At 43.1% G+C, this 144179-nt stretch overlaps 1 protein-coding gene and 1 pseudogene across 5 annotated transcripts; one reads left to right on the top strand and one right to left on the bottom strand.

Annotated features, from left to right (window-relative positions):
* Positions 1-39519: 39519 nt before the first annotated feature.
* LOC141208750 (uncharacterized) lies at positions 39520-41839 on the bottom strand (annotated as a pseudogene).
* Positions 41840-56767: 14928 nt separating this feature from the next.
* Positions 56768-123375, top strand: SPIN1 (spindlin 1). Of its 5 annotated transcripts, none has more exons than XM_073670999.1 (7): positions 56772-57120; positions 103890-104099; positions 108820-108868; positions 110374-110627; positions 116190-116423; positions 118291-118323; positions 119707-123375. In XM_073670999.1, the coding sequence occupies exons 2-7, from the start codon at positions 104048-104050 to the stop codon at positions 119904-119906; spliced, it is 822 nt and encodes a 273-aa protein (XP_073527100.1). In that variant the 5' UTR covers positions 56772-57120; positions 103890-104047; the 3' UTR covers positions 119907-123375. The 5 variants fall into 5 exon arrangements, with proteins under 5 accessions (XP_073527103.1, XP_073527100.1, XP_073527102.1 ...); XM_073671000.1 differs by lacking the exon at positions 56772-57120 and adding an exon at positions 57274-57558; XM_073671002.1 differs by lacking the exon at positions 103890-104099 and having other exon boundaries at positions 56768-57120.
* Positions 123376-144179: the final 20804 nt, after the last annotated feature.

The raw sequence follows: 144179 nt of genomic DNA, 5'->3' as shown, positions 1-144179 counted from the left end.
AGACATAAAAAAGCCAGGCTGGAGTTTGCCAAAACTTACCTGAGAAAGCCTAAAACGTTTTGGAAGAATGTTCTCTGGTCAGATGAGACAAAAGTAGAGCTTTTTGGGAAAAAGCATCAACATAGAGTGTACAGGAAAAAAAAAGATGCATTCAAAGAAAAGAACACGGTCCCTACAGTCAAACATGGCGGAGGTTCCCTGATGTTTTGGGGTTGCTTTGCTGCCTCTGGAACTGGACTGCTTGACCATGTGCATGGCATTATGAACTCTGAAGACTACCAACAAATTTTGCAGCATAATGTAGGGCCCAGTGTGAGAAAGCTGGGTCTCCCTCAGAGGTCATGTGTCTTCCAGCAGGATAATGACCCAAAACACACTTCCGAAAGCACTATAAAATGGTTTGCGAGAAAGCACTGGAGACTTCTAAGGTGGCCAGCAATGAGTCCAGACCTGAATCCCATAGAACACCTGTGGAGAGATCTCAAAATGGCAGTTTGGAGAAGGCACCCTTCAAATATCAGGGACCTGGAGCAGTTTGCCAAAGAAGAATGGTCTACAATTCCAGCAGAGCATTGTAAGAAACTCATTGATGGTTACCGGAAGCGGTTGTTCGCAGTTATTTTGGCTAAAGGTTGTGCAACCAAGTATTAGGCTGAGGGTGCCAATACTTTTGTCTGGCCCATTTTGGGAGTTTTGTGTGAAATGATCAATGATTTGATTTTTGCTTCATTCTCTTTTGTGTTTTTTCCTTGCAAGCAAATTAAATGAAGATAATAATACCAAAGAATTTGTGGTTGCAATCATTTTCAGGAAGAAACTGAGTATTATCTGACAGAATTGCAGGGGTGCCAATACTTTTGGCCACCACTGTATGGACGGTCATGCATTAATACTAGGGAAACATTTTTACACAGCGGGGTCTTTTTGACAGAGATAATAGTTTATTAGCACTTGAACTTTATTTTTAATATACAGATCTGTTGGTCTGAGCTTAGACCATACACAAGAGAATTGTTCATGCTCTTTTTCGTAGTATAAGTATATTATTGCTACACTTAATTACTGATATAATAATAAGGGATACATCCATATACATATATTTTATGCACTAGATAAACAATGCAAAAGCGCATTATTGGTCCTATCCAAGTATTATAGAGAAAACAAAAGGGTAGGGGGTGCTCACCTCAAGGGGTTGTGTGAGACACAACATCTAAAATGCATAAATCACAGGCTGTCACACTAGGTAAGGGGAGGACCAAGTGTACGATGATGAGAAAAGGGGCAATCGGGAAGAGTGAAGGCGAAGCACCAGAATTGGCACACCTAATGTGATTCGTCACTTCTAGGGTGGCTGTGTGCTGGTATTTTTAGGCTGGGAATGGCCCTATAACCATGGATCTTCCCAGTCTGATATTAGCTCGGAGCTGTCTGCTTTACCTTTGTTGGTTAGAAAAAATGGGGAGACCCCATGTCATTTTTTCATTTATTTATTTATTTATTAGCTTAATACATGTACAGTTCTACACATGCAAGGCATTAAAGGGAATCTTTCACCCCCTGGGCGATATCAGACCTCTACTATGGGCAAATAGGTTATAGGAAAGTAAATCTATACATACCTGTATGGCCCATAGTAGAGGTTTGATTGCAGAGAAATGTGTTTTGATAAACTCTGTTTTCTACAGGCTTGGCGTCTTGGGACACCAAAAAGTCCCCACCTAACTGTTTATTATTCCCATAAATCCCCGCCTATGTGATTAATTACCATATCCCCCCCTCCCCTGCATGTCAGAGTGCCCTGTGATGTGCACTGTGCTCCCTGACTTCCCGGGCATGCACAAAGCGCCGCTCACATAGAGCGCGCTTTGCTTCATCCCGGCCCCGTCTGTCCCGTGCACTGCGCCGCAGGGTTCTATTGCGCAGGTGCCGGGGAGTCACTGTCATTTCCCTCAGTCTTATATTATGTACAATCTGAGTCAGAGCTCTCTGTGCAAGTGGCGATAAGTCAATGGCATACATAGGGATAGGCTTAGTTAACATACAGCAAGTAAGCCCATGAGTTCTCACAAACCCAGCATCAACCATGCTGACTCCAGCTCCACTGTCCACAAATTCAGAAATTTTCTCAGTCCTGCTCTCTAGCACCACCTCTGCCATCAGGACAAACCGAGAACTGCATGTTGAAGACAAACACACCCCCTGATTATCCAACTCCACACTATCAAGGGTTAATCAAATTTATTTTTGCATATGAATCGAGGGACAGGCCCCAATAAAATGTCTCTTTTTACCACAAAAGAAAACACACGTCATTTTTCTTGCTTATCTCAGAGGAAACATACAATGCAGAAGCACCCCCTAACTGCATGGGTTCCTCGAACTCCACAAGTACAGGTTCACCCCCAGACCACTCCCCTGCCAAAAGGGTGTTACTCCGCAAAAAGGGCTCAGGAAAGGTGGCCTCACCCACCTATCCCGAAGACGTCTATCCACGCGGATAGCTAAAGACATGGCAGCCTCCAAGGACTCCGGGGTTTCATAAACTGCCAAGGCATCCTTCAACCTTTCAGTAAGGCCCTGACAAAATTGGCTTCTAAGAGCCGGGTCATTCCATTTGGAATCGGTTGCCCATCTACGGAATTCGGAACTATAAGTCCCCACTGACTGATTCCCCTGCTGAAGGCGACACTCGGTCAGGATTATCATAGATGAGGGCCAGAGCCTCGAAAAACCCTTCTACTGACTAGAGACAAACAAAACCCTGTGGAAAAGAAAAAGCCCAGGATTGAGGATCTCCTTGCAACAGTGAGATCACAATCCCCACTCGCTGCTCCTCATCTCCAGAGGAGTAAGGTCGAAGTTTAAAATAAAACTTACAAGCTTCTTTAAATACAAAAAAACTTGTCTGTACCTCCTGAAAACCTGTCCAGGAGGGCAATTTTGGGTTCAAGCTGGACCGGTCTACATGCAGAGTCCCCCGGATTAGGAGTCTGCAGCCGCTGCTGTTGCTGCTGAACCTCAGATCAAAGGTCAGTCACCTCCAGTGACAACCTTCGAAGCTGCTCTGCCAGCACAGAAACGGGATCCATGAACCCGGGGAAAAAAAAACACACAAAAAAAAAATGACAGTTTTTTTAATATATATATGGCCAGTGATAATGTCACACTAGGCAAGGGGAGGACCAAGTGAATGACGATAATAATAATCCTTATTTTTATATAGAGCTAACATATTCCACAGTGCTTTACATACATTATCGTCACTTGTCCCCATTGGGGCTGACAATCTAAATCCCCTATCAGTATGTCTTTGGAGTGTGGGAGGAAACCCACGCAAAAACTCCTTGCAGATGTTGTCCTTGGTGGGGTTTGAACCCAGGACCACTGCGCTGCAAGGCTGCAATGCTAACCACTGATCCACCGTGCTGCCCTTGACAATGGGAGAAAGGGGGAAGCCCAAAAACTAGGGAAGGGAGAGTGAAGACTCCTAGGCAGATCTTACAACACCCAGACTCCCCTACCGTCCCTAAATAGGTTCCGCACCTATCGCCGAGCAGGATACCTAATCCCTAAGACCTAGGTAGGCAGGGGAAGGGGTGAGCACAAGTCAGCCCCCACTGCAACTAAAGACAAACAAGGAAAACAGACTAGGTGATAAACTTAGCTTGAAAAGACACCAGAGAGAAGACAACAATGCAAGAGAAACTCCAAGAAGAAACTTGCCGACTGCTAGTACTCCAGGCCTGAACATGGGAAAATAGTTCTATCACCGGCGAATCTGTGGAGACACTGAGGTTTTACAAATATCAAGCAAGGGTGTGTCAATTAGCAGCACAAGGTGGAGATCACTGCTGGGTTCTAGCGAGAGAAGGATACCACTACACTACAGAGATGAAAGGATCAAGAAGGTGTCTGCAAAGCCAAGCGCAGCGACCTTCTACAGCCGGATCCAGGACGACTGTCTGTCAAACCTGATACACCCGTGACACAGCCGCTGCAGCTTCCAAAGTATATATATACAAATGTGCCAAGAGCGATGAAAGTATCCTATGCTGCTGATAAATGACAAGTTACAATGACATTAAGAATTGTTAGTTTAAGGTCAACGCGTTTCGGAGTCACTCCAACTCCTTCTTCAGGATAAACCAGAAATAAAAAAAAAGAAGGAAGAAGGAGTCAGAGTGACTCAGAAACGCGTTGACATTAAACTAAAATAATCTGTTCCATAATCACCATTACTCTTTGTTAAGCTCGCGCCCGGACTGACTGGCGTGAGCGTGATTAGTGATCCCACTGTACCATGAACTGAGGAGTGCCTGGAGGGGCATAACTAAGTATCAACCCGATCTGACCATGGTCGCACGGCAGCTTAGTCGACTCCGTGGACCAAGGAGGAACCGAGCAGAGGGACCAGGTGCGACTCCAGGTCAGACCCCGGTCACAGTTGTTGACCCACACCGGGGAATGCAGGAACAGGCAGGTTAGACTGGCATACAGGCAGGTGGGTATTGGCAAGTACGGCTGGTATGCAGACAGGTGGGTACTGGCAAGTACGGCAGGTATGCAAACAGGTGGGCACTGGCAAGCACGGCTGGTATGCAGACAGGTGGGCACTGGCAAGCACGGCTGGTATGCAGACAGGTGGGCACCGGCAAGCACGGCTGGAGTGCAGATAGGGAGATACTGGCAAGCACGGCTGGAGTGCAGACAGGGAGGTACTAGCAGGTTGGAGCGCAGGCTGGATAGGGTCTAGTACAGACTGGGAGACAGGTACAGAGCCACAGATGCGGTAGACAAGCAGAGTAAAGCAAAACCGCCGGAGCAGAGGACAAGGCAGAGCAGAGAGGAACTGCTGGTGCGATGAGCAAGCAGAGCGGAGCGAAAACTGCAGGTGCGGTGGGCAAGGCAGAGCAGAGCGGAACCGCCGGAGCGGTGGACAAGGCAGAGCAGAGAGAAACCGCAGGTGCGGTGGACAAGGCAGAGCAGAGAGAAGCTGCCACAGCGGTGGGTAAGTCAGAGCAGAGAGAAACCGCTGGTGCGGTGAGCAAGGCAGAGCAGAGAGAAGCCGCCGGAGCGGTGGGCAAGTCAGAGCAGAGAGAAACCGCCGGAGCGGTGAGTAAGTCAGAGCAGAGAGAAACCGCTGGTGCGGTGAGCAAGGCAGAGCAGAGAGAAGCCGCTGGAGCAGTGGGTAAGGCAGAGTAGAGGGAAGCCGCCGGAGCGGTGGGTAAGTCAGAGCAGAGAGAAACTGCCGGAGCGGAGGGCAAGCAGAGCCGAACAGGGCTGAAGATGCAGGCAGAGAGGACAGGTCTCTGTTCACATGGAACAGACTGGAAAATACAGGAGGATGGCTAGAACACAGGAGGAAGATACGGAGGAAGGGAAAAGGGACAAGCAGAACCAGATACATACAAGGTACTTCCTATGAAGTAGCGAGTGGACACAAAAACTCACAAACAGAAGTACAGAGACGAGTTGGAGTAGGTGCATGTTCAGATACTGCAGGAAAAGGGAAGGTACGGACATAGAGACAAACAGGTAACAGGCTAGGATACAGTTCAGACAGGAACTGCTACTGCAATGAGATACAAAAACGAGCCTGGGTATACAGCCCCCAGAGTGGCGGAACAGACTAGAAGTCAGAGATAACAGGCCTGGGTATGCAGCGCCCAGAGAAGGCGGAAACGGACAAGAAGTCACAGATAACAGGTCTGGGTATGCAGCCCCCAGAGATGGCGGAAACAGACAAGAAGCAGAACTGGACCTGACAACTTCAGAGTCAAGGAGCACACTGAATGTTAGTGTTGCTCAGGCACCTCCTACTGGGTGGAGGGGGTTTAAATATCCAGTGACTCACAGCAATAGGCTGGAGACGCATTAGGTGTGCGCCCACAGCAGCTATAAGAATCAGGAAATAACCGGGCCACCGCCCTAAGCAGTCAGTCAAGAGACATGCACACAGAATGAACTGGAGCAAGATTTGCAGGCAGGACTGACAGGTAAGACTGCAGTCTTGCATAGTGGGAGGTGGTGCACTATGCAAGCACGCCGCCAGGGATGTTACACTCTTTTTGGGTTTCCGTCCAGCCTAATTTACTTGAAATCTTTCTGGTGGACCTTAAGTAATATTTTAACTTGTTTTAAGCTAAATACCAATACAATATTTTGTTTTGTTATATATTTGGTGATTTTGGTTTACTCCATTTTTTTGTGTATAGTTTATATGGGAGGACTTCACCTATTTATTTTATTACTTTGTGGGGGAACGTTTTATTTTTGGTTATGTTTCTAGCCCAGAATACCTTTCTGTGCTACGGCCTTTTTTTGATTGTCTGCACCTGTATAGCTGTTGAACATCTACATGTGGTTTTATTGGCTGTGTTTATCTAATAATTTGTCTTCCAATTTCAACATCTTGCCAATGCATGTTCCTAACAGACATTGATGACACATGAATGACAATAAGGATTTGCAATCCAGTAGCTTTCTCAAGTCATTCTCTCCTGCTGGCTGGGTGGGTTAATGTGGTCTCGTACCACCAAGTGCCGACAACTACTATGTTCAAATACCGCTCCATCTATTTAATATAATTGTCTTACAAATTTCTTATTAGAAAGATTTGTTTAGTTATCTGTTTTAATTTTAAGTCTATAGACAAAATGTAATGTTTTTTTTTTATGATATTGTTAGATTATTATCCATACTAATATCAATTACATACTATTATATATTAGATTATTATCCATATTAATATCAATTACATACTACTATATATAAGTAGCTATTACAGACTACTATTTCATAGTGAGAATAACTAACTAATATTCAATAATTAAGGGGGTCTCCTACTCTAGACGCCCGATTTTTATGATATTTTTGCGATTTTTTTTTTGTTGTGAAAAAAGTACAAGGATTTTTGAGATGGGGTTTTTACAATATATTCCCACGTTTGAAGTATGCTTGCAAATTTTTATACAATGAAAAGGGTATAAATATGCAGTGAAGTGGGCAAGGAAAACAAAACAGTGGTGATTGGTGGCCACGGTCCTGGTTGTTGTACTTGTCTGAAAAAAAAGAGATTCTTAATTACTATGATTGCCGCTATGGTTGCAGAATTAAAAAAAAATGTGAAAAGTAAAAAATGGTATCTTGCTGAAAAAGGAGTATCGATTTTTGGCACTTTTTGGCACAATTGGAGACCTGTCAAAATTACAAAAGAAAAATATTTCAAAATGATTCTTGTACCGGAGACGCGCACCTATATATTGAAAATGTGTTCACAAGCCCAACTCCGTTGACCAATTGGTTCTGGAGATATTGTGGCCACCGATTTCAAAAAAGTGGTTTTGAGAAAAACGCCTTAAAAGTTTTTGTACTGATTACACAGAGACACATTTTATTACAATCAATCAGCTATTCCAGAACCATAGAGTGATCCTTCCTCATGCTCATAAAATTCCTGCAGAGCTTCTCTCTCTTTTCTGCCATGAGAACTGTTGTCTTGAACAGAATCGGACGAACGCCGCTCCGAGTGACTTAAACGAGCCTCGTCCCGAGTGTGTGAGTACATCTCTGCTTGCTGTCCAATAGTCATTCCCATCATGTCCATTACTTTAAGAATTGACATAAATCCCTCGTTAAAGATAATTATTGCCAAAAACGTAGCTATCTTCACAATCTTTGCATCATGTTTTTGGAGAAAAAGTTCAGATGAGTGAGTTGAGCAATTCATTGTTCTTTTGTGCTTCTGCTTTAACACAACGTTCCAGCAAATCATCCAATGACAGCTTTTCATAAATTGGCTTTATTACCTCCAATACCTTCGCAGTAAGGGGCGGTTTATTGTGATGGGAGGTTGCGAGTGTACCTTTGGCTTTACGCCACTTTCACCAGCTCTCTTTACCTGGTAGGCAGTTGTCATGTTGCGGCTTGTCATCGGTGGAACTTTTATAATAGTACGTGGCCCATATTTCTTTCCTCATTTCCTTGACGTAGTCTGCATGTCTGTGACTAGCCAAGCCATAATACTTAGTGTGTTCACCAATAACAGTATCTGTTAACTTTCCAGCAACTTTGCCATGCATACCTTTGTTATTCTTTTCGCATTGCGAAGTCTCATGCCCATTCTTTTTTCTATGTGGCAAACACATTCTTTTAGCGTCAGCTTCATACGGATTCATATTGTAATGCAGCAACTTGCGGCATTACGGTAATGGTCCAGGATGTGTTTTGGCTGACCATGTACCTCTCCCTCAGGTGACTAGTCACATGACTGTGACATAGCACAGGTCCTGTGCACACAGAATATCTGATCACATGACTGTGACATCAGCACAGGTCCTGTGTGTGTGTACTACAGGATATATAAACCCTTGTAGTCTTGAGACAGTGTGTGTAAGGCGTGAGGCCTGTTCCTGTGTGGGACACCGCTAGAGTGTGAGGCCCAGTGAGGCCTATTGAAGCCTGGTGAAGCCTGAAAGGCGGAGGCTGGATCCTTAGCTGTGTAAGCGATCCCAGTAGCCTTGGAGGGCCAGAGGCTTGGAAGGCAAGAGCCTGAAAGGCAGAGGCTAGATGTTGGCTGTGTAAGCATACCAGTAGCCTTGGATGATACGAGGGCTGGAGACCCCCATCTGGGTAGCCATAAAGCCACAGTGGTGGCAGAATAAGTCTGAAGCAGCTAAAACCCGGCGTAGGTAAAAACACTGATTGATGTGGACATTTCTATAAGTGACTTTGCTGGGGGCTGTAACTGGAGCCAAGTGGGCCTGTCTGCCACTTGAAAGGCTCCTGGACATTATATGTAATATGTCGGCGAGTCACTGAGTTGGACTCGGTTATAGCTGTTATGATGTATAATAAACTGCTGGAGTGTGAAAACTGGAAAAACGTAGCTGGTGTGCTTTAATTGACCCGGTGCAGCGAGTATCCCCCAGTATGATGACTAGCGCTGCCTTACAATATTTAAAATTCCACTAAACGTTTTGCTGTCCCCGTCTCCAATATACTTTTCGTAAAGAACTCTGTGCTTCTCCTGCAATCTCAAAAACATTTCAGTGATAGCGTTGATCTCCATTTTACCCACACTGTCTTTGTGATTTATGGAGCACATTTCTTTGTGTGTTTTATACCATTCATTGTATTCCTCAATATGGTCATCCTTTTTTTTGTTCCATACACTACACACTTAACACAACCTACTTTTAACCACAGCATCGACTACTTTTTTTGAATGTTTTCCAATTCGAGTAGACACACTAAATAGAGAGGAGAATCCTCTTTTTTTTCCTTGTTCCATTGCAGGAAACTGTTAAATGTATTGCAACATTTCCAGCGTCTTCATTTTTTGTTTTTTCTTTGTCAACTGCTCGCGGTAAAGTGCGATTGTACACTGCAGATGCTGTTATACTCGTATATATATTTTCAAGGCAAACATAATAAGTGTTATAGCCATGACATGGCAAATGTCAATCAAGCAGCAAAATAAATTTAAGCTTTCTTATCCAACAAACAAAAGTCGAAAAACAAACACAATGCGACGGCTGACTTCAAACGCCTTGTCATTAATTGGCGAGGAATCGATGTAAACATCGTTACAGCAGCACTTGACATTAATTTTAAATCCTATACCTCGATGTGGCGTCTGAGAGAATTTTACATTCTTTTTTCAAGTTTCGCATATTACGAGGGATGCAATTGTCGAAAACACTGTGAAAAAAATCAGAACGCAGGAACCAAATTCTCTCGAAACGGGCAACTCAATATTTTTCGAGGTTCTGTTTTTTGGTCAACGTGCTCGCAAAGTGTCAATCCTGTTCAATCATGTGTTCGTTGCCTCGAAATATCCATTTTTTAGAACGATATGGACGCACTTTATAATCTCTCAACCTTTTTTTATACGTTTCCACAAATTTTTTAAACTTCTAAAATTCACGAATAACTTTATTAGCATGCACTCGCCTCGACGTTCAACACAGATTACCTACCAGAGTGCAGCTTTCAGCATTAAAGCTGCTGAGGTAAAGTGAAAGCTGAGCTCTGATTGGTTGCTATGGACAACCAGAACAGTCCGACTGTGAGGCAGTTTTCATAACTGAGATTTGAGATCCTTCACGACACACATTTTCTGCTTTATATACATAGATTCACCTATTAGATCAGTGTGATGTGATTATGATTACTAAGGGTTATAGTACTAAGGACTGCTTTTTAAAATGCCACCCAAAAAATGGACATCTATTGGGCAAGTTAATCCAAAAATCTAAGAAAGCATACACACATACAAGGCCGACGGAATGCTCCATTGTGCGCAGCGGGGTCCAAGCACCGAGCGCGCGTCGGAGATCGCTCCCTGTAAGGTGCTATAACTTTTTTAATATTGCGAATTGAGTTAAATCGTTTTGGACATATATTCTCCACACGGAATACATGAAAAATATGAAAAAAAAAAAGATTTTTCCAATCCGCTAACCTAGAATACCCCATTAAGTCCATAACCATGTGGCTAGTGCGTGAGTGATACCTCTAAACCACATAGTCCCAGTTTGATACCTACTTATACCTACTGTTTTTTATTGATAAAGTAAACAATCATTATTTGCCCTACTTTCTTACTGCAATTTGTCTTAATAATTATGTTTTGACTTTTATACCAATATTAATCTTTTTACAATATTAACAAGATGTTCATGCCTAGGTGTGCAGTTCCCTTTTATTAAATGTTGGTGCCTTTTCTTTAGTATTTAAACCCCCCTCTCCGTGTCATACTGATTGTGCTATGTAGTTTGTTTTTGAAAAAGGGCTTGGTGCGTAAAAATAAAAACTACAAAATTACTTTTCCATTTTGGAACCGCTTCTTTCATACAGCAGTGTTGTCTACTTTGAAACGTCAATCTCCTTTAATAACGTGATGTCATAGACCTAATGGAAAACAGAAGAATTAACTGGGTTGTCATAGAGAAAAATTAAAATCCATAAAGCTATCTCCAGAGAGGGGACATATCACCTGCACACTGAACATATGGGATTAATTATAACTGGGAATATGAGAGACAGCTGACACTATGACTTCCATTGAAGTAGGGACCTTCTGCGGAGACTAAGCAATCATCACAGGAGATTTGCTCTGACAGGCAGACACTAAGCTTGAGATTCATTTATTAAGAGGCGGAGAAGTACACTTTCCAGGCAATAGCTTCCTCTGTTCAAAGCACTGGTCCCGGACTTTTTGGAGCCAGTGATCAGTGATATAAAATTGGGGTTTGCATCTATCTGATATTTATGGGAGATATATTTTTGGGATCATAGAAAAGGGACGAACATAAAGCATTCACTCTCATCACTGTAAGGCCATTCTAACCCCTTCAACTTAATACTGGTCCAATGGATGATGCTATCTATGTCATGTTTCATCTCTATAGAAAGGTAAAATCTCAATAGGAAACATGACAATATCTACCACCTGGGACCTCCAGGGGTGAAGATATTGTAAAACTTAGGGATCTCAAAACATTCCTAGCACATCCCACAACCAGCCCCCATATGAGCTTAACAAGCGGAGGTATGTGGGAGTAACCTTGATCTAATAAAAATGAGTTTGGGTGTCTGTCTGTCATTGTTCATTCTGGAAGACATAGTTGGCTGTATGAGTATTCCATTTTTCTAATCGAAGCGCTTCCCTCCACAAAGATAAGAGCCATTCCTGCTGCAACATCAGGTTTAGTAATTCTCTTTCGTTATTACTTTTTACTTTATGTAATTATATATACCATATTATTTTGTTCCCATTTTGTATCATCTTTGTATATTTTTATATCAATATTGCCTACCTTTCCAGATTAAATATATAAAATTGAATAGCTCTGTACCTCTTGCTTTGTAAATCGCACTCCTGAAGCCATAAGCTACCTGTAACAGGTGTCCAATCGGCCTGTATAAACGATTTGTGGTGGCTAGTAGTTCATTTTGGTATTGTGGAGTTTTCAGTGACCGGAGAAGGATACATATATATATTCCATGCGTTCGAATTGGAAGTGTATATACCATACGCTCACTGTGAGTTTCCCAATAACCGGCCTAGTAGTGGAGGCAGCCGCGGCCTCGTCCAGTCACCACTGATCCTGAGATATTTTTTTTGCGACATATTGTACTTCATGATAGTGATAAAATTTCTTCGATATGACTTGCGTTACTTTGTGAAAAAATTGGAAATTTGGCGAAAATTTTGCAATTTTCAAACTTTGAATTTTCATGCCCTTAATTCAGAAAGTTATGTCACACAAATTAGTTAATATATAACATTTCCCACATGTCTACTTTACATCAGCACAATTTTGGAACCAATATTTTTTTTTTGTTAGGAAGTTATAAAGGTTAAAAGTTGACCAGCGATTTCTCATTTTTCAAACAAAATTTACAAAACCATTTTTTTAGGGATCACATCACATTTGAAGTGACTTTAAGGGGCCTTTATGACAGAAAATACCCAAAAGTGACACCATTCTAAAAACTGCACCCCTCAAGGTGCTCAAAACCACATTCAAGAAGTTTATTAACCCTTCAGGTGCTTCATATGAATTTTTGGAATGTGGAAGAAAACAATGCACATTTACATTTTTTTCACAAAAATATTACTTTAGACCCAATTGTTTTATTTTCACAAGGGTAACAGGAAAAAATGGTCCCAAAAATTTGTTGTGCAATTTCTCCTGAGCACACTAATACCCCATATGTGGGGGAAAAACACCGTTTGGGCATACGGCAGGGCTTGGAAGGGAGGAGCGCCATTTGACTTTTTGAAGAATAATTAGCGGACGCCATGTCGCGTTTCGGGAGCCCCTGACGTGCCTAAACAGTAGAAACCCCCCACAAGTGACACCATTTTGGAAACTAGACCCCTCAGGGAACTTATCTAGATGTGTGGTGAGCACTTTGAACCCCCAGGTGCTTCACAGAAATTTATAACATTGAGCCGTAAAAATAAAATGTTCACATTTTTACCACAAAAATGTTTTTCAGCCCCCAATTTTGCATTTTTCATAAGGGTAACAGGAGAAATTGCACCATGCAATTTGTCGTGCAATTTCTCCTGAGTAAGCCGATACCCCATATGCAGGGGAAAACCACTGTTTGGCCGTACGGCAGGGTTCGGAAGGGAAGGACCACCATTTGACTTCTTGAATGTAAAATTTGCTTCAGTAATTAAGGGACGCCATGTCGCGTTTGGAGAGCCCCTGATGTGCCTAAACAGTGAAACTGCCCAACATTTTGGAAACTAGACCCCTCAAGGAACTTCTCTAGATGTGTGGTGAGCAGCTTGAACCCCCAGGTGCTTCACAGAAGTTTATAACATAGAGCCGTTAAAATAAAAAAAAATCTAACTTTTTCTACAAAAATTATCTTTTAGCCCCAAATTTTTTATTTTCACAAGGGTAAGAGGAGAAAATGGACCCCAAAAATTGTTGTGCAATTTCTCCTGAGTACGCCAATACCCCATATGTGGGGAAAATACACTGTTTGGGCGCATGGCAGGGTTCAGAAAGGAAGGAGCACTGTGTGACTTTTTGAATGCAAAATTGAATGCGGACACCATGTCGTGTTGGGAGAGCCCCTGATGTGCCTAAAGAGTGGAAACCCTCCACAAGTGACCCCATTTTGGAAACTACACCCCTCAAGGATTTTATCAAGCGGTATAGTGAACATTTTGAATGGAGAGGTACGACACAGAATTTGATAACATTAGGTTATCATATTGAATAAGTTGTCATTAGTCTTGAGCGCAAGTGCTCGCTACTTGCGTTTGCATCGGGTATGCACCATGTTTCACGGGTGCTCGAGTGACATGCTCGAGTCCCCGCCCCATATGTGGGGATCTCTTGTGCATGGCAGGCAATCCCTGCGTGCTTTTTTTGGCTGTATAACAGCCGCAAAACATATGGGGCGGAGACTCGAGCATGTCACTCGAGCACCCGCGATACTTGGTGCATACCCAAGCACCCGATGCAAATTCAAGTAGCGAACACTTGCGCTCAACACTAGTTGCCATATCGTCATAATTTTTTTCTTTTTTATTTTTTACTTTTGAAAAAATCCCAACCCCAACACAACCCTAACCTCAACCCTAATATAACCCTAACACAACTCTAACCTTAGCACAACCCTAACCCTAGCATGACCCTAACTATAGCACAACCCTAACACTAGCACAACCCTAACCCTAGAGTTTATTTTTTACACCATTCATCGTGCGGTATAAGTGATTAGTCTACTTTATTCTTCGGTGCGATTACAGCGATACCAGATTCATATCGGGTTTTTATGTTTGGCAACTGTCACACACTAAAAAACACTTTTTTTTGCAAAGACTAGTTTTTGCAATCATTTTTCCATATTTCGGCCGAGTCCATATTTATTTTTCCATATTTCAGCAGAGTCATGTAAGAGCTTGTTTTTTGCGGGACAAGTTGACATTTTTATTGGTACCATTTTCGGGCACGTGACATTTTTTGATCGCTTTATATTCCGATTTTTGGGAGGCAGAATAAACAAAAATCAACAATTCAGGAATTGTTTTTTTTTATGCCGTTCTGTGTGGTAAAATTGATACGGCAGCTTTATTCTTCGGATCAGTATGTTTACAGCGATACTACATTTATATCTTTTTTTATGCTTTGGCACTTTTACTCAATAAAAACTATTTTATAGAAAAAATATTTATTTTTGCATCGCTTTATTCTGAGAGATATAACTTTTTTATTTTTCGGCTGATGGAGCTGTATGGTGGCCTGTTTTTTTGCGGGACAAGATGACGTTTTCAGCATTACCATTTTTATTTACATTCGTCTTTTTGATTGCGTTTTGTTCCATTTTTTGTTTGGAGGTATGATGATAACGCATCATTTTTTGTTTTGTTTTTTATTTTTTTGCTTTTACTGTGTTCACTAAAGGGGTTAACTAGTTGGATAGTTTTATAGGTCAGGTTGTTCTGGACGCGGCGATACCAAATATGTGTACTTTTATTGTTTTGTTTTTTTCATAATATTTATTTATGGGTACAGTATATTTTTTTTTTTTTCTTTTTTTTTTCACTTTCTGACACTTTTTTTTACTTTTACACTTTGTCCCAATATGGAACTTTCATTTTTTGCAGGCAAGCAGCATCCTTATGCTATGCAGGCTGTCAGCCCTGCAGACACAAGTTAGATAGATAGATAGTGCACAGTGCACAATCTATCTAACTTCCTGATGCCGGGAGACCTGGATGTCGTCACACAGCGCGGGGTCTCCGATCCTAGATAAGAGGGGTGCTATTACCTCTGCTTGCCCCTGAAATCGACTTCGATTGCAGCATTTCGGGGGTTAATGTGCCGGGAATGGTGATGGATGCTCCTGGCACATAGTAACGGGTGTCAGCTGTTAAAATCAGCTGACACCAGGGACCGATCACGCCTGCACAGCCTCTGTGCGAGCGCAATCGCTGGGTCGCAATAATACGTACTTGGTCAATAAGGCCCAGGGCGCAGGTACGTATTATTACGCCCCACGTCAGAATGGGTTAAAAATAATAAATACATATTAAAATAAAAAGCACATTATACTCACCTACGCCTAATCCCGATGACTTTGTCCCTTATAAAAAAAAAAAAAAACACCATATACTCACCTTAACGCCTAATCCCCGATGCCCATGTCACCTGTAATAAAGAAAAAATAATAAACCACTATATTCCTCACCTAGCTGCCGTAATCCAGCTAATCCAGAGTGTCTCCCCCAGATCTCATTAATAGAACAGTCACATCGAGAGAAGTGACTGCTCTATTTGGTACCCGGCGATACACTTACAGAAACATAATCGTTCCCTCAGTGTATAGCGCTGAGTTGCCAGGATTGAGGTCACCGGAGTTCAATCAGCTGATGAGCTCCGGTGACCTCACTTACTGCATCACCACTGTGTGAAAAAATTCTCACACAGCGATGGTGCCATAAGTGATGTCACTGGAGCTCATCAGCTGATTGAACTCCGGTGAACTCTCTCACTGCAGCTCAGCGCTATGCACTGACACAGGAATGATTACACTCTTGTGTCAGTGTGTAGCCAGATGTCTGGTAGAGCAGTCACATCAGTGACTGCTGATGTGACTGTTCTACAAATGATCCGATTGCCGTGGGACACTGTGGATTGTGTCATCACGTGAGGAATATGTTTTTTTTTTTTCGTTGTTTTTTTTACAGGTGACAATGGCTTTAAATGGATTGGTTGTTAGGTGAGTATAAGTTTGCTTTTTTATTTTGTGTTTTTTACAGGAGACATTGGCTTCAGGGGATTAGGCGTTAGGTGAGTATAACTGTGTTTTTTATTTTTAAATAAATATGTAAAAAACGGTGTGGACTTTTATTTGTGATAAAATATTTTATTCTTGCCATGTCTTTATTTCCAAACTTTTACTATGGGGCTAGTAACGGGGGCGTCTTATAGACGCCTCTCCATTACTAACCTGGGCTTCATGTCAGCTGCCAATACAAGGCTGACATGAACCCCAACTCTATTACCCTACTTGGCACCGCACCAGGGCAAGTGGGAAGAGTGAGGCTAAGCGCCAGATTTGGCCCATCTTATTGATGCACCATATCAGGCGTGGCTGAGGGCTGATGTTATTAGCCTCTGAGGGGGCTAGTATCCATGTCCTCCTCCCTGGCCATTAATATCAGCCATTAATATCAGCTGTCTGATTAGCCTTTGCTGCTTAGATTTTATGGGGGGACCCTACGTAAAAAAATTTCTGTGGTCCCCTTGTAATCTAGCCAGTAAACGCTAATCAAACAGCTGTGAGCTGTTATTAATAGCCAGGGAACATTTGGGCCTAATGGCCCCTTCCTAGGCTATTAATATCAGCCTGCAGCTGTCCGTTTAGCCTTTGCTGGTTAGAATGTATAGGGGGACCCTACATCAATTTTTTTTCTGGAGTTCCCCGTAAACTATTATCTATCTATTAATCTATTATCTATCTAACAGTCTATCTGTCTATCTATCATCTATTAATAACAGCTCACAGCTATTTGATTAGAATTTACTGGCTAGAGAAAACTCAGAATCATTGGGATACGTTGAAGAATACATATGTTAATTTCCGTTGTGTGTATTGGAACAACACAAAAAAAGAGAAAAAAATGCAAATTAGACATAATGTCACACAAAACCCCAAAAATGAGCCGGACAAAATAAATTGTTGGCACCTTTCCAAAATTGTGGATAAACAACTTTGTTTCAAGTATGTGATGCTCATTCAAACTCACCTGTGGCAAGTAAGAGGTGTGGGCAATATGAAAATTACACCTGAAACCAGATAAAAAGGGGAGAAGTTGACTAAATCTTTGCATTGTGTATCTGGATGTGCCACACTAAGCATGGAGAACAAAGATATGAGAAGAGAACTGTCTGAGGACTTGAGAACCAAAATTGTTAAACAATATCAACAATCTCAAGGTTACAAGTCTATCTCCAGAGATCTTGATGTTCCTTTGTCCATGTAGCGCAACATAATTAAGAAGTTTACAACCCATGGCACTGTAGCTAATCTCCCTGGATGTAGACAGCAAAGAAAAATGGATGAAACGCAGGATAGTCTGGATGGTGGATAAGCAGCCCGAATCAAGTTCCAAACAAATTCAAGCTGTTCTGCAGGCTCAGGGTGCATCAGTGTCAGCGTGAGCTGTCTGTTGACATTTGAATGAAATGAAACGCTATGACAGGAGACCCACTGCTGGCACAAAGACATGAAAAAGCTAGACTGCTAGTTTGCCAAAATGTATGTCAGTAAGCCAAAATCTTTCTGGGAAAGAAAAGAACACAGTACCAACAGTCAAATATAGTGGAGGTTGAAAGATGTTTTGGGGTTGTTTTACTGCCTCTGGCTTTGGGTTCCTTGACTGTGTGCAATCTGAATATTACGAAAGCATTTTGGGTTACAATGCAGTGCCCAGTGTCAGAAAGCTGGGTTTGCGTCCTAGGTCATGGATCTTCCAGCAGGACAATGACCCCAAACATACTTCAGAAGCATCCAGAAATGGATGGAAACAAATCGCTGGATAGTTCTGAAGTGGCCAGCAATGAGTCCGGATCTAAATCCCATTGAACACCTGTGGATAAATCTTAAAATTGCTTTTGGGAAAAGGCACCCTTCAAATATGAGAGACTTGGAGCAGTTTGCAAAAGAAGTGTGGTCCAAAATTCCAGTTGAGAAGTATAAGAAACTTGGTGATGGTTATAGGTAGCTTTCACGCTAGGTGTGGGAAAGACCAAGTGCGACACAAAGGGAAGAGGGAAAGGGAGCCCAGACTCTAGGGAAAGGGGGGAGTGGAGAACTCCTAGGCTGATCTAGTGTTACCCTGTCTCCACTAACGTCCCTATATTGGTTCTTCACCAATCACTGCACGGGTACTTCGCCCTGTCTTTCCCTGACGTTTGGCTCAGGCTAGGGAAGGGGGGGTTGAGCGCTAGTCGATCCCCACTGAACATTAAAGACAACAAGGGGGGACAAACAAGGGAAAATCGCTTAGCTTTAGTTGACTCCAGGCAAATGCACACATGTCCTCTAGCACCAGAGAGGAAGAAGTACTGCTCTTGCTCAAGCATTCACAAGGAGTAATGAATATCGCCGGCATCTCCCTCTTGCACACAGCAGGTATTTATAAACCCAGGCCAGGGTGTTAATTAGCCAGAGGAAGGTAGCCACTGGGTCCTACAGATTCAGCTTCTAAGAAGTTGTCTGTAATGCCAAACAAAGAGATCTCCTGCAACCAACTGCAGGGTGACTGTCTGTCACTTCTGACAAAACCTTGACAGAAGCGACTGATTGCAGTTATTTATTCCAAAGGGTGTGTAACCAAATATTAAGTTGAGGGTGTCAACACTTTTGTCTGGTCCATTTGTGGGGTTTTGTGTAAAATTATGCCAAATTTGCCTTTCTTTACTATATATATGTACAGCTGTGCTCAAAAGTTTACATACTCCGGCAGAATTTTTGCTTTCTTGGCCTTGTTTCAGAGAATATGAATGATAACGCAAAAACTTTTTCTCCACTCACGGTTATTGGTTGGGTGAAGCCATTTATTGTCAAACAACTGTGTTTTCTCTTTTTAAATCTTAATGACAACCAAAAACATCCAAATACCCTGATCAAAAGTTCACATACCCGAGTTCTTAATACAGTGCATGGCCCCCTTTAACATTAATGACAGCTTGAAGTCTTTTGTGGTAGTTGTGGATGAGGTTCTTTATTTTCTCAGATGGTAAAGCTGCCCATTCTTCTTTGCAAAAAGCCTCCAGTTCCTGTAAATTCCTGGGCTGTCTAGCATGAACTGCGCGCTTGAGATCTCCCCAGAGTGGCTCAATGATATCGAGGTCAGGAGACTGAGATGGCCACTCCAGAACCTTCACTTTATTCTGCTGTAGCCAATGAAAGGTCGACTTGGCCTTGTGTTTTGGATCGTTGTCATGTTGGAACGTTCAAGTACGTCCCATGCGCAGCTTCCGGGCTGATGAGTGCAAATTTGCCTCCAGTATTTGCTGATAACATGCTGCATTCATCTTACCTTCAACTTTTCCCAAGTTTCCTGGGCCTTTGTAGCTCACACATCCCCAAAACATCAGTGATCCACCTCCGTGCTTTACACTAGGAATGGTGTTCCTTTCATCATAGGCCTTGTTAACCTCTCTTCAAATGTAACATTTATGGTTGTGGCCAAAAAGTTAAATTTTGGTCTCATCACACCAAATTACCTTGTTCCAGAAGTTTTGAGGCTTGTCTTTGTGCTGTTTGGCGTATTGTAGGTGAGATAGTTTGCGGCATTTGGGCAGTAATGGCTTTCTTCTGGCGACTCGACCATGCAGCCCATTTTTCTTCAAGTGCCTCCTTATTGTGCATCTGGACAAAGCCACACCGCTAGTTTTCAGAGAGTCCTGAATTTCAGCTGATGTTATTTGTGGGTTTTTCTTTGCATCCCAAACAATTTTCCTGGCAGTTTTGGCCGAAATTTTTGCTGATCTACCTGACTGTGGTTTGGTTTTTACAGAGCCCCTGATTTTCCATTTGTTAATCACAGTTTGATAGCTGCTGACTGGCATTATCAATTCCTTGGATATCTTTTTGTATCCATTTCCTGTGTTATACAGTTCAACTACCTTTTCCCGTAGATCCATTGACAATTCTTTTGCTTTCCCCATGACTCACAATCCAGCAACGTCAGTGGCTGGATGAAAGATGCAAGAGTCTGTCTGGATCCCAGAAACTCACTCAGCTTTTATGCACACACATTGATTACAAGCAAATGGGTCACATGTGAGGATGTTACTGTTAGAACCCTCCAGTTTGTTTTTTTCCATCTTGTGTTTTGTGGTCACGTGACCATCTGTCTTTGTATTCCAGCTCCGCCCTTTTGGCTGTGCTGGACTTCAGTGTTTGACTGTTTCTCTAGCCAGGTGCTTCGGTGCCTTTCTCTGTCAGTTCGCTTGGTCCTTCTGGGACCTCTAGTACCTTTTTGTCAGTTTGTCTTTTTGTGTTCTGCAACAACTTCTCTGTTTAGGAGGTGTCCCATTTTTGTCCCAGTCCTTAGTTCTTTTAGGGACCCCTCCCCTTATGCTATAGGTCTTCGTTCAGACTAGCCGAGGACATAGGCAGGTCTGTTCGCTAGGAACAGGCAGCCCACTACATCGTAGGGATTCAGCTTAGTCTTTCTGTAGGGACAGCTTTCCCCTATATTTCCATAGTACTTGTTGCAGATCTTAACAGTAAGTCCAGCCCAAAAAAACTAAAAGGAAAGAAATTCGGGGATCAGTATGGTTTCCGTCCAGGATTTGGCTCAACGCTTGCAGGGATTGTCTCTGGAGGTGGCCGAGCTACAGCAACACGTGAGTAGCTGTTCTGGAGCGCATTTTGTGGAACCCAAGGTAGGATTGCCTGATGTTTTTTTTATGGCAAACAGCAAAATTTTTTTTCCTTTAAAAATGCTTGTTTGTTATATTTTCGTTTGAGACCAAGGTCACCTGGGAATGAATCACAGCGCATTGGTTTTATTATGTTACTTTTGCGCAATGAACCACAGGGGTGGGCCTTTTCTCTAATGATTTTTCCTATGGGTCTATTATATGACGATCCTGATAGAATCTCATCTGCTGAGGCAGAACTCAGGCGTTTGAATCAGGGGTCAGGTGATGTTGAAAATTATTGCACACACTTCAGAAGATGGGCTTCAGAAGTCTTATGGAATGATCCTGCTCTGAAATGTTTATTTCTTGCTGGTCTGAGTGAAAGGGTTAAGGTTCTGCTAATTGCATTCCTTGCACCTGAGACTCTGCAGGATGCCATGCAATTAGCTGTTCGTGTGGACAGGAGGCTGAGGTTCAGGCTGAATGAGGTAAAGACTCCTGTAATGTCAGGTCCTAGTTCTCAGAAAATCTGCTCAGATGGCGGAGAACTGATGGAGGTTGGGGCGATGTCACTCCGCTCTCAGGAAAGAGACCAGAGGTTCGCTGAGGGATTGTGTCTTTATTGTGGTAAAGCTGACCATTTGATTAAGTATTGTGAGCTTCGTTTAAGTAAAGAAAAAAAAAAAGGTCAGGTACGTCCGTATTGCTTGTTTACGCTCTGCAGAAGTATTTCTTTTCTGGGAGTACTACTTTGCAGGGAGATTTGATTGAATTTCAAGTATTTGTGGATTGTTGTACAACACTTCATGTGATTGATAAAGGGTTTTTGGAAAACTTAAATTGAAATCCAAACCTTTGTCATCACCTATTTCTGTGATTGCAATTGATAACACTCCCTTGAAATGTATTACTCACAAGGTTGCTGCATTTCCCCTCACTATCAATGGAGTTCACCAAGAAATTTTGGACTTGGTTGTATTAGATAATTTATCCTCTCCAGTTGTTCTAGGATTGCCTTGGTTAAAACTGCACAATCCTTTACTGGACTGGTCTACTAATGTGATTAAGTCTTGGAGTACGAAGTGCTATGATAAATGTTGTAAAGGTCGCATTGTGGCTGTGGAAAAAAGGGAATTGCCGGTACCTATTCAAGATTTTTGGAGGTTTTTTTCGGAGGAGGAGTCGCAAGTTTAACCTCCTCATAGGGATTATGATTGCGCCATTGAGTTTGTTCCGGGAGATACTCTTCCCAAGAGTCGCTTGTTTAATCTGACTATCCCTGAAAGAAAGGCTTTGGAGGAATACATACAGACTAGCCTGGCTGCTGGTCACATTAGACCTTCTAAGTCGCCTGTGGCAGTTGGATTTTTCTTTGTTAAAAAAAAGGATGGGGGTTTACGGCCATGTCTGGATTTTCGTGAAATTAATAAGATTACCGTACGCAATTCCTACCCATTGCCATTAATTCCTGACTTGTTTAACCAGTTAGTGGGGGCCAAGTGGTTCTCTAAAATTGATCTCCGGGGGGCATACAATTTCTTACGAGTGAAGGAGGGTGATAAATGGAAAACTGCTTTTAACACTCCTGTGGGTCATTTTGAGAATCTGGTGATGCCTTTTGGTCTTACCAATGCACCTGCATTTTTTCAGAACCTTATTAATGACATCCTGAGACCTTTGATTGGTAAGAATGTGGTTGTGTATTTGGATGACATTTTGATTTATTCACCAGATCTAGAGTCCCGTTGGCAGAGTATACGTGAAGTTTTGCAGTTATTGAGTGATAATTCACTCTTTGCTGAGGTGGAGAAATGTGAGTTCGCTGTGCAGAAAATTAGATTTTTGGGCTACATTGTCTCCAGCGAGGGCTTTGAGATGGACCCTGTGAAGGTTCAGGCGGTGCAGGAATGGCTTAGGCCTATTGGTTTGAAATCTATACAGAGATTTTTGGGTTTTGCCAATTATTACAGGAAATTCATTAAGAATTTTTCTGCAATTGTTAAACCTCTAACCAATCTCACCAGGAAAGGTGCGAATACAGTCCAGTGGACTACTGAGGCCATTGAAGCGTTTAAGTATCTCAAAGAGAGGCTCAGTTCTGCCCCTATCATTATGCAGCCTGAAGAAACCAAGCCTTTTTTGGACGAGGTTGATGCTTCATCAGTGGGGGTCGGAGCAGTTTTGTCTCAGGAGAACAGGGATGGAGTACATCCTTGTGCCTTCTTTTCGAAAAAACAATTCGGAAACCGAACTGAATTATGATGTTGGAAATCGGGAGTTGTTGGCTATTAAACTCGCGTTTGAACATTGGCGTCATTTTTTGGAAGGCGCTAGATTTCCTATTCAGGTTTCCACAGATCATAAGAATTTGATCTATCTGGATGCTGCCAAGCGCTTGAATGCCCGTCAAGCTAGGTGGGCACTTTTTTTTTCTCGGTTTCATTATTCTGTTACCTATATCCCTGGTACTAAGAATGTTAAAGCCGATGCTTTATCTCGCAGCTTCTCTCCTATGGTCGGTGCCGAGGAGGAGGAGAGCATTTTACAGAAAGGAGTTGTGGTGGTGGCATTGGACTCCGTTTTGGAGGATGGGATTCTGAAAGCTCAAGATGATGCCCCATCTAACACTCCCCATGGGAGGTTGTTCGTACCTAGAACCTTTAGGAGAGATTTGTTTGTGGAGTGTCATGAGTCTCGGTTGGAAGGTCATCAAGGAATTTCTGAGACTAAGAGACTGATCAGTCGCAGTTTTTGGAGGCCTGGAAGGAAGAAAGAAGTCATCAAGTGGGTGCGTCAATGTACGGTGTGTGCTAGGTCAAAGGCTTCACATACTCCTGCTGCGGGGTTGATTTGCCCTCTGGAGGTTCCTAGTGCGCCTCGGACGCATCTCACAATGGATTTTATTACTGATCTTCCTGTGTCCGAGGGTTTTACTGTTATCTGGGTGGTCGTGGACCGTTTTAGTAAGATGTGTCATTCGGTTCCATTCATTAAGTTGCCCTGCGCCAAGACACTCGCTAAGGCGTTTGTTAAGGAGATTGTCAAGCTTCATGGCGTTCTCACGGATATTGTTTCTGATAGAGGACCTCAGTTTGTGGCTCGCTTTTGACGTGCTTTTTGTGACAGGTTGGGAGTCCATTTGTCATTTTCGTCTGGGTATCATCCTGAGTCTAATGGACAGACTGAAAGAAAGAACCAGGATGTAGAACAGTTTTTGCGTGGTTTTGTGGTGGACAATCAAGAGGTGTGGTCTGAGTTTCTGCCTCTCGCGGAATTTGCTCTTAACAATCATACATCCTCCTCTGCTGGGTGTTCTCCTTTTTTTTCTTGTACTGGGAGACATCCATCTTTTGGTTCGTTCTCCAAATTGGGGTCGGCGGTGCCGGAGGAGGAGAATTTTTCCGGTGATTTGGAGAGAGTTTGGACTAATGTACGTTGCAACCTTCAAGAGGCTAACAAGAAGTCCAAGAAGTATTGTGACAGGAAACGTAAGGAGGTTTTGTTTACTGTGGGTGACATGGTTTGGTTGTCCTCGAAGAACCTGCGGTTGAGGATTCCCTCTAAAAAACTGGGTCCTAAGTTTGTGGGTCCATTTAAAGTGCTTCAGGTTGTTAACTCGTCTGCTGTTAGGTTGGATGTCCCTACTTCCTGGAAGATTAATCCTGTGTTTCATGTTTCCTTGTTGAAAAAGGCTGATGTGTCAGATAGGGATGCCACTGTCACAGTTCCTCCTGTGGTGGAAGACGGCGAATATGAAATTTCTCGTATCTTGAATTCTAGATGGCATAGAGGGAGATTACAGTATCTTGTCTCCTGGAAGGGTTTCGGTCCCGAAGACAACTCCTGGGTAAGGACGGATGATGTCTCTGCTCCTAGGCTTGTTAAAGCTTTCCACAAGAGGTTTCCGGATAGGCCTAGGCCTGGAGAATCCGGAGGATCCTCATAAAAGAGGGGGTACTGTTAGAACCCTCCTGTTTGTTTTTTTCCATCTTGTGTTTTGCGGTCACGTGACCATCTGCCTTTATATTCCAGCTCCACCTTTTTGGCTGTGCTGGATTTCAGTGTTTGACTGTTTCTCTAGCCAGGTGCTTCGGTGCCTTTCTCGGTCAGTTCACTTGGTCCTTCTGGGACCTCTAGTACCTTTTTGTCAGTTTGTCTATTTGTGTTCTGCAACAACTTCTCTGTTTAGGAGGTGTCCCATTTTTGTCCCAGTCCTTAGTTCTTTTAGGGACCCCTCCCCTTATGCTATAGGTCTCCGTTCAGACTAGCCGAGGACATAGGCGGGTCTGTTCGCTAGGAACAGGCAGCCCGCTACATCGTAGGGATTCAGCTTAGTCTTTCTGTAGGGACAGCTTTCCCCTATCTTTCCTTAGTACTTGTTACAGATCTTAACAGTTACCTTTAGTAGCCATTCAAACCCATTTGTGTCAAATTCTGAGCTTGTTATCAGGCCAAAATCACCAGGGTATGTGAACTTTTTATTAGGGTCATTTAGATGTTTTTGGTTGTCATTAAGATTTAAAAAGAGAAAACACAGTAGTTTGACAATAAATGTATATATACTGCTCAAAAAAATAAAGGGAACACTTAAACAACAGGATATAACTCCAAGTAAATCAAACTTCTGTGAAATCAAACTGTCCACTTAGGAAGCAACACTGATTGACAATCAATTTCACATGCTGTTGTGCAAATGGAATAGACAATAGATGGAAATTATTGGCACTTATCAAGACACACTCACTAAAGGAGTGGTTCTGCAGGTGGGGACCACAGACCACATCTCAGTACCAATACTTTCTGGCTAATGTTTTGGTCACTTTTGCCTGTTGGTTGTGCTTTCACACTCGTGGTAGCAGGAGACGGACTCTACAACCCACAGAAATTGCTCAGGTAGTGCAGCTCATCCAGGATGGTACATCAATGCGAGCTGTAGCAAGAAGGTTTGCTGTGTCTGTCAGTGTAGTGTCCAGAGGCTGGAGGCGCTACCAGGAGACAGGTCAGTACACCAGGAGACGTGGAGGGGGCGTAGGAGGGCAACAACCTAGCAGCAGGACCGCTACCTCTGACTTTGTGCAAGGAGGAACAGGAGGAGCAGTGCCAGAGCCCTGAAAAATGACCTCCAGTAGGCCACAAATGTGCATGTGTCTGCACAAACGGTTAGAAACCGACTCCATGAGGGTGGTATGAGGGCCCGACGTCCACAGGTGGGGGTTGTGCTCACAGCCCAACACCGTGCAGGACGCTTGGCATTTGCCACAGAACACCAGGATTGACAAAGTCGCCACTGGCGCCCTGTGCTCTTCACAGATGAAAGCAGGTTCACACTGAGCACATGTGACAGACGTGACAGAGTCTGGAGACGCCGTGGAGAGCGATCTGCTGCCTGCAACATCCTTCAGCATGACCGGTTTGGCAGTGGGTCAGTAATGGTGTGGGGTGGCATTTCTTTGCTCGCCAGAGGTAGCCTGACTGCCATTAGGTACAGAGATGAGATCCTCAGACCCCTTGTGAGACCACATGCTGGTGCGGTTGGCCCTGGGTTCCTCCTAATGCAAGACAATGTCACACCTTATGTGGCTGAAGTGTGTCAGCAGTTCCTGCAAGATGAAGGCATTGAAGCTATGGACTGGCCCACCCGTTCCCCAGACCTGAATCCAATTGAGCACATCTGGGACATCATGTCTCGTTCCATTCACCAACGTCACGTTGCACCACAGACTGTCTAGGAGTTGGTGGACTTGTTTTAGGGACATTACATCAAAGTTGGATCAGCCTGTAGTGGGTTTTTCCACTTTAAATTTGGGGATGACTCCAAATCCAGGACTCCATTGGTTAATAAATTTGATTTCCATTGATGATTTTTGTGCGAGTTTGTTGTCAGCACATTCAACTTTGTACAGATCAAAGTATTCAATGAGAATATTTCATTCATTCAGATCTAGGATGTGTTATTTGAGTGTTCCCTTTATTTTTTTGAGCAGTATATATATATATATATATATATATATATATATATATATATATATATATATATATATATACAGTACAGACCAAAAGTTTGGACACACCTTCTCATTTAAAGATTTTTCTGTATTTTCATGACTATGAAAATTGTACATTCACACTGAAGGCATCAAAACTATGAATTAACACATGTGGAATTATATACTTAACAAAAAAGTGTGAAACAACTGAAAATATATCTTATATTCTAGGTACTTCAAAGTAGCCACCTTTTGCTTTGATGACTGCTTTGCACACTCTTGGCATTCTCTTGATGAGCTTCAAGAGGTAGTCACCGGAAATGGTTTTCACTTCACAGGTGTGTCCTGTCAGTTTTAATAAGTGGGATTTCTTGCCTTATAAATGGGGTTGGGACCATCAGTTGTGTTGTGCAGAAGTCAGGTGGATACACAGCTGATAGTCCTACTGAGTAGACTTTTAGCTGCTTTTTTCTTGCCATAATACAAATTCTAAGTAAGGAAAAACGAATGGCCAACATTACTTTAAAAAATGAAGGTCAGTCAATGCGAGAAATTGGGCAAACTTTGAAAGTGTCCCCAAGTGCAGTTGCAAAAACCATCAAGCGCTACAAAGAAACTGGCTCACATGAGGACCGCCCCAGGAAAGGAAGACCAAGAGTCACCTCTGCTTCTGAGGATAAGTTTATCCGAGTCACCAGCCTCAGAAATCGTAGGTTAACAGCAGCTCAGATTAGAGACCACGTCAATGCCACACAGAGTTCTAGCAGCAGACACATCTCTTCAGCAACTGTTAAGAGGAGACTTTGTGCAGCAGGCCTTCATGGTAAAATAACTGCTAGGAAACCACTGCTAAGGACAGGCAACAAGCAGAAGAGACTTGTTTGGGCTAAAGAACACAAGGAATGGACATTAGACCAGTGGAAATCTGTGCTTTGGTCTGATGAGTTCAAATTTGAGATCTTTGGTTCCAACCACCGTGTCTTTGTGCGACGCAGAAAAGGTGAACGGATGGACTGTACATGCCTGGTTCCCACCGTGAAGCATGGAGGAGGAGGTGTGATGGTGTGGGGGTGCTTTGCTGGTGACACTGTTGGGGATTTATTCAAAATTGAAGGCATACTGAACCAGCATGGCTACCACAGCTACTTACAGCAGCATGCTATTCCATCCGATTTGCGTTTAGTTTGAGCAACATTTATTTTTCAACAGGACAATGACCCCAAACACACCTCCAGGCTGTGTAAGGGCTATTTGACCAAGAAGTAGAGTGATGGGGTGCTACGCCAGATGACCTGACCTCCACAGTCACCAGACCTGAACCCAATCGAGATGCTTTGGGGTGAACAGGACCGCAGAGTGAAGGCAAAAGGGCTAAGAGTGCTAAGCATCTCTGGGAACTCCTTCAAGATTGTTGGAAGACCATTTCATGTGACTACCTCTTGAAGCTCATCAAGAGAATGGCAAGAGTGTGCAAAGCAGTCATCAAAGCAAAAGGTGGCTACTTTGAAGAAACTAGAATATAAGATATATTTTCAGTTGTTTAACACTTTTTTGTTAAGTATATAATTCCACATGTGTTAATTCATAGTTTTGATGCCTTCAGTGTGAATGTACAATTTTCATAGTCATGAAAATACAGAAAAATCTTTAAATGAGGTGTGTCCAAACTTTTGGTCTGTACTGTATATACATATATATATATATATATATATATATATATATATATATAGATATATATAGATATATATATATATATACAATACACCAAAAATAATTAAGCCAAAAAAACAACTATATGACCCAAGTTAAAAGTTGCCAATACTTTAATGAAAACATATAAGAATGAGTGCACACAACAATTATAAAAACAAGGCACACCACAGATGAAAAAAGGGTGGAGTGCCTGGACCCATAGTATATAAGATAACAGCTATATCGTTCAAATGGCTCACATAGGTAAGTATATAACAATCAGTATAGAACTCAAGATATTGAATACATAGAGCAGCAGAAAAAATTATTGCATGAATAATAACAAGAAAATTCACTTGAAAAATTACATAGATGGCAAATCACATACAGTTATATGAAAAAGTTTGGGCACCCTATTATTATTAAGCTTAATGTTTTATAAAAATTTGTGTTTTTGCAACAGCTACTTCAGTTTGATATATGTAATAACTGTTGGACACAGTAATGTTTCTGCCTTGAAATGAGGTTTATTGTACTAACAGAAAATGTGCAATCTGCATTCAAACAAAATTTGACAGGTGCATAAGTATGGGCACACTTATCATTTTCTTGTTTTAAATACTCCTACCTACTTTTTACTGACTTACTAAAGCACTTTTTTTGGTTTTGTAACCTCATTGAGCTTTGAACTTCATAGCCAGGTGTATGCAATCATGAGAAAAGCTACTTAAAGTGGCCACTTGCAAGTTGTTCTCCTGTTTGAATCTCCTCTGAAGAGTGGCATCATGGGCTCCTCAAAACAACTGTCAAATGGTCTGAAAACAAAGATTATTCAACATAGTTGTTCAGGGGAAGGATACAAAAAGCTGTCTCAGAGATTTAACCTGTCAGTTTCCACTGTCAAGAACATAGTAAGGAAATGGAAGAACACAGGGACAGTTCTTGTTAAGGTCAGAAGTGGCAGGCCAAGAAAAACATCAGAAAGGCAGAGAAGAAGAATGGTGAGATCAGTCAAGGACAATCCTCAGACCACCTCCAGAAAGCTGCAGCATCAACTTGCTGCAGATGGTGTCACTGAGCATCAGTCAACTATACAACGCACTTTGCACAAGGAGAAGCTGTATGGGAGAGTGATGCGAAAGAAGCCGTTTCTGCAAGCACGCCACAAACAGAGTCAGCTGAGGTATGCAAATGCACATTTGGAGAAGCCAATTTCTTTTTGGAAGAAGGTCCTGTGGACTGATGAAACCAAGATTGAGTTGTTTGGCCATACAAAAAGGCGTTATGCATGGCGGCAAAAAAACACAGCATTCCAAGAAAAACACTTGCTACCCACAGTAAAATTTGGTGGAGGTTCCATCATGCTTTGGGGCTGTGTGGCCAATGCCGGCACCGGGAATCTTGTTAAAGTTGAAGGACGCATGGATTCCACTCAGTATCAGCAGATTCTTGACAATAATGTTCAAGAATCAGTGACAAAGTTGAAGTTACGCTGGGGATGGATCTTTCAGCAAGACAATGATCCAAAACACCGCTCCAAATCTACTCCGGCATTCATGCAGAGGAACAATTACAATATTCTGGAATGGCCATCCCAGTCCCCAGATCTAAATATCATTGAACATCTGTGGGATCATTTGAAGAGGGCTGTCCATGCTCGACGACCATCAAACTTAACTGAACTGGAATTGTTTTGTAAAGAGGAATGGTCAAAAATACCTTCATCCAGGATCCAGGAAATCATTAAAAGCTACAGGAAGCGACTAGAGGCTGTTATTTTTGCAAAAGGAGGATCTACTAAATATTAATGTCACTTTTCTGGTGAGGTGCCCATACTTATGCACCTGTCAAATTTTATTTGAATGCAGATTGCACATTTTCTGTTAGTACAATAAACCTCATTTCAAGGCAGAAACATTACTGTGTCCAACAGTTATTACATATATCAAACTGAAATAGCTGTTGCAAAAACACCAATTTTTATAAAACATTAAGCTTAAGATTAATAGGGGTGCCCAAACTTTTTCATATAACTGTATAACTAGTAAAATGTAAATACATAAATGTATAAAGTGATTCCATCAGAAAGTAAATCCATAAATATATAAATAAATAAATAAATAACCTCTATTGATATATTATCCCAGTATAACTGCAGATATAAATACCAATGCCCAAAAGGACTATTGAAAAAACTGAAAAGTGACCATAATTACCCCTGGACGAAGCATTTCCTGTGTGAAACACGCGTCGGGTGTGTGGTGGGTGCCTGGGTCACTGATCTGCGCTCTTGGGTAATTATGGTCACTTTTCAGTTTTTTCAATAGTCCTTTTGGGCATTGGTATTTATATATGCAGTTATACTGGGATAATATATCAATAGAGGTTATTTATTTATTTATTTATATATTTATGGATTTACTTTCTGATGGAATCACTTTATACATTTATGTATTTACATTTTACTAGTTATATGTGATTTGCCATCTATGTAATTTTTCAAGTGAATTTTCTTGTTATTATTCATGCAATAATTTTTTCTGCTGCTCTATGTATTCAATATCTTGAGTTCTATACTGATTGTTATATACTTACCTATGTGAGCCATTTGAACGATATAGCTGTTATCTTATATACTATGGGTCCAGGCACTCCACCCTTTTTTCATCTGTGGTGTGCCTTGTTTTTATAATTGTTGTGTGTACTCATTCTTATATGTTTTCATTAAAGTATTGGCAACTTTTAACTTGGGTCAAATAGTTGTTTTTTTGCTTTTTTGCCTTAATTATTTTTGGTGTATTCTATGTCTTTTGGCCCAAATGATTCATTGGCATTTATTTATATATATATATATATATATATATATATATATATATATATATACAGTACAGGCCAAAAGTTTGGACACACATTCTCATTTAAAGAATTTTCTGTATTTTCATGACTATGAAAATTGTACATTCACACTGAAGGCATCAGAACTATGAATTAACATATGTGGAATTGTATACTTAACAAAAAAGTGTGAAACAACTGAAAATATGTCTTATATTCTAGGTTCTTCAAAGTAGCCACTTTTTGCTTTGATGACTGCTTTGCACACTCTTGGCATTGTCTTGATGAGCTTCAAGAGGTAGTCACCGGAAATGGTCTTCCAACAATCTTGAAGGAGTTCCCAGAGATGCTTAGCACTTGTTGGCCCTTTTGCCTTCACTCTGCGGTCCAGCTCACCCCAAACCAGCTCGATTGGGTTCAGGTCTGGTGACTGTGGAGGCCAGGTCATCTGGCGTAGCACCCCATCACTCTCCCTCTTGGTCAAATAGCCCTTACACAGCCTGGAGGTGTGTTTGGGGTCATTGTCCTGTTGAAAAATAAATGATGGTCCAACTAAACGCAAACCGGATGGAATAGCATGCTGCTGCAAGATGCTGTGGTAGCCATGCTGGTTCAGTATGCCTTCAATTTTGAATAAATCCCCAACAGTGTCATCAGCAAAGCACCCCCACACCATCACACCTCCTCCTCCATGCTTCACGGTGGGAACCAGGCATGTAGAGTCCATCCGTTCACCTTTTCTGCGTCGCACAAAGACACGGTGGTTGGAACCAAAGATCTCAAATTTGGACTCATCATACCAAAGCACAGATTTCCAATGGTCTAATGTCCATTACTTGTGTTCTTTAGCCCAAACAAGTCTCTTCTGCTTGTTTCCTGTCCTTAGCAGTGGTTTCCTAGCAGCTATTTTACCATGAAGGCCTGCTGCACAAAGTCTCCTCTTAACAGTTGTTGTAGAGATGTGTCTGCTGCTAGAACTCTGTGTGGCATTGACCTGGTTTCTAATCTGAGCTGCTGTTAACTTGCGATTTCTGAGGCTGGTGACTCGGATAAACTTATCCTCAGAAGGAGAGGTGACTCTTGGTCTTCCTTTCCTGGGGCGGTCCTCATGTGAGCCAGTTTCTTTGTAGCGCTTGATGGTTTTTGCAACTGCACTTGGGGACACATTCAAAGTTTGCCCAATTTTTCGGACTGACTGACCTTCATTTCTTAAAGTAATGATGGCCACTTGTTTTTCTTTACTTAGAATTTGTATTATGGCAAGAAAAAAGCAGCTAATAGTCTATTTAGTAGGACTATCAGCTGTATATCCACCTGACTTCTGCACAACACAACTGATGGTCCCAACCCCATTTATAAGGCAAGAAATCCCACTTATTAAACCTGACAGGGCACACCTTTGAAGTGAAAACCATTTCCGGTGACTACCTCTTGAAGCTCATCAAGAGAATGCCAAGAGTGTGCAAAGCAGTCATCAAAGCAAAATGTGGCTACTTTGAAGAATCTAGAAAATAAGACATATTTTCAGTTGTTTCACACTTTTTTGTTAAGTATATAATTCCACATGTGTTAATTCATAGTTTTGATGCCTTCAGTGTGAATGTACAATTTTCAAATTCATGAAAATACAGAAAAATCTTTAAATGAGAAGGTGTGTCCAAACTTTTGGTCTGTACTGGACATACACACTGCTCAAAAAAAATAAGGGAAACACTTAAACAACACAATGTAACACCAAGTCAATCACAGTCAGTGAAAGTCAAGTCAGTGAAATCAAACTGTCCGATTATGAAGCAACACTGATTGTGAATCAATTTCTCCTGCTGTTGTGCAAATGGAGAAGACAACAGGTAGAAATGATAGGCAATTAGCAATACACCACCTATAAAAGATGTTCTGCAGTTGGTGATCACAGACCGTTTCTCTGTTCTTATCCTTTTTGGCTGTTGTTTTGGTCACTTTTGCATTTTGTCATTGCTTTCACCCCTAGAGGTACAGTAGCATGAGGCGGTGTCTACAGTACAACCCACAGAAGTTACTCAGGTAGTGCAGCTCATCCAGGATGGCACATCAATTTGAGATGAGGCAAAAAGGGTAGCTGTGTCTGTCAGCACTGTGTCCAGAGCATGGAGCAAATACTGTACCAGGAGACAGGCTAGTACACCAGGAGACGTGGAAAGAGCCATAGGAGGGCTACAATCCAGCAACAGGACTGCTACCTCCTCCTTTGTGCAAGGAGGAACAGGAGGATCAGAGCCCTGCAAAATGACCTCCAGCAGGCCATTAACATCCATAAGCAGCACGGGGGCTCAGTAGTTAGCACTGCAGCCTTGCAGCACTGGGGTCCTGGGTTCAAATCCCACCAAGGACAACATCTGCAAGGAGATTGTATGTTCTCCCCATGTTTACGTGGGTTTCCTCCGGGTTCTCCGGTTTCCTCCCACATTCCAAAGACATACTAATAGGGAATTTAGACTGTGAGCCCTGATGGGGACAGTGCCCATAATGTCTGTAAAGCACTGTGGAACTAATGGTGCTATATAAGTGAGTAAAATAAATAAATAAATGTGTCTAACTGTCAGAAACAGACTCCATGAGGGTTGTATGAGGGCTCGACGTCCACAAGTGAGTATTTTCATTACAGCCTAACACTGTGCAGGGCGATTGGCATTTGCCAGCGAACACCAAGATTGGGAAATTCCACATTGGCGCCCTGTGCTCTTCACGAATGAGAGCAGGTTCACACTGAACACATGTGACAGACGTGGCAGAGTCTGGAGATGCAGTGGAGAACGTTCTGCTGCCTGCAACATCCTCCAGCATGACCGGTTTGGCAGTGGGTGAGTAATGGTGTGGGGAGGCATTTCTTTGAAGGGCTGCACAGCGCTCCATGTACCCTGACTGCCATTAGGTACCGGGATGAGATCCTCAGACCCATTGTGGGACCATATGCAGGTGCAGTGGGCCCTGGGTTCCTTATGTTGCATGACAATGCTAGGCCTCATGTGGTGAAGTGTGTCAGCAGTTCCTGCATGATGAAAGCATTGATGCTTTGGACTTGCCTGCCCGTTCCCCAGACCTGAATCCAATTGAGCACATTTGGGACATCCCGTGCATCCCCCCTTCTCTGAAACTCACTACGCCAACATATCAGACTCTCGCCTACTGTGGAAACCTTCAAAAGGAACTTGAAGACCTACCTCTTCCGACAAGTGTATAACCTGCAGCAACCCTCTCTCCACCATACCGATGCATGACCAGCTCTACCCTCACCTACTATATCCTCACCCATCCCTTGTATATGTTTTGCCAAGTATTTAAAGGGTTCGGATATGGCTTTAAAGAAGGCGATTAATTTTTATTATAATTAAATGATTACAGAAAATAGGAAATAGTGTGATATTGCGTACACTTTTGCATAATATAAATCAGGCTCTATTTGTTCGATATAGTATCTTTCTTCTGAGTGGCCAGCTCTTCAGATGTCAATTAACACCAAACAAATATATCACCGGAGATGAAACATGCCAAAGGCTCCTGGTACCAGATGTTTTACCATTCTATAAACACAGCATATTCTCACCAAATAATGCTAACGAATATAAACATGCATCGTTCTCACTAAACATTGATAAAAGAGCTATGGTACTGGGTGATACTTTAAACTAAACATTGATAATAGAGCTATGCGGTCCAGGTGTTGGGAAAATTACAGAAAGCACAAGGCTAACATAAGCTGAACTGTTACTGTGAAATATCTTAGAGGGTTCTTTAAAGACAGGCTACCAATATGGATTCCTGATGGCCATTAACATCTTAGCACTACAATCCACCCTTAGCCATCTGGAAGCCATATATCATTTATATGCAATACCATATCCCAAGGGAATAGCTTCAGCAGATGAACGACACATTGCTATAAGAGAAGGAATACATTATATACAACAGCATAAGGCAATACAAACACAGATTATAGCAAAAATTATTCCTGAAATATAGCGTAAATAACCAAAAGCAGGCAACCAAGAAAATAACCAATCCCACCATTTACCATTACTCTTTGTGATGTGATCAATGTCATCATGTAACTGATCTATCTGAGATTGCAAATCCTGACTATGATCTGACAAATTAAAACAACACATACCTTCAAACTCTTGACATCCATGGTGGTGAATTAATAACAAATAATCTATAGCTGCTCTATTCTGTAAAATAGCTTTTCAGTAACTTTTTATTTATCTAATAATAAATTTTCTAAGGCTCTACTGGTAGCGTTGACTGATCTAGCTACAAGACAAGATAATCTCACTACAGTCATAGCAGCATATGGGGCTATTGCGGGAGATCCCACAATCGCAAAAAATAAGCCTAGAATTTCTGATTCAGTTAAAAGGTTTACATTATACTTACAATCTTTAGCTAAATGGGAAAATCCCGTTTGGACGTTTAGCTTTATAGGATGGAAACAAAGGATACATCATTAGGGCTAATCTAGAAATAACACATGGCCCACCTGTTATGTCAGCTGGAATATAATTAAAAGTGGTATTCCCACAAGAAAACATCCACCCCTTGGGCAATTTTATATGTTGTATACAATACAGACCAAAAGTTTGGACACACCTTCTCATTTAAAGATTTTTCTGTATTTTCATGACTATGAAAATTGTACATTCACACTGAAGGCATCAAAACTATGAATTAACACATGTGGAATTATATACTCAACAAAAAAGTGTGAAACAACTGAAAATATGTCTTATATTCTAGGTTCTTCAAAGTAGCCACCTTTTGCTTTGATGACTGCTTTGCACACTCTTGGCATTCTCTTGATGAGCTTCAAGAGGTAGTCACCGGAAATGGTTTTCACTTCAAAGGTGTGCCCTGTCAGGTTTAATAAGTGGGATTTATTGCCTTATAAATGGGGTTGGGACCATCAGTTGTGTTGTGCAGAAGTCTGGTGGATACACAGCTGATAGCCCTACTGAATAGACTGTTAGAATTTGTATTATGGCAAGAAAAAAGCAGCTAAGTAAAGAAAAAGAGTGGCCATCATTACTTTAAGAAATGAAGGTCAGTCAGTCCGAAAAATTGGTAAAACTTTGAAAGTGTTCCCAAGTGCAGTTGCAAAAACCATCAAGCACTACAAAGAAACTGGCTCACATGAGGACCGCCCCAGGAAAGGAAGACCAAGAGTCACCTCTGCTTCTGAGGATAAGTTTATCCGAGTCACCAGCCTCAGAAATCGCAGGTTAACAGCAGCTCAGATTAGAGACCAGGTCAATGCCACACAGAGTTCTGTGCAGCAGGCCTTCATCGTAAAATAGGTGCTAGGAAACCACTGTTAAGGACAGGAAACAAGCAGAATAGACTTGTTTGGGCTAAAGAACACAAGGAATGGACATTAGACCAGTGGAAATCTGTGCTTTGGTCTGATGAGTGTCTTTGTGCGACGCAGAAAAGGTGAACGGATGGACTCTACATGCCTGGTGTAGTATCGGCGTCTCTGCCCCCTGACAGGAAGAGACGCCGTCCCACTTACCGCCACGCTCCCTGCCCGGTGTCCTCCGGCGCTCCTGTCTCTGTTGCTGCCGGCATGCGAAGCTTCCCGGGCACTGTGCTTAGGGCCCGCGCCCCCCCTCCCTCTTAAAGGGGCCGCGCACGCCATCCTAAGGAGTCCCCGGCCGGAGGACCTCTCATATAAAAGGCACCTCCTCCAAAATGGAGGTGCCCGTGCAAGGTTGTAGCTTTGTGTGTTATACTCTGCTTCAGCCCTCAGGTCCCGCTGCTAGCCTGATTACCAGTCCAGTCCGCCAGCCTGACTACAAGTCCAGCCCGCCAGCCTGACTACAAGTCCAGTCCGCCAGCCTGACTACAAGTCCAGTCCGCCAGCCTGACTACAAGTCCAGTCCGCCAGCTTGTCTACTCTCCAGCCCCCCAGTCTGTCAACAGTCCAGTCCTCCTGCTTACCTGGAAGCACCAGCCAGTTACCTGCCGTGCCTGCCAGCCTGCTTACCTGAAAGCATCTGCCTGTTACCTGCCAGCCCGCTTACCTAGAAGCACCTGCCTGTTACCTGCCGTGCCTGCCCGCTTACCTAGAAGCACCTGCCTGTTACCTGCTGTGCCTACCAGCCAGCCTACCTGGAGGCTCCTGCTTGTTACCTGCCGTGTCTGCCAGTCCGCTTGCCTGGATCACCCGTCAGCCTGCCTGCCGTGCTCATCTGCTGTACCGGTCAGTCCCTGCCTTCTGACCCGTGGGAGTCACCTGCTCTCATAAAAGGTCGGTCCCAGAGTAGCACCTAGTCCCTCTGCTCGGTCCTTCCCTGGTCACAGAGTCGATTGAGCCGCCGTACGACCTTGGTCGGTCCGAGTTGATACCTAGTTACGCCCCTCTGGTCCCTCCTTGCACCGCAGCACAGAGGTTCCACCACTCGGATCCGTAACACCTGGTTCCCACCGTGAAGGATGGAGGAGGAGGTGTGATGGTGTGGGGGTGCTTTGCTGGTAACACTGTTGGGGATTTATTCAAAATTGAAGGCATACTGAACCAGCATGGCTACCACAGCATCTTGCAGCAGCATGCTATTCCATCCGGTTTGCGTTTAGTTGGACCATCATTTATTTTTCAACAGGACAATGACCCCAAACACACCTTCAGGCTGTGTAAGGGCTATTTGACCAAGAAGGAGAGTGATGGGGTGCTACGCCAGATGACCTGGCCTCCACAGTCACCAGACCTGAACCCAATCGAGATGGTTTGGGGTGAGCTGGACCGCAGAGTGAAGGCAAAAGGGCCAACAAGTGCTAAGCATCTCTGGGAACTCCTTCAAGATTGTTGGAATACCATTTCCGGTGACTACCTCTTGAAGCTCATCAAGAGAATGCCAAAAGTGTGCAAAACAGTCATCAAAGCAAAAGGTGTCTACTTTGAAGAACCTAGAATATAAGACATATTTTCAGTTGTTTCACACTTTTTTGTTAAGTATATAATTCCACATGTGTTAATTCATAGTTTTGATGCCTTCAGTGTGAATGTACAATTTTCATAGTCAAGAGAATACAGAAAAATCTTTAAATGAGGTGTGTCCAAACTTTTGGTCTGTACTGTATGTGAGGGAGAAATTACTGTTTTGTTACACTTCATGTTTTTTCCCTCCCTCATTCTCTTGCAATTTTTATCTGAACTTGAACCGCACATGATATTATCTTCATTGTGCCTTTAGTTACCTTCTATTTTTATTTGCTGACATTTACCTATTTTATTTTGATTACAAGTCATTTGATAACATAACTCAGTAGATGCAATATTTTGAGTCTTTATAGTTATCATGTCTTCAGTAAGGAAGTCCTCTCCAGTACAGTTTATACAAGCATAATATGGGTTGTATGTATAATTCTGGATCACATCTCCTTCTTCAATCTCCTTATCTTGGACAAACCCCCCCCTATCAATTTTGTCCACAGTTGCAAGGGGGTTGGTATAGCTACAATACAAGTCTCTTGTATATTGGTAGCGGTAGTAGTTTTTGTCATACAAAAATGGCTCATGTTCATCAATTGTGCCAAGTAACTCCATAGGTTCTGTTTAATTTTCCACAATGCCACATTTTCTTTGACTAGCACTTCTTCTATTTGTTGATGCAACGGTTGGGTAGTGACAGAGACCAACCAAAAGGACCATGCCTGTAACACCGATCAGCCACCATCTCCATATTTGAATTGGTCACTAAAAAGAAAGAACAGACTTATTATTCTCTGAGATAACACCTGTCTGCTGGAACATGTTCCCATTTTTCCTGTCCTGGTTTCATCATTATTAACACATTGTCTGCCCCTCTAGCAATCACCTCTAGAGGCTCTGGGGAACCTTTATCACCAGCTTGTTTTACCCAAATTTTTGCACCATCATTTAAAGAATGAGTGGAACCAAAACCTTTATCTCCTCTGACTGTTATTACTGTGGGGGCTGTTCCCTTGATCACCTTCATTTTCTGGATAGACATAATCAAAAATTGAGCCACCCTATCTCCTTTTTGAATCAACAAATCACTATCCCCACTATTCAGCAGGAGTACCTTAATTTAACCTTGATAGTCCTGATCTATCACTCCTCCCATCACCTGAATTCCCTTTAAGGCTAAACCTGACCTTGGAGCTATAAGACCAAAATGCTCAGGAGGCATTTGTAATCCTATAGCAGTTCTGATTGCCTTTACAACTCCTTTCTCTAATTTAATTTCCTCATGGGAATGTAGATCTAATCCTGCAGCTTGTGGAGTAGCCCTATAGGGTCCTAGAGTTCCTGGCTCCAACTCCCAATAGAGAACTGTCTGTTCTGTGGTAGAAGCTTTTAAGGGCATTATCTGTAAATTTGGGGTAATCATCCTAATTAATGGTGTTTCCTGTTCTCCAATTGGCCTGTTGCTAAGAATATTAAGGGCTTCATTTAAATGTTTTATTCACCCTTTGTAAGTTCCATCTCCCAATTTCTTTAATTGTTCTTTCAATAACCCATTCATCCACTCTACCAATCCTGCAGCTTGGGGATAATATGGGATATGAAAGATCCACTCAATGTTATGTTCTGAGCAAAATTCTGCAACCTTCTTGTTCCTGAAGTGACTACCATTGTCACTCTGAATCTGTAACAGAATTCCGTAGTATAACACTATGGTTTCCATTGTTTTGATGGTACTGTTGGCATTGGCCGCTTTACACAGACAAGCCATCATGTACCCGGAGTATGTATCCACAGCCGTGCATACATACACACATCCTCCATCTTGTGGAAGAGGACCAATATAATCCACCTGCCAAATTTGTCCCGGGAATTTGCCTCAGGCTACATGGAGCCTAACCGCATGGGAAATAGGTCTCTGTTGTGAATGTGGACACACTGGACATTTCATAATTGTTTCCTTGATTACATCTTACCTGAGGGGCACCCCTCTGGTTTGTGCACATTGATAAGTAGCTTTTTCTCCAAGATGTCCAAATTTCTGATGTGCCCATTGAGCCAATCCAAGTAGCTTTTCAGCTGAGTCAGGCTCCTCACTAGCATCAGCAACTGATATTTTGGAATGTTCATCCGCTATTGAATTGAAGAGTCTTTTCAGGTTATCTGAAGCACAATGATCATCAACGTGAAATACAGTCACTTTAAGTTTTTGCACAATTGCCCAAATATCTTGCCACAGTTCTTTCCCCCACACATCTTTGCTGTATATTTTCCAATCATTCTGAGGCCAAGTTGGTAACCAGGTAGTCAACCCATTCGCCACAGACCATGAATCTGTATACAAATTACATTCACTCAGTGACTCCTGTCTTAAGACACCGTAGATTGCATAAAGTTTTGCATATTGGCTACTCTTTCCCTCACCAGAGGTAACTAGCATCCTGTTGCTTACTGGCTGGCTGATACCCCACCGCTTTCCACACTCGATTATTACCCTGATATCTGGCAGACCCACAGTAAACCAAGCATGTTTTTTCTGTTCAGGACTAAATTGTTCAAAAGGAACCCCCCATGTTACCGGTGATTCCTTATGTGACCTTTGTAATTCTTGCTGCTGAACTCCCATAGGAACTTTAGCTATTTTCTCATGCAATTATGTAACCCCACTCACTCCTGGTTTTGCCCGGTCTTGAATATACCATTTCCATTTTATTACTGATGATTCCTGGGCATGCCCTATGCGATGGGTTTTTGCTGCGTATCCACTGCATGATTGGGATCTCTGGTCTGATTGTTACCTCATGTCCTATTGTTAATTGCTCTGTATCAATTAATGCCCAGTAACATGCCAATAGTTGACATTCAAAGGGAGTATAACGCTGAGCTGCTTCAGGTAATGTTCTATTTCAGAACCCTAATGGTACTTTGTTCCTTCCCTGTTTTTGCCACAAACTCCAATTAGCATATTGTTCCTGTACTGACACATTTAGTTCCACGGATTCATCTTCCAACACCGGCCACAAATCCAGTGCCTTTGGCACTGCTTCTTTTGCTCGTTCAAACGACATTTGCTGCTCCTCACCCCATTCAAACAGATACTTTTTCCTAGTTACCTTGTAAAGAGGTGTGAGTATTTGGCCAAGGTGTGGAATGTGCTGTCTCCAAAACCCAAAAAGTTCAATGAACTGTTGTGTTTGCACTTTGTCTCTAGGAACAGCAAAGTCAAGAATCTTCTTCCTAGACTTTGGTGTAATTTCTCTGTGTCCTTTGTTTCATTGGATACCAAGGAACTTCACTGTTTGTGCAGGTCCCTGCACTTTATTGAGATTTATTTCCCATCCTTTACTCCTCATATGTTCAATCAGTGCATTTAACTGCTGGGCCACTTCCTCCTCTGTTTCTCCTTGTACCATAATATCATCGATGTAATGAGATATCTGCATGTGTGATTGCACTTGCGCTGCATCCAATCTGCAGCGAACACTGACCGTGTGCATGTACCCTTAACCCAATGCATTGCGACCAATCATTGGCCAAAACACAGTAGGGAGCCTACTCCCAGCCTGGAATATCAACAGATATATTTACAACCTCTTTTTTCTTAAAGTAAGACATGTTTTACGCAATTTCACACACTTTTCTGAACTAACTGGAATTTGGTCTCAAAATTCCAGATTATCAGAATTTAGCTAAAATTAAGTCTTAACCCCTTTACGACATAGGGCGTATTAGTACGTATCTGTGCCCTGGGACTTATGGACCAGATACGTATTTATACGCCCTGGCGATTTCGCCCGCACACAGGCTGTGCGGGCGCGATCGCCGCCGGGTGTCAGCTGATTGTCACAGCTGACACCCGATGCTATGTGCTGGGAGCAGTCCCACACCACTCCCGGCACATTAACCCACGCAATGCTGCGATCGAAGTCGATCGCAGCATTGCGGTGGCTAAGGGGAGGTGATCGGAATACTCACCTCCTCTTCCAGCCTCAAGCGCTGTCTGCCGCGGCTTCCAGGATGTTGCCATGACGACCCGATGTCGTCATGACAACATCCGGGTCACCAGACAGCAGGAAGATTTTTGGGACATGCGCAGTGCATCTCCAAACTATCTTCTCCCTGTCCAGCGCTGACAGCCTGCATGGCATAGGGATGGTGCTCCATTCCTGTGCCATGCAGGCGATCAGAGAAAAAAAAGTGAAAGTCCCATAGTGGGACAAAGTAAAAAAGTAAAAAAATTGTCATAAAGTGAAAAAAAAAAAAAAAAAGTTGTAAAAATATAAAAAAAAAATAAAAAAAATAATCCACCAAAAATAAAAATATAATGTACCCATCAATAAATATTATTATAAAAAAAAGAAAAAACAAACAATAAAAGTACACATATTTGGTATCGCCGCGTCCGGAACGACCTGACCTATAAAACTGTCCCACTAGTTAACCCCTTCAGTGAACACGGTAAAAAATAAAAATAAAAAACGAAGTAAAAAACAATGCTTTATCACCATACCGCCAAACAAAAAATGGAATAACACGCGATCAAAAAGACGAATATAAATAAAAATGGTACCGCTGAAAATGTCATCTCGTCCCGCAAAAAACAAGCCACTATACAGATCCATCAGCCGAAAAATAAAAAAGTTATAGCTCTCAGAATAAAGCGATGCTAAAAAATAATTTTTTCTATAAAATTGCTTTTATTATGTAAAAGTGCAAAACATAGAAAAACTATATAAATGTGGTACCGCTGTAAACGTACTGACCCGAAGAATAAAGCTGCCTTATCAATTTTACCACACGCGGAACAGAATAAAAAAAAACAAAAAAACAATTCCTGAATTGTTGGTTTTTGTTTATTCTGCCTCCCAAAAATCGGAATAGAAAGCGATCAAAAAATGTCACGTGCCTGAAAATGGCACCAATAACTTCAACTCATCCCGCAAAAAAAAAGCCATCACATGACTCTGTCTGCCAAAATCTGGAAAAATTATAGCTCTCAAAATATGGCGATGCAAAAACTAGATTTTACAAAAAATGCGTCTTTTAGTTTGTGACAGCTGTCAATCATAAAAACCCGATATGATTCTGGTATCGCTGTAGTCGCACCAACACGAAGAATAAGGTCGTCTAATCACTTATACCGCACGAGGAACGGCGTAAAAAATAAACTCTCGGGTTAGGTTTGTGCTAGGGTTAGGGTTGGGCTAGGGTTAGGGTTGTGATGGGGTTGGGATTTTTTTCAAAAGTAAGAAAAAAAGACGACGATATGGCGACTAGTGTTGAGCGCAAGTGCTCGCTACTTGAGTTTGCATCGGGTGCTCTGGTATGCATTGAGTATCGTGGGTACTTGAGTGACATGCTCGAGTCTCCGCCCCATATGGTTCGCGGCCAAAAAAACTTTGCGAGGGATTGCCTGCCATGCACGAGCGATCCCTGCATGTTTTTTTTGGGTGTCTAATAACATGCGGGGCAGGGACTCGAGCATGTCACTCGAGCACACGCAGTACATGGTGCATACCTGAGTACCTCTCCATGTTGTGTTTGGAGAGCCCCTGTGTGCCTAAACATTGGAGCTCCCCCACAAGTGACCCCATTTTGGAAACTAGACCCCCCAAGGCACCTATCTAGATGAATAGTGAGCACTTGGAACCCCCAGGTGCTTCACAAATTAATCCGTAAAAATAAAAGTGTTTTTTTTTCCACTTTTTCGAATCAATTTGTGATGCACCTGGGGGTTCCAAGTGCTCACTATGCATCTAGATAGGTGCCTTGGGGGGTCTAGTTTCCAAAATGGGGTCACTTGTGGTGGAGCTCCAATGTTTAGGCACACAGGGGCTCTCCAAACACAACATGGTGTCCGCTAACAAATTGAATGGAAAATCGGCTTAAATTGTTAGCGGACACCATGTTGCGTTTGGAGAGCCCCTGTGTGCCTAAACATTGGAGCTCCCCCACAAGTGACCCCATTTTGGAAACTAGACCCCCCAAGGCACCTATCTAGATGCATAGTGAGCACTTGGAACCCCCAGGTGCTTCACAAATTGATTCGTAAAAATTTTTTAAAAAAATTCTTTTTCACTTTTTCATTTTTACGAATCAATTTGTGATGCACCTGGGGGTTCCAAGTGCTCACTATGCATCTAGATAGGTGCATTGGGGGGTCTAGTTTCCAAAATGGGGTCACTTGTGGGGGAGCTCCAATGTTTAGGCACACAGGGGCTCTCCAAACGCAACATGGTGTCCGCTAACAAATTTAAGCCGATTTTCCATTCAATTTGTTAGCGGACACCATGTTGCGTTTGGAGAGCCCCTGTGTGCCTAAACATTGGAGCTCCCCCACAAGTGACCCCATTTTGGAAACTAGACCCCCCAAGGCACCTATCTAGATGCATAATGAGCACTTGGAACCCCCTGGTGCTTCACAAATTGATTTGTAAAAATGAAAAAGTGGAAAAAAAAATAATTTTTCATTTTTACGAATCAATTTGTGAAGCACCTAGGGGTTCCAAGTGCTCACTTTGCATCTAGATAGGTGCATTGGGGGGTCTAGTTTCCAAAATGGGGTCACTTGTGGGGGGTTTCCACTGTTTAGGCACATCAGGGGCTCTCCAAACGCAACATGGCGTCCGCTAATTATTCAAGCAAATTTTACAATCAAAAAGTCAAATGGCGCTCCTTCCCTTCCGAGCCCTGCCGTGCGCCCAAACAGTGTTTTTTCCCCACATATGGGGTATATGCGTGCCCAGGGGAAATTGCACAACAAATTTTGGGGTCCATTTTTTCTTGTTACCCCTGTGAAAATAAAAAAAATTGGGTCTAAATTAACATTTTTGTGAAAAAGGTTAAATGTTCATTTTTTTCTTCCACATTCCAAAAATTCCTGTGAAGCACCTGAAGGGTTAATAAAGTTCTTGAATGTGGTTTTGAGCACCTTGAGGGGTGCAGTTTTTAGAATGGTGTCACTTTTGGGTATTTTCTGTCAAAAAGACCTCTCAAAGTGACTTCAAATGTCATGTGGTCCTTAAAAAAATGGTTTTGTTAATTTTGTTGGAAAAATGAGAAATCGCTGGTCAACTTTTAACCCTTATAGCTCCCTAACAAAAAAAAATTTTGTTCCAAAATTGTGCTGATCTAAAGTACACATGTGGGAAATGTTATTTATTAAGTATTTTGTGTGACATATCTCTCTGATTTAGGGGCATAAAAATTCAAATTTTGAAAATTGCAAAATTTTCAAAATTTTCGCCAAATTTCCGTTTTTTTCACAAATAAACGCAAGTGATATCGAAGAAATTTTACCACTATCATGAAGTACAATATGTCACGAAAAAACATTCTCAGAATCAGGGGAATCCGTTGAAGCGTTCCAGAGTAATTACCTCATAAAGTGACAGTGGTCAGAATTGTAAAAATTGGCCTGGTCATTAACGTGCAAACCACCCTCGGGGGTAAAGGGGTTAAGCCTTCTGCGTATCCCACTTCTGACACCTAATGTTTTTGCCAAGTATTTAAAGGGCTCGGATACGGCTTTAAAGAAGGTGATTAATTTTTATTATAATTAAATGATTACAGAAAATAGGAAATAGTGTAATATTGAATACACTTTTGCATAATATAAATCACAAAAGTAAAGTACTTCCAGTGCACACTATACAGGAAAATCTTCACCAGGAGCAACATACATCATCTGTCCGGGAAACATCAGTCGCGAGAAGCAAAACAGCGAAGACAGAGAAAAGTCCTGGGATGAATCCACACTGCGACGTCAGTGTGTCCCCTTTTAGTCCACAGGTCAACAGGCTTCTGTCTTAGCTAAAGGCTGGGTGCCCACGTAGCGTTTTGCAAGCATTTATGCTGCGGAATTTCCGCAGCATAAACGCTGGGGAAGTGCTTGGTAATCCGCCCCCCATTGTCCCCAATGACAAGCTGCACTTTCAATGCCCATGTTGCGGATTTTTCCGCAGCGTTTATGCTGCGCTCAAAAATCAGCAGCATGTCCATCAATTTTGCGGACACGCAGCGTAATCGCCGCCATTGACTTGCATTGGACCGCGTGACATCCGCATCACTGCATTTGCACATGCGGATATCACACGGTTCAATGTGCGGATGGTACCCAAGTGTGGAGGAGAGAAGACTCTCATCCAGACCTGGGTACCATAGAAACTGTAAAAAAAGAATTTAAAATAAAAAATAAAGTTTATACTTACCTTCTGATGTCTTCCCGGTGTTTTGTCTGCTCCGTCCGGTGTCTTGCAATGTTCGCGTTGATGTGAAGGACCTGCCATGACGTCACTGAGTCATGTGACCCACCACATGGCTCAATGACGTCACCGCAGGTCCTTCACACCCCCGCAAGCAGTGCAAGACACCGGACGGAACAGACAAAACACAAGGAAGACATCGGAAGGTGAGTATAAACTTTATTTTTTTTATTTTTCACCATTCTTATTCTTTTTTTTAACTAACTTGGTCACACTACTATAAATCCAGGCCGGTTGCATGGATTTATATAGTGTGAACAAGTTGTCAAGCACTTTTCCAAGTGATGCTAAAATCGCTTGGAAAAGCGCTTGATAACCCGCATGCAGAAATGCATGCAAAGACGCTTCACAAACGCTTCTACCTGGCGGGAAAACCGCATTTAAAATCCGCATGCGTTTTTCTTGCCAGGGAGAAGCGTAAAAAATATGCAGCATTTCTGCATCGTGGGCACTTAGCCAAAAACTTCACTAGCTTATATCTCAGTTGAAAACAAATGATTGCGTAACCAAATGTTACACAAATTCTGACAGGTTCTATTTGTTCAATGTAGTATCTTTCTTCTGAGTGGTCAGCTCTTCAGATGTCAATTAACACCAAACAAATATATCACCGTAGATGAAACATGCCAAAGGCTCCTGGTACCAGATGTTTTACCATTCTATAAACACAGCATATTCTCACCAAATATTGCTAACAAATATAAACATGCATCGTTCTCACTAAACATTCATAATAGAGCTATGCGGTCCAGGTGTTGGGAAAATTACAGAAAGCACAAGGCTAACATAAGCTGAACTGTTACTGTGAAATATCTTAGAGGGTTCTTTAAAGACAGGCTACCAATATGGATTCCTGATGGCCATTAACATCTTAGCACTACAGTATATTGTGAGCCCTCGCGGGCAGGGTCCCCTCTCCTTCTGTACCAGCCGCTGACTTGTATTGTTCAAGATTATTGTAATTGTTTTTGCAATGTATACCCCCCTTTTTTGACATGTAGAGCGCCATGAAATAAATGGCGCTATAATAATAATCTAGGACATAATGGTTCATCCACACCATCCAATGGTCCATCCACCAATGCCACGTTGCACCACAGACTGTCCACTAACGCATTCCACTATGTAATGAATAAAGATTTGCAACTGGAATATTTCATTCAGTGATATCTAGGATGTGGTATTGAAGTCTTCCCTCTACTTTTTGAGCAGTGTGTGTGTGTGTGTGTGTGTGTGTGTATGTATATATATAGTTTTTTTTATTTTTATTTACATCAGGATTTTACATACACCATGTGATGAACCTGTAGCCGCCATCTTGGTAATGATAAATCATATCCAGGGATGGCCACACTTCAGCAGCCCCCACCCTTGGGACCTTCTGTTAAAACGTCAACTAGATAGTTTCCCCCCATCCAGGCTCCTGTAAGATAAGAAGCCTACTTAACACTTGAATGCTAGGAGCTTCAAAGACTTCGAGAGGAAACACAGCCAGCAGGGGGGGGTGCTTCGTCTATCTGTACCTGACCATTTGTCCCATAGGACTAGTTTCTTTGTCTGTCACAAGCATGGAGGCATAAGATATAGAAACATGAATAGTACACGCATGTTGCGTGGGATGGGCCAATAAAAAAATATCACGGCGTCCCGGAGCCATTGCGCACACAAGCCTCCGCGGTAGACGTTTGTACGTGCTCTGGAAGCCAAGATATAGCGCGGAGCCATTCCTGAGGACCGTATGGTATCATAATTGATATCAAAAGGTCGGTTACGGCGGCCCGAATCCATGGGAACCCCTGGGGGTATCATGAGACCATCCCAGAAGAAGTTATTGGGTTCCATAGAATTTGGGCTTCTGATCGAAGTTAGACCTGAGGGTGGAGACTGAGCCAGCTGACCTCACCAGCAGTGGGCGGGACGGGGCAGGTAAGATAGCAGGACAGACAAGAGACAAGTCAGTTTTTGACCCAAGAGTGGTGTGCTGAACATCTGAGCACCAGCTGAGGCCACCAAGGGGAGGAGCAGTTTGACCATGCGGTGGTAGGCCTCAGCCTGTAACAAAGAACCGTGCCTGCGACCGCAGAATCCTCTCCCTGCGTCACAAGAAAATCAAGAAACCGGTAACTGATATGCTGTGGTGATTCTGTGTGTTGTATTCCATTGTTGTATAGTTTAGCCTGACCTTATACCTGTGTATATTTAGTTGTATATCGTGTATCTAGTGTATTATTATAATCAATTACCTCAAGTAATTGTGGGCCTGCCTTTTATTCTGCATAACGAACGCACGTCCGTGTGAGCTCGGCTCAAGCCAAAAACGCTACCCAGGGTTGGTTCCTGACCCGATATAGGCCCATTCACGGACTGGGCGTATATCTAAAATAGGGACTGGTGGCAGCATACCAACTGGGGATTGGGGAAGGCTGGTAGTGACGGTCGGAGGTTCAGATATATATATTCCTGGCGCGGCCAAGGAAGATATATATACCGCCCTCACTACAGAGGGCCCCGATACCCAGTAGGTTACAGGACAGTCTCCCTGGCGACCGCTTATCCTAGGTGCAGTTCCTTGACTGACCTGAGGCTAAGAGGGCGCTAGCGAGTTGTGCTGTGTAGTGACGTTACGGTTTAGTGACGTTGAAGGGATAACACACTACCGTGTTCCCTGCGCTGGTTGCAGCTTCCTGGCACTACTTTCTCTAGGTGCAGTACCTTGACTGACCTGAGAGGTAAGGGGGCGCCAGAGAGCTGCACCCACCGGCCGGCTTTCATCACATTGGTGGCAGAGCGGTGGGATTGCAGAATAATAGTGTTGTGGGACCCCTACTCCCAGGCACTAAAGACTGCCAGTGGTAACTTCCACTGCTGGAGTCTTAAGGTCAGCCCAACGTTAGACGGTCAGGCTAAAAGTATAACAAGGTGTGTGCAAACTCAGGGTTGCAGCGGTGTCGGTTACCAAGATGGCAGACGGCACCAGGAGCAAGACCCTGCAGGAGGCTAATGCTACGGTCCGTGTGGCAGGAGGGGAGGACATTGTTACTCATGGCGAGGAGGAGTCCAGCCCGGGCACCTCAGGGAGCCAGTCCCCAGTATACGGTCCCGCAGTGGGCTGCCCACCACCTACCCAGCCCAGCCTGTCCAGATCACAAGCCCTTTTACAAGCGGCTATGGCAAGTCTCCAGTCTCATGGCGATGCCGTCTACAAAACCCTCCTGGCAGCATCAGAGAAGGCAGCGGAGGAGGAGCGCGAAGCTGCGGAGCGCCGGGAGGCTGCGGAGCGTGAAGCTGCAGAGCGCCGGGAGGCTGCGGAGCGTGCAGAGCGAGCTGCGGAGCGCCAGCACCAACTGGACCTGGCCCAGCGGGGGCTTCCGCTAGAGCAACCAACCCATCAGGAGACCAAGTCGTCCAAAGTCCGAGCTGAGGACTTCCCTCTACTGGAGAAGGATGGGGACCTGGACTCCTTTCTGGTGGCATTTGAACGGACCTGTCTTCAGCACCATCTGGCCCGGGATCAGTGGGCCAGATACCTGACCCCCCGTTTGAGGGGTAAGTCCCTGGATGCCTTGGGGGACTTACCTGCCGGGGAGGTACAGAACTACGACTGCATCAAGCGGGCCCTGATCCGGCAGTACAACCTCACTCCCGAGTCGTACCGCCAGAAGTTCCGGAGCCTGCTGCGTGGCCCCAAGGACACCTGGACCGATCATATGCGGGCGCTGTTGAGAGCCGCAGAGCACTGGACCTCGGGTCTAGCGCTTACTACCCGCCAGGAGGTCCAGGAACTGTTCGTCACGGAGCAGTTCTTGTGGAACTGCCCAGAGGACCTCCGACAGTTCCTCCGTGACCGAAAACCAACAGGGGCTTCTGCTACAGCCGCCCTGGCAGACGAGTATGCCAATAACAGGGCGCCTGAGCTGAAGAAGTCTGCCAGCAGCACCTGGAGAGGGGGTAAGCCCAGTCATGCCCCTGTTTCCCCGGCCCCTAGAACACAAGGGGTGTATCCCCCTGTTGCCCTCTCCAGGCAAGGACCAGACGTAAGACGTTGTCATCTATGCAACAAACCAGGACACTTTAGGGCTGAGTGTCCCCAGCGCCAAAAGACCCCATCCCAGTCCCAGAGAGCGCCCAATGTTTTGTGTGTGGGAGGGGGTGGTGGTAGGTCCCTGGACAACATCCAACCCGTCACCATAGGCCGTTCTGCGGTCATGGGACTGCGGGACACGGGCGCTGAACGAACACTGGTACGGCCTGAGGTGGTGTCCCCCCAGGACTTGGTACCAGGAAAGACTCTTTCCGTCTCCGGGGTTGGAGGCGTGGAGCCGGCACTTCCCGTTGCCATGGTGTATTTGGACTGGGGTGCCGGAAGGGGGATGCGGGAGGTGGGAGTAACGCCAAATATTCCCGCAAATGTTTTATTAGGGACCGACTTGGGGCGTCTAGTATCGCAGTATGTACCCTCTGAACCCCCAAGTTCGGCCCCCCAAGAGTGTATTGATTTGTCTGCTGCTAATGCCAACCATGTTGTATGTAGTGTGTGTCCTGCTGAGGAGGAGGGAGTGAAACCTGAGGGTAACACCTGCACAGACACAACACAAACAGGGTTAGTGAAAGCAGGTGGGGAGTGTGGGGATGCCCGCAGAGGTGCTCAGCCGGCGTGCCGTGACCTCTTGTCCTCCGGTGAGGGAGGGGGCGGGCAGGATTCTGTAGAGGGAAGCTCAGGGATGGAGAGGGGGGCAGCTACCGGCAGTGTAGGGCTCCCAGGGGTATCCAGGCTGCTGAGTATAGGCCCACTGCAGGGGGAGGAACAGGCCATGGGAGGTGGGGGTGTCCCAAGAGAGGAGCCGCCAGGTAAGACCCCAGGGCAGGAGTTCCCCACATCCGAGATGTCCAAAGGCCTAGGAAGCCTGCCTGATCGGGCGGCTTGGTCAGAAACAGAGGGGAAGCGGGCACTACCCACGGTCACAGCGGTCATAGCCGCTGTCACCAGGAGTGGGAGCGCCGGAGCCCAAGGAGCCTTGCAGAGGTCCGACGGCTTCCCCACTTCTGACCAAGTGTCTGCCGGGTCAGACAGCGGCCAGGTGACATGCCCGGAGGGGCTGACGGAGGATGTGGCAGTTTCGTCGATTCTGGCCACATCAAGTCAGGAATTTCAGGCTGCGTTGGAAGCAGACGACAGCCTGAAAGCTCTCAAGGAACAGGCGGCACAGCCTCCCATGGAGTCAGACTGCGAGCGTGTGGTCTGGGACCAGGGACGGCTGTACCGGGTAACGGTCCAGCAGGGTTCACCGGAGGCGTGGCCCAGGGACCGACAGTTAGTGGTACCCTATCCGTTCAGGGCGGAATTGTTGCGGATCGCACACGAGATTCCGATGGCCGGACACCTAGGGATCGCTAAAACCAAGGCCAGGATAGCTCAGCATTTCTACTGGCCTGGGATGGGAGCCGCGGTGGGTGCCTACTGCCGTTCGTGTGACACCTGTCAGAGGGTGGGGAAGGCGGGGCCGCGCCCCAAAGCCCCACTGGTAACTCTGCCAATCATCGAAGAGCCTTTCTCGAGGGTCGCTGTGGATCTTATTGGACCTCTGTCCACTCCCAGCCACTCCGGGAAATGCTTCATACTCACGGTAGTGGACTATGCCACCCGGTACCCGGAAGCGGTAGCTTTGTCGTCCATTCGGGCCGACAAGGTGGCTACCGCCTTACTGGAGATCTTCTCCAGAGTGGGTTTCCCCCAAGAAATGCTCACCGACCGAGGGACCCAGTTCATGTCGCGGCTGATGGAGTCCCTCTGTAAGCAAATGCAGGTGCAACATCTGGTGGCCAGCCCGTATCACCCACAGACTAATGGCCTGTGTGAGCGGTTCAATGGCACCTTAAAGCAGATGCTTAAGATGTTGGTCGACTCCCACGGGAGAGACTGGGAGCGCTACCTCCCACACCTCCTATTTGCTTACCGGGAGGTTCCGCAGGCCTCAACGGGGTTCTCCCCCTTTGAGCTCCTGTACGGGCGACGGGTACGGGGCCCCCTGGCTCTGGTGAAGGAAGCATGGGAAGGGGATTTGGCCACCCCCGAGGTGTCGGTCATCGAGTATGTCGTGCGCCACCGGGACAGGATGATGGCCTTGGCAAAGCTGGTGCAGGACAATATGGCCCAGGCCCAGGCCGACCAGAAGCGGTGGTACGACCAGAATGCTTGTGAGAGGACCTACCAGGTGGGTCAAAAGGTGTGGGTACTGGTCCCCGTACCACAGAACAAGCTTCAGGCAGCCTGGGAAGGTCCCTACTTCGTGCACCAGAAACTCAATGCCGTCACCTATCTGGTCACCCTGGATCACGCCCGTGGAAGGAGGAAGGCCTTCCACGTGAACATGATGAAGGCTCATCATGAGCGGGAAGCGACTGCCCACCCAGTGTGCAACCTTCCCGAGGAAGGAGAGGTAGAAACCCTCCTGGATCTGCTCACCCAAGCCAAGGCGGGTGGGTCCATCGAGGATGTGGGGGTTGGCCACCAGCTCACGGAGGACCAACGGTCCCAGCTGGGGACCACCCTGCACCCCTTCCGGGGGCTGTTCAGCAGCCTGCCCGGAAGGACTGAGATGGCTGTCCACGACGTGGACACTGGCGATCACCCGCCGATCCGGCGTTCAGCATATCGGGTCTCTTTCGAGGTGCAGGGAAACATGCGCCAAGAGATAGACGAGATGCTGAAGCTGGGGGTGATCCAGGCATCCAGCAGCGCGTGGGCCTCGCCTGTAGTCCTCGTACCAAAGAAGGACCGAACTACACGGTTCTGCGTGGACTACCGGGGGCTCAACGCTGTAACGGCCACCGATGCGTTCCCCATACCACGCATCGATGACCTGCTCGATCGGATGGCCGGGGCTAAGTACCTGACCATCATGGATCTGAGCCGGGGGTACTGGCAGATTCCTCTGACCCCCGCGGCAAGGGAACGCTCTGCCTTTATCACCCCTTTTGGACTGTACGAGTCCACAGTGATGCCATTCGGCATGAAGAATGCCCCTGCCACTTTTCAGCGGATGGTCAATACGCTGCTTGAGGGACTTGAAGGGTACGCGGCTGCGTACTTGGACGATATTGCAGTCTTCAGTCCCACTTGGGAGGATCACCTAGAGCACCTGCGGCAGGTGCTCGGTCGGATCCACCGGGCAGGCTTGACCATCAAGCCGGAAAAGTGCCAGCTGGGCATGAGTGAGGTCCTCTACCTGGGTCACCGGGTAGGCGGGGGGGTTCTGAAGCCAGAACCGGGGAAAGTGGATGCCATCGCATCCTGGCCCACTCCTAGGACCAAAAAGCAGGTGATGTCCTTCTTGGGGACCGCCGGGTACTATAGGAGGTTCGTCCCACACTATAGCACCCTGGCCAAGCCCCTGACGGACCTCACCAAGAAGAAGCTGCCCGTCGCAGTCGACTGGACAGTCGCCTGCGAGACAGCTTTCGGGGCACTCAAGGCCGCCCTAAGTAGCTCCCCTGTACTGCAAGCTGCCGACTTCGACCGGCCGTTTGTGGTACAGACCGACGCCAGTGACTTTGGCCTCGGTGCTGTGCTAAGTCAGGTCAACACGACAGGCCAGGAACATCCTGTCTTGTACCTGAGCAGGAAGCTACTGCCCCGGGAGGTGGCTTACTCCACGGTGGAAAAAGAATGCCTGGCAATTGTATGGGCCCTGCAGCGTCTGCAGCCCTACTTGTACGGGAGCCATTTCACCGTGGAGACGGACCACAACCCCCTCAGCTGGTTACACACGGTCTCTGGGTCGAATGGCAGGTTGCTACGCTGGAGCCTCGCTCTCCAGCAGTACCACTTCTCCATTCGCCACAGAAGAGGCCGTGACCACGGTAACGCTGACGGGTTATCCCGGCAAGGGGAGGGTGCAGAAGGACGCACGGGGGAACACAGGAATGTGCTACCCCCTCGCGCCCTCGTATAGGGGGAGGTGTGATGAACCTGTAGCCGCCATCTTGGTAATGATAAATCATATCCAGGGATGGCCACACTTCAGCAGCCCCCACCCTTGGGACCTTCTGTTAAAACGTCAACTAGATAGTTTCCCCCCATCCAGGCTCCTGTAAGATAAGAAGCCTACTTAACACTTGAATGCTAGGAGCTTCAAAGACTTCGAGAGGAAACACAGCCAGCAGGGGGGGGTGCTTCGTCTATCTGTACCTGACCATTTGTCCCATAGGACTAGTTTCTTTGTCTGTCACAAGCATGGAGGCATAAGATATAGAAACATGAATAGTACACGCATGTTGCGTGGGATGGGCCAATAAAAAAATATCACGGCGTCCCGGAGCCATTGCGCACACAAGCCTCCGCGGTAGACGTTTGTACGTGCTCTGGAAGCCAAGATATAGCGCGGAGCCATTCCTGAGGACCGTATGGTATCATAATTGATATCAAAAGGTCGGTTACGGCGGCCCGAATCCATGGGAACCCCTGGGGGTATCATGAGACCATCCCAGAAGAAGTTATTGGGTTCCATAGAATTTGGGCTTCTGATCGAAGTTAGACCTGAGGGTGGAGACTGAGCCAGCTGACCTCACCAGCAGTGGGCGGGACGGGGCAGGTAAGATAGCAGGACAGACAAGAGACAAGTCAGTTTTTGACCCAAGAGTGGTGTGCTGAACATCTGAGCACCAGCTGAGGCCACCAAGGGGAGGAGCAGTTTGACCATGCGGTGGTAGGCCTCAGCCTGTAACAAAGAACCGTGCCTGCGACCGCAGAATCCTCTCCCTGCGTCACAAGAAAATCAAGAAACCGGTAACTGATATGCTGTGGTGATTCTGTGTGTTGTATTCCATTGTTGTATAGTTTAGCCTGACCTTATACCTGTGTATATTTAGTTGTATATCGTGTATCTAGTGTATTATTATAATCAATTACCTCAAGTAATTGTGGGCCTGCCTTTTATTCTGCATAACGAACGCACGTCCGTGTGAGCTCGGCTCAAGCCAAAAACGCTACCCAGGGTTGGTTCCTGACCCGATATAGGCCCATTCACGGACTGGGCGTATATCTAAAATAGGGACTGGTGGCAGCATACCAACTGGGGATTGGGGAAGGCTGGTAGTGACGGTCGGAGGTTCAGATATATATATTCCTGGCGCGGCCAAGGAAGATATATATACCGCCCTCACTACAGAGGGCCCCGATACCCAGTAGGTTACAGGACAGTCTCCCTGGCGACCGCTTATCCTAGGTGCAGTTCCTTGACTGACCTGAGGCTAAGAGGGCGCTAGCGAGTTGTGCTGTGTAGTGACGTTACGGTTTAGTGACGTTGAAGGGATAACACACTACCGTGTTCCCTGCGCTGGTTGCAGCTTCCTGGCACTACTTTCTCTAGGTGCAGTACCTTGACTGACCTGAGAGGTAAGGGGGCGCCAGAGAGCTGCACCCACCGGCCGGCTTTCATCACACACCATATAGAAGCATATTCTCACAGAAGGCTATTTTTTGGTACACCATTCTTAGCACCATTGCACTTTTAATACAGCCATGTGTGCATTATTGATGTTATGGTACTCCTACTTCCTCCGTTTTTATGTCACCTCCATGTGGGTGGGCCTTCGGGCGTTACCTGACAAAGAGCAACTGCTATGTCTCAAAACAAGTTTTCTGGCCTTCAAAGGACACCGTACCTAACAGCCGTGATGTCACACGCTTTTTGGGCTCGCGTGGTTAGCAGCGGTGTACCACGCGGTCATGGGGCTGGCACCTGGCCTTCCCCCGTACAGTTGAAACCAATGATGGGAGAAGGAGCAGTCAGATGACACTCTCTCTCCCATCATTCCTCCACTGGGTCTGAGCTCTGTGACTGACATCTTAAAGCAGAGGGCGCGATGACATCACTACAGTGCACCCTCTGTGCTGAGCAATGCTGAGGGTCCTCAACTGTGTGAATATTGGTGGGCTGAGAAGATGTCCTGTGCACAGGGCAACATGACCAACAACGATACTTTCCAAAGCGTAGTGGCCGCCTCAGCCATCCCTCCGGGCCTGCAGTGATGCACACACACCTATTAGGATTCTCCGTCTATCAAGCGCGCTCTGGCCGCGCTAGAAGCACGCGCACATGCGCATTTGAGTCGTACCGCGGCGGAGAGCGGGCTCACAGTGCGCGTGCGCGCAGCTCGCTCCTGCACCAACACAGAGAGGAGGGGCCCAGAGCTGATGGGATCATTATTTGGCAGGAAGGCGAGGCCTGGTCCTTGCAGGAGAGACACAGCAGTGTGTACGGGCGGCCAGCTCTAAATCTGGCAGTGTGTAAAAGGGGGAGGGGGCCGAGAGAAAGAGAACTGGAGTGTCTGAGCGGAGGGCTTGGAAGTTCACAGGGAGAGGACTGTGAGGCGGGAGCCGCTCCGCCACAAAATCCCGGCGTCTGACAAAGGAGGAGGGGGCGGCACCGGGGGCACCTGGAGGGAAGACCCCCGTGAAGGTAAGGGCTGCTGAGGGCCCCGGGCCTTTGTTTCCAGCTCTCCCCTGGCGCGCAGCGACGCCTCCTTGTGTTCCCCTCCGGTCAGTGACGTCACGCTGGCTGGTGAGTGTATGACGTCAGAGCGCTATTGTTTCCCGGAGGGATCCGCGCGGTGTGTGGGAGGCAGCAGACACATGAGGCGGGGATACGGGGCAGCAGACACTTGAGGCGGGGATACGGGGCAGCCTTGCTGGGAGTCTTGTCTGTGTCTCGGGCTTTGGCTTCCTTTGTCTGCTGCCTTCCGCCCCCTCCCCCTCTCGTCTCCCTCCACAGGGCTGAATTGCTGCTGCAGGTTTGTAAATACTGGAGCGGCACACAACATGGCTGACACTGCCTGCTAGCAATGCCTGCTGCTGCCTACGGGGCTGTGGATCCGCCAGCCGAGGTGGCATTCCCAGGGTAAGAGCCCAGCGCAGTGGCAGCATAGGAATGCCAGGAGTGAGCAGGCCTGGAGCCAGCGGGGCTTCACATCCCTGGGATTGGGGGTGCAGTGATGCACCATAACCTGCTGGCAGACCCTGTGTGCTGCTGGTGATCACCTCCTAGAATGGTGCAAATACTGAATGAGACCTGCTCTGCTGGATGAATGAATGTCGTCTGCCATCACTGAATGCCGCCTTTGTCATTGCTGTTATTAAAGAATTCCATGTGACCTTGTAAAGGATGCCGGTTGAGCGCTGCTGGGTGGGCTTTATAGATGGTGGTGAATTATCTGTATAAGCAGCGGCCGTGGTCAGGTGTCGGCTGCACCGAGTGTTGGGGTTGCGCTGGTGACTAGTCCTGTAAGTTGTCAAACTTTCTGGCCCTGTTTACTAAGGTACACAACACAAGCCATTCATTGTCTCCACGATTTTCCGGTGGAGCAGCCAGGTATATGGTAAAGGTAAGCGTTTTACTTAACAAGCCCATGGCTGCTAGTATCTCTATCACGCGTGTTAGACATCATTACAGTGTTCGCTATCCTGTATCTTGTGCTTATTGATACGTGCTGTTGATAAATACGTCTGGTTTGATCTGTGGACTTAGGGAGTCGATAAGTTTTCTGAGCAGAACATCCCCACTCCCCTCCTCAATACACTTTTTTTTTTATTGTTGGCGGAACCTTCCAAATCCGGTGGGAATTAATGTTTATCCAATCTGCACGCGGGCTTCCCAATTCCATGTTGCATTCTAATGCATGATCCTGTTATGTGGTAATCTGCTGCCAGAGGTGTTTGGCAGAGGCCTATTCCTTTCACGCTCTAATTGGTGTTTGGGAACCTTTTTTTTTTTTTTTTTTTTTTTTTTTTTTTATATGTTTAGTTATCACCTAAAAACTGTTTTATAGTTCAAATGAATTTTTCAGATAATTTTTCAGAATTGGCAGCTGTCTTTGTGGACGTGAGGATTAACACCATTTATGGTCATTATATAACTAGAATCTTGCATTTTTCTCTAGTTTTCCTCTATGCAGACTTTTGTCTCTAAGACCACAGTCAGACGGCTGTATAAATCGGACAGTAATGTATGGATTGGCTAGAGGCTCACCCAAGCGTGCCAATTTATATATTTCTATGCAGCTTTCACACTTAGATCAGCAAAGCCACTAGTCTGAGTATTGCAGCCCTATTTATATGCTATTTGACTGCACCCTTATTTTCAGTTTCTCAAAGCTGGTAGGTGGAGACCAACTGATATGTCTCCGATACCCAGTACACACAGAGACATGAGGGATTCCTGCTCTGCTTTCTCTGTTGCAGAATGGACATTATACAGCTGGAAAGGTACCGAGCTGTGTAACTGTGAATCCAGCACTCAAGTGAGCTAAAACAGTTTCTTGAAGTTTCAGCTCCATCTACCTGGTCTCATGCTATGAGTATGTCTCATTCTTCCTCCCCCTCTCTGAAATATAGATGTGCTTGAAAGTTTGAGCCCTTCAGAATTTCCCATATTTCTGCATGAATTTGACCTAAAACAATCAGATTTTCACACAAATCCTAAAAGTAGATAAGGAATCAGATGAAAAAGTCAAAAATATTATGCTGTATTTTTTTTTTTAATTAGGAAAATAATCCAGTATCACATGTGAAATTGGAGTCTGGTGTTTTCAATCAACGGGATGTGACAATCTGGTGTGAGTGGGCCTGATTTATTTAAAGAACAGGCATCTATCAAAGACTGATCTTCCCACAACACGTTTGTGGAAGTGTATCATGGCACGAACAAAGGAGTTTTCTGAGGAACTCCGAAAGAGTTCTTGATGCTCAGCAGGTTATAATACAGACTCTAAAGAGTTTGTACCCGCAACAATCCACAATCGACCAACAGGGATCACTTCAAGAGTAAGGTGTATAATTGTCTGCGAGGTTACAAAAGAACCCAAGGTAACCTCTAAGCAACTAAAGGTCTCTCACATTAGCGATATTAATGTTCATGGGTCCACAATTAGGATATCAATTAACAATGGTGTGCATGCTAAGATTACAAGGAGAAAGCCCATTGCACTCCAAAGAGAACATTGGTGCCTAAAGATCACCTGGACAAGTCAGAAGGCTATTTGCTAAGTCTTTTGGGGATGGTTGTGACCAAAATAGAGCTTTTTGGTTTAAATATGAAGAGCTATGCTTAGAGAGAGAAAAATACTGAACTACAGCTTATAAACTAAATAGAAGTATATCTGTGAAACATGGTGGTAATATGGTTTGGGCCTGCTTTGCTGCATCTGGGCTGGAGCAATGAATTCTGAGTTATATCAGCACGTTCTGAAGGAAAATGTCAAGACATCTGTTCATGAATCTCAAGAGAACATGGTTCATGTGACCAGCCCAGGGGATGGGGATGACTCGGTACCCGGGCCTTTTGCCTGGCCTTGGGGATGTCGCGGTGGTCGGCTCCCGGGCCTGTACCCTGGGGTCACTCTTTAAAAAGGGGATAATAGGTTTCTTAGTTTTATAAAAGTTTGTGACGCCACCTGTGGCTTCTGGTGAGAATCACAAGCGCTGCGCAGTCCACTGAGGCCGATGATAATGCAGCTCGATGGTATAGCTCCCCACAGGTGGCGCACTTCAGTACCTTTTACTGGTGGAAAATCGGGCACATCCCGGAGCACTGTAGGGTGAAGGGTGCATATCTGGATCCTCCCCAATGAGCGGGTGTAGGGCCTCCTGTTTCTTGTCTCTGCGTAGTAAGTTTCTGACCTGCCTGGAGCTAGGCCTAACTTTGTCTCTGTCCTGCGCTGGCTGACTTTGTGGTAGGGCCTTCTCTTGGAATACACGCTCCTCAGCTTGCTGGGCCTGTGTGTCTCCCGGCTCTGTTACGTATCAGCACTTTAGCGATCCTGGTACCTGTAGTTCTCCAGGGATTCCGGTTATGCCTTACTGGGTCATAGAGATCCCGGTAAGCTCGGACCCGGTGTCCGGTAATGCTTCGGGGTGAGCTGGTTAAGCTCCTCTGCCCCCTACGTACTAACTTTCCACTCGCCTTCGGCCTGCTCGGGCCCTCACTAGGCTACTCACACTAACGGCAGCTTGCCGAGCTTCACCGATCTTATGGCGCCGGCACACCTTAAACTCTAACTGAGCTCCCTGAATCTAGCTAGCAGGAGCCTCGTGCTCCACTACTGAACTATTAGCCGAGTTCTCTAAACTAGACTGAGCTCCTCTGCAGACTAACCTCTCTCAGGCTTCTCTACTGCAGGAACTCTTCAGAGGAACTGAACTGCCTGGCTCCACCTTCCCTATTTATATCCCTAACCGGTGTCGGCATTCTCATTCCCGGGGCTCTCGTGCAGTTCTGACACGTGAGCCCTGCGCCCAATCAGCACTAGTTTGATGGTGGGAACAGTGACACATCAAGAGGAAGTCTGAGAGCAGCCGCAGTCCTAACTTCCTTTTGATTGATTTTTCTGAAGGCGGAGACAGTGACGCCAGCGCTGATTGGGTGTGGGGCTGACATGTCAGAACAGCATGAGAGCCTCGGCAACACGAGTGCCGACAGCTTTATTTTATCAGGGCCAAACGGTGCGGTATGAGAAGGGGGGTTGTCCTAGTAGTGGACAACTTCTTTAAAGTTTTGGAATAGCCAAGGCAGAGTCCTTACATTCATCCTATAGATATGTTGTGGAAGGACGTGAAGCGATAGCTTTTTCTCCCATAAATTGAACATAACAGTTGAAGCTGTTTTGTAGTCAGTAATCTGCTAAAATTCCTCCAAGGACTAATTCATAACTATCAGAATCATTTAGATGCAGTTATTACTGCACATGCAGGTCAAACCGATGCTGAAAGCAAAGGTTCACATACTTCTACTACTCAGTTGTGATACTGGATTGTTTTCCCTGTTTAAAAAAAATGTTAGTCTTGTGTATTTGACTCATTTATTTGATTAGGTTCTCTACTTTTAGGACTTGTGTGAAAATATGATGTAGTTTTAGGTCAGATTTATTCAAAAATATGAAACATTTTAAAGGGTTCACAGTCGAGCACCACTGTAATAAGAGATGTAACCTGACACCTCAGTCTGAATCCATCTTGCTTGGAAAAGACTGATTTGAGCGCGCCCCCCCTCATAGTTGTTGATGAGTTCAGGAGACAGTGGCTCATAATTGCAAAACAAAGCTAATTTCTCATGACTTATTACATTTCTTGTATAAATCAATAGTATATTGATATACTATACAATAGTAAATACAGTAATCGCTTAACCATAAAACTGCTTTGAAAGCTGCACCGACCAATGTGGTTTGCATAGTTTTAGCCAATGTGTGAGGGCAACAATATTCATGTTTGGGTAGCTGCAATTTACAAAATAAAATAATTTTATACATTTCCTATTGTATACTTAAATGTCAAACCACATTTGTACAGGCTTCTTCTAAACTTCTGATCATGGTATTGAAAACTTCTTCCCATCCTGAATCTCATATTAATATACTGTGCAGAATAGTTGCATCTGCATCATAGTGCCTCTGTGAATCCATAAATGAACACTTGCTTTGTATGCCACTTGGCCTAGATTACTTCTGGGCATGTTTGATTAATTTAAACTTGGACTATATTATATGGTCACTGTTTCAACAAACTTTACATAAACTAACCAAACCTAAGAAAATGTGTAATACATGTAACATCTGATATGCATTTTTTTTTTTCCCCACACTTAAATGACTTTTTCTCTTCCTGCCTTCTGAACTCCTCATTCATTGTAGAAAAGTTTCTTTAAAAATCTTAGTTAAAACAAGATGGGCTGCCAGCTCACTGAGGGATCAAATTACAGCTGGAGAGGGAAGGAAGAATGGAATTGGCTGGGACAAATTGTGCAGCTGTCTTTTTTTTTTTTTTTTTTTTTTTCTCTCGCTTCTCTCCCCCAATCCTCACCCTAGAGCTGGATTCCTAACTACACTGCTCAGTACTGTTGTAAGATGCTACATAGGCAGAGTAGGAATCTCTCTGCCTCTATATACAGACACTATTATAGCTCATCTTCACCCACTAGGTCAGAGCTGAAGTCTACATGGGGGAAAAACTGGTGAACAATACAAGTCTAACAGAAATGGTGGTATTCCTCATGGACGCACGTGAAATGACAGGTACACTCTAAAGGGGTTGTCCAGGACTTGTATAAAGAATTACACAAGATATTTCATGTTGGTGTAACAAGAGAACAATTTTACTGATAGTCCTAATTAACCCCTTAGTGACTGGCAAAACATCTTTTTTTTTTACTGACCTGTGATAGAAGAGACTAGCGTCCCCAGACAGGTGACAATCCTGTAGCTGTCACCTGTACACTATAGCTGACAACTTGCTGCATCAGCCACGATCCTTGTTGGCACCGACCATGCATGTTTAACCTCATAAATGCTGCTGTCAATAGTGACTACAGAATCTAGATGGTTAACACACTGTGGGAACTCCCTCTTTAACCCCATCGGCACCCTGAGATCTTGATTGTGTGGTCTTGATGTTTTTCCATGGCAATTCATGGCCAAATCACGGCCTTGGAATCTGCTGACTATAGCGGCCTGTTCAGAAGTTGTAAAAATTAACTTTTTCATTCCTGTCATGCCACTTTGCATTAATTCCTGAAAAGCACATGATGGGTTAATGAACTACTTGAAAGCAATTTTGAATAAATTGAGGGGCGCGGTTCTTTAAAATGGTATCCCTTTTGGGTGGTTTCCAATATATAGGACCCCCAAAGTAACTTCAAAACTGAACAGGTCCCTATAAAATACGTTTTGTAAATTTCCTTAAAAAATGAAAAATTGCTGTTCCATTTTTAAACCTAATAAAACAACATTTTACAATTGGTGCTGATGTAAAGCAGACATGAGGGAAATGTTATTTATTAATGTTTTTTGTATGGTACGACTATCTGGATTAAAGGGATAGTCATGCAAAGTTTGAAAATTGCTAATTTTTTTTTTTTTTTTTTTTTTAAATTGTCAAATTTCTGATATTTTTATAAATGTAAAACATATTAATCTAAATTTACGATTATTAAAGTACAATATGTCACGAAAAAACAGTCAAGATCAATGGGATATGTTGAAGCATTCCAGCTTTATTACTGCATAAAGTGACACATGTCAGATTTTAAAAAATTGGTCTGGTCACGAGGGGTTAAAACGATCCTATTGTTTTGAGCTACAATACAGACAATGAGACTACACACAAAATCTGTATAGTCCGAAGGAATACTACTTTCCATCTGTTACTTCTTAATTTGCCAAATATATGTTAGTAGGACATAGGAAACTGATGGCAATATGACTGTAGGATCAGACAATACAGGTTGTAGTCTGTTACTATGGAGATGCATAGAAGTAGGAGATCTCACTATTCTGGAGTTGATTCGTTTTAGATGCATTGGACAAAATAAAAACTGCTTGTAACTAAAGATGTATCTATTTTAATTATATAGCACCATTAATTTCGCCACGCTTTACAGGCAACATCATCACTGCCCCCATTGGGGCTCACTATCTAAATTCCCTTTCATGTCTTTGCGTGGGTTTCCTCCGGGTACTCTGGTATCCTCCTACACCCCCAAACACAGGGAGAACATAACTCCTTGCAGATGTTGTCCTTGGTGGCCGTTCAACCCAGGACTCCAGTACTGCAAGGCTACGTTGCTAACCACTGAGCCACTGTGCTGCCCATCAGTATGCAGAAACCTGGCCCAGTGGCCACATTATTCTGTGCCTGTTCAACAGGAGCCCTGCAAACAGCCTCCTATCTGCTAGCATCCCAAACTCCTCTTCTGATTAGCCGACTTGACACAATGTATGTGTGTGTGTGTGTGTGTGTGTCATCACACAATGATGAAGTCGCAAATTTTTTTTTTTTTTTTTTTAGCAACCCAAACCTTAACAAGTGAATTATAAAAGATTTCCAAATTATTTTCATTGTATGTTATCTTATAGAGTAAAAATCTCTGAAATGCAAGCATGTGGGGGAGGAGGGCCGCTATCAAATTGGCTGCCTAGTGCAATTTTAATGAGTTATTTTAGCTCCTTGGTGCGTTCCTGTGGTCAACCATTTTTATTTTAATTACGTTTATAGTGAGAAATGGTGCACATCTACCCCTGGACTGGCTTCTGAGTTCTGTTGTGGCCTCTTGTATGGGTATGTGCACACGGTCAGTATGGGCAACGCTTTGAACACAGCATGCTTTAAAGCGCCTTTCGCAGGTGAATCTGCATGTGTTAATTGAACGATGTGGATTGCACACAGCGCAAGTGTGCTGCGTTCAATCCGCAGCGTTTTGTGCACATATCCTTAGTAATGGAGTTCTGTGGTTTGTCTTTAGCACTAATGCATTCTGAAAGCTCCATATTGTTCTCTTGGTCTTGGCTAGTACATGTACATAACACCTGGCTACCTGTGTTCTATGGTAGATCCTTCTGCTCTCTCTATCTTTATGGTCCTTTTGAAAATGCTTCTATAGATAAAGCATTTGTTCTTCTACTTTTCCAATCATTTAGGATTGTAATCAAACCATTATGTAAGGCTTTAATTTTAAAATTGATTTGGGTTGCAATGGGTAAGGCTGTGGCCACGATCAGGCTATAGCATCGCTTTGGACGAAGCGTAGTTTCGCTTCGTCCAATTGCAGGTAAATCTGCATGTGTTCATTGAACAATTCGGCTTTACCTCGTCCTATACATTCTATTAAGGAAATTTCTGTGGAGATTGACATGCTGCGGTTCGTAAATCTGCACATCCAGTGAATTTTCGTGGTGCCAAATAGAAGCACAGTGTGCATGGGATCTCAATAAATCCATCCACTTTGCTTGTACTGTACAACGCAGCATTTTGGTCGCAGAGCAGGTGAGCTGCATTCAAAAGGGTATGTGCATATGTTGAGTAATTTGTGTGCAGAAATTTCTGCATCTCTTGGCAGAAAAACACAGCCTCAAAAAAACGTTGCGTTTTTGATGCGTTGCTTCAGTGCATTTAATGGTGGGAAAAGAGAAAAAAAAAAAAACGCATAGAGAATTGACATGATACAGATTATTATCTGCAAGTATAAAATACTCAGTGTGCATGACTCTTCAGGTTTCTCATTCACTTTAGGCTGCGTGCCCGCTATTCGTTTTTTCAAGCGTTTTTTGCCACGGAATTTCCGCAGCGAAAACGGTTGGTAATACGTGCCCCATGGTCCCCAATGCTGTGCACATGCTACGGAAATTTCCGATGCGAATTATCATTGCGGAAAAATACGCAGCATGTCCCATTAATTTTGCGGACACGCTGCGTAATTGCCACCATTGACTTCCATTGAAACGCTTCATATCCGCATCACTACATGTGCACATGCGGATATGAAGCGATTCAGTGTGCGGATGGTACCCAGGCCTGGAGAAGAGGAGACTCTCATCCAGATTCGGGTACCATAGAAACTGTAAAAAAAATAAATAATTTTAAAATAAAAAATAAAGATACTCGCCTTCCGATGTCCCCCGGCCTCCTCAGCAATGTGTGCGGTGTGTTGGGCGGCTCGTGGTGGTGTGAGGACCTGACGTCATTGAGTCGCGTGACCTGTCACATGACTCAATGACATCATCGCAGGTCCTTCACACCACCGGGGAGACCGGACTGAGCGGAGAAGGAGACCGGGGGGCCATCGGAAGGTAAGTATAATGTTTATTTTTTACCTTAGTTTATTAAAAAAAAAAAAAAAAATTACACTATATAAGTCCATGCTGGTTGCATGGATTTATATAGTGTGACCAAGTTGTCAAGCACTTTTCCAAGTGATGCTAAAATCTCTTGAAAAAGCGCTTGATAACCCGCATGCAGAAATGCATGCAAAAACGCTTGACAACCGCTTCTACCTGGCGGGAAAAACGCATGTAAAATCCGCATGCGTTTTTCCTGCCAGGGAGAAGCGGAAAAAAACTGCAGCATTTCTGCATCGTGGGCACGTAGCCTTACTGGCTTTAGGTTTTGCTAGCAAATGTGCACCAAATCTGCACACAGCCTAAAAAGGATCGTCCCCTTTCTGGTAACCCATAAGCTTAGTTATGGTGGTTTGTGTATTTTATAGGAAAGAAACAAAACATTGGAGCTTACTTACTCTTCTTGGGTCCAGCTCTCTGCCTCCATTACCAGTCTTTGTTGACTTGGCTGCAGCTGTGAAGTTGATGGGATAAGTGGCTGAGCGCAGTGATAGCCTGCAGTGCTGTAAGGCTATGTGCCCACGATGCAGAAATGCTCCGGAATTTTTCCTGGGCGTTTCTGCATCTCCCTGGCAGAAAAAACGCATGCGGATTGTACATGTGTTTTTTCCTGCCAGGGACAAGCAGATGTGAAGCGTTCTTCACATGCATTTCCGCATGCGGGTTGTCAAGCGCTTTCCAAGCGATTTTTAGCATCACTTGGAAAGTGCTTGACAACTTGGTCACACTATATAAATCCATGCAACCGGCATGGATTTATATAGTGTGACCGAAAGAATGGTAAAAAATAAATATCATACATACCTTCTGATGGCCCCGGAGTCTTTATTCGATGCGTCTCGGCTTGCCGGCAGCTCGCGATACACTGAAGGACCTGCCGACATCAGCGGTCGCGTGACCCGTCACATGACTAAATGACGTCATGGCAGGTCCTTGAGTCCACCGCGATCTGCCGGCAAGCCAAGACAAGCACACCAGGGGCCATCAGAAGGTAAGTATAATATAATATTTTTATTTTTTATTTTATTCTTTTTTTTTTTTTTTTTACAGGTTCTATGGTACCCGGGTCCGGAGGAGAGTCTCCTCTTCTCCAGAGCCGGGTACCATCCGCACATTGAAACGCATGGGTTCCGCATGTACAGATCCAGTGATGCGGATTCTATATGTTCCAATGCAAGTCAATGGCGGCGAAAACGCAGCGCTTCCGCAAAATAATTGGTAGTGCTGCGTATTTTTCCGCAATGATAATCCGCAGCGGAAATTTCCGCAGCATGTGCACAGCACATGCGGATTATCATTGGGGAACATGGCAGACCTTCTACCAAGCGTTTAAGCGTTTCTGCAGCGGAATTGCCGCTGCGGAAACGCTTAAAAACGCATTGTAGGCACACAGCCTAAATGTGACTAGTCAATAGAGGCGTGCCAGAACAGCTTCAGTCTCCATTTACAGTACCGCTCACTAAACTGAGTAGCTGCTGTAATCACTTTGATTTAGAGTGCCATGTGGACAGATGTCCTGCACAACAAGCTGTCAGTGCCTGGGCATGCCTGTAGCGCCATTCACAATAGTGTGAGCATGAAACTGAAGCTGCTTCACTACGCTTGTATGACTGAAAGCCGGCAGCTCCCAGGCGGAAAAAAAGTTCATTTTCTCTCTGTAGTTGCACATATTTGAAATGTTACTAACTCGCTGATTAATGCTATAGCATTTGGGGACATGCCTGGTTCCCTATAAAGTGTAGTCCCATCTGGGACATTTATGCCATATCGATGGATCCTTAAAGCGCACCTGTCAGCAGGATTGTGCTCAGTAAACTACATACACTGTCAGGTGGGCGACATTACACTGATTAAAATGATACCTTGGTTGATGAAATCCAAACTGAAAGTAAAGATTACACAAGAACCACGGGATGCATTTTATGATATGCCTATTTTACATAACCCCGCACTACTAGATGAATTGTGTAAAATAGGAGGCAGGTCAGGGAAGGCTGTCATAAGAGCATACAGATGAATATGTAAGCAGAGCACCCCCCCGAAGGCCGTCCCGGAGCACGAGCATATCATTATCTCCAAACTTAAAGTAAAGATTACACAAAAACCACAGGACGGATTTCATCAACCAAGGTATCATATTAATCAGTGTAATGTCGCCACCTGACAGTGTATGTGGTTTACTGAGCATAATCCTTCTGACAGGTGCGCTTTAATAGAGAGGGGTTCCTATAGATATGCAAAAAAATGTCCCAGATGGGGGGGGTCCCCATTTAAGAACACTTAATACTTTAGTATGTAATATCTTCCATGTTTCCTAGAATCTGTGACTTTATTAGTGACAACTTATTCATTTGTTGTGTTTTATGAACTTCTAATATAAAGAAAATCACAACAGGCTTTTCATTAAACCACATCCACCCTTCATAAGGTTATTAAACTTCTTTATCTAGACTGCATGAAAATCTTCAAGTTTGCAATTGAGGCTATGTGCCCACGATGCAGAAAATTTCTGCATCTCCCTGGCAGAAAAAACGCATGCAGATCGTGCATGGATTTATACAGTGTGAACCGTAAATTAAACCAAATAAAGCTATACTCACCCCCGAGGCCCCGGTGTGTGCAGCAGTTCTCGTTCCTGTCTGGTTGCCGGCATATCGCGAGACAGAGCGGTGAAGGGCCTGCGGTCACATGACTGACGTCACCGCAGGTCCTCAAGCGATGCCGGCATTCAGAGAAAAGCCTTCGGAAAGGTGAGTATAAACTTTATTTGTTATTTTATTCTTTTTTTACAGGTACAATGGTACCCAGGTCTGGATGAGAGTCTCCTCTCCTCCAGAACTGGGTACCATCCGCACATAGAGACGCATAGAAGCCGCTTGTACAAATTTACAGTCGCGGTTTCTATGCGTTTCAATGCAAGTCAATGGCGGGAGTTCCGCTGTTCTTCCGCAAAATTAAATGACATGCTGCGGATTTTTGTACGCAGCATAAACGCTGCGGAAAAATCCGCAGCATGTGCATAGAACATGCGGAATCCCCTTGGGGACCATGGGGTGCGGATTACCTAGCTTTTCACAAGCGTTTACACTGCAGAAATTCCGCAGCATAAACGCTTGAAAAACGCTACGTGGGCACCCAGCCTGACTTAGTTTCTTTCTGCTGTCATTCTCCTGCTCTGAATACTGTTATCTTACATGGAGTACGGCAGGTTGCAATGGAGATAAACCACCTGAGCCTTGTGAAAAATGTGCAGTAATTGCATTCCGAGAGATGAGTTGACTCCTGATATACTAGACCGCTCTCTCCAGCCTATTGATTTTTGTATAGCTTCAGTTCCTGTCATGTTAACTGCAATCAGTCCTGAAAAGTCTCAAGTCCCAACAATGGGGTATTTCTCATATTCATTACTCCCACTTTCCCAGAGCCCTGTGCTCATTCAAAGGCCCTTATATATAAACTAGCTATTGAACCCTTTCTACGCCCAGGTGGCGAGCATTTTTATTGCTATATGGTCTCCCATGCTGATGTGTGCTGCCCCCCTCCTGGTATTTGTGCTGCCCCCATCCTGTCCCCACCATCCTACCCTGGTATGCGCGTGGCACCCCTCACCCCCCAATCCTGGTATGCGCGTGGCACCCCTCACCCCCTTCACACTGTACACACATACAAAAAAAATAAACAGTTATACTCACCTTTCTTCTCTGTACTCCAGCGCTGCTGCGTCCTGTTCTGCCGGGGGAGGAGTGCAGCGCCGGAGCACCGCGCTGTCCAGTACCATTTTGCTGAAGACACACTGTAAATATGTAAATGGCTTTTATCCTAAGTAGTGTGGCAAGGCTTGTTAAAAGCTCGATATTGACTTTTAGGATTGCTACTTCCAATAGGTGGCACTAGAGTTCACATCCACTTTTCTCTCTGAAGAAACCATTTTCTTATTTAGAATCACTCGATCAAAGTTTTTATCCTCTTAATATATTGTAGTCATCCGATTATGTAGCACTGTATGCTTATAATTGCTCATTTTGACTTTCTACCCAACTAATTCCTTTGTTCTCCATTATGTATATGACATCACTTGATTAAAATATGACTAGCTGAATCCTTCTAAGCTCTATGTAGAAACAGGAGATCAATTTTCCCTGTATGAGTCATAAGTCACTGCAAAAGTCCTTCGAAGGGGGGTGGAGGGAGCAGCTGTGTCAGGTGAAGAGTTAACTAGGTAGTAAGGCAAAATGAGCAATTGTAAGTGCACAATGCTATATAATATGACTTTATGCTATACAATTTAATTTTAAGAGGATAAAAATTTTGATGGGAGTGTCTTTAATTTCACATAGTAGCATTGCACGGCCTATAAATCTCCTTATCCTGGCATGTCACACTCCACAAAGAGAAACGTTACCCCTTAAATCCCAGTTGGAGGCCTCTCGTGTAGCCAAGTCTGATCTTGTGCATGGCACTGAGGGGCCCTACCCCAAAACATTTGTCTGCAAATTGAGATTCTGGTTTGGCTTTTATCTCTAGTCATGTGGTAAGGCTTGTTAAAGGGAACCTGTCACAAGAAAAAAAATACTATTAACCTGCAGATATGGGGTTAATAGCATTGTTATGCTGGCCAGCTCCTGCACTTAGCCTAACCCTGAGAGGAAAATTAACTTTGTTTTCCCCAGCAGGAAAACAAAGAGGGGTGGCGGGTGGCGGTGCTGGTTCAGTCACCTCTCTGAGAATACAGAGCTGGAGCTGTAACTGCGCCCCAGTACTGAAAGCCCTAATGCCGGGGGTGCGGTTACACCTGCCGCTCTGTATTTTCAGAGCTGTGACTCAACTGGTGCGCCCCTGTAACTGAAACTGCGTGCCCCCCCAGCCCTGACTGACACTCGCTCTGCATTGGGGCCGGCTGTCAGAGCTGGGGGCGCGGGTACAGCTACCGCTCTGTATGCAAGTGCTGCTGGGGAGAATAAAGTTAATTTTCTCCCCATAGCGTTGGGCTAAGTGCGGGCACTGGGCAGTTTAGTAATCCTGCTAACCTGCAGATTAACCCCATATCTGCCAGGTTAATAGCTTTTTTTTTTTTTTCTGATGACCGGCTCCCTTTAACCCCTTAAAAGCCCAAGGCGTACGAATGCGTACCTGCGCCTTGGGCTTTAAGAGCCAGGTACGTATTAGTACGCCCTGTTGATTTCGCCTGCACACAGGCTGTGCGGGCGCGATCACCGCTGGGTGTCAGCTGATAACATCGGGTATCAGCTGTGACAATGTGCAGGGAGCGATCCCGCACCGCTCCCGACACATTAACCCCCTCGAAGTCTATCGCCGAATTGCGGGGGCAAGGGGAGGTGATCGCGATACTCACATCTCCTGCCGGCATCCAAAGCTGTCTGCCGCGGCTTCCCGGATGTTGCCATGACAACCCAATGTCGTCATGACAAAATCCGGGTCATGCGCAGTGCATGACCAAAGTATCTTCTGCAGCGCTGACAGCCTGTATAAGCACAGGGATGGTGCTCTATCCCTATGCTATACAGGCGATCAGAGTAAAAAAAAGTAGTCCCATAGTGGGACAAAGTATAAAAGTAAAAAATACTTTTTTAAAAAATAAAAAAAATAATCCACCAAAAATAAAAATATAATGTACCCATCAATAACATGAAAAAAAAGTATTAAAAGTACACATTTGGTATCGCCACATCTGAACGACCTGACCTATAAAACTGTCCCACTAGTTAACCCCTTTAGTGAACACGGTAAAAAAATAAAGCAAAAAAACAATGCTTTAGAATCATACCGCCAAACAAAAAATGGAATAACACGCGATCAAAAAGACGAATATAAATAAAAATGGTACCGCTGAAAACCTCACCTTGTCCCGCAAAAAACAAGCCGCCATACAGCTCCAACAACAGAAAAATAAAAGTTACAGCTCTCAGAATAAAGCAATGCAAAAAATAATTTTTTCTATAAAATAGATTTTGTGTAAAAGCGCCAAAACATAAAAGAAAAAATATATAAATGTGGTACCGCTGTAAACGTAGTGACCCGAAGAATAAAGTCGTCTAATCACTTATACCGCACGAGGAACGGCTTAAAAAATAAATTCTAGGGTTGGGGTTGTATTACGGTTGGGATTTTTTTCAAAATTAAAAAAAAAAAAAAAGATATGGCGACTAGTGTTCAGTGCAAGTGCTCGCTACTTGAGTTTGCATCGGATGCTTGGGTATGCACTAAGTATCGCGGGTGTTCGAGTGACACGCTCGAGTCTCCGCCCCATATGCTTCGCGGCCAAAAAAACCTAGCGGGGATTGCCTGCCATGCATGCACGAGCGATCCCCCGCATGTATGTATTTATTTTTTTTTTGGGTGTCTAATAACCGTGAAACATGCGGGCGGGGACTCGAGCATGTCACTTGAGCACCCGTGATACATGGTGCATACCTGAATACCCGATGCAAACTCAAGTAGCGAGCAGTTGCGCTCAAGACTGATGACCACTTATTCAATATGATGACCTAATGTTATCAAATTGTGTGTCGTCAAAATGTGCGCTATACCCCTTGATAAAATCCTTGAGGGGTGTAGTTTCCAAAATGGGGTCACTTATGGGGGGGTTTCCACTGTTTAGGCACATCAAGGGCTCTCCAAACGCGACAAGGCGTACGCTGTCAATTCCAGCCAATTTTGCGTTCAAAAAGTCACACAGTGCTCCTTCCCTTCTGAACTCTGCAGTGCGCCCAAACACTGTATTTTCCCCCATATGGGGTATTGGCGTACTCGGGAGAAACTAAACGTTTTTGGGGTCCATTTTCTCCCCTTACCCTTGTGAAAATTAAAAAAATTGGGGCTAAAACATTTTTGTGGAAAAAAAAAAAAAAAAAAATCAAACTTTTTATCACGGCTCCATGTCCCTTCTGAACCCTGCCATGCGCCCAAACTTTTTTTTTTTCCACACATATGGGGTATCTGCGTGCTCAGGGGAAATTGCACAACAAATTTCACATTTCACAAAAAGTTACATTTTTTTTTTTTCTTCCACATTCTATTAATTCCTGTGAAGCACTTGAAGGGTTAATAAAGTTCTTGAATGTGGTTTTGAGCACCTTGAGGGGTGCAGTTTTTAGAATGGTGTCACTTTTGGGTATTTTCTGTCATAAAGACCCCTCAAAGTGACTTCAAATGTGATGTGGTCCCAAAAAAAGAAAAAAAAAGTTTTGGTTCCAAAATTGTGCTGATTTAAAGTAGACATGTGGAAAATGTAATTTATTAACTTTTTGTGTGACATATCTCTGATTTAAGGGCATAAAAATTAAAATTTTGAAAATGGCAAAAAAAAATTTTCACAAACGCAAGTGATATCGAACAAATTTTACCACTATCATGAAGTACAATATGTCATGAAAAAACAATCTCAGAATCAGGGGGATCTGTTGAAGCGTTCCAGAGTAATTACCTCATAAAGTGACAGTGGTCAGAATTGTAAAAATTGGCCCGGTCATTAATGTGCAAACCACCCTGGGGGGGGTAAAGGGGTTAAAGGATTGGGGCAGCATGTTGGCTCAGTGGTTAGCACTGCAGCCTTGCAGCACTGGAGTCCTGGGTTCTAATCCCACCAAGAACAACATCTGCAATGAGTTTGTGGGTGTTCTCCGGTTTCCTCCTGCACTCCAAAGACAAACTGATAGTTAAATTAGATTGTGAGCCCCAATGGGGACAGTGATGTCTGTAAAGCGCTGTGGAATTAATGGTGCTATATAAGTGAATAAAACAAATATTGAGTCTTAGGAGTGCTACTTCCAGTAGGTGGCACTAGAGTTCACGTCCTCTACCTCCTGAAGCGACAATCTGCGTATTTAATTCAGCAGCTTAGAAACTGATAGTAACTTTCATCCTGACAGCATGTTTACTCATTAAAGGGATTGTCTACTACTAGGCCAATCCAGCAGTTGTGACGTGTGAGCCAGGCGTCCAATCAGTGCCGGGTTTGTAAAATGGGGTTCTGCACCTCTGGCACTCTGCTAATGTCACACAGCACCCTCAAACCATAACAGCAAAATCTGCACTCAAATATGGCCTTCCTACCCTTCTGAGCTTTGCACTGTGCCTCAAGAGTTTTTGTGGTGCATTTTCTCCCACTATACCTTTTGAAAATTGAAAGCTTGAGGCCAAAGTAAAAATTTTAGTGGAAAAAAAGGTAATTTTTAGTGTTGAGCGAGTATGTTCTGTCCGAGTATTTATAGCTGCTCGGTGATATGGTTGAATCACTCCCGTGTGCATGATTTGCAACTGTTTGGCAGTTTTATTACATGTGAGGAATGTGTAAAGCCCCCGTCTCGCATAGCGAGATCGCTGCTGTGTCACGGTTTTGGTGACGTAACAGCGACCTCACCAGCGATGTCGCTATGTGTAACACTTTGCAGCGATCAGGCCCCTGCTGTGAGGTCGCTGATCGCTGCAAAGTGTCCTGGACCATTTTTTGGTCTTTGCCCTCCCGCTGGTCAGCACACATCGCTGTGTGTGATCAGCGGGAGCAGCGATCAGGCTGGTAACCATGATAAACATCGGGTTACTAGGGGCACTCGCGCACCTAGTAACCCGTTGTTTATCATGGTTACGAGCCTGCTAAAGTGAGCGGTAACCTCCCGCTCACTGTAGCAGAGTGGTAACCATGATAAACAACGGGTTACTAGGTGCACGTGTGCCCCTAGTAACCCGATGTTTACCATGGTTACCAGCGTGCTCCTGCTTCAGCAGGCTCGTAACCAGGAGCAGGACATCGTGGTAAGATTCTTTCCACAATGTCGCTGCTCCCCTGATCGTTGGTGAGCCTGCCTGTTTGACAGCTCACCAGCGACCACATATCGACGCAGCAACGATCCCTGACAGGTCGTATCGTTGTCGGGATCGTTGCAGCGTCGCTAAGTGTGACGGGGCCTTAAGAAATAGACATTCCTCCCATGTAATAAAACTGTCAAACAGTTGCAAATCATGCACAAGGAGCGATTCAACCATATCACCGAGCAGCTATAAATACTCGGAGCTCTGCCCGAGCATACTCTGCGAAAGGGTTAATAGAACATACTTTCTCAACACTAGTAATTTTCCATGGACTTAGCTCAATGTTTTTCAAGTCTGTGAATCATTTCAGGGTTAAAATGCTCACTACACCCCTAGATGAACTCCTCAAGAGGTGTAGTTTCCAAAATGGGGTCAATTGTGGGGGTTGCTGCTGTTTTGTCATGTCGGGGGCTCTTCAAATGTAACATGGCATCCGCAACCTATTCCAGCCAAAATTGGGCTCCAGATTTGGCGCTTCTTCCCTTCTGAGCCCTGCCGTGGAACCAAACAGTAGTTTTTCTCCACATATGTGGTATCGGTGTACTCAGGAGAAATTGCACAACAAATTGTACTGTTCATTGTCTCATGTTACCCTTGTATAAATGCAAGATTTGGGGCTAAATGAAAGTTTTTGTGGGAAAAAGTAAAATGTTCGTTTTTTTTTTTTTTTTTTTTTTTTTTTTACCTTGCTTTAATCCCTGTGAAATTGTGTCACTTTTGGGTATTTTCTGTCATATAAGCCGCTCAAAATCACTTCAACTGTGATGTGGTCCCCAAAAAAAAAAACCTTACATTTTTTTGGGAAAAATCAGAAATTGCTGATACTTAACTTTTCGAACTTCCTAACAAATAAACTATGCTGATGTAGTGTAGACATGGAAAATGTTTAACTATTTTGTACAGCATGACTATCTGGTTTAAGGATATGAAAATTGGGCGATTTTTCACAAATTTTTACCAGAGCGGTATGCTTTTAAGGCTGCGTGCCCACGTTGCGGATTACAAGCGTTTTTGATGCGGAATTTACGCAGCGGAGACGCTTGTAAAACGCTTGGTTATCCGCACCCCATGGTCCCCAATGGGATTCCGCAAGTTCTATGCACATGCTGCGGATTTTTCCGCAGCATTTATGCTGCGTTCAAAAATCCGCAGCATGTCAATTAATTTTGCGTTTCCGGAAGCGGAATTGCCTTTGTCCAATGCATAAAAAACGCAAGGCAATTCTGCATGTGGAAAACGCGCGATAAACGCGTGCGGAATTCCGCATGCGTTTTTCCGGGAGAGGACTTGCAGAAATGAAGCAGAAATTTTCTGCTTCATTTCTGCAACGTGGGCACATAGCCTTAGAGATCACTGCACAGTTTTCTAAAAATCACCATCTCTACATGTCTGTCAGCAATTCCATTCCAGTGTCGGTTGAATTCAAACCAAAGTCCACCTCATTCTACTTAATGTGCTTCTGATTAGGTGATCACCTGAGCCAAATCTTATGTAACGAGGGAAAGTATAAAAACACTGCTGTGGTCTTCACAATCCTCTTGCAATAGGACAAGCAGGATGGCAAAACAAGTGCTAGGAATAGCCCAAAAGAAATTTGAATGAAAAAATTAACTTTTAACCATGCCAAAGGAGTTGAAAAGAAAAGTCTTGAGTGAGGAAAAGGGCGGCTCAATTTTGGCTTTACTAGCAGAGGGATACAGTGAGCGTCATGTTGCCTCCATCCTTAAAATTTCGAAGACTGCAGTCCATTGCAACAAGGTCAAGCAGCAGACATTGGGGACAACAAAGCTACAGACCGGCAGAGGGCGAAAGCAACTCTCCACTGACCAGGGTGACCGTCATCTTATTCGAATGTCACTCGGCAACCGCAGGATGACCTCAAGTGACGTACGAAAGGAATGGAAAATGGCAGCTGGGGTGAAGTGCATGGCAAGAACAGTTCATAACAGGCTCCTAGAGGCAGGCCTCAAGTCATGTAAAGCTAGAAAAAAGCCTTTCATCAATGAGAAGCAAAGGAGAGCCAGGCTGAAGTTTGCCAAAGACCAGAAGGATTGGACCATAGAGGACTGGAGTAGCGTAATCTTCTCTGAGGGGTCTAATTTTCAGCTTTGCCCAACACCTGGTCTTTTAATGGTTAGACGGAGACCTGGAGAGGCATACAAGCCACAGTGTCTTGCACCCACTGTGAAATTTGGTGTAGGATCGGTGGTGATCTGGGGATGTTTCAGCCAGGCTGGAATTGGGCAGGTTAATCTTTGCGAAGGACGTATGAATCAAGCCACATACAAGGTTATCCTTGAAAAACGCTTCATTCCTTCTGCTCAGGCAATGTTCCCCAACTCTGAGGACTGTTTTTTTCCAGCAGGACAATGCCCCATGCCACACAACTAGATTAATCAATGTGTGGATGAAGGAGCACCACATCAAGACCCGGTCATGGCCAACCCAATCTCCAGACCTGAACCCCATTGAAAACCTCTGGAATGTAATCAAGAGGAAGATGGATAGTCACAAGCCATCAAACGAAGAACTGCTTAAATTCTTGTGCCAGGAGTGGCATAAGGTCACCCAAAAGCAGTGTGAAAGACTGGTGGAAAGCATGCCAAGAGGCATGAAAGCTGTGATCAGAAATTAATATTTGGTGGAATAACCATGATTTTTAAACTCTTCCTGAGTTAAAATATGAGTAGTGTTTCTAAATGAATAAGAACTTGTTTTCTTTGCATTATTTGAGGTCTGAAAGAACTGTTTCTTTATTATTTTGACGATTTCTCATTTGCTGCAAATACAAAATTTTTAGCTTTGAGTTTCAGAGACCTATTGTCAGTTTATAGGTATATTTTTGAGTAAAATGTACATTGTTTTGTTCTTTTTAAAGAGAAAAATCAGAGAAAATGTAAATTTTGCAGTGGTTTCGACCTAAATTTACTACCATAAAGTACAATGTCAAGAAAAAAAGTCTAATCAGTGGGATCCGTTGAAGCGTTCCAGAGTTATTACTTCATAAAGTGACACTGGTCAGAATTGTAAAATTTGGCTGTCAGGAAGGTGAGGGGGGGGGGGGTGAAGGGTTAATCAGTGGTTTGTAGAAGTGTAAAATAAGTGGAGCTGTAACTTGCCCTCTAAGGCTCCAGTGCTTTGAAGCGTTGATGTCACATCCAGGGCTGTGGCGTCGGTAAGCCATGCCACCGACTACATGACTCCGACTCCCTCATACATGGCTCATGTTTGTGATAAATTTACTGTAGCACAGATTAATCTCAGCTAAAAGTCTAGACCCTTATATCAGGAATAGGACATTTCATAACTTTCCCAAATTCTTATGAAAAAATATTCCCCACAAACTGCATTGAACTACTGTACCCCATTATATATTTTAGGAGTCGGAGTTGGTCCATTTTATACTGACTCCACAGCCCTGGTCACATCAACGGCACATGTGACTTCTGCAGCGGTGGAGAGATGGCGCTGGAGCCTGGGAAAGCGAGTTATAGCTCTGTTAATTAGTTTATACATCCACAGCTATTGAATAACTAAAAGTTTATAGTGGACAACCCATTTAAGATGGCTGTATTTATTAGAAATTGGTGATGAATCCAGTCTGCCACCACAATTTACCTGACTTGTAATGTTGAGCAAATGAGGATCGTGGATGGATTTGAGCAAGCACTTTACATGTTTGCTCTCCTAGTGCCAATAAACATTTGTCTGTCCGACCCAAGGGTTGCAGTTGTTACGGAGACCCTCTTTGTTTTAAGGAGAACTTTGGAATAGACCGGAAAGGGTCTTCACATTGCCAGTGAGATTTAAATTAAGATACTTCATCGATGAAGGAAGAGAGACCGAATACATGTGACATGCATTGTCAGCAGGTAGTCTTCTGGTGTGGCAACAAAGACTCGCCATATTTTAGCTAGACAGAACAGAACTTCATTGTTACATACAACTGAACAGAAAACTAAAATAGACTTATAAGTAACAAACACATTTCCCTTGGCCCAGCGTAAACCTTCTTGTCAAGGACTTTACAGGAAACAAGTATCTTTGTCAGACTTTCCACAATGTAAAATCAGGAAACACTCAAGCAGACTTCAGACATAGCAAAAATATAAATAGTTTTTTTTCTAAATTAATAATATCTAGATATTAAATTAACCATAACACAGTTTTTGTGGATCTTAGACTTGTATAAGTTTTTGTAACATGGTATTTATCTGAAACTATTGATGCTAGGTGTGGGGTCTTGCGCCTCCCATTTACTTTAGATATTAGCCGCATGATGGTTCGGCCCGGGCAGCTATTTCGCTCGACTCCCTTACACAGAATTGTTTGCTCTACTGAGTGCTCCTGTGTTCTCTATGAAAGAGCCACTGACAAATCTTTAATGTGATCTTATCTCCTAGAGAACAAAAGGATCTACAGTCTGAAATCGGGTATACCAGATCTCCCTTGACATCCTCTGCCTGGCCCCATAGACATTACTGTTGGTGGTACTTGATACCTGCAGGTTTGACTGCTGTTTGTCTAATGTGTATGGGGGCCTTTTTACCCTGTCAGTAGGAGCTGTTTTCAGTTTTCATATGTTGCGTATAGAACCACCAGTGTGACATGACTTTAGAATATGTTAGACACTGTCTGGATTTAATAAATTGGTAAATGGCTCCCTCTGACATCAGAGCAAGTCCTGAGGTATTGTGTGACCTGATAAGCTCTTCCTTGCTTTTTCAGGCCAGATGTTGAGGATCTTTGATATATTAAGTTGACTTGTTTGCTCTGCAGTTTTGGCATGCTTAAAAAAAACCCTTTGTACTGCAACACAAATCATGATTTCATTGTAGCATATTCTACCACGTTCAGTGAGGAGGTCAAGGAAGCCAAAGCTCTCATTAATGGAGTTTTGTGAGACTTTGGATATTGAGTTGGGTTTAGGAGAAATATGTGTTTCACGCGTCCCTACACTTATTGACAAACATATCTAATGTGAATGAGGACCTTAACTATGGGTATGTTCACAAGTTGTGTTTTTGCTGCAGGAAAAATGTGACGTACGATATGTGCATATTTACTTTGGGTTTCACCCATTACTTTTAAACCCTTTTGGACAGGATCCTTTTTTCCATTTTTGCCCTCCCCCCCCCCCCCCCCCCCCCACATCATCTTCCAAGAGTCAGTTGGCATAGCTTGAGGGCGAGGTCATGCCCACTAGATGGGCGCTGGCTGGGAGTATGAATATAGCATACTTGCCAGTCTGTCCCTGGTCAGAATCCGTTGATTCCTCGCAGAGCACAGTGCGTGCGCTGGGGGAAATCATAAGTCTGCAGTCGCACAGAATGACTGCAGACTTATCAATTCAGACCGGACAACGCCTTTAACAAGGTAGCAACTGCAGGCGGGGTTTTGCTCCACGCAGGGCTATTGGAGGCAGATGACGGCTCAATAACCCAGCTATCCTCTGTCAGCAAAAATGTAGCAAAAAAAAAAAAGCCACTTGTGAACTTAGACCTACAGTCTGTGAGACAGGTCTTCTACATATTTATAACAAGCATTTGTTTTTTTTTTCTTAAATTGTAACCACTATATAAGATATCGTGTTTGTGGACTTTGGTACTTGTTTATTTGACCTCTTAGTGACCAATATGTATTTTTACTGACCTGCGATATGAGACTAGCCTCCCCTGGCAGGTGACATTCCAGTAGCTGTCAACTTGCTGCATCAACCATGATCAGTGTTGGCACCAGCCATGGCTGTTTAACCCCTTAAATGCTGCTGTCAATAGTGACTACAGAATCTAAATAGTTTAAGAGTGTGGGGCTCCCTCTTTAACCCCATCGGCACCCTGAGATCTTGAATATGTGGTCCTGATGATTGCCATGGCAGTTCATAGCCAGATAATGGCCTTAACTTCTGAACAGGTCGCTATAGCAGGCAGACTCTATTAAAATTTAGGTGGTAAAAATAAACTTCTTCATTCTTCTCATGTTACTTTGCATTAGTTCCTGCAGAGCACCTGAAGGGTCAATGTACTACCTGAAAGCAATTGTGAATGTTGAGGGGCGGGATTTTTAAAATAGTATCACCTTTGGGTGTTTTCAAATATAAAGGACGCCCAAAGTCCAAATTAGTTTTGTGAATTCCCTTTTTAACCCTACAATGCGTATCTGGGGCCTTTTTAGGTCTCGGTGCTTACTTTTTTGCTATAATCTGCAAAATTACTCTAGTTTGAATTTTGAAACTCTAGGTATTCCTCAAGTATGTCGTTGTTGGTAATATCCAGTTGTTGATATAATTTTTTTGATAGGCATTTTGGTGTAACAATGCTTTTTTGGGGAAAACCACAGCTGTACGGAACGGGGGTCTTTTAGGCCCCTGCTATTTTTATCATGTACTCAGCAGTGTTTGTGTCTGAAGTTACTTTATTTGTACTCGGGGTTGCTGGAGAAGGGGCCAGTGGGTGGATCATGCCATGTGAGGATGTCATGTGATTTTGGGAGGGAGTGATAAGGCCTAGAAGGAAGACGTATCGCTTCTGCAAAAAATAAAAAGGGCCTGGAAAAATATGAAAGAGGAACTTTATGCATATATTGGACTTTTACTGCAGGCGGGGAGTCAAAAATCGTATGATATTCCAATCAGAGAATTATTTCTGGATCCACTTTCTGATCCACACTATAAAGCGACAATGGCAGTGGACAGATATGAGGAAATTAGAAGAAACATTCGATTTGATGATAAGCGAACTCGTGCGGCAAACAGACAAATTAGCCCCTATTTGTTATATCTGGAACATATTTATCAAAAATTGCACCAAACTTTACAATCCTAGTACTAATGTTACAGTAGATGAGCAACTTGCAATGTCCTCTGAAGGGTACAAGTTCATACAATACATGCCCAGTATGGAATAAAAATCTTCTGCATGTGTGATTCTGCAAATTATTATGGCATAAATGGGCTTTATCTACTGTGGCAAAGAAGTTGATGCACCAGTACAGAAAGATCTAGGGTCTGAGCCTGTGAAAACACTTGCTGTACCAATATACAATTCAGGTAGAAACTTTACCATGGACAATTATTTTACCAATGTTGCACTGGGCAATTTTCTGCTTGAAAAAGCTGTTACACTTGTTGGTACTATGAAGCCAAACCGACGAGAAATTCCTCAAGCAATGAAACACAATCCACAGCGAGCACTTTGAGTGTGTCTTTGGTTTGAACAACAAAGAGACACTGGTATCTTACAAACCGAAGGAGAAATCAGTGTTATTACTCAGTACCATGCATTGATTGCAGTATTGACAGGAAATTAAAACCAGAAATAATCCTGTATTAAAATAAAACTAAAGGAGATGTAGACAAAATGGATGAAATGGTGGGAGAATATTCATGCAAGAGGCAAACAAGACGTTGGCCTGTAGTAATTTTTTCAAATATGCTTGATGTAGCAGCCCTGAATTCATTCATTATACAGAAACTCATCCAGAATTCCATGAAGGGAGAAAGGCCAAAAGACGCCTATTCTTGAAGGACCTTTGCCATGAACTTTTCATGCCTCACATGATGGAGCGTGAAGCAACATGAAATGCTTGCCAAAGCAAACTAAAGAAGCAATGAAATGGTGTGGCGTACAGTTTCAGGATGTTCCAGGGCCAGGAGAAAGAAAACAAAAGTGTTGTTTCATTTGTCCAAGAAACTTAGAGAGGGAAAACTGAGCGATATTTGTACCACTTGTGGGGAAAATGTCTGTGAAGAACATTCATCAGAAAAGATAACGTGAAAATCGTTTGGAAGACCGATAAGAAAGGAAAAAGTTAGAAAAGAAATGTAGCTGCAGCTAGCTTACTCTAGATTTATATACCTTTGTGTTTTTCATATCTTTGTTTGAAATTTGGAAAAAAAAAAGTTTTTTGGTGTTTTCTACAACAAATTATAATTAAAATGTGCATTATTCATATCTTATTTTGCAATTTTGAAATAAACTTGTAAAAGTTATTTGTTTCTCCATATGAGCCTTTACCCGGTTACGTAAAAGTGTAGATTTGTGACGTCACGCATGCTAGGGTTAAAATGAAAAATCACTGCTAGATTTTTAAACCTTCTAAAATGCTGACAAAATAAAACCTTTTACAGATTGTGCTGATGTAAAGCAGATATGAGGGAAATGTTACTTATTAATGTTTTTGTGTGGTAGGACAATCTGGGTTAAAGGGATAGTCATTCCAAAGTTTGAAAATTTAAAATTTTTTTTTTTTTTTTAACTTGTCAAATTTCTAATTTTTATAAAAGCAAAATATATCAACCTAAATTTACTATTATAAAGTATGTCTCAAAATTAATGGGCTGTGTTAAAGTATCCAAAAGTTATAACAAAAAGTGATACCTGTTAGATTTCAAAAAATTGGCCCGGTCACTAAGAGGTTAAAATGTGAGCAATTTACTGGGGGTGGGGGGGACAACTTTTTTTTTTTTTTTTTTTTTTTTTTTTAAATTTGAATTTTACTCCCTTTATTTAAAAAAAATCTAAAATTACGAAAGTAATATACTTACAGCCTTAACCCCTCCTTAGCTTGTATTATATTGCCTATCTTTCGGATGTTTGTGGTGACAGTAAATTAAAGGTACAGTGGATTTATTTTGCCATGGCTCACTCTTGTGCATCAATTGCAGTAAATGAATACTGTACTCATCCCGTATCTCGTTCCTGCACTTTAGGATGGTATTGAGGACTCTTGTTTTGGGAGCAGTTGGAAATGGAAAATCTTTTTATTTATTTTTAATTCAGTACCATTTTTAATGTCTCCATTATCCTCTGTGTAAATTAAAGAGTTGTTAACCTAAATATTCAGTAGTACGTAAACCATATCACCAGCTGTGAAACAATTCATGTTCTGGATGTAGTGTTATGAAGCCCTTTTTAGAAAGATCGTCTTTTTCTCCTCAATCTCCCTTTTCTGCGTTCTATTTTTCCATGCTTGGTCAGTGATGTGTTGCAATAACATTGCATAAACAAGAAAATTCCAATGAGCGCTTACTTCGGTGGAACAAAAAGTAATTCTATTTCATGTACTAGTTTATGAGCTGCTGGATTTCGCTTCAGCAAGGTGTGCTTAAGCTTGCATTCATTAGATTTCTAAAGCAGATTTCTGTTTTTGATAAAGGAGCCTTGAAAGTTTGACTTCTTCCTACGGAAGATTTAGATGTTGTACTCCTGCTAGGTCCCCCTAAATTTTTTTATTTTTTTGATCTTTTCTTTCTAGTTCACTAGCATTATTACATAGTATACAATTATTATATAGTGCCATTTGGACCAGATTAATTCCCAGCTTTCTTTGAGACCCTACTCTTTTTGTGACGGTGCTACAGGGTTGCAACATTTAGGTCTGTGCCTCTCATATCTTTTATTATAATGCTATGTCTCCGCATGATTGCGTTTCAACCCACACTTTTCTTTACCAACAGGCTCTTGAAAGGGGGTACACCTGTATAAAAGTTGTCACTATGCATATTGTACCCCTTTTACTAGTGAGTAAATTTGGTCCCATACTTTTCGGTCTCAAGATTTTAAGTATGGGGAGGGTGAGCATATTGTGGGCTTTTTAACAAGCCCCATATTCTAAAGAAGCCCCCAAACTTTCGTCTGACTGGTTTACACGATGCCAGGCCTCTTCTCTATATGTGGCAGTGAGCAGCCAGTCTGTGTCACTGGCATTTGACCTAGGCTGATTTTCCCTCCGCCTCCTGCTCTGCCATGCATGGAGTGAATCGCTGGTGTTAATGACGCCTGGCTTGCGGTATTTTTCAGAAAAGATATTCATGTAGACTTCCCCAGTGGTGAACATGCCATGAACCATTTTGTTATATACACTGAATGTGTACCGATATATCGACTCCTCTATTTGTGTAAGTACATGCTGTATCTAAGCACACGACGCACAACAGCTTAAAGGGGTATTCCCATCTCCACGATCCTATCCCAATATATAGTTGGAACAATATTTATTAATTATTTTCCAATTAGAAATGTAGTAAAGTTCTTCTGATTCACTGTGTCGCTTTCCCCATATAGGGCCTTGGAGTAGCTTAGGTGCCCATGGTTATGACCACTCATAGTTGGCTGTTAGTGGTGGTAACCATGGATTCCTAAACTACTGCAATGCCCTGCACATTGGGTCAGCGACTTACCGAATCTTAAAAACCATGCTGCATTTCTAATTGAAGGTAGTTGCTAGTATTTGTAGTATTACGTGTGGAAACTTTTTTCTTGGAGATGGGCATACCCCTTTAACTTTTGGAACTTTTTTTTTTCTTTATATGTAACAAAAAAAAGCCCGTAGATGTCAACTATTTAACGTAAATAAAGCCCAGCCTCAACTGACCTAAAATATACCTTAGGCTATGTTCAAACATTGCTGTTTTTTTTTTTTAATTTTTTCAGCAAAACCTGCTCTCGGTTAAGTTACTGCCTCAAAAAAGCTGGATATCCTGTGATATTGCTGCATATTTTTGCAGGGCTAAGAGTCTAAGCGAAACCTCCAACTCATCAAGTTCCCTGACTCCACAGCGCTGCCTCACTACTGAGCTTGTACATAATGTGCAGCACAGATTCATCTCCGCTAAAAGCAGAGATCCTTAGATCAGGAACAAGACCTTTCTAGGACATTTCATAACTTTCCCAAATTCTTATGAAAACATTTAAAGCACTCAGAGTACTACTGTACCCAATTTATTATATATTTTAGTAGTCGGTCCATTTTATACCGACTATTCCTCTGCTGACTCAGTAAAACTGGCAGCTAGGTAGGCTGGTCTATCAAACGCGGCTAGACTAGCTCTGTGGCTCAAGGGATACCCTGGGGACTTACAATCAAAGTCTAGATTGTGTTCTATCCCCTGTGACGGCCAATTTCTCTTTGGCAAATAATTGGACGATGTCCTTGAAAGCGAGCGACAAAAAAGGAAGGTTCCCTGGGTTTTCAGCGGACACCAGGAAGACCTATTTTCGGAGGGGGAAATTTAGTAGAGATCGCCCCCTGGGAGAAAAAAGAGTGGGATTTTAAGAACAGAGTCCGGATATATGTTTGGGGGTCCCTCCGTCGCCTCCAAAAAACCTCCACAATGACGCCAGGCCACAAGTTGGAGGGAGGCTTTCTCATTTTGTTCAGGCCTGGGAAAACATTTCCTCCAGTCCCTGGGTCATCAAACCTAGTGAGAGATGGACTAAGGATTCAATACCTTCAGCAGCCACGCCGCTCGTTTGTGATAACTCCTGTAAGACAATCCCCAGACGAACAGCTGGCCCTAGAATCGGAGATCTTGAGCTTGTTGAACAAACGAGTGCTATGCAAAGTTACGGTCAGTCAAAAAGGAAGGGGATTTATTCCCCTCTCTTTCTAATAAAAAAAAAAAAACGGACAGTTCATTCAGAACGATTATAAATCTAAAAGGCCTCAACCGATTTGTAGACAACCATACATTCAAAATGGAATCTATAAACTCAACAATGAAGCTTCTTTTTCACAATTTTCTTTATGGCAGTGATGGATCTCAAAGATGCGTATTATCACGTCCCAATTTACCCAGATCATCAAAAGTATCTAAGGGTTGCTCTTTACATCCAAGGAAGTTGCAGACACTTCCAGTTCCAAGCTCTTCCCTTCGGGTTGTCGATTGCTCCAAACGTATTCACCGAGGTGACAGCCTTTCTTTGCCATATCTGGGCGACTTCCTTATAGTGGGGAATTCAGAGAGCCACTGTATTTCACAACTGAATAAAGTCATGGCTGTCTTGTAGAACTTACGCTGGAGGGTCAATGCCCAAAAATCCATGCTAGAACCCGCAAGGGTCCAGGCCTTTCTGGGATTTACTCTAAACTCCGAGTGTCAGACTTGTCTTCTACCCGACAACAAAATAGACGGTCACAAATTTGGTCTCAGCAGCCACACACACCCCAGACATGTCTTTAAGGAAGGCTGTGTCCCTGCTAGATACTCTAACATCATGCACTCCGGCGGTCAAGTGGGCCCAATTTCACACAAGAAACCTTCAGTGGGAAATCTTGTCGGCACAAAGAAAGGTACATCTCTCCTTGCGAACCAGGAACGCCCTCTTGTGGTGGACAGACAGGTCAAATTTATCTTTTGGGGTCCAGTGGGGGACAACAGTACAAAACATCACGACCGATGCAAGCAACTCAGGGTGGGGCGCACACCTGGAAAATCACATAATTCAAGGCTCTTGGTCATTTCTAGGGAAAAAGGGGTCGTCAAATCTAAAAGAGCTATGGGCAGTGAGGAACGCTTTAGAAGGCTTCCTCCCTTTACTCCAGGGTCGTCATGTTTGGGTTATGTCGGACAACAGAACCACTGTGGCCTACATAAACCACCAGGGGGGAGCAAGATCTGGAAGCAGTAGGCCGGCTTTTTCAAATAGCGGAGCAAAATCTTCTATCACTTACGGCGCTACATATACGAGTCATAGAAAACACGAGAGCAGACTTACTAAGCCGCAACAAGTTGAGAAGGGAAATGGGCCCTGAATCCCAGAATATTCCACCAGATAGTACAGCTGTGGGGTCTGCCAGAGATAGATTTGTTCGCCGACAAAAAAACAGGAAAGTGGAGAAGTTCTGCTCACTTGACCCAAGGGGAAACCCATTGGCAATAATGCTCTCCAGATTCCTTGGAGCTTCAAGTTGGCCTATGCCTTCCCTCCAATAGCTATGATACCTCTGGTAGTGAGGAAGATCAGGAAGAATCAAGCGAGAGTCATTCTCATAGCCCGCTTCTGGCCAAAGAGACCATGGTTCTCCCTTTTGAGGATGATGTCACGATCAGACCCATGGATCCTACCGGAGACCCTGGACTTTCTAGCTTGGAGACCAATATTCCACTCTCAAGTGAAGGGTTTCCACCTAGCAGCATGGAATTTGAGAGGGCAATATTGAGGGGCAAAGGTTTTTCATCAGGTTTAGTGTCTACTAAAAAGTAGAAAGCCCATAACCACCAAAATGTATGGTAGAACATGGAGAAAATTTTTAGGTTTTCTAGGAAAGTCATTAAGCCAAAAACCTCCAATTAATTCCATCCTGAAGTTCTTACAGAAAGGGTTTGAGTTAGGTCTGGCTACCAGTACACTTAAGGTCCAGGTTTCTGCCTTCGGTGCGCTATATAACCATAACCTCGCAGCCAATAAATGGATTACAAGGTTCATTAAATCTTGTGGTAGATCTAGACCAGTCTCAATACCCAAAGTTCCTCCATGGAACCTAAATTTAGTACTTGACGCCCTAACTATGGAACCCTTTGAACCAGTTCAGGAGTTGTCTGCAAAATGCATAACTCTCAAAACAATTATTTTGGTAGCTTTAACATCGGCCCGTAGAGTAAGTGATTTGCAGGCCCTATCCATAAATCCTCCATATACACAAATATTTGAGGCTAGAATAGTATTGAGGCCTGATCCAGCCTACCTTCCTAAGGTTGCGCTCAAGTTTCATAGATCTTAGGAAATTGTTCTGCCCTCCTTTTGTAACTGCCCAAAGACCCCAGGGGAGCAAAAGTTTCATAACCTTGACGTTAGAAGGGCTCTATTACAATACATAAAAGTAACTAGCCAGTGGAGACATAGCCAATCCCTGTTTGTAGCCTTCCAGGGGAGTAGGAAGGGTTATGGGGTGACAAAAGCAACTATAGCCAGATGGATTAGGGAGGCCATTTGCTTAGCCTACTCGACTAGTAACACCCCGATCCATGTCTGCATCAAGGCTCACTCCACCAGAGCTGTGGCTACCTCCTGGGCAGAGAAGGCAGAGGTATCAATAGATCAGATCTGTAAGGCCGCTACATGGTCATCACCATCTACCTTTTTCAAACACTACCGTTTGGATCTATCCTGCCTATCTGACTTAACCTTTGGTAGAAGGGTGCTGCACGCGGTGGTCCCTCCCTAAGGTGTTTTTTCTCCAAAATTCTCTCAGGTGTGCTGTCATGGGTGAAGGGAAAACACCAAGGTTACTTACCGGTAGCCGGTTTTTACCAGAACCCATGACCGCACCTGTATATCCCCCCCCCCCCCCCCCCCTCCCCTTCTTTCTCACCATGTGGGTGTGCACGTTTGTTGGGTGTTATTTGATGTGATGTTGGATTTTGTATATAACTTTTTTATAGAGGTCCTCTCAATGCTCTGTAACCAACTGAAGCGGAGGAGAGGTGCCACCCCTTTATTTCAGATGGTTTCCTGTCCTCGAAGGGCGGATCCTCTCTCTCAGGTGTGCGGTCATGGGTTCTGGAAAAACCGGCTACCGGTAAGGAACCTTGGTGTTCATCATTTTTATATAAAAAATTAAAAGCAAAGGTAGAAGGAGTTGGGGGCAACGGGAATGGCACTGGGATGATCAGGAGAGGCACTGAAATGGTTAGATCTCCATCAGCAAGTGAAAGAGTGAAGATTACAGGTTAAAGTCTTCTAAGGGGAATAAAATATGGTTAAAAAAAAGAGGATTCAAAAATATAAAAATTGAAATCCCTCCCTTTTATTCCCCTCCCCATTAAATTTTATTTTAAACTGTTTAGTGTCTTTCAAAACTGCAACTCATTATGTAAAAAAGCAAGAACAAGCCCTCATACAGCTCAGCCTCGAGAGTCATAAAATAATAATAAAAAAAAAAGTTAGGGCTCTTGGTAGTGGAGGAGAAAAAAATGAAAGCACAAAAAAAGTGAAATTGCCAGGAGTGAAAAAGGTTAATGGCTAAATGCTTTGCAGTGTAGTATGCCATGAAAGTGAGGCCTGTTTGATATGACCTGGCTGCATAGAGGTGGCTATTACCATCTAGATGCTTTAGTTACTATTGACAGCAGCATCTAAGGAGTTAAACTGCCATTGTCAGTGCCAACACCGATCATGGCAGGTGCAGTAGGGTGTCGCTTATAATAGGCAGGTGCTGCATTTTTACCCTCTTGTATCTCAGGTGAGTAAAAAGAATTATTGGCTGTCACTATGGGGTTAATAAAATCAGCAGTCTGGGCTGCCCACTGATTCAATAAATACATAGGGAAGCCACAACCTGATAGACCAAAAGTGGTCAGTTAATGGTCTTATTTTATTCCCGCTGCTCCCCTGAGTATTCTGTTTTTTAAAAAACTTCATACAGTTTCAGAGATATTGCCCTTTTTAGTTAGAAAACACCATAAAAATCACTACTAAGGGGGATGTGGCTCATAGGATCCCGTAGGGGTGTAATGTACAAAGGCCAATGTGTCGGCAATAGTGGAATGGTGAATTTAAAAAAACAACAAATAATTGCTTGGGAAAGCAGTCAAAATAAAATAACCACATAAAGTAAAACTTCTCCGATTGACAGTGCTATATATGTGACCAATAGTAGTAGTAGTAATGCACCCGTTCAGTATTTGGTCAGTATTTTACATCAGTATTTGTTCCACTCCTGGTTTTGGCTTACAATCAGAGGGAAAGCATATTAAAAACATGCCACTTCGGTATTTATCACCCACTCCTGGTTGTGGCTTACAGATACTGAAGGTGGGAACATGGCTTTACCATTTCATTTGTCCTCTTCTTTCAGAAATCCCTGAGGCAGAGATCTAGAATCTTAAGGTGGAAAAAATATTCATAGCTACTATGTGAAATATAATATTGGAGGAGTAGTCAAGTATTCCCTAACTGCATTTCCCTAGACATTCTTTTTTTTCAAAAGATCTTGACAAAAACAGGGCTATTTATAATGTAACTAAAATATAGGCCCTATTTTAACCAAGACTGGTGGTGTTCATGCTGATCTTGATTAGGGGGCATGTTGCAACTGACACCTTATTCATTAAGCGTTTTCTACCAGGTCTTGTCGTTTTTCGCTTTGATGAATCAGGGCCATAGACTTCTGTAGCAGAATTGTCTGCAGCAGACAAATGGTTTGTTTGCAATTCAACTTCAAATAAATATTTGCCCTGAAAGTCTCCAGTTTTTATGGCTACCTAGAGGCTTCTACAGTTGACCACAGCAAAAGCATTTTTCCACTCAACATCAGGCTCATGTATAGACCTACACATGAGACTTAATACCAAACAGATGAGGGAGAGGGGAGCCATGGCACATTGACACCATGCCACCAGACAGCCATTCAGTGGGCCGAGTTGGTAGAGTTGCTGTCCAGGTTTCTCTCGGCTTTCTGCGAAGTGATCTAAGGGCTGTACCCAGGTCAGTAAGTATCGTTCTATGAAGGTGTATAATGTGCCCCCAGTCCTGTGCGGTTTGGTCTGTGGTACTAGAGATACTCCTGGGGTGTCCTGCAGTCATGTCACTGAATATGACTTTGGGGACAGGACATAGATTCAGCTCTGGGTGTAAAGCGGAGTCCACTTACTGGCTAACAGTTTAGTTGTGTGTAGTGTCTCAGCCTAATCTGCTGCATATCCCCCCTGGTTTATATTTATATAATTTTTGATCCTAGTGCCAATAAAAGGTGTAATTCAAGGGCCGGGAACCTCAGGCCCGCGGGCCATTTACGGTCCTCTATAACCTTTTCTGAGGCCCCCGGGGACCACAGAGTTTGGGCCGGCATCTGTGTTTGACGGCTGCCAGCCTTTTAATTTCTTCTTGCTGTGTGAGCATGCGCACGCAGCGTTCACTACTGAATGGTGAAGCGCATGCAGCGTCAGGACGTACCTTGTGGGAAAAGTTAGCGCGTGATTTGTACGTCTCGCAAAAGATAGTATAAATATCAAAATGGCCCTTGGCAGAAAAAAGGTTTGCCACCCCAGTGTAAGTGATGGAATATAGGGTGTGGGGTGCTGGGTGTGTTTTTTTGTTTGTTTTTTTAAAAAAAAAAAAAAAAAAACTCTGCCCCCCCACACCCCGTATTCATCACTTAAACCTTTTGGTGGCACAAAAATCAAATGGGTTATAGAAATCTAAACCATGGGGTTATGCAGCAGGTTAAGTTAAAAAAAAAAAAAAAAAAAGACTCATTTGCCTAACCAAATATTTTCATACATGCACAAACCTATAACATATATACTGATCTACAGATGTACATTGTCGATATAGTACCTGTGAACACCACCATTTTACCTTTGCACAGTGATGGTCAGTAGCAGTAAATTGCTGTTGCCTGGTAGTGTTCATCATCATCCTATAATAAAACTCACTACTTGCAGCTAGTGCTAGGCAGTAAGTAAGGAGCTTGTTCTATCAAAGTTAGGCCTCTTTCACACGTCCGGATATTTCCGGTACTTGAAAAACCAGTGCCGGAGATGTCTGTGTATGATACATGTAGCAACCCTGTGCCGCATCAGTATCACATGTACCGGCGCCTGGGAATCAGCGATACAGTTAGCGCTGTTCCCAAGCGCCAGGTGCTGAACGCTGCCCTCCTCATTGTCCCCTGCCGGCGCTGCAGTCAGCACGAGCAAGGGACAATGTTGAGAGTAGCATTCTGCTCCCGCTGTGTCCGGACGTAAAAATAAGACTAAAATTTAAAAAATTCTTATACTCTCCTGTCTAAAGATGTAATCCACCTGACCGCTCACGCCGGGGAGAATGACTCTCTACCGTGATCCCCGGCGTGGCGCTCAGTGAGTGACAGGACCCATTCATTTGAGACTGACTCATGTGGAATCTGACACCACATGTACTCAAAACACTGACACAAAGTGCAGATGTGTGTGTGCGCCTGGACTAACTTGGAGTATGAGAGATACCGAGCACTTCTATACCCTATTCTCCTCAGCATTTCCTTGCCTTAGTTGCCACCAATGCCCAACTTCTACTCAAGGGGAGGAGGAATTTTGGTTTATAATAGTAAATATTTTTTTACTGTGTATGTGTTAGATATATTTCAAGAGTTTGTGCAAATGCACTAGTCTGTTTTGTAGGCTAAATAGCTGGGTGATCCTACATCGCAGCCAGAGTTAACAACTTGCCGTTTCACTGTTTTTGTTTTTTTTGTTTTTTTTTCTGAACTGGACCAAAATTCAGTCAGTCCAAAATGTTTAGACATATGCAACTCCCATTAATAAAGACCTCGCTGCTTAAGACGTCCAAAATAAGAGCATGTTCTGTGTAATACCTAGCATACAAGGTGGTACATTTCTGTGTGTGTGTGTCCTTCTTTTTTTTTTTTTTTTTTGGTGAGGCGGGGGGGGGTGTTTAGGAGGTATGGAAAAATGCTGCAAAGTTGGCGTGCTTTAAACAATAAAAATGTTAATAAAGTGAACAAAAGAGAAACTTACAATACTTTGGTATTAACTTCTGTCTTCAAAACCATCAAAGCATCCATTCACTTAGGTACACATGCACACAATTATTTTCAGTTTTTGAAGGATCTTGGTAGGGAAGTTGTTCAAAACATCTTGGGTAACTAGCCACAGATCTTTTCTGGATGTAGGCTTGCACAAATCCTTTTCTCTCCATGTAATCCCTGACACAGACTTAATGTTGAGATCAGGTGTTTTAGATAAATCCTGGGGACTATGCGTCTCTGATGACTAGTCCTTGGCAGGTTCCTGGTAGCATCTCACCACCCCGCTTCTCAGTGTGTCAGTTTTTACCAACAGATTTTCACCAGTTTTTCTTGGTTGAAAACATGAAGTTTCTCAACATTCTCCTATCAAACAGTTCAGGAAAAACAGATGGCACACGGATAGCCTCTGAATGTGGTCATAGATACTGGTCCTGTAGACACTGATATATCAGAAATCTTTGTGCTATTTGAGGAAAACGTATACATGGGAACTACTCCGTAGACTAACATAGATGTGTGTATTATCCGTGAAAAGACATGGATAGTACTCGTACGAGAAACTGACGTCTGAGCGCTAACACATACACAGCTGCAATAAGCCTATGTGCCCACGCTTTGGATGCAGCATGTTTTTGCTGCGTTCTATTGAACGCAGGTAAATCTGCATGTGTTCACTGAAAAATGCGGATTTACCTCATTCAATACATTCTGGTAGTTAAATATCTGTTGCGGAGACTAGCGAATCCCCGAGATAATTTGACATGCTGCGGCTCTGAAAGGCTCGCCCCATGTTTACGGGTAATCCACAGCCTCTGATGCACGCATAGTGGACATGGGATTTTTAGAAATCCCATCCACGATGCTGTAACATCTGGACGCTGCGGGTTTGACGCTGCATAAACCTGCAGCATTTCCTGATCATGGGCACGTACCCTTAGACAGCCAGTGCCTCATTCAAGTTGACTGTTTGGGCAGCATGAATCGTCTGATGGGTTCTCTTTTTAAAGGGAACCTGTCCAGTGAAAAAAAGCTATTAACCTGCAGATATGGGTTACCTGCAGGTTAATAGCGTTCGGAACCTGCCTGGCGCCCTTTCAGCTCTACTGCTGGAAGGAAATGAACTTTATTCGTCTTGGCAGCATTCAGTTTCCAGTCCTGGGGTGGTGCCAGCGCGGGTTTAGTCACCGCTCTGTGTATAGAGTGGCGGTTGTAACCACGCACCCAGCACTGAGTGACTGTAGGCTCAGCATTGGTTAAAGTTCCATAGAGGGACGAAGTCAAAAAGTAAAAAAATAAAAATAATTCTAAAAATATTTAAGCAAGGTTTTTTTTTTTTTTTTTTCTCATTAAAAAGTACGTTTTTATATTCACCCAAATTGTTTTTAGTTTTATGAGATATTTGTATTAAAGGAGTTATAAGCTGATCATGTGATGGCAGCTTAGTAGATACAATTATACATAGTCATACACTATAAAAAGGTTTAGGTCAAACACTAGAATGGGTGGGAAATTTGAGCTTTACTTTTGCTGCAGGTGTCAAATACGCAGACCTGATTGGAGAACATCATACTTTAACTTGACAAATCATGATAAATGTTTGACAGGGTGTCTTGAAACTGCTGATCTCCAGGAAAAATTAGACTGGTTTGTTATCCTGGGGTCGCTGCCCAGTATTATACATGTGTACCTTCTTAATTGGGTGGTCAGACAACCCCCTTCTCAATCCTCATGTTTGCTACCAGTAAAATAACGCCTATACTATCCTACGGTGCTGGCACTGTTCCAGCGGTTCCACTGTTACTATGTCTCGCATGACTTTGTGTCACTTGAGCCCTGCAGCCGATCAGCACTTGCTTCACGCTTCTTCGGATGTAATTGACATCCGAAAGAGCAGTGGCAGCTCTCTATTCTTTCTTAATCCAGATCTCTGCTTTTTATAAAGGCGGGGAAAGTGAAGGAAGCACTGATTGGCCTGAGGGGCTTGTGTGACACAGTCACACGAGCCAATGACGACACCGCTGGGTCAGCATTGGAGGTATAGGTGTTTTTTATGGGGGGGTGAGAGGTGTATCATTGAGAAGGAGTTATCGGAGTAGTGAACAACCCCTTAAAGATCTGGATTTTTGTCCAGTTGCAGCCACATTGGCCATTACAGTGGACTGTTTCATGTTTTGTTTTTTACTTTATATTTTTTTCATACTCCCTTTCAAAATGAAATATTGAATTTCTGATAAGTGAGCAGTAGTGTTGAGCGATACCTTCCGATATCAGGAAATATCGTATCGGATTGGATCGGGCCGATACCCAAAAAGTATCGGATATCGCCGATTCCGATACCGGAAACCAATGCAAGTCAATGGGACACAAATATCGGAATGAAAATAAACCCTTTCTTTCCTTGTAGGTTAATTCTACATGAAGTAAAACAACTAAGAATAATGTAGAATGACATGAAAAGCCGGCAATTCATCAGCGCATACACCGGTACCCGACAATTTACAACAGAAAGAATAGAGCTTCACACATAGATTAGATAGAAACATGTCAGTCACATATATATGAAGTACAGTGACAGTGTTGCTTACTGTACTTGTCATTTAGTGTAAAGGATTTATTTAAAAAAATATTAGTGTTTTCATGCACCGTCTCTTTAAAAAAGCCGGCCGGCAATTCAGCATCTGTACCCGACAATTTAGAATAGAAAGAATAGAGAATCATACATAGATTAGATAGATAGAAACATGTCAGTCACATATATATGAAGTACAGTGACAGTGTTGATTACTGTACTTGTCATTTAGTGTTAAAATAAAGGATTTATTTAAAAAAAAAATTGGCGTGGGGTTCCCCTTAATTTTAGGCTCTAGCGGAGGTTAAGCAGACGGCTGGGGCAAATGTTTGAAGCCTGGGAAGGGGGTAATACCCACGGAGCTTCCCAGGCTACTACCCACGGAGCTTCCCAGGCTACTAATATCAGCCCCCAGCTGAATACCTAGCCTTTACTAGCTATTAAAATGGGGGAACCCCCCCAAAAAAATAACGTGGGGTCGCCCCTAATTTAATAGCTAGCAAAGGCTAGGCAGACAGCTGGGGGCTGATTTTAATAGCCCAGGAAGGGTGCCATGAATATTGGCCCCCTCCCAGGCTAGAAACACCAGCCGTCAGCCGCCCCAGAAATGGCGCATCCATAGGATGCGCCAATTCTGGCACTTAGCCTCGCTCTTCCCACTGCCCTGTAGCGGTGGCAGTGGGGTAATAGGGTTGGGGTTGATGTCAGCTTATAATGCCAGCTGACATCAAGCCCAGGTTAGTAATGGAGAGGCGTCTATAAGACACCCCCATTACTAACCCCATAGTCAAAGTTAAAAAAAAAAAAACACAAACACCCAGAATAAAGTCCTTTAATTGAAATAAAGACACAATTCTTTATTGTTCTAAATTAAACCATACTTACCATCACGCCCATTCCAGCTGAAGCCAACGATCTCCTGCAGTAAAAGTAAAATAATAAAGCAACCTCATCCTTACCTTTCCATGGCTCCCACGACAGCTTCAGCTCTGTTACATCGAGATGACAGGCTGGACCGCAGGAGAACGCTGCCATCCAGCCTGTCATCCCGCAGACACTGAGAAGCGCAGGCATGCTTCCACTCCTCAGTGTCTGGCTGTGACGGCATCCAGATGAGCCGAGTTCATGTCCAATGAACTCAGCTCACCTCATGCACGTCACTGACAGCGTGGGAAAATTCTCACGCTGAAGTGCTGAGTGAAGGAGAAATTTCCCACGCTGTCAGTGACGTGCATGAGGTGAGCTGAGTTCATTGGACATGACCTCGGCTCATCTGGATGCCGTCACAGCCAGACACTGAGGAGTGGAAGCATGCCTGCGCTTCTCAGTGTCTGCGGGATGACAGCCTGGATGGCAGCGTTCTCCTGCGGTCCAGCCTGTCATCTCGATGTAGCAGAGCTGAAGCTGTCGTGGGAGCCATGGAAAGGTAAGGATGAGGTTGCTTTATTATTTTACTTTTACTGCAGGAGATCGTTGGCTTCAGCTGGAATGGGCGTGACTGTAAGTATGGTTTAATTTAGAACAATAAAGAATTGTGTGTTTATTTCAATTAAAGGACTTTTTTCTGGGTGTTTGTGTTTTTTTTAAATACTTTACTAGAAATTCATGGTGGTCATGTCTAATATTGGCGTGACCCCATGAATTTCGGGCTTAGGGCCAGCTGATAATGCCAAGCTGGCCTTAACCCCTTTATTACCCAGTGAGCCACCGCACCAGGGCCCTGGATGAGTTGGGTACAGCGCCAGAAGATGGCGCTTCTATGAACGCGCCATTTTCCGGGGCGGCTGCGGACTGCAATTTGCAGCGGGTGGGGCCCAGAAAGCTTGGGCCTCCCTGCGCTGCAGATTCCAGCCCCCAGCTGCCTAGTTGTACCTGGCTCTACACAAAAATAGGGCGAAGCGCCACACATTTTTTTTTTTTAATTATTTCATGAATTTCCTGAAATAATTTAAAAAAAATTGACGTGGGGCTTCACACTATATTTGTGTCCAGCCAGGTACAGCAGGCAGGAACGGGCTGCCCCCAACCACCAGCTGCCTATTTGTACCTGGCCGGACACAACAATATAGGGAAGCCCTTTTTTTCTTAATTATTCCATGAATTTCATGAAATAATTAAAAAAAAAAAAAAAAAAAAAAAACGTGGAGCTTCTCCCTATTTTTGTGTCCAGCCAGGTACAACTAGGCAGCTGGGGGCTGGAATCTGCAGCGCAGGGAGGCCCAAGCTTTCTGCCCCCCGCTGAAAATTGCAGTCCGCGGCCGCCCCGGAAAATGGCGCGTTCATAGAAGCTGGATGCTGTACCTGGCTGGCATACAAAAATATGGCGAAGCCCACGTCAAAAGTTTTGGGAAAAATTAATTAAAAAATAAATAATAATTTAGGGACTGCATCTTTATTAACTCCTCAAATGTCATTTAGTGTTAAAATAAATGATTTATTTTAAAAAAAAAATGGCGTGGGATCCCCCATAATTTTAGTCTCTAGCGGAGGTTAAGCAGACGGCTGGGGCAGATGTTTGAAGCCTGGGAAGGGGGTAAAACCCACGGAGCTTCCCAGACTACTAATATCAGCCCCCAGCTGAATACCTAGCCTTTACTAGCTATTAAAATGGGGGACCCCCCCCAAAAAAATGACGTTGGGTCCCCCCTATTTTAATAGCTAGCAAAGGCTAGGCAGACAGCTGGGGGCTGATATTAATAGCTCAGGAAGGGTGCCATGAATATTGGCCCCCTCCCAGGCTAGAAACACCAGCCGTCAGCCGCCCCAGAAATGGCGCATCCATAGGATGCGCCAATTCTGGCACTTAGCCTCGCTCTTCCCACTGCCCTGGTGCGGTGGCAGGGGGTAATAGTGGTGGGGTTCATGTCAGCGCCAGCTGCCATGAAGCCCAGGTTAGTAATGATGGCCGTCTATATGACACCCCCATTACTAACCTACAAAGTGTTAAAAAGAAAAAACACACTACACCCAGAAAAAAATAATTTATTTGAAATAAAACACACCATTTTATTTAATTCTTAGTTTACTAAAAAAAAATAGTTACCTGTCCACGTTCCTGCGCTGATCTCTCATGCACAGCTGTCACATCTGGAGATGGTGACAGCTGTGCATGGCTGCTGTAAGCTCACGCTGCCGGGAACACGTCCGATCCCGGCAGCGGGAGCCACTGACTGAGGTCACCGGAGTGCATTCAGGCAGCGCAGCTCCGGAGACCTCCTTTACGGCACTGCTGTACCGTGGGAATTTCTCACGATACAGCAGTGCCGTAAAGGAGCTAACCGGAGCAGCGCTGCCTGAACTCCGGTGAACCCTTACGGCCCCGTCATTCTAGCGGCGGCAGCGGTTCAGAGCGGTCACATTCTATGTGGCTGCTCTAAACTGGAGATCATCGTGGGACACTCGTGGACTACTACGGAGGGGTAAGGATAAGGTTGTGGTTTATTATTTTATATTTTATTACAGGAGATCGATGGCTTCGGGGAATTAGGTGTCTAGGTGAGTATAGGTGTAGTTTTTTATTTTTTACTTTATTTTAGGTGGCGATCGGCGGGGACAGGTAATGTATGAACTAATTTCTTTTAGGTAACCACTGGCCACCAATGACATGTATCTAACATTTATTGGGGACACAATAGGGCAATTTAAATAGCAGGATCAGGCTGATGGGAACTACTGCTCCCATCAAGCTGATCCTGCTGGCACGAGTGGACGGGGGACAGACATAGGCCGATGGGAGTAGTAGTGTCACATCGGCCTATGTCTGCCTGCACGCACAGACACCCCCCCCCCTCCACGCACAGACACCCCCCCCCCCCACGCACAGACACCCCCCCCCCCCCCCCACGCACAGACACCCCCCCCCCCCACGCACAGACACCCCCCCCCCCACGCACAGACACCTCAGCTGATACCTCAGCTGTTCATTTGAAATAACCGGCGGGAAAGCGCAGCACAGAACGGGAAAGCCGGCGGTGAAGTCTTTTCACTGCCGGCTTCCCCGCCCGGGTCCTTCGCTCCCCTCTCCTTGGTGCTGCACTCCCCGCCCGGTCCTTCACTACTTGGTGCTGCGCTCCCCGCCCGGTCCTAATTTACGATTGGGATTGGAGGTGGCGAGGGGAGCGGAGGATCGGGGTGGGAGGCTGCGGGGAAGCAGTATGGGGCTGTGTGATTGTTTAAAAGCCGGCGGCTTTTTACCGCGCGCCGGCTTTTAAACAATCAGGAGAATTCTCCCACGCTGGGATGGCATTCTGATGACAGGCTGGATCGCAGCTGAGCGCTGCCACCCAGCTTGTCATCCTTCACAGACACTGCAGAGCGCAGGCATTATGGGAACTTCCGATTCCGGTATTCGATATTATAAAAGTATCGGAATTAAGTATCGGAATTCCGATACAGTGAATATCGGCCGATACCCGATATTTCAGTATCGGAATGCTCAACACTAGTGAGCAGTGTACATGTAGTAATTGCCTTACGTGGTCTCACAATACTTCTATAGCTGTGAGTGTTGTCACAGATGGTGGTTGAAAATGATTTAGAATAATCCATATTCCCCACTGTAGAAAAAAAGAAAAAAAAATCTGCTATATTCCACAGTATGTTTCTAATTTAACTGAAATATGATCTCTTTATTTTGTATACCATTATCTGGGTGACTCAGTTTTTCACCTTTTTATGCTTTACTTTGGTGCATGTAGGCATATGGCGACTTGTTTGCTTTGGAGCCAGCTCTGAAAATGTATTTACTGTATTTTTCTGACAATTTTGGAGGAAAATGGGGGGTGCGTCTTATAGTCTGAATGTTGGGGGGGGGGGGGGGGATTGTGTGTGTGTGTGTGTGTGTATATATGTATGTATATATGTTTGTATATGTATATATAGTTAGCATGGGGCACACTGAATATTCATGCTCCTTAATAGCAGCACACAGTGTAGCCGCGCTGCGGCTCCTGCTGCTGCTGGAATCGCCTGTGCCCGCTGTTACAGGGTATGAATATTCAACCTCTTGGATTGGTTGCATGGATTTATATAGTGTGACCTAGTTGTCAAGCACTTTCCAAGTGATGCTAAAATCGCCTGGAAAGCGCTTGTCAACCCGCATGCGGAAACGCATGTATTCCGCAGGAAAAACGCATGTACAATCTGCATGCGTTTTTTCTGCCAGGGAGATGCAGAAATGATGCAGAAATTTTCTGCTTCATTTCTGCATCGTGTGCACATACCCTAACTTTGAAAATCTGACAGTAGTATATATCCTGCCAAAGTCACTAGAAATTATAGCCTTATGCTAGCTGATCGAAAATAATATTATGTTCACGCGTTTCTTATTTTTCTGCAGTCAAAACCCGATCTCTTGGCAGCTTAAAAAGCTGTGGACAAAACACATCTTTTGCTGCCTTTTTTGCAGCTTAGCTTTTCTTGCTGCTTCCCCCCCCCCCCCCCTACGTATTTTAGGATACAAATGTTTCCCCAACAATGAAAGATGTATGTGAAACCGTAAAAAATATTTCTGTATGCAAAAACAGAATGGGGAAGTTGAATTGGTCGGGCGTTACTTAACACATTGGTAGGGAATTAATTTGAAGGGGCATTGCTCACCTTCACACATTGGTCAGGCTTTGTTTACGTGCACATATATCACTAATTTAATTAAACTGTATTCTTACTAAGGCCACGGCCCCACTATCAGTTTTCGGTCCGTATTTGTTCCTCACCTGGTTTTGGCTCCCACGCCTGAGAAAAAATACTGACCGAATACGGATAGTGGGGCCGTGGCCTTAACGTTCATGCTCATGTGAGGATAGCAAGACATTATGGTTTAAGCTTCGAAAATCACAAAAAAATGTTTCACATCCTTCTGTACCTGTTTTTGTTTCACCAAAAACTAAAAGCAGCGTATTTGCTGTGTCTTTGCATTTACTCGTTGCTTTCTATGGGTGACAGAATGCTGCAAAAAAATGCTAAAAGAATTAACACGCTGCAGTTAAAAAAAAAAAAAAAAAAAAAACACCCAGTTTTCCAATTCAGTCATGGAAAAAAGCAGGTGTGTGCATGGGATTTCTGAAATTTCAGCTTTTACTGGTCCTGTAAAAAGCAGCTTTTAATTATTAGAAAAAATGCCGCAAAAATGCAATGTGTGAATGTGACCTAACTCTTATCTGTGGCCAAAAAAGTGTGATTGTACATGTTTAAGTCCCCTACTAACATAAATCACTAGATCATCAAAATTTTAAAATACTATAAAGGGAATCTGTTAGTAGGATCAACCCTCCTAAGCCGTCTATATGGGCATGCAGATCATAGGAAGCTGAATAAAATGATGCATTGATATCTGCGATCTGATGTCTTATTCCAGAGAAAAACCTGTTTTTCTTATATGTAAATGTACTGTTAAGATCTATGGGCCGGACACTGACCTGCATGAGAATCTGCCTCTAGATCTTATGTTAAATGAAAGGTGGTGTTACCAGTGTGATGGGTAATGACTGACACTTTGCTCTCATAATTACACACTGCTCTGCAGTGGGTGCTGCAGTTGTCGTCTCGTAGTATATCCGCTTCCATCTCACAGGCAGTGGAGTCTTTGTAATCAGATGAGGTTCTACTCTGCTGTACTGTTATAATCGGGCACAGCTCTAGCAGAGCTGCCAGCACTATGAGAGAACAACTGCAGCTGCAAATGTTTTTTGTGATAAATTTCACTTCTACTGTTCAGTGTTCTGATCCCGTTGCAGAGCTCTGTGTGATTATGAGAGCAAAGTGTCAGTCATTACACATCACACTGGTAATTCCCCTTTGTATTTAAAATAATCTCTGTGGGCCAGATCCTCATACATATCAGTGTCCAGCCCATAGTCTGGAACAGATCATTTATATATAAGAAAAACATAGATTTCTCTTTAATAAGACATGAGATTGCAGATATAATTTCATTCAGCTTTCTATGACCTGCCTGTTCATATAGACAGACTGCTTAGGAGGGTAGATCCTACTAATAGATGCTCTTTAAAGGGAACCTGTCAGGTCCCCCATGCCCTCCAACCCAGCAGCATTCACCTATGTATGATTAAACCCGCTGCCTAGCCAGCCCTCTATAATGTAATTCAGTTACAGTTCCTATGCTAATGAAGGCTTTGACTAGACAATGGGGCGTTAGTTAACATGGAAAGAGGGCTGTCTAGTTTGGGTTATCACGCCCCTGTGGACGTGATAACAACATAATTTGCACGAGTGGCGTCATCGCTGCTCATGAAAATCTAGCGTATGCGTGCCGCTCATTTCGACAGTGTCAATGCGTCTCTGAAGCTGGGTGTACGCTTCCCAGCTATAGGGGTGCTCTGCGCATGACCAGAAGTTCAGAAGATGGCTTTCGGTGATGTGCAGTACGCCTCTGAAGCCGGGAAGCATACACCCGCCTTCAGACACACATTGACGTTGTCCAAATGAGCAGCGCGCATGCGAGATTTGTATGAGCAGCAATTAGGCCCACAGGGGTGTGACAACATGGAAAAAGGGCTGACTAGGCTGGGCAACTAACACCCCATCGACTAATCAAAGCCCTCATTAGCATAGGAAACCTGGGCATTATAAATGCTTTTTTAAAGCATTTATTTAACTGAATTACGTCATGCAGGGAGTTTAATCATGCTGGGTTGGAGGGCATGGGGGACCTGACAGGTTCCCTTTTTAAATGTTTTATCCAGGAGTCTGATATTTGATCCCATTTTTGCCAGGTAGCAGAATGTCCTTAAAGACCTTTCAAGGTGTCAGTCTGTCTAATAATGGCATCCTAGTTTGTTAATCACTGGATGGTTGTTCCATTATCTCCCCTCACTCTGCCTCATGTGTTTTTTGATTTTGTGCTTTGTTTCCCTCTATTCTCAGCCAACTTATGAAAATGTTGGTTTTGTTTTGTAGAAAACCTGCTGTTTGGTGGCACTTCACGGTTGAAAATCTTTGTGCGTGAGGTGGAAAGGAAGGGTATCTTTTTCATGTAGACTGCGACCACATCAAACTTGGAGTGACTAATTTTCACCCTAGTTTGGCAGCATTGCTGCCCTTGCTTACACAGATGAATGAAGACTCCATTTGGAAAGGCCGCAGCTCAGCGATCAAGAGCTGATGCAGGTAAAAGTTTGTGGGCTGTAGATTACACGTTTCAGTATCCCTTTCTTTGATCAGCCTTTCACACCTTGACTTCCCTTTTGAGCTGTAGAATGTCTATCAGAGTCTGGCTTTAAAGTCCATGGATTTTAAACTTAGACGTTTTTTTTTTTTTTTTTTAAAAAAGCACAAGGTTTGGCAGTAAACACAAATTGAGTATGAAATGAGCAATTTGATGCTCTTGTGGTCTGTTAGACCTTATTTCTATTCTTTTGGAACAAAGTACTCCTTTATAGAACATAGCATCAACATCCATATTAAATGGATATTCTAAGATTTAAGTTACTATTCTCCTTTCAGACGCACTTTGTACTAATTTGAATTAATCTGCAGTGTCGTGATCTCCAGTTGCTGGCATATAACCCCTTAAACGGAATCTGTCATCATATTTGACCTATCTGAACTATTATTACAGACATACAGGTTATATACTGCGGAGGAGAGTGATCCCTGTATGTCTCACATCAGATGTCTTGAGAAATCCTCTTTCATCACTTTATATAAATGACCTCTTCCACGCTCTGGGGCGGATGGTGTCTGTAAGATAACTCTGCCTCCATAGATTATACATAAAAAGTGGAGTTACCAGTGTGAGACAAGTAACAGAACAGGAGAAATTAAATTTGTCTTCTTACAAACACATTTTTGCAGTTCTCTGCACTCTGCTATATTGCAACCCTGTCTTCCTGTGAGATGGAACCTGAAGCTGAGGTGTTGGGTATAATCACACACAGCTCTGCCGAGGGCGACCATTACACATCACACTGGTAGTGCCCCCTTCATGTATAATAAGCTCTGGAGGCAGAGTTATCTCCCAGGCAGCGTCCTCCCCAGAGCCTGGAAGAGGTCTTTTATATAAAGAGATGAAAGATGATTTCTCCACAACAAGACATCTGATGTGAGACATACAGGGATCACTCTCCTCCGCAGTCTATAACCTGTATGTCCTATGTTAATTGTTCAGATAGGTCAAATGTGGTGACAGATTCCCTTTAAACCAGTTATCCAAAAAAATAAGTGAATATATAAAATATATATTTAACCCATAAGGTAAACGGCTTCCCCCAAAAAAATGCAATCCAAAGTGATTAAAACCTTGTATGTTTCCCAAAATGATACAAATACAAACCTCAGCTGGCACCAAAACACGAGCTCTCCTGAAGCTGCACTCGAGGATAAATAAAACGTCTAAAAATTGATGACAGATTTTTTTTTTTTTTTTTTTTTTTGTTATAAAGTTCATATAATAATTTTTTAGCTAAGTTTTGGTATCGCTGTAAAACCGGAGTCACACGGCCATCGATTCTCTCATCTGGGGCAATCGGGCCAAGTATGCAAATGACACCCAACTCAAACTCTGTCCGAGTGTCACCTTGGTGTGATCAGATTCTTTCGCATGAGAAAATCTTAGCACAGCTATGGAGGAGATTGAGAAAGTAATTTCTCCATTTCCTTAATTACCACGAACTCCGTCAATCTGACTGCACTTGGTTGACATCCGAGTGCAGTCCAATGTTTAACATGTACCCATAGACTTGTAATGTGTGCGCATGGGCCGATTCTTGGATGCAATCACAGCATGCGGCAATTGTTTTCTCATGCCGAATCAGCATGAGAAAATAATAATTAATGTGCTATGCAATAAAACATTGGATAGCACTCTGCCTTGTTATACGGTAGCATGAGTGAGCCCTATTACTGACTTAAAGAATCATTTTGCCCCTTTTTTTTTTTTTCTGAATGGTGACATTGAAAACAAACTACAACTCTCCACATAAAAAAAGGCCTCTCATGGCTTTGTCAACTAAATCTATATGACTCTTTGTAGAAGCGGATGGGAAAAAAAAAAAGTAGAAAATCAAAAATTTGCTGCCTCGTTTAAGGTATTAAAAAGTTCTATATCCAGTTGCCTACTAGCCAGAGCTGTGGAGTTAGTTGTGGGTGGAGTCGGTAGACTTCGAATTCAGCTTTTTAATGTGTTTTCTGGGCTCAATGTTTATGCCATCTCTCTGTGACTGCGGAGTGCCAACTGCTGCCAATGTGCAATATTCATAATCTCCGAAGTCCCATTTACTTCCAGCTCGACAGGTGATTATGCGACAAAGTATACTATCTTCTCATCCACTTCTCTCAATAGAACATTGAGAGATGCAGAAACAGTTGCCAGTTGACACATGATCGAAAGTATGCTGTTTGCATAGTTGCTGTGGCATAACCGCCTGGTCAAGCTGGAAATGGAGGGAAATCCTAACTGTGTGCTTATTACACATGGAGCGTAAATATTTATGTTGAGCCCAGAAAACTTCAGAAAATCACGAATCTCTTAAGTATGTTTAAATACAAAATGTACAATATAAAATACATAGATATTAAGTACATACTTGCCTTATGGATAGCCATTCCCTTGCTGGTGATATTTGGTTATACATTGATCTGTAGTGACGTCTGTTTGGTAGATCTCTACAGTGGCCTGTGTGTTGGGCACATGCTTATGGGAGTCATCGTACATAATAATCTTTTTATTTATATAGTGCCAACATATTCCGCAGCACTTTACAATTCAGACAATTTACAGACCTTATCTGCACTGTCCCCATTGGGGCTCACAATCTACATTCCCTATCAGTATGTCTATGCAGTGTGGGAGGAAACCGGAGGAACCCACGCAAACACGGGGAGAACCTACAAACTCCTTGCAGATGTTGTCCTTGGTGGGATTTGAACCCCAGGACCCCAGCGCTGCAAGGCTGCACTGCTAACCACTGAGCCACCGTGCTGCCTGACATGGGTGTAAAATGTCTGGTAGGGACTCGGACAGCTGTGGCAATGGGCTCTTGACGATTTCTAAAACTAAATAAATTAAAGGTTTACCAAATGTACGTACAGTACAGACCAAAAGTTTGGACACACCTCATTTAAAGATTTTTCTGTATTTTCATGACTTTGCAAATTGTGCATTCACACTGAAGGCATCAAAACTATGAATTAACACATGTGAAATTATATACTTAACAAAAAAGTGTGAAACAACTGAAAATGTGTTTATATTCTAGGTTCTTCAAAGTAGCCACCTTTTGCTTTGATGACTGGTTTGCACACTCTTGGCATTCTCTGGATAAGCTTCAAGAGGTAGTCACCGGAAACGGTTTTCACTTCACAGGTGTGCCCTGTCAGGTTTAATAAGTGGGATTTCTTGCCTTATAAATGGGGTTGGGACCATCAGTTGTGTTGTGCAGATAGTCCTACTAAATAGACTATTAGAATTTGTATTATGGCAAGAAAAAAGCAGCTAAGTAAAGAAAAACGAGTGGCCATCATTACTTTAAGAAATGAAGGTCAGTCAGTCCGAAAAATTGGTAAAACTTTGAAAGTGTCCCCAAGTGCAGTTGCAAAAACCATCAAGCACTACAAAGAAACTGGCTCACATGAGGACCGCTCGAGGAAAGGAAGACCAAGAGTCACTTCTGCTTCTGAGGATAAGTTTATCTGAGTCACCAGCCTCAGAAATCGCAGGTTAACAGCAGCTCAGATTAGAGACCAGGTCAATGCCACACAGAGTTCTAGCAGCAGACACGTCTCTACAACAACTGTTAAGAGGAGCCTTTGTGCAGCAGGCCTTCATGGTAAAATAGCTGCTAGGAAACCACTGCTAAGGACAGGCAGCAAGCAGAAGAGACTTGTTTGGGCTAAAGAACACAAGGAATGGACATTAGACCAGTGGAAATCTGTGCTTTGGTCTGATGAGTCCAAATTTGAGATCTTTGGTTCCAACCACCGTGTCTTTGTGCGACGCAGAAAAGGTGAACGGATGGACTCTACATGCCTGGTTCCCACCGTGAAGCATGGAGGAGGAGGTGTGATGGTGTGGGGGTGCTTTGCTGGTGACACTGTTGGGGATTTATTCAGAATTGAAGTCATACTGAACCAGCATGGCTTCCACAGCATCTTGCAGCGGCATGCTATTCCATCCGGTTTGCGTTTAGTTGGACCATCATTTATTTTTCAACAGGACAATGACCCCAAACACACCTCCAGGCTGTGTAAGGGCTATTTGACCAAGAAGGTGAGTGATGGGGGGGCTACGCCAGATGACCTGGCCTCCACAGTCACCAGACCTGAACCCAATCGAGATGGTTTGGGGTGAGCTGGACCGCAGAGTGAAGGCAAAAGGGCCAACAAGTGCTAAGCATCTCTGGGAACTCCTTCAAGATTGTTGGAAGACCATTTCCGGTGACTACCTCTTGAAGCTCATCAAGAGAATGCCAAGAGTGTGCAAAGCAGTCATCAAAGCAAAAGGTGGCTACTTTGAAGAACTTAGAATATAAGACATATTTTCAGTTGTTTCACACTTTTTTGTTAAGTATATAATTCCACATGTGTTAATTCATAGTTTTGATGCCTTTAGTGTGAATGTACAATTTTCATAGTCATGAAAATACAGAAATTTCTTTAAATGAGGTGTGTCCAAACTTTTGGTCTGTACTATATATATAGATAGAGAGAGAGAGAGAGAGAGAGAGAGAGAGCGCTTTCTCTCCACATATTCCCCTTTAACCTTGACTAACAGTTGTACACAAGTTTGTCACTTCTGTAACAATTTTTGTTTCTGGATGATCTGATAATTGCAAATGTACTTATTTATTTTTCATTGCTTGAAACTTCAACTGTTTTTCTTGTCTACCAGCACATGCAGGCGTCTCTGCAAATATGATGAAGAAAAGGACCTCTCACAAGTGAGTATAGAATAGAAGAATGTGGAATATTTGTGGTTACTTTTTATTCTTGCTGAGCTTTAGGTTTAGAAAATGTCTGAGGGGGGTGTTTTTTTATTTTTTCTTTGCATGGATATTTCAATGTGGCATTAGTTCCTTTTATATTAGGAGATCTGCTAAATTCTGAAAGAAGTTGTCTACTATCTGGGACAACCCCTTTTTAATATGAAATGGTCCCACTTCTATAAATACTATACTATACTGTCTGCGCCAGGTCTGCCGTAGAACACACGACTGTCTGCAGGGCTCTTGTGGCATAACAATTAGCGGCTTCTATTGGACAACTATGCTCTCTCTCTTCCTTTTGGATAAGTGGAAGAAGTGAGAACGCAGTGGCCGCTGATTGGCTGCAAGGCTCATGTGTCACAATAATGCCACATAAACCCCCGGTTGACTCTGCCCTGACAACACCACTGCAAGTGGTGAGTATGTTACATTTTTATTTTACAAGGGGATTGCCATACTTCATATAAAAAGTTAATGTACACATAGTGGCCAACCCCTTTTAATAGCCTTGGTGCTGTTGCTTAGACCAGCTCTGTTGCATCCTTCTTGCAATTTTGCAAATGAAGGATCCTTTAATAAAACTGCAGCACATTGCTGTTGCAGCGGTATGAATGTTTCAGGATCACAGTGCTGCATGTTATCAGTATCCGCCCGTAGACAAGAATTACCAACTGTGTTTTATATTACAGAATTGTTCTTTTAAGTATTTTAGCCCCTTCCTGACATATCATTTATATGTACTTATGGGTCAGGAGCTGTACTCGCTCCATATGCCATGTAATGGCTGTTACACAGCAGGCATCTGCTTCTCACCACTTTTTATTGTTGTTTAACCAGTAGCATTTAAATGGTTTGATTTGAAGAAGGGGTGAGTGGCCCATCGACCTACACATTCTAAAACCCGATCACCAGGTGCAGTGGTATTGTCGTGAAAGCTGGTGGCCTACTGCAGGCCTTGTGGCTGCCATGTTGTTGCTCCTATGTAGTCATGCATTTCAATGTTTTACAATTCAAATACTTTACGGAGACTGAAAAATATTTGAGAAAAATGTAATGAAAAATCTGAATTAAAAAGTACGTTCAAATCTCCCACCTCATTAAAAAAATTAAAATTGTTAAAAGTGCCGTGCAGAAAAACAAGCCTTCATACTTCCCCCATCAATGGAAAAATAAATTTACTAGTCTTGAAAATTGGCGACACAAACCAACTTTGTGCTAATTTTTTTTTTTCCTGTACATTACATAAGTGTATGGTGGTGTTCAAAACCACAAGTCGTTCCACAAACAAAGCAAGCCCTTCATGTGGTTATGTTGTCAGGGAAAAAAGTTATGATGTTTGGAAGATTTTGCAGAAAATAATGAAAGCGCCAAAACAAATTAACAATGGCAGAAAGGGGTTGAATACATGGTGCCTCACAGAATGATATTGTGCCATGTTGTAATAGTCTTATCATTTTTAGGAAACATCGAAGCAATATGGGACCCAGTAAACCAATCTCTCAACCAAGAAGAAATATTGTAGGATGCAGGATACAGCATGGCTGGAAAGAGGGCAGCGGTCCAATAACTCAATGGAAAGGAACTGTTTTGGATCAAGTACCTGTCAACCCTTCACTTTATCTTATAAAATATGATGGATTTGACTGTGTGTATGGACTTGAGCTTCACAAAGATGAAAGGGTGTCTGCTCTCGAAGTTCTACCAGATAGAGTTGGTAAGTGCAGTCTGGTGAATAATTGGTGTGAATCGATCCGCAGATTACGCTCCACCTGCCACATGAGAAGGAAAAGTGCAGCACCCGGGAGAATAACTTTATTCCTGCCGGCTTTTGGTCCATACAGGTGTTGGCGCTGCTACTGTCACCGCTCACAGCAGCACTGAAAGCAGTGGCTGTAAGCACGCCCTGGCACTTTGACTAACGCCTTGCTCTGTAGAGTGCCTTCCTAACTTTATTAACCTGCAGATTAACCATGTATCTGCACGTTACTCGACGTAACAGCTTCCCTGCCGCTGATGGCATCCCTGATTCCTCATTTCATTAGCCAGCCTGATGTGATCGTTGCAGCATGACACACGTGACACTGCACCAGGTTGACTAATCAAAAGTAGAGCCTTGGATGTCAGGTAAAAGCCACTTCTCAGGGCTCCCATCCAGCGGCCATAGATTGCAGACTAGGCTGCTGGACCGGGTTCTGAGTCAATGTCCAACAAACTCCACTGGTGAGTCTATATTGCTTTTACTGGACAAGGGACCATGTGAACTACCGCTAGTGGTGTATGGCAGCTTGAAATGACCAGATAATTACCTTTTGTATGTGGTAGATCACAATAATGAAAATAAAATGTCTAGATATAACAAACTGAGATGTTTACAATCTAAATGCTGCATATATAAGCCGAACAGTGTATATTACTTTAAACCCTAGTAGATGCGCTTTTCCTTTATAAAAATGTCCAGCAGTGTTATGGCTCACCGGAGTGCACTAGCAGGTAGCTGCTGATGTTTAGATGCAGGTAAATCTGAACTTCTATGTTCAAAGATCTTTCAAGTGAAGTTGTTGGCGGGGATGTGGAGTCGATAAGCCAAACCTCCAACTCCTCAATTTCCCAGACTCCGACTCCACAGCGCTGCCTCACTGAGCGTGTACATAAAGTGCAGCACAGATTCATCTCACTGCCTCACTACTGAGCGTGTACATAAAGTGCAGCACAGATTCACCTCACTACTGAACATGTACATAAAGTGCAGCACAGATTCATCTCACTGCCTCACTACTGAGCGTGTACATAAAGTGCAGCACAGATTCATCTCACTGCCTCACTACTGAGCGTGTACATAAAGTGCAGCACAGATTCACCTCACTACTGAGTGTCTACATAAAGTGCAGCACAGATTCATCTCACTGCCTCACTACTGAACATGTACATAAAGTGCAGCACAGATTCATCTCACTACTGAGCATGTACATAAAGTGCAGCACAGATTCATCTCACTACTGAGCATGTACATAAAGTGCAGCACAGATTCATCTCACTGTCTCACTACTGAACATGTACATAAAGTGCAGCACAGATTCATCTCACTGCCTCACTACTGAACATGTACATAAAGTGCAGCACAGATTCATCTCACTACTGAGCGTGTGCATAAAGTGCAGCACAGATTCATCTCACTACTGAGCGTGTACATAAAGTGCAGCACAGATTCATCTCACTGCCTCACTACTGAACATGTACATAAAGTGCAGCACAGATTCATCTCACTACTGAGCGTGTGCATAAAGTGCAGCACAGATTCATCTCACTACAGAGCGTGTACATAAAGTGCAGCACAGATTCACCTCACTACTGAGTGTCTACATAAAGTGCAGCACAGATTCATCTCACTGCCTCACTACTGAACATGTACATAAAGTGCAGCACAGATTCATCTCACTACTGAGCATGTACATAAAGTGCAGCACAGATTCATCTCACTACTGAGCATGTACATAAAGTGCAGCACAGATTCATCTCACTGTCTCACTACTGAACATGTACATAAAGTGCAGCACAGATTCATCTCACTGCCTCACTACTGAACATGTACATAAAGTGCAGCACAGATTCATCTCACTACTGAGCGTGTGCATAAAGTGCAGCACAGATTCATCTCACTACTGAGCGTGTACATAAAGTGCAGCACAGATTCATCTCACTGCCTCACTACTGAACATGTACATAAAGTGCAGCACAGATTCATCTCACTACTGAGCGTGTGCATAAAGTGCAGCACAGATTCATCTCACTACTGAGCGTGTACATAAAGTGCAGCACAGATTCATCTCACTGCCTCACTACTGAGCGTGTACATAAAGTGCAGCACAGATTCATCTCACTGTCTCACTACTGAGCGTGTACATAAAGTGCAGCACAGATTCATCTCACTACTGAGCATGTACATAAAGTGCAGCACAGATTCATCTCACTACTGAGCATGTACATAAAGTGCAGCACAGATTCATCTCACTACTGAGCATGTACATAAAGTGCAGCACAGATTCATCTCACTGTCTCACTACTGAACATGTACATAAAGTGCAGCACAGATTCATCTCACTGTCTCACTACTGAGCATGTACATAAAGTGCAGCACAGATTCATCTCACTGCCTCACTACTGAGTATGTACATAAAGTGCAACACAGATTCATCTCACTGCCTCACTACTGAACATGTACATAAAGTGCAGCACAGATTCATCTCACTACTGAGCGTGTACATAAAGTGCAGCACAGATTCATCTCACTACTGAGTATGTACATAAAGTGCAACACAGATTCATCTCACTGCCTCACTACTGAACATGTACATAAAGTGCAGCACAGATTCATCTCACTGCCTCACTACTGAGCGTGTGCATAAAGTGCAGCACAGATTCATCTCACTACTGAGCGTGTACATAAAGTGCAGCACAGATTCATCTCACTGTCTCACTACTGAGCGTGTACATAAAGTGCAACACAGATTCATCTCACTGCCTCACTACTGAACATGTACATAAAGTGCAGCACAGATTCATCTCACTGCCTCACTACTGAGCGTGTGCATAAAGTGCAGCACAGATTCATCTCACTACTGAGCGTGTACATAAAGTGCAGCACAGATTCATCTCACTGCCTCACTACTGAGCGTGTACATAAAGTACAGCACAGATTCATCTCACTACTGAGCGTGTACATAAAGTGCAGCACAGATTCATCTCACTACTGAGCATGTGCATAAAGTGTAGCACAGATTCATCTCACTGCCTCACTACTGAACATGTACATAAAGTGCAGCACAGATTCATCTCACTACTGAGCGTGTACATAAAGTGCAGCACAGATTCATCTCACTACTGAGCATGTACATAAAGTGCAGCACAGATTCATCTCACTACTGAGCATGTACATAAAGTGCAGCACAGATTCATCTCACTACTGAGCATGTACATAAAGTGCAGCACAGATTCATCTCACTACTGAGCATGTACATAAAGTGCAGCACAGATTCATCTCACTGTCTCACTACTGAACATGTACATAAAGTGCAGCACAGATTCATCTCACTACTGAGCATGTACATAAAGTGCAGCACAGATTCATCTCACTGCCTCACTACTGAGTATGTACATAAAGTGCAGCACAGATTCATCTCACTACTGAACATGTACATAAAGTGCAGCACAGATTCATCTCACTGCCTCACTACTGAGCGTCTACATAAAGTGCAGCACAGATTCATCTCACTGTCTCACTACTGAGCGTGTACATAAAGTGCAACACCGATTCATCTCACTGCCTCACTACTGAACATGTACATAAAGTGCAGCACAGATTCATCTCACTACTGAGCGTGTGCATAAAGTGCAGCACAGATTCATCTCACTACTGAGCGTGTGCATAAAGTGCAGCACAGATTCATCTCACTGCCTCACTACTGAGCGTGTACATAAAGTGCAGCACAGATTCATCTCACTGCCTCACTACTGAGCGTGTACATAAAGTGCAACACCGATTCATCTCACTGCCTCACTACTGAACATGTACATAAAGTGCAGCACAGATTCATCTCACTACTGAGCGTGTGCATAAAGTGCAGCACAGATTCATCTCACTACTGAGCGTGTGCATAAAGTGCAGCACAGATTCATCTCACTGCCTCACTACTGAGCGTGTACATAAAGTGCAGCACAGATTCATCTCACTGCCTCACTACTGAGCGTGTACATAAAGTGCAACACCGATTCATCTCACTGCCTCACTACTGAACATGTACATAAAGTGCAGCACAGATTCATCTCACTACTGAGCGTGTGCATAAAGTGCAGCACAGATTCATCTCACTACTGAGCGTGTGCATAAAGTGCAGCACAGATTCATCTCACTGCCTCACTACTGAGCGTCTACATAAAGTGCAGCACAGATTCATCTCACTGTCTCACTACTGAGCGTGTACATAAAGTGCAACACCGATTCATCTCACTGCCTCACTACTGAACATGTACATAAAGTGCAGCACAGATTCATCTCACTACTGAGCGTGTGCATAAAGTGCAGCACAGATTCATCTCACTACTGAGCGTGTGCATAAAGTGCAGCACAGATTCATCTCACTGCCTCACTACTGAGCGTGTACATAAAGTGCAGCACAGATTCATCTCACTACTGAGCGTGTACATAAAGTGCAGCACAGATTCATCTCACTACTGAGCGTGTACATAAAGTGCAACACAGATTCATCTCACTGCCTCACTACTGAGCGTGTGCATAAAGTGCAGCACAGATTCATCTCACTACTGAGCATGTACATAAAGTGCAGCACAGATTCATCTCACTACTGAGTATGTACATAAAGTGCAACACAGATTCATCTCACTGCCTCACTACTGAACATGTACATAAAGTGCAGCACAGATTCATCTCACTGCCTCACTACGGAGCGTGTGCATAAAGTGCAGCACAGATTCATCTCACTACTGAGCGTGTGCATAAAGTGCAGCACAGATTCATCTCCGCTAAAAGCCGAGATCCTTGGATCAGGAACAGAACAGACATTTATAGGACATTTCATAACTCTCCCAAATTGTTATGAAAACATTTACAGCACATCCCGCATTGAACTACTGTACCCAATTATATATTTTAGGAGTCGGTTCATTATATACAGACTCCACAGCCCTTGTTGCCAGGCTGCAGGATGTATTGTGCAATGTCTTGTCTACTCGATCAGCCACATTACAGATTCTGTAAAATATGATATTGTGGCTGGCATCGCGGTAAGGTATTCTGGTCATCCTAAATCACTGTACCAGAGCAACTGAACGTTTCCCATAGGCTTTTTATTTATTTTTATTTTTTGCTACTAAATATTGTGTTTTATGGTGCATCTTTAGTCTGAAAAAGTTGAGTAATTTGAGGTGAGCTATCTTATTACTTCCCAAATTGGTGAGAGAGTGGGGGTCAAATTTAGCTTCTGTGCATACAGTTTAAGGGATGCCTGTATGGCCTCTAAGTTGTTTCATCTCTCCTTACATAATGTGAATCTGAAGGAGCACAGGTTCTCCCCTCACACAATAAAGTAACCAGGAGTGAGTCTTATAGCTGTAAGTGGTGTAACTTCCAACTAGAAAATTTGAAAGCATTTTCAATAAAATTTTCTGGTTTTGGCTTTATCATTTATAGACTGGTTTTATATTATGTGATCTAATGGCTAAAACATGTCTGTGAAATGACTTTTGTGTTTTCCTACTAAAGCCTCATCCCGGATCAGCGATGCTCATTTAGCAGACACAATGATTGGTAAAGCTGTAGAGCATATGTTTGAAACAGAAGATGGCTCCAAGGATGAGTGGAGAGGGATGGTTTTGGCACGAGCGCCCATAATGAACACGTGGTTTTATATAACCTATGAAAAGGACCCTGTCTTATACATGTATCAACTTTTAGATGACTACAAAGAAGGAGATCTTCGCATTATGCCCGATTCAAGTAAGTTCTTTTTTTATTTTTTTGGAAGTCTGTGAACAGACCTGTTTTAACTTTAATGTATTGGCTATATAGTGGAGAGCAGTGGGAATTTGTGAAGACTGTTGTCTTACGAGCCATTCTCAAACTGAATAGCCCTTGAGTAATGTGTACAGCTCTTAAATTTGGTGCATCTTTGTTTCTCAATGCGTCAAATCGAAATCTGTGCCTGCCTTTGTGTCACTTCATAGTGCACAGAGCACACTTAAAACATGCTCTCCTAACACCTCTCTCAAATCTAATGCTCCCGATGCCTAGGTGGCAAATGTTAGCCATATTTCTGAACGCGGTTAGAGGTTGTCCATTTAAAAGGGAAATGGCCACAGGTAGGTAATGCTTGAACAAACTTAAAATGTTGTCCACTACTTGTAAAACCCCACCCTTGGCCCTGATAAAATAAAGCTTATACTCCCCTCCTGTGCCAGTGCCGTTCCAGTGGTGTCAGCATGTTTTTATCAGGGCCAAACATTTAGATCAAGAAGAGGTTGTCCTAGTATTAGTCAACCCCTTTAATATAACATTGCTTACCAGGTCACCTGTTGACACCGCTGCTCCCCAGAGCACTTTCTTGGCTGTAAAGTTCTGAGTTCTGTCTACAACACATTACTACTGAGACCAGCAATTGACTATAGAGATCACATGTTGTAGACTGTTCTTCACCACTGAAACTTTATAAAGAAAGGATTAATACTCTAAAAAAAAAAAAAAAAAGTAATATTTCTACTTAATAGTGTAAATCAAGATTAATTCATGGGAAACCAATATTTTTTGTCGTTTAAAGAGGTTGGGCTGGGTCTTGTGAATAGGAGCAAATTCATAGTTCAAATCTATAGCTCTGTTCTTCTATATGTTATAATGAAATTAATCACATTATTAAACATAATGAAAAGGAATTTGTCAGCAGGTTTTTGCTATGTAATCTGACGGCACCATGAGGTAGGGAAAGAGACCCTGACTTCAGCTGTGTATTGCTTAGTTTACTGGGTGCAGCACTTATGAGAGTCAGTTTTCTCTGCTGCAGAGCTCTGAATGTTGAGCCTTGTGTATAACTCTTCCCACAACACAGCTTTCTGTGTACATGGTCTACTGACAGCTGCAAAACAGTGCTGGGGATGTGGTTGGACCAAGAAGCATGAGGCCAGTTGTCCTATAGTGGTGATCTCCTGCTGATAAAACACAGACCAGTAAGTGACACATCATTCTAATCAGGGTCACTGATCCTTCACCATGCTGCTCTCACAATGCTATATAACATGATGCGATATATTAAGAGGTTAAAAACCTTAATAGGATTTTTGCTTTATTTTTTTCATAAATCAATAGTATATAAGATAACAGTTAACATTTTCATATCAGGGACATTTGCTTCTCTCTCCCCGTGGCCTGATCTTTCAATCTTAATTCAAGAGCAAAACTCAGTGACTACAGACTTTCCCACTACTGAGAGAGAAGATGACAGTTGCTGCTCATCATAGTCTATGGAGAGGGGAGGAGCTAGAGGCAGACAGACATTCTGCTGCAAGTTCTCCTGAAACCACAGTTACACTTTAACAATAGCTGTATTCTTGTACAGAAAATAGAACACATATGTATATATTATCTCAGGGTTTTTTTTTATCAAAAGGGAATAAGTCAATAATATCAATTTGTCATTTCCTTTGTATCTCTGGATATTCTTTTATTCCTGGTATAATACATGAGTGGTGCAAATACATAAGCAGCCATGATCTGCATCCTTGCTTCAGTCTCTGTCACCATCACTGGATGACAATCTTTTATTTCATTGTTCCCCTTTACAAATTTATATTAATTATATTATTATGCCTATTAGGACATTCTTCATCCATGACAAAGAATAACAAAGGTAATACATTTTACATTTGTTCATATTTCTATACATTATTAAGGCTCTTTTAGGTATATTTCGTGTATTTGTGCTACACTGAGAAATGCACCTAGAGTCAGCTGTGTCCCATCTGCTGATAAGCTGGGTGTCAACTTTACTATATTTCTTACAATATAACCTAAATCATTTGAGAGGAAAATATAAAACACACTTGACGCTGTGATATAAAGTACTTATTTATAAAGTACTTTTTTTTTTTTCTTTGTCATAAAACTACTACTCATGTATTATAAGGAATTGTGCACTTCAGGTGTATGCAACTTTACTAGAAGTAAATGGATGATGGCCTTTAACTCATGCTTTTCTAGATCTCATCTCCTTGGGGTGCATTATGCCTTATATTTACACAAATGATCGGCATTTTTTAACTTTTGTGCTTTAATTAACCTCTTCCTCACCATCTGTCAGTGATTCTTCCTTAACCAATGAAATTCTGCTGAATTTTGTTCTGCTTCAGAATCTGATTGTGTGTAAAAAGTAAATCCAGCAAAAAACTATTTATTTATTTTCTCCAGATTTAGTCATAATGCATTTTCTAGAGAAGGAAATTGATCTAAGGCTTATTAATGCTAGCTTGGTGGGGGGGGGGGGGCACATGGGTCCCACCATGCCATTTTGTGTGGCCCCCAACCTCCTGTATACAGTAGTTTCAATGTCAGAGGGAAAAAGAGTTAGGGCCCTATACAGCTGACAATGATGCACAGTGACTCCATCTGACCATTCTACTCAATGGCTACATTGAGACTAGGCTCACACTATTGTATATTGAGGGAAATGTGAAATGCAGTCATCTACAACACCCATACACCATTAATGGAGAGGGTTGTATGGGTGCAGGGTCCAATCCAGTCAACACTCCCCCGTTCCGCCCTCCCCAATTAGTACCATCTCCCCCATCCGTTCTCCAGATGTGAGTCTTGGTAATGGAACCTGCATCTTTTAGACATTTTTGGCATATACCACACATGTCAAACTCTGGCCTGTGATGCCGGCACAACCCCCTCACCCATTGTACTGGATGGAGGACTATGTGGGGCCCATTGTACTGTATGGAGGGCTGTTAATACATATTAAGGTTGTCCTGCAACTTTGTAAAAGTTTTTTTATTTTGGCCTCTATTTGAGTTTGACATCCCTGGTATATACGGTTATGCCATAAACATTTCAAAAGGTAATACTTTTTAAGTTTTGAGGCCCTTAAAGACCATTGAATAAGAGGTTGTGCACCCCCTGCTTTAATAGATGATGATGGGAAGTTTGACTTATAAGGTTTCAATGTATATTCAGAAAGCAAGAATCTTGTACTAATTATTTTGTTTGTCTTTTAATTTGTGCTGATTAGATGATTCTCCTCCAGCTGAAAGAGAACCAGGTGAGGTGGTTGACAGTCTGGTGGGGAAGCAAGTGGAATATGCCAAAGAAGATGGCTCAAAAAGGACTGGCATGGTTATCCATCAAGTTGAGGCCAAACCCTCTGTTTACTTCATTAAGTTTGATGACGATTTCCATATTTATGTCTACGATTTGGTGAAGACCTCTTAAATGGGATTGTGGACACCCTTGCCAAACTTGTGGATCTAAATAAATATATGTAAAATTTGTAGAAAGACTCATTGCCTTCTCATGACAAATGCTCGGATATTCCTGCGAACCCACAATACCTGGTGTTGCATCCAAAAGAAAGGGAAAAGTCATTGTCTGAACAACCTGCTTATCCGTCTTTCTCTGACAAAGGAACAAACCACTCTCCATTATTGATGCATTTGGATTTGGGCAAAGTTTTTGAACACGAATCTTTTAAAGCAGCAGCTATCGTAGCGCAAAGAGGAGAAGACCAGCAATGCAGATTGAGAAATATCGGGACAGAAATGTATTTCTTAAGCACCCATTCCTTTCTATACAGAGAACAGTTTGGTAGGTCTAACTTCCGTAAAGTAGGTGTCCATTATTTTAGCTTCCAGCGTCTTTGATAAAGGCAGTAGGGGTAATTGATACTTGTGCTGTGAGTCCCAGCAAAACATTGCACTGTGAAGTATTGACTTACGGTTCACACCAACATTTTGCCAAACTTTTGGCGCAATTCAGTTGAGTATCTGTGGGATGTTCACAGGCTGTAAGTTGGCCTGAAGCTCCACATCCAATATGGCAACACTAGTGCAGTTGTGTATATCCGAGAAAAATGTATTGATACAAAAATAAAGACATAACATTTCCTAACTTTTGACTTCACCCTGGACATGGTGTCTTACAGTAGGTTGTGGGGCAATTCTGCACCAAGTTCAAGTGCGTTTGAAAATATATTTCCAGTGTTACGTCTGTCTTGTGAGTGAGAAGTGTTACGGCTTCCCACAAATTTTTTTTAATTTTTTTTTTTTTATAAACTTTAAGGGTTTTTTTGTTACCTCCACTTTATCTCTGTTTGGCTATAGATTTGGGTTTTTTTCAGTCACTTGCTGCTGTTTGACTTGCATTTCAAGTGCTATGATTGTTTTGTTTTTTTTTGTTGTTTTTTTTTAATTCCATGATCCTAACAGGAAAAAATACTTTTTGAAAATAAAAGTGGCTCTTAAGACCTATATGACATTACTCCAGTTACTACTGCATTTTTTTCACACTCCTAAAACAGAATTTCAATCTACAGCCTCAAACAAGCATGTGAGCTTCTTGAAATTAGCAGTAAAATAGAAGAAAAAAAAATGTGGTCGGTACAAAAAAACTGTTACATGCAAATTGCTTTTTGAAATCTTTTTTTTTTTTCTCCTATGAAGAAATGGCTAGAGAAATGAATCTTACACACTAATGTTTAGAATGTGTTCTGCCCTAACAGAAAGCTGTTATAAAATAGCAGGTTTATATGGAAAAACGTACTTCTGTTACTAATGCCTTTTTTTATCCAATGTCTCCCTTCTGCTTTGTTTTGCACAGGTTTTTTCTATATATTTTTCTGTATGATTGGTAGTCAGTTTAAGCTGTAGAGATGATCTTACACTCCCCAAAGTTTTACTTTGAGCATCTAAAAGGCAATGCTCTAAGATTGTTACGCTTAATTGTGACCATCTTATGACACGTAACCATTGTGTTGGTGCCAACTTATTATTCTCTGTAATCTTCAAGGTTTTGAAAGTAATGTTCTTTATCAACCTATTGTTGGTATACTTCAAGAATGGCAACCTAGTGTACCATGTGTGTCACCTACTCTGATTAATCCTACATCCTGATGTATAGAATAAAACTGTTTAAAGTTAAGTTAGGCTATGTGCACATGTTGTGTTTTTAGACAGATTCTACCTGAAAAAGCTCCACAAAACCGCCAATAAGATATGGACATCGTGCGCCACAAAGTCAAAACGCTATTGCTGTGCACATGTTCCATCTTGTGTCACTCTTTCTAACCACTTCAGGGTTCGGAAACAGTGATGTGATTAAAAGGAACATTCTCATTTAGGTGAAGCTGTTCTACACCACAATGTAAAATATAGAGAAAAGATGCCGAAAAACAACCGTGAAGCTGCTTCAGGAAATAGACTGCCGGCATTTTCCTTACGCGGCTTCCCCTAGAAAAACTTGGTGGCTGCATCGGTGAAAGAAAGACACCCTGTGCACATGCACTTCATAGTTGGATACCGCGTCAGTCCTCCCTAAGACGTGCGTAATAAAGGTGTGAAGACTTACTTTCTGTATTCCGTGTGACTTAAGTGTCTCTCCTGTCTGCCCCACATGTCTGAGCACCCCATTTACTGGAGGCGAGTTGGCCATTTTTCATAGTGGAAGATATTGGAAGAGGTGTTCTTTACGTGAAATATATACAGAAAAGCCGCATGTGTCCGCCAATATAACGTGTCCCGTTGGATTATTTTTATTTCAAGGCCACATTCACACGTTTAGTATTTTACATCAGTATGTGTAAGCCAAAACCAGGAGTGGGTGATAGAAATACGTCACCTCTTCTGTATTTATTATACTTTTTCCTCTGTTCTGCTCCTGATTTTGGCTTACAAATACTGATGTAACATACTGACCAAATACTGAAGGTGGCCGAAAGGAGAAAGTAGTCATGATGCTTATAGGGTTTTAACTTTGTCCCCCTTTGCTGCTAAGCTTTAGCACTTGCCTCCTGTAAATGCACGAGAGTGCTGAACTGTTACCTAAAACCTTATGGCGTTCTTTATACTAAATTTGCCATGTTTCAGATTTATGCCTTGTAATATATATATAATTTTTTTTTTTTTTTTTTTTTTTTTTTATATAATAGCTCAAATGTCAATGTAGTTGTCCATTGCTATTTCAGAACTTTCTTGAATGTCCTTTTGGGCAAGCAAAGGCAGAAGGGTATTCAATGAATAGATTATCCATTAGTCTCTTCGTGTTCCACACTAAAAAGGTCTTGAACTATGTTTTTGTGCATTCAGCAGAGTACATAGATTTGCAACAGTGTTTTCTATCTGCAGATCTCTAAAGTGACTTATTGACTCTGGAGAGTCCTGCATGTAAATCTCAAAGCAGAGCCTGGCTCCGTGAGCCCACTACTACAGTTTGTAACACCTTGTACATGTGCGTGTATGTTGTCACATTGGGCCTTTATTTTTTTTTCTTTCTTTTAGGATGCTAAATGACTTTTGATTATATGTAAACTTATGGTTTTATATACAATTTTCTGTACTTTTTTTTTTTTTTTTTCTTCCCCCTCTTCTGCTTCTGTTATATTGGATTTCACCTGTCTTAAGTCAGGTAAATGTACATTAAAGAACTTTCACCAGTCCTCTCTTTTCAGGTTTTTGTCAGGGCTCACGTTTTAGATCTGCATGCAGTGCTTGCATTTACTGTTAATAAACATCTCAATACCTAGATACAAGTGGTTTGAAGGTCTTGTCCAGAAATTTCACAGGACTGCACTACCAGCTGTGTTTTGTTTGTATTCCTATTTTCAGCCTTTTTTTCTGATGTATAATTGTATTTTGTGTGCGTGATGTCAGGCTGCCATGTAATATTACATAAAAATATATATGAAGAATATAGTTGACCAGACCATTCTTTTTTTGCACGCTTACTGTTACAAAAATAAAGGTGCATGTGTGAAGAGATATATTTAAATAATTACTCCCGCCCCATATAGCTTTCTGTATTTAGCTTGCTAGGTGGTTTTGCGGTCAGTAAATGTAATTTAAAATCCACAGATAACACACAAGTCATCAAATTCTTGTAAGTGGTGTCCATCTCTAAACGACTGTGACAGATGATGACCTTTATATCGAACGTTTTCACTTGTTTATCTTCTGTATCAAAATTCTAAATCCATTTTCAAGCACCTGGCCTGTTGTAAGTTTTTGTGCTGTCAAAAGCTCAGTTTGACAATTGAACAAATGCCTTAAGATAACTTGAGATAATTATAAAAAGGCAACTCCACCCAATGTCCCCTATAGAGCATGAACCTCATAGCTTTCTGTAGATCACTTGCGTCTACCAAAGTGTTTCCTGTTTGAAAAAGCCTTCAGTTTAGAAAATGGCTTTGTATGGCAATCTTATGAAATTATTGGATGTAATCCATACAAATAAACCATTAATTTTTTTTCTGCAGAATATTCCATAGAAAACCTTAGGCATCATTCATACCAGTATTTAAGTCAGTGTTTTGCTTCAGTATTTGTAAGCTAATACCAGGCGTGGATACAAAATAGTGACAATATTTCCACTATACTTTTATAGATTCCATTCCTGGTTTTGGCTTCTAAATACTGATGCAGAACACTAACCATAGTACTGCCACGTAAGGGTATATACACCCAACTTGTGTTTTTTAAAAAATTAAGCTGTCAAAGCAACAGCTTTTCTAATAGACACCGCTTCAATAAACACTCATGAGATTTTAATTTCTAGAAGTGGTTTTGAAGAGCTTTTGTGTCTTTTTTTTTTTTTTTTTTTTTTTTTTTTTAATTGCAGCCTTTTGATTGGCTAGTGCCTTGTTAAGGTTTTCCATCAATAGCTGCTTCAAAGGATATTCACTTTTTCTTTTTTCCAGCTGGCTGGCTGTCTAGTCCTGAAGTGAACCCACTCCAAAAAGCTGTGTATGTGTATTATTTTAACACAAATATCAAGATTAATAATAATTGAAATAACTTATTGGTTGGCCGCTGCATTTTTACTGCTTGCCTACCCTATTAATTTTAATGGGTGGATCTGCAGTACCCAGCCGCAGCCACTAGATAATTGACAGAGCTACGGAGTTTCGTCAGCATCTGAGAGCTTTCGAACAGTTGGTCGGTGGGGATTCCATGTGTCGCAAAAATAATGGCCAACCCTTTTTTAAGTAATAAAATTAACTTTTTTTTTTTAAAGTCTATAATGGTCTTTGTTTAAAATGTTACTTCCTAATCTGACTTTTTTTTTATTTTTTCTTCTAGAATATGGTGTATTAGGATTGTGAAATTGAGATTAAAAATGTGGTGAGCAGTTATCTGTAAAAGGAAGACCGTATAGAACTTTACACACTTCAAAATATTTGTGTTCTTCCTTTAGGATGCTGGCTTATAGGTTAACAGTGTGAAACCAATAAATTGTGGTATATTATTCTTTTATCAATATGGTAGTTTTGGAAGGCTGGCAGTAGTTTTGATTAACTTTTTGTTTGATTTGGCTTTTATTCAGAACGTGTCCAGGCTTTTTATATAGGCTGGATGGCAGCGTTCTGCTGCGGTCCAGCCTGTCATCTCGATGTAGCAGAGCTGGAGCCGTTGTGGGAACCATGGAAAGGTAAGGATGATGTTGCTTTATTATTTTTCTTTTATTGCAGGAGATCGTTGGCTTCAGCTGGAATGGGCGTGATGGTAAGTATGGTTTAATTTACAACAATAAAGAATTGTCTTTATTTCAATTAAAGGACTTTATTCTGGGTGTTTTGTGTTTGTTTTTTTTAACTTTGACTATGGGGTTGGTAATGGGGGTGTCTTATAGACGCCTCTCCATTACTAACCTGGGCTTGATGTCAGCTGGCATTATAAGCTGACATCAACCCCAGCCCTATTACCCCACTGCCACCGCTACAGGGCAGTGGGAAGAGTGAGGCTAAGTGCCAGAATTGGCACATCCTATGGATGCGCCATTTCTGGGGCGGCTGACGGCTGGTGTTTCTAGCCTGGGAGGGGGCCAATATTCATGGCACCCTTCCTGGGCTATTAATATCAGCCCCCAGCTGTCTGCCTAGCCTTTGCTAGCTATTAAAATAGGGGGGCCCATGTAATTTTTTTTTTGGGGTCCCCCATTTTAATAGCTAGTAAAGGCTAGGTATTCAGCTGGGGGCTGATATTAGTAGCCTGGGAAGCTCCGTGGGTATTACCCCCTTCCCAGGCTTCAAACATCTGCCCCAGCCGTCTGCTTAACCTCCGCTAGAGACTAAAATTACGGGGAGCCCCACGCCAATTTTTTTTAATAAATACTTTATTTTAACACTAAATGACAAGTACAGTAATCAACACTATCGCTGTACTTCTTAGATGGAAACATGTCAGTCACATATATATCTAATCTATGTGTGATGCTCTATTCTTTCTGTTATAAATTGTCGGGTACAGATGCTGAATTGCCGGCCGGCTTTTTTAAAGAGACGGTGCATGAAAACACTTATTTTTTTTTTAATAAATACTTTACACTAAATGACAAGTACAGTAACCAACACTGTCACTATACTTCATATATATGTGACTGACATGTTTCTATCTATCTAATCTATGTGTGATTTTCTGTTCTAAATTGTCGGGTATCGGTGTATGCCGCTGCTGAATTGCCGGCTTTTCATGTCATTCTACATTATTCTTAGTTGTTTCCTTCATGTAGAATTAACCTACAAGGAAAGAAAGGGTTTATTTTTATTCTGATATTTGTGTCCCATTGACTTGCATTGGTTTCCGGTATCGGAATTGGCGATATCCGATATTTTTTGGGTATCGGTCCGATCCGATATTTCCTGATATCTGAAGGTATCGCTCAACACTAGTGGTTAGTTATCGAAGATGTTTGCAACAATCTCCCTGAAGTTTCTTAAACTGTGCTCAAGTACGTTAAATATTTTAATGCTGTTTTGAAAGCAAAGGGTGGTCACACCAAATATTGACTTGATTTTAGATTTCTCTTTTGTTCATTTTTTGCATTTTGTCCAGTGATAAAAATAATGCACTATATGTACATGTATAATCCCAGACAAAACCTTTTTATAAAGCTACTTGGAAAAAAAAGGCTGCTTACTTATAGTATATGGAAGCTTGAGTGCAATTATCTGAAAACAAATAATCAATGTTTCCCAAACTCCTGTCTTCACGGCCCCCTTAAGTCCTGTTTTCAGGTTTTCCATACTGTTGCACAGGTGAGACCATTCCTATTACCTTGATCAAATACTAAGGAAATGAGGACTGGAGTTTGGGAAACACTGGTCTAAACACACAAGATGCAGTTGACGTGGTATGTAATTGTGCGCACCATGTCGGCACCCCCTGTTCAGCACGTGCTCCGGTGTTGAGTCCGTGCTGAACCGGGCACATGTCAGCTGATTTATATAGCTGGCATGTGCCCACAACAGCCGCGGGTGGAATTGCAATCCACCCGCGGCTGTTAACTAGTTAAATGCCGCTGTCAATCTCTTGACAGCGGCATTTAACAGCCCTGCGCCGGAAGCGCGTCACTAACTTCGCCCATCGGTGACCCTGTCACATGATCTCCAGCAGACCCCTGTGGTTGTCATGTCCAGATTGCTATGAGTGCCACCCAGTGGTCGGCGCTCATAGACTGTATGTAGCAGATTTGCTCACTTGCTATCTGCTCATGGCCTGTATGTAGCAGAGTTTTTTGGGCAACTGCAGCTTCTAATCTCCTATGGAGACAATTTGAAACATGTTTAAAGTTAAAAAAAAATTATCACCCCATTTAAAATTAAAACAATTAAAAAAAAAAAACAAAACACAGACATGTTATCGACGTGTTCAGAATTGTCCGATCAATCAATATAAAAAGAAAATTAATCCGCTCTGTAAACTGCGTAACGAGAAATTTCTAAACGCCAGAATTCTTTTTTTGGTCGCAATAACGGGCGATCAAAACATTGGATGTACCTCAAAATGGTATCAATAAAAACGTCCGCTCGGTGTGCAAAAAATAAGCCCTCATCCAGCCCCAGATCCTGAAAAATGGAGACGCTGCGGGTCTTGGAAAATGGTGGTTTTTGGGTTTTTTTAAGCAAACTTTAGAATTTTTTTCACCACTTAAATAAAGAACCTATACATGTTTGGTGTCTACAAACTCGTAATGACCTGGAGAATAAGAATGCTCCCACCATGAAGGGGTTGAAGTATTTGGTTTCTTTAAAGGACATTTGTTAAATGCATGCATTTTTGGCTAAAAATTTTGCAGTGGGGTTTCATTAAAAGTTTTGAGAGATTAAGAGTTTCTTAGAATCCTATTTCCCCCCCAAATATTCTTACTGTGTGATGAATTAAGTAATCACTGGGTCCTGTAAGAAACTTTCAGTTTTACTTTTCTGTGCAAGAAATGTTAAAGCGTTGCAGTCTGATATTCTGAATGTATCCCTTTCGATTTGATTGGTTAATTAATGTTCCAATCTGTGTAATTCTGTATGTCAATAGAAAAATCTGTATGAATATGAAAAAGTATGGGATAGATTGCTGCCAACCACCGATACAGCACTAAGAATATTGACTGGCTGGCCGGCCATTCTGCTATAAGGTCTAATTACTTCTACTGGGAAACTCGTTTGCACATGACGGGTTGGAGGGATAGACTGAAGTTGGTGTTTCCGAGAGCTATGCAGCTGTCTAGAGTGAATGGTTGGTTGTATGATTTAAGTTAGAATTCACTGAGGGTTTTGAGTTCTAATAAGGAACTTGATGTATATTAAATGTAACCAATGGCAGAACTGCAAATTATATCCGCTAAAATGCATTGTATTATCTTAATATATTATCTTTTAGCATGGTTAGAGATGTCCGTACATAACATTTACATAAGGACTCGCACACCAATGACTTTGATCAAACAAAAAATTAGCTTGGCACTATCCTAGGATCTACGGCGGCTTGGAAAAGTATTCACCCCCTTGGCATTTTTTTTGTGTTTTGCTACCTCACAACCTGGAATTTCACTTTTTTTTTTTTTTTTTTTTTTGAGGGTTTGCATCAGTTCATGTAAAAGACATGCCTAAAACACAACCACTTTCTTTCTTTTTATTGTGAGGTGAACATCAAATAGGGCAAAATAACTGAAAACTTCATTGTGTTTACTATTCACCCCCCTAAAGTCTGTACTTTTTGTAGAGCCGCCTTTTGCAGCAATTACAGGTGCAAGTTGATAAAGATAAGTATCTGAGCTTTCCACATCTTGCCACTGGGATTTTTTAACATTCCTCAAGGCAAAACTGCTACAGCTCCTTCAAGTTAGACGGTTTCCTCTGCTGAACAGCAATCTTCAAGTCTGACCAGATTGTCAATTGGATTAAGGTCTGGGCTTTGACTAGGCCACTCCAAAACATCATTTACAAGTTTCCCCTTAAGCCACTCGAGTGTTGCTTTAGCATTATGCTTTTGGTCATTGTCGTCTTGGAAGGTGAACCTCCGTCCCAGTCTCAAATCACTGACAGACTGAAACAAGTTTTTGCTCAAGAATATTCCTCCCTGTATTTTGCACAATCCATCTTCCCCTAGACTCGGACCAATGTTTCACTGTGGGAATGGTGTTATTGGTGATGAGCTGTGTTGGTTTGGCACCAAACAGAGCATTTACCTTGTTGGCCTAAGAGTTCAATTTTGGTCTCCTCTGACCACAGCACCTTCCTACATACATTTGGGGAGTCTCCCACCTGTCTTTTGGCAAACTGAATTACAAGCCTTACAATTTGTGTAAGTAAAGGCTTTTTTCTGCCCACTCTTCCATAAAGGTCACCTCTATGGAGTGTGTGGCTTATTGTGGTCGAAGGGAGAGATACTCCCGTCTCTGCTTGGAATCTCGGCAGCTCCTTCTGGATTACCTGTGCTGCCTCTCAGAATAATGCCCTTCTTGGCCAGGCTGAGAGTTTTGGTGGGCTGCCCTCTCTTGGCAGGTTTATTGTGGTATCATGTGCTTTCCATTTAATAATCGATTTGATGATGCTCTGAGGGATCATGAGAGATTAGGATATTTTTTCTAACCTAACTGATTTGTTGTTCTTAACAACTTTTGTCCCTAACTTGTTTAGAGATCTCCTTGGTCTTCATGGTGTGGTTTGGTTAGTGGTACCTCTTTCATGGTGTTGCAGCCTCTGTGGCCTTTCAGAAAAGGGGTGTGTGTATATACGGACAGACCATGTGCCACTTAGATTGCACACAGCTGGACTTCCTTTCATTAAGCACATGCAAATTTTTAGTTATTTGAGCTAATAAATTAAAATTTCTGCCTATATTTTTCTCACATAACTTCACTGACTTAGGCTATGTACCCACGATGCAGAAATGCTCAGGATTTTTTCCTGAGCGTTTCTGCATCTCCCCTGGCAGAAAAAACGCATGCGGATTGTACATGCGTTTTTCCTGCCAGGGACATGCGGATGTGAAGCGTTCTTCACTTGCATTTCCGCATGCGGGTTGACAAGCGCTTTCCAAGCGATTTTAGCATCACTTGGAAAGTGCTTGTCAACTTGGTCACACTATATAAATCCATGCAAATGGCATGTATTTATATAGTGTGACCGTAAGGAATGTTTAAAAATAAAAAAATAAATCTATACTTGCCTTCCGATGGCCCGCGCTGTCTTGCTTCGCTCCGTCTTGGCTGTCGGCAGATCGCGGTACACTGAAGGACCTGCCGACGTCAGCATCGCGTGACCAGTCACATGACTATGATGTCGGCGCAGGTCCTTCAGTCCACCACGATCTGCCGGCATGAGAGAGCGCAGCGCGGGCCGTCAGAAGGTAAATATAACATTTATTTATTTTTTATTCTTTTTTTCACAGGTTCTATGGTACCCGGGTCCGGAGGAGAGTCTCCTGTCCTCCACACCCGGGTACCATCCACACATTAGAACGCATGGAATGTGCATCTACATATACAGTGATGCGGCATCCATGCGTTCCAATGCAAGTGAATGGCGACAAAAACGCTGCGATTCCACAAAATAATTGGTAGTGCTGCTTTTTTTTTCCGCAATGATAATCCGCAGTGGAAATTACCGCAGCATGTGCACAGCACATGCGGATTATCATTGGGGAACATGGCAGGCCTTCTACCATGCGTTTTTTAAGCTTTTCTACAGCGATTTTGCCACTACGGAAACGCTTAAATGTATACTGGGCACACAGCCTTATACTATTTAGTGCTGAAGCATCACACAAATCACATTACAAAAATATTTAAAGACCGGTTTGAATGTAGTAAAAAGCCAAGGGCCTGAATACTTTTGCATGCTACTGTATCTGGCTACAGAATGATTTAACAGACAAATCAGTCAGTGAGCTTGTCTGACAGTTTAACCATTTAATTTCTTTTTCTGAACTTTCTTCTCAGTTGACTTAATTATCAATCTTGTTGAACTATGTGGTTCTAAATCTGCTTAGCAGAAACCCTGCTCTCAGATGAGATCACTGCCTGATTTGTCTTAACTTAGGCTGCAAAATATGTATTGTGATACATGGAGGCTGCAGATTCCAAAAGACACTACCTATTTGCAAAACTAGCTTTTAGCTAAAAGTGTATGCACTATAGGAAAAAATGCCTTCAAAGCATTATCCAAGTTAAGAAAAAAAAAACACATTTGATGGGGGAGAAAAAAAAAAATCAGTCACCGACTTATTTATTTTTTAAAATTTTATATATTCTCCCCCTGCTGATCCTGTAGTATGTATAAATCATTTTCGTTTACAAGCGGCCAGCATGTGCCTGCTACAGCCAATTGGTAGTCACCGCAGGCGCTTTCCGTTCTACTGAGCAGTGAAGTGAGTAGTCACTGGCCACATGTGTGCTTATTGTAAACAAAGACCAAAAGCGAGAGAAAAGGGGAGTACTGAGATTTTTTTTTTTTTTTTTTTTTAATTTGAGAATGTTGAAGGGGTTATGTACACTGCTCAAAAAAATAAAGGGAACACTCCAATAACACATCCTAGATCTGAATGAATGAAATATTCAGAATCAAGTCAAAATGAGGCTCAGTATTGTGTGTGGCCTCCACGTGCCTGTATGACCTCCCTACAATGCCTGGGCATGCTCCTGATGAGGTTGCGGATGGTCTCCTGTGGGATCTCCTCCCAGACCTGGACTAAAGAATCCACCAACTCCTGGACAGTCTGTGGTGCAACGTGACGTTGGTGGATGGAGCGAGACATGATGTCCCAGATGTGCTCAAGAGAATTCAGGTCTGGGGAACGGGCAGGCCAGTCCATAGCTTCAATGCCTTCATCTTGTAGGAACTGCTGACATACTCCAGCCACATGAGGTCTGGCATTGTCCTGCACTAGCAGGAACCCAGGGCCAACAGCACCAGCATATGGTCTCACAAGGTGTCTGAGGATCTCATCTCGGTAACTAATGGCAGTCAGGCTACCTCTGACGAGCACATGGAGGGCTGTGCGGCCATCTAAAGAAAAAACACACACACACACTCACACTTACTGACCCACTGCCAAACTGGTTATGCTGAAGGATGTTGCAGGCAGCAGATCGCTCTCCACGGTGTCTCCAGACTCTGACACGTCTGTCACGTGCTCAGTGTGAACCTGCTTTCATCTGTGAAGAGCACAGGGCGCCAGTGGTGACTTTGCCAATCCTGGTGTTCTGTGGCAAATGCCAAGTATCCTGCACGGTGTTGGGCTGTGAGCACAACCCACATCTGTGGACATCTGGCCCTCATACCACCCTCATGGAGTTGGTTTCTAACCGTTGGTGCAGACACATCTCCTGGTGTACTGGCCTATCGCCTGGTAGCCCCCCCCAGTCTCTGGACACTACGCTGACAAACACCGCAAACCTTGCCACAGCTCGTATTGATGTGCCATCCTGGATGAGCTGCACTACCTGAGCAACTTCTGTGGGTTGTAGCGTCCGTCTTATGCTACCATGAGGGTGAAGGCACAACCGACATTCAAAAGTGACCAACACATCAGCCAGAAAGCATTGGTACTGAGATGTGGTCTGTGGTCCCCACCTGCAGAACCACTCCTTTATTGAGTGTGTCTTGATAATTGCCAATAATTTCCATCTATTGTCTATTCCATTTGCACAACAGCATGTGAAATTGATTGTCAATCAGTGTTGCTTCCTAAGTGGACAGTTTGATTTCACAGAAGTTTGATTTACTTGGAGTTGTATTCTGTTGTTTAAGTGTTCCCTTTTAAAAAAAAATTTGAGCAGTGTATAATGTCTTTGTTTTGGTTTGTATCTTATTTTTTTTTTCTTTTTTGTATTAAATGTAACTCAAGTAATGAAAACCTGTAAGTCAAATAATGGACAACCCTTCCTCGTTATATTAAATGTACAATAAGTTACATTAATTTTCATTGGCATACATTACTGATTGAGTTTTTATTAACGTTCTATGCAGCTTGAACAAGCATTTTGTGTTGCAATTTCCTCTTGAAAAATAGAGAAAATATTAAAGATGGCAACTGAGTATAGTTTGTGATTTGTCACCATTAATTTTTTTTTTTTTTGGTGCTTGCTTGTGTGTACGAATGTGGCTCAGACATCTTGTCATGCGTAGATATAATTTTTTTTCTTTTGCCCCCAGGTCTATTTTACAATGTTTAAACTGTTTTGCTGTATCTGAAAATATAAACCATATCAATATGCTACATAATTCTGTAAATAATTTTTAATATTTTTTTGGTGTGACTATCTTGAAAATGTTTAAAATAAATCTTGTACTTGCAGCTTTGGTTTATAGATGCTCATATTGCTCATTTGATGGCTTTCCCTATTGGTATATGTTGAAACTATTTTTATTACGAACTACAATAAAATGAGCAGGCACAACAAGGTAAACCATGAAACAAGTGACCAAATGCACACAAATTAAGGCATTGAATGCCTGAGAGGGGAGGTCAGAAGAGATCCGCGTTGTCGCTTGTCAGTTATGCAGTCGTACATACAAAAAATGTATTATTAGCTAGAGTAATATGAATAGAAGAAATGGACTTGGCAGCAGCACAAGCCTTGAACACCTTCACACACAACCTCCTTCCCAAATAAATATTTTTGTGCTAAGAATTGAGAGACTATATTAGGGTATGTGCACACGATGCAGAAATGCTCAGGATTTTTTCCTGAGCGTTTCTGCATCTCTCTGGCAGGAAAAAACGCATGCGGATTGTACATGCGGTTTCCTGCCAGGGACATGCGGAAATGAAGCGGTCTTCACTTTCATTTCCGCATGCGGGTTGACAAGCGCTTCCCAAGCGATTTTAGCATCACTTGGAAAGTGCTTGTCAACTTCACACTATATAAATCCATGCAGCCGGCATGGATTTATATAGTGTGTGATGTCAAAAAATAAATAAATATATACTTTACCCTCTGATGGCCCCCGGTGTCCTGCTTCATCGGTCCCGGCTGCCGGCAGTGAAGACTGTAGGACCTTCCGACGTCAGCGTCACGTGACCCGTCACATGACTCTGACGTCAGCGAAGGTCCTTCATTCAACCGCGAAGTGCCCGGGAAGCCGGCAGGACGCAGCGCGGCCCGTCAGAAGGTGAGAATATATATATTTTTTATTTTATTCTTTTTTTTTTAATGGTACCTGGGTCTGGATGAGAGTCCTCTCATCCACACCCGGGTACCATCCGCACATTAGACCGCATGAAAAGCGCATCAACATATACAGTGATGCGGATTCCATGCGGTCTAATGCAAGTCAATGGCGGCAAAAGAGCAGCGTTTCCGCAAAATTAATTGACATGCTGCGGATTTTTGACCGCAGCGTTTACGCTGCGGAAAAATCCGCATCATGGGCACAGCACATGCGGATTTCCATTGGGGAACATTGCTGCCCTTCTACCATGCGTTTTTCATGCGTTTCCGCAACTGCAAAAACGCCGCGGAAACGCATGAAAAACGCATCGTGTGAACTCAGCCTTAAAGCTGAGAAAGATGTAAGAAGAAAAGCTAGTAATGGGGGAGAAGAATATATACATGGTTACATGGGTTGAAAAATTACCTAGGTCCATAAAGTTCAACCTTTTCTCCAATAACTACATATTTTGTCACTAAATTATATATAACCCACAATGTTGTGTGTACTGAGGAAATCATCTAGCCTTTTTTTGTTTGTTTGTTTATATGCCTCTTGTGGTAGGGCATTCCACAGTCTGACTGCTCGAACTGTAAAGAACCTTTTTACTATTTAGTTGTCAGAATCTCCTTTCTTCCACCCATAATGAGTGCCCCCAGGTCCTTATTATGGTCTTTGGAAGGAATAAGTCATGTGCCTGTCCTTTTCTATTGTCCACATGTATGTATACAGTGGAGATAATAAGTATTTGATACAATGCCAATTTTGCAAGTTTTCCCACCTACAAAGAATGGATAAGTCTGTAATTTTTATCGTAGGTACATTTCAACTGTGAGACAGAATCTTTGTAAAAATCATACAAATATGATTTTTTTATTTATTTTTATTTTTTTATATTTCATGCAATAAGATGCAAATTAATTATTTGATACAATATAAAAACACAACTTAATATTTAGTACAGAAACTTTTGTTTGCAATTAGAGGTCAGACATTTCCGGTAGTTCTTGATCAAGTTTGCACACACTGCAGCAGGGATTTTAACAAACTCCTCCATACAGATCTTACCCAGATCTTTCAGGTTTCGGGGCTGTCGCTGGGCAACATTGAGTTTCAGCTCCTTCCAAAGATTTTCTTTTGGGGTCCGGTCTGGAGACTGGCTAGGCCACTCCAGGACCTTGAAATACTTCTTACTCAGCCTCTCCTTAGTTGCCCTGGCTGTGTGTTTAGGGTCAGTCATGGTGGAAGAACCAGCCACAACCCATCTTCAATGCTCTTACTGAGGGAAGGAGGTTGTTGGCCAAAATCTCTCGATGCATGACCCCATCCATCCTCCCTTCAATACGGTGCAGTCGCTCTGTCCCCTTTGCAGAAAAGCACCCTCAAAGTATGATGTTTCCCCACCATGCTTCACAGTTGGGATGGTGTTCTTGGATTTGTGTTCATCCTTCTTGTTCCTCCAAACATGGCAAGTGGAGTTGATACCAAAAAGTTCTATTTTGGTTTCATCTGACCACATGACCTCCCATTTCTCCTCTGAAGTTCCCCAGTGAATATCTGCATGATCCAAATGGGCCTGGACATGTGCTGGTGTGAGCTGGGGGACCTTGCTTGTCCTGCACGATTTGAATACATGACGGCGTAGTGTGTTACTAACTGTAATGTTGGAGACACTGGTCCCAGCTCTCTTCAGATCATTGGCCACCAGGTCCTGCATGTAGATCTGGGTTGATTCCTGACCTTTCTCAGAATCATCCTTACCCCACGAAGCGAAATCTTGCATGGAGCTCCAAACCAAGGAAGACTGACAGTCATCTTGTGTTTCTTCCATTTTCTAATAGTTGTGCTAACAGTTGTTGCCTTCTCGCCAAGCTGCTTGCGTATTGCCCTGTAGCCTATCCCAGCCTTGTGCAGGTCTATAATTTTGTCCCTGGTGTCCTTTAGACACTCTTTGGTTTTGGCCATGGTGGAGAGGTTGGTGTGTGATTGAGAGTCTGGACAAGTGTCTTTTATATAGGTAATGAGTGCAGAGTAGGAGGGCTTCTTAAAGAAAAATGAACAGGTCTGTAAGAGGCAGAATTCTTGCTGGTTGGTAGGTGATCGAATACTTTTTTCATGAAATGAAAACCAATTTAAATCATACAATGTGATTTTCTGTTTTTTATTTTTAGATCCTGTCTCTCGCAGCTGAAGTGTACCTACTATAAAAATTACAGACCTTTTGTTGGTGGGAAAACTTGCAAAATCTGCAGTGTATCAAATACTTATTTCCCCCACTGTACATATAAATGAAATCTACTCGGACATCTTTTTTCTAAACTTAACAAGCCCAAGTTTTCCAGCCTCTTGTATGAGAGGCCTTCCATCCCTTGTAATGTAGTTTCCCACCTTTGAACAAACTAACGTCTGAATAACCTGTTTTAAAATGTGGAGCCCAAAACTGGATCACATATTCTAGATGTGGCCTTACAAGTGATGTATAGAGGTGTAAGGATTACAGGATAGACATTAGGATCACAGGATTTTATCTTTTTATACACCCTAAAATCTTGTCTGCTTTTACAGCTGCTGCCTGACATTGGTATATTCTGGTTACAAGTAAGCTGAGCAGCTGTACTCAGTCTTCCTGTTCTTTATTCTCGAATATATACTGTTATGGTTAATTTTTTAATATCTAGACATCATTATTAATTTAGAAAAAAACAATTAATATTTTTGCTAGGTCTGAAGTCTGCTTGAGTGTTTTCTGATTCATTGTGGAATGTCTGACTAAGATACTTGTTTCCTGTGAAGTCCTTGACCAGAAGGTTTTTGCTGGGCCAAGGGCAATGTGTTTGTTACTTATAAGTAACAATTTCGGTTTTCTGTTCAGTTGTATGTAACAATGAAGTTCTGTTCTGTCTAGCTAATAAATATGGTGAGTCTTTATTGCCACTCTCTTCCTTCATCGATGAAGTATCTTAATTTGAATCACTGGCAATGTGAAGACCCTTTGCTGTCTATTCCAATGTTCTCCTTAAAACAAAGAGGGTCTCCGTAACAATACTTCCATTCACTGTCTGTGCAGCAATAAGATTACCCCATCTTAGGGGCATGACTCTGCATTTAGAAACATTTAAATGTCATTTGTCAAATGTTTGCCCTTTCAGACATCCAGACCAGTTTGTAATATTGTACTGCCAAGGTCAGATTTTAATATCCTACATAGTTTTTTGTCGTCAGCAAGGACTGACACTTTATCAGTGACCTTGTGGATGGGTTTGAGAGTAAAGAGATTAAAAAAAATCTGCCCTAGCTCTGATCCAAGCGAGACTATATCCCATTTAGAGAATGTACCATTTACTGTTTCCTGTCTTTAAGCCAGTTCTTTTTCCATCTACATATAGTTTTCCCTAGTCCCTGGCTTCATTATAAAGCTGTTATGTGGTACAGTATCAAATGTCTTTGCAAAGTCCAGATAAATCACATCTGCTGCATTACCAACATCCAGAATTGCACTTATCTCCTCATAGAAACACAGCATGTTGGCTGGACACCACTCCTCTTTCATGAATCCATGCTAGTTAACAGTTATACTATTCTCTGCAATATATTTCTGCATGTCCTTTTTAATGTTCTAGTAGTTGCCTTAATACACCTTCTTAGCTTTCTTAAATATCGGCACCACGTCAGCAATCTTCCAATCCTGTGGCACCAACCCTGTTACAAGAAAGTCTAAGCAGATGAGATACATTGGTTCTGTCAATTACTGAGCTCTATTCTCTCAATATCCATGGATGAATGCCATGTGGCCCGGGTGATTTTATCATTATTTAATTTGCTCAGACGCAGGCGCTCTTATGTTTTTAAACTAGTAGTATCAAGTGGTGAACTTTTGATTTTCGCTTTAAATGATCCCTAGAAGTCAGTTCATTGGTGAACACGGATAAAAATTGCCTGTTTTATAGAGGACAAAGAAAAGGCTGAGATATTTAAAGATAATAAACTTATCTATTAAAAAAAATTGGGGGAAGGCAATGTCAAGAGGAGTAAAATCTTTGCCAATGGTATTACATTTGAAAGGAAGTGAAATTTGGAAAATCCTAAAGAAGTTAACTAGCAGTGATGAGAAAATATGATCGAAATCCGATCTCAAATGTTAAGTTTGACACGAATGTGGCACATTCGGATTCGTGATCCGAAAGGAAAGCAAAATTTGTTAAATTTGGAAAAAATCGGTAACGGTTGGCGAATTTCCATGGTTACGTGATTGCAGCATTTTTAACAGTTTTGCTAGCATAGTGCTTGTGTATGATGAGCGGGGAGATGTGGTAGATGAGTAGGGGGGGGGGCTGGTGATGGCTCAGAACAGGTCAGATCAGCGGAGCGCTTTTTTTTTTTTTTTTTTTCCTTTTCTGTAGGCTGTAACTTTGTCAGGAAAGCGCGGCTAGCCAATCAGTGTGCAGGAAGCATCCACAGTGTCCCAGATACAAGGGCTTCTGCAATTGGCTGCTGAAATCACATGTCCTCTCCATATAAAAACCGCCCATGTTCCCTCAGCGCCATTTTATGCATGTCACTTCATGTTAAATGCTGCTCCTGCACCCAGCTCCTGTGTAATAAGAGATATTAGCTAGATAGAGGAGTGCTTCTGTGGAAGTCAGTGTAGATAAGTCCTGTGCTGTGTACCTGTTCAATCGACCTTGCAGCACTTTTTGTTTTTGTGCAATTACTGAGATTCTGATAGAACGACCAGGGCCTATGGCATAGAACAGTGTTGTGCACCGGTTGTACTGTGCTCCATGCAGGGGTATACCTTCAATCTATTTTTCCACATGCTAGTGTGATAAAGCAAGCAAGCCCTTGTAGGTTACTTTTTTGATTTTGTGGGGTTGAAATTCAGCTATCTGCACAGCTTGTCAGTGCAGAGCAAGTTCTGAGTGCAGAGCACAAAAATCTTTTTTTTTTTTCTTCATTTGCTAATGTGATAGTGCAAGTGTGTTAGCCCAGTTTGTCATTTTCATGGTGGATGAACTTCAACTGTATGCACAGTGAAACAATATTTTTTCTATTGGCAGGCAAAGTCCACAAAAGATTTTTTTTGTGTGGCTAACGTCATACTCTGCTATATGTTAGTGACTGTGAACTAGCTGTTTTCAGAGTAAAAAATAAGATTTTTTTTTGTGTTGCTAAGCAGAGTCCAAAAAAAAAATTTTTTTTTGCTATCGCAAACATGTTTACACTCTGCTATAAGCCACCTAGTCCTTTTAGTGGCAGTGAAATTCAGCTGTATTCAGAGCTTGTACAGAGTCAAAAAATCTATTTTTTGCTGTTCCTAACGTGATACAGCAGGCTAGATCTGAGTTTGACATAGTGTGGAGAATATCTCCTATATTATACAGGTGTCATCCACAGTAAAAAAAAATACTTTGTTCGGTTAGTAACGTTATATAGCAAGCCATATCTTACCTTGTCATTTAGTGCCGCTGAAATTCAGGTGTGTGCAGAGCTGTTGCAGAGGAAAAAAAATCTAACTTTGTTTTGCTAATAGCGTGCTCCTCCCACAGTTTCTGAGCAACAGGATTGGGAAAAAAGGTCGTGGTGGAAGGGGGAATATGCTTGGTGTTCAAAGTATACGTGGGGGAGGTGGTAATGTTAGTGAAAGTACTAGTGAACCAACACAGTCATGTCCTATCCAAAGACAACTGACAACTTCTGTTATTGGACGGGCTACTCCACTCCCTTTCTTTGCCAGCCGCACAGCGATACGCCTTGTTGATAAGGGCCAGAAAGAGCAGGTGCTCCAGGGTATGGCAAGTGCTGTTTCAAGTGGCCTTTCCTCTTCTTCCTCCACCTCAACATCACACACAGTACAGTCCACAGAGGTGGCACCCCAATTACCCTTCCCCCCCCCCCACCCCCCGTGTCACAACTGTCCAAGTGCCCAACTGACTGTAGCGAACCACAGATGGGCGAGTCTGTAGAACTGTTCACACATTCTATACCATGGGCATCAGAAGTGTACTCCAAACATTCACAAAGTCAAGAAGAGGAGGAAAGCATCTGCACCGATGCCCAAAAATTTTTTAGGTTGGATTCGGGGCAGGACGGAGTAGGATTTGAGCAGGTTCCTGACCCTTGTTATCAGACGTTAACCACCGGGGAGGGACGTGATCCTGATGAGACTGATACCTGAGGCTCATGCGGACTGTACTGTGCTGTCAGGGCAAAAAGAGGAGAAGGGTCACTCTGAGGGCGAGGGATAACATATTGGATGATTATGAGGCGCAGACACGGAGTGATGCAAGCACGAGGAGCACTGCATCCTTAGCCACAACTGTGGCTGTGGCCAGCAACGGACGGGGTGGCAAGGGGTTGCCCACCCTGAGCCTTTTTTTGAGACCGTAAAGGATGAGCCAACTCGTGTTATCTGCACACTTTGCAAGAAAAAACTCAGAGGGAAAAAGTGCAATAATTTGACTACTACAACCCCTGGCAAAAATTATGGAATCACCGGGCTCGGAGGATGTTCATTCAGTTGTTTAATGTTGTTGAAAAAAAGCAGATCACAGACATGGCACAAAACTAAAGTCATTTCAAATGGCAACTATATGGCTATAAGAAACACTAAAAGAAATTAAGATTAAAAATATGGTACTCAGTAAGGGTAATTTTTTGCAGACCAAGCAGAGGGAAAAAATTATGAAATCACTCAATTCTGAGAAAAAAAATCTATGGAATCACCCTGTAAATTTTCATTTCCAAAACTAACACCTGCATCAAATTAGATCTGCTCGTTAGTCTGCATCTAAAAAGGAGTGATCACACCTTGGAGAGCTGTTGCACCAAGTGGACTGACATGAATCATGGCTCAAGCACAAGAGATGTCAATTGAAACAAATGAGAGGATTATTAAACTCTTAAAAGAAGGTATATCATCACGCAATGTTGCAAAAGATGTTGGTTGTTCACAGTCAGCTGTGTCTAAAATCTGGACCAAATACAAACAACATGGGAAGATTGTTAAAGGCAAACATACTGGTAGACCAAGGAAGACATCAAAGCGTCAAGACGGAAACTTAGAGCAATATGTCTCAAAAACAGGAAATGCACAACAAAACAAATGAGGAACAAATGGGAGGAAACTGGAGTCGATGTCTGTGACTGAACTGTAAGAAACCACCAAAAGGAAATGGGATTTACATACAGAAAAGCTAAACATAAGCCATCATTAACACCTAAACAGAAAAAAACAAGGTTACAATGGGCTAAGGAAAAGGAATCGTGGACTGTGGATGACTGGATGAAAGTCCTATTCAGTGATGAATTGCGAATCTGCATTGGGCAAGGTGATGATGCTGTAAGTTTTGTTTGGTGCCGTTCCAATGAGATTTATAAAGATGACTGCATGAAGAGAACATGCAAATTTCCACTGTCATTGATGATATGGGGCTGCATGTCGGGTAAAGGCACTGGGGAGATGGCTGTCATTACATCTTCAATAAATGCCCAAGTTTACATTGATATTTTGGTCAGTTTTCTTATCCCATCAATTGAAAGGATGTTTGGGGATGATATCAGTTTTCAAGATCATAATGCATCCTGCCATAGAGCAAAAACTGTGAAAACATTCCTTGAAAGAAGACACATAAGGTCAATGTCATGGCCTGCAAATAGTCCGGATCTCAATGCAATTGAAAATCTTTGGTGGAAGTTGAAGAAAATAGTCCATGACAAGGCTCCAACCTGCAAAGCTGATCTGGCAACAGCAATCAGAGAAAGTTGGAGCCAGATTGATGAAGAGTACGGTTTGTCACTCATTAAGTCCATGCCTCAGACTGCAAGCTGTTATTAAAGCCAGAGGTGGTGCAACAAAATACTAATGATGTATTGGAGTGTTCTTTTGTGTGTTTGCTTTTCATGATTCCATAATTTTTACCTCAAAATTGAGTGATTCCATAATTTTTTCCCTCTGCTTGGTCTGAAAAAAAATTACCCTTACTGAGTACCACATTTTTAATCTTGATTTCTTTTAGTGTTTCTTAAAGCCTTAAAGTTGCCATTTGAAATGACTAGTTTTGTGCCATGTCTGTGAGCTGTTTTTTTCAACCACATTAAACAACAGAATGAACATCCTCCGAGCCTGGTGATTCCATAATTTTTGCCAGGGGTTGTACATGCATGAATCTTCACACGCGCATACAACATGCGTTACGCTGGGAATCTCACTGCGCTAAAAGGCAGACCAGTGGACCTCAACAACCATCAGCTGCCCCATCAACCGCATCCGCTGCATCTTCCTCCTCTGTTACCATGCCAAGCTTTGGCACGCAGGTCTCCCACCGCAAAACTTCTGGTTCTCTACCCACTCCAGTCAGGCTGAGTGAGAGCCCGTCTGCTGTAACGGAAGCGGACATGCCTGCTGTGTTTGTTTCACCGAGCACACCACACATTTCTCAATCCACCGTAACATCTGCACCTCACTCACAGTCCAGCAGTTTGTCTGTTTCACCATACTTCGACCTCTCTCAGCACCGCAGCTAGCCCTCGGTCCCGCAGTTGTGGTCACGTAAAAGATTTTTTTATCCTACACATGACAAAGCTAAGAGGTTGAACTCCACCATCTCAAATCTGTTGGCCACGGAAATGCTGCCTTTCCACCTGGCGGATACAGACTGTTTCCGAAAGCTGATGGCCGTCGCAGTTCCCCAGTACCAGTTGCCCAGTCGCCATTACTTCTCTAAGAAAGCTGTGCCTGGTCTACACCAGCATGTCGCAGACAACATCACCCTTTCCTTGACTAAATCTATGTCTACCAGGGTGCATTTAACCACAGACACCTGGTCGTGTACGCATGGCCAAGGGTGTTACATCTCGCTGACTGGGCACTTGGTGGCTGTGGGGGCAGGCGGGGAACGGGCTGCTCCACAAATCTTGGAATACCCAAGGCTTGCAGAACAAACCTCTGTATTTCTCACCTCCTCCATGTCCTCTAGGGCCTCCACCTGCGCACTCAACCTCTGCCTTAACGTTCCAACAAGGCAGAGCGAATCCACACCACCTCCGTGCTGCTCAGCCAGGGCTCACCGCAGTCAGGCAGTCTTCAAATGAATATGCCTTGGAGATGGCAGTCATACAGCTGAAGAGTTGTGGACAGCTCTCCAGGCTCAGTTTCAGCAATGGCTGTCTCCGCTGCACCTGGAGCCAGGAAATCTGTATGCGATAATGGTGTGAACCTGTTGACAACCCTACGCCGAGGCGAACTTGCATGTGCCTTGCATAGCTCACGTTCTCAAACTGGTGGTACAACGATTTCTCTGCCACTATCCTGGCCTGGATGAGCTGCTTCAGAAAGTACGGAAGCTGTGTGCTCACTTCCGCCATTCGCAGCCCTCATGTCATCAACTTGCATCGATACAGAGGTCTTTGTCCAAGCCAGTTAACAGGTTGATATGCGATGTGCCGACGTGGTGGAATACCACTCTGCACATATTGCAGCGACTGGCAGCAGCAGCAATGAGCCCTGACACAGTATGTTATGTCGTATAGCCTGGGCCAAAGCAGTACGGACATGGGGCATATCAGGTTTATGGGGTGGGAACATCTTAAGGACCTCTGCACCCTTCTGCACAGTTTTGAAATGACTATTAAACTAGTTAGCGCTGACAATGCAGTCATCAGTATCACTTGGTCTTCAAAAATGGATGAATGGCCTGAGCTTGCCTGTCACGCCTTGGAGGTTTTATCATGCCCGGCAGCCAGCGTTCTCTCAAAACATATGTTCAGCGCTGCTGGTGGTGTCCTGACATATAAGCGCACCCGCATGTCCCATGAAAGTGTTGATCGCCTAACTTTCATCAAGATGAACAAGTCATGGATCTCAAAGGACTTTTGCACCCCAATTGTAGACTATACAGAGTAGGCGATGTTGTAGTTTTTAGTGTGCTGCGTTGATCTTGCAAAATTGCAGTCTGTGATATGGCTTGTGTGCCTGCTCTTGCAGCGGCTGGAGGTTTTAGGCCTTAATTTTTTTGAAATGTGTAGAATACAGATTTGGTCTCTCAATTGATTGGGTTGGCTGTAGTGGA

Source organism: Phyllobates terribilis, unplaced genomic scaffold (assembly GCF_046119375.1).
Source record: "Phyllobates terribilis strain yellow unplaced genomic scaffold, ASM4611937v1 Scaffold_1__5_contigs__length_1240528914, whole genome shotgun sequence".
Lineage (NCBI taxonomy): Eukaryota > Metazoa > Chordata > Amphibia > Anura > Dendrobatidae > Phyllobates > Phyllobates terribilis.
Note: the sequence above shows the minus strand (reverse complement) of the source record. Positions and strands in the feature narration are given on the sequence as shown.

Coding starts and splice junctions, on each gene's coding strand:
- SPIN1 (XM_073670999.1), top strand. CDS start 104,048: ATGAAGACTCCATTTGGAAAGGCCGCAGCTCAGCGATCAAGAGCTGAT. Junction 110,628..116,189: donor AGTTCTACCAGATAGAGTTG/GTAAGTGCAGTC, acceptor TTCCTACTAAAG/CCTCATCCCGGATCAGCGAT. Junction 118,324..119,706: donor CATGACAAAGAATAACAAAG/GTAATACATTTT, acceptor TGTGCTGATTAG/ATGATTCTCCTCCAGCTGAA.